The 144,179-nt window shown below is 37.9% G+C and overlaps 5 protein-coding genes and 1 long non-coding RNA gene across 15 annotated transcripts in view; 3 read left to right on the top strand and 3 right to left on the bottom strand.

Moving 5' to 3' along the window:
• The window catches only part of DR1 (down-regulator of transcription 1), a 13,218-nt gene extending 9,693 nt beyond the window's left edge, over positions 1–3,525 (bottom strand). The window contains exon 1 of the mRNA XM_058175783.1: positions 2,852–3,525. Coding sequence (XP_058031766.1) covers positions 2,852–3,071 — 220 coding nt within the window. The 5' untranslated portion in view covers positions 3,072–3,525. The remainder of the gene's footprint in view (positions 1–2,851) is intronic.
• Positions 3,526–3,695: 170 nt separating this feature from the next.
• On the top strand, positions 3,696–13,925 carry LOC131194607 (uncharacterized). 2 transcript variants are annotated; one of them, XR_009154241.1, is made up of 4 exons: positions 3,696–4,053; positions 9,511–10,460; positions 11,172–11,269; positions 13,014–13,925. It is a non-coding gene; the product is annotated as an uncharacterized LOC131194607 (long non-coding RNA). The 2 variants fall into 2 exon arrangements; XR_009154240.1 differs by lacking the exon at positions 13,014–13,925 and adding an exon at positions 11,373–12,985.
• CCDC18 (coiled-coil domain containing 18) lies at positions 7,858–52,796 on the bottom strand. Its single transcript, XM_058175782.1, has 29 exons — positions 52,703–52,796; positions 50,395–50,555; positions 50,102–50,255; positions 49,798–49,962; positions 49,023–49,132; positions 46,734–46,862; positions 44,687–44,783; positions 43,934–44,055; positions 41,274–41,583; positions 39,083–39,150; positions 38,828–38,979; positions 37,266–37,483; positions 36,180–36,290; positions 35,739–35,870; positions 33,329–33,463; positions 31,868–31,945; positions 31,166–31,282; positions 30,577–30,744; positions 29,275–29,417; positions 28,755–28,918; positions 18,238–18,451; positions 16,607–16,706; positions 15,971–16,087; positions 15,684–15,827; positions 15,034–15,237; positions 14,491–14,628; positions 13,008–13,196; positions 11,094–11,531; positions 7,858–9,210 (listed from the first exon to the last, which is right to left on the bottom strand). The coding sequence occupies exons 2-28, from the start codon at positions 50,526–50,528 to the stop codon at positions 11,121–11,123; spliced, it is 4,224 nt and encodes a 1,407-aa protein (XP_058031765.1). The 5' UTR covers positions 50,529–50,555; positions 52,703–52,796; the 3' UTR covers positions 7,858–9,210; positions 11,094–11,120.
• A 728-nt stretch (positions 52,797–53,524) lies between these two features.
• Positions 53,525–61,425, top strand: TMED5 (transmembrane p24 trafficking protein 5). Its single transcript, XM_058177847.1, has 4 exons — positions 53,525–53,870; positions 55,701–55,798; positions 56,407–56,581; positions 57,634–61,425. Exons 1-4 carry the CDS (start codon positions 53,673–53,675, stop codon positions 57,850–57,852), a joined length of 690 nt encoding a protein of 229 aa, XP_058033830.1. The 5' UTR covers positions 53,525–53,672; the 3' UTR covers positions 57,853–61,425.
• Positions 61,426–68,184: 6,759 nt separating this feature from the next.
• Positions 68,185–106,061, bottom strand: MTF2 (metal response element binding transcription factor 2). Of its 7 annotated transcripts, none has more exons than XM_058175835.1 (19): positions 106,002–106,061; positions 84,357–84,463; positions 82,459–83,260; positions 81,864–81,896; positions 80,541–80,643; positions 78,916–79,114; positions 78,742–78,823; positions 78,144–78,239; positions 77,392–77,492; positions 77,147–77,295; positions 76,339–76,434; positions 75,732–75,800; positions 75,009–75,132; positions 73,814–73,905; positions 73,335–73,505; positions 70,897–71,005; positions 70,681–70,739; positions 70,090–70,194; positions 68,185–69,063 (listed from the first exon to the last, which is right to left on the bottom strand). In XM_058175835.1, exons 5-19 carry the CDS (start codon positions 80,570–80,572, stop codon positions 68,709–68,711), a joined length of 1,839 nt encoding a protein of 612 aa, XP_058031818.1. In that variant the 5' UTR covers positions 80,573–80,643; positions 81,864–81,896; positions 82,459–83,260; positions 84,357–84,463; positions 106,002–106,061; the 3' UTR covers positions 68,185–68,708. The 7 variants fall into 7 exon arrangements, with proteins under 7 accessions (XP_058031818.1, XP_058031821.1, XP_058031816.1 ...); XM_058175838.1 differs by having other exon boundaries at positions 80,541–80,607; XM_058175833.1 differs by lacking the exon at positions 80,541–80,643.
• Positions 106,062–112,566: 6,505 nt separating this feature from the next.
• On the top strand, positions 112,567–133,936 carry LOC131195696 (ferric-chelate reductase 1-like). Of its 3 annotated transcripts, none has more exons than XM_058177808.1 (11): positions 112,567–112,690; positions 116,821–117,016; positions 118,819–118,955; positions 121,294–121,385; positions 122,679–122,976; positions 124,588–124,626; positions 124,855–124,896; positions 128,331–128,378; positions 130,121–130,162; positions 131,679–131,717; positions 132,202–133,936. In XM_058177808.1, the coding sequence occupies exons 2-11, from the start codon at positions 116,821–116,823 to the stop codon at positions 132,211–132,213; spliced, it is 945 nt and encodes a 314-aa protein (XP_058033791.1). In that variant the 5' UTR covers positions 112,567–112,690; the 3' UTR covers positions 132,214–133,936. The 3 variants fall into 3 exon arrangements, with proteins under 3 accessions (XP_058033791.1, XP_058033793.1, XP_058033792.1); XM_058177809.1 differs by lacking the exon at positions 112,567–112,690 and adding an exon at positions 113,766–113,878; XM_058177810.1 differs by lacking the exon at positions 124,588–124,626.
• Positions 133,937–144,179: the final 10,243 nt, after the last annotated feature.

Below are 144,179 nucleotides of genomic sequence, written 5' to 3'. Positions count from 1 at the left end.
CTGAATAATTACCGTATATACTCGAGTATAAGCCGAGTTTTTCAGCACGTTTTTTGTGCTGAAAAACGTCCCCTCGGCTTATACTCGGGTCTATACGGCTTATACTCGAGTTGTTGTTTTTTTTTAAGCCCCTCGGTTTATACTCGAGTATATACGGCTTATACTCGAGTTTTTTTTTTTTTCTTTTTTTCACATTTTACCGGACGGCGCGGGGAAGCCCTGCCGGTGCAGTGAGAGGCGGGCGGGGCCGCCAGCCTTCTCAGCTGAGGGAGGGTTTCCCCAACCGGTAGGTGCCTCATTTCCCACCCTCGGCTTATACTCGAGTCCCCAGTTTACCCCAGTTTTTGGGGTAAAATTGGGGACCTCGGCTTATACTCGGATCGGCTTATATTCGAGTATATACGGTATATTATTCCCTTTGTGTACTATAGAAAATATTTTTTGTGGGAGAAGGGAGGTTCAAAACTGTGAAAAGTAAATTAAAAAAATAAACATCTTAAAATAAAATAGTGATTAGGTTTAGTATAGAACTTTCTACCCTGTTTCCCCAAAAATAAGACATCCCCTGATAATAAGCCCAATTGGGCTTTTGAGCGCATGCGCTCAAATAAGCCTCCCCCAAAAAATAAGCCCTCCCCAAAAATATTTAAACACAGAGCTGGAAATCAGGTAAGATAGCAAGAGGCACCCCATCTTGCTCCATGCACCCCAAAATAATAAGACCTCCCCAAAAATAAGGCCAAGCGCTTATTTTGGGGGTTCAAAAAAATATAAGACAGGGTCTTATTTTCGGGGAAACACGGTATAGCACAGAACTTTCACCATGCATTGCATCTCACAAAATCATAGAATTGGAAGAGACCACAAAAATCATCTAAGCCAATTGTTTGCTATGTGCAGGGAAATCAGCTAAACCATCCTTGAAACGTGGCTGTCATCTACACAAGTCAGGGTTTTGATGCCATACTAGAATAACATGATGTAGAACAAGTATATACAGAAAGCCAAGAGTCAGCTTTGGAAGAGGGTCTGTCTCCTTGAAAGCCTTCCATCTCTGATCTCTGTAAGGGGGGAAAAAAGGCTAGTCTGTTGATGTAGCACAACGGAACTACTCTCGTTTTTGCAGCTTTTTTCATTTTCTATTCTTAAAGCAGCAAACATGTCTTGATTCCTAAAGTAGTATTATCAAAAACCAGCTGAATGAAACAAGGACCTTGGTTACTTTCACTGTTGGCTTCTGTTCACTATATACAATGTAAAACCCACCATAATCATTCCTTTTTGAAAAGTTAGTAACAATTAAGAATTAATCGTCTGCTCAAAGCTGTCTTGTGAGAATCAGCAAAGAACCATGATTAACATTCTTTGATTAGGATCCTTCAGTTTCATTAGAAGGCAAGCAAGAGAACAAAATTGTTTTTTAGAAAGTTACAGGAAGCAGAGAATTATAATTAGCCAACTTCTCAAATAGATAACATTCCTGTTTTTTAACATAAATATTTGTTCAGCCTCATATAGCCATTTTTTCCCTTTTAGATCATCCTACAGCTTTGCATAAAAATCAGTATTACAGAATCCAATTACAGAATTTACTACTGCTACAGAATTCTGCGTAGGCATTTCATTTTTTAAATGTGCTTATTTAGAATTGAGCTGACATCTGCAAAGTGTCTCTTTCATACACACTTATTAAGATACAACAATTAAGAGGTACAAAAATTTCCAGATAAACAGCTCCTGCCTGTTTGATTTCTAATGTTACCAAGTTGCCTGAAGGGATGAAATGTACAGCGAACGAGCTTTAATAGGGAACAGAGAGGCAGACACTTAAGCGCAGATGAGTATCTGTACTCATCTGTATCTGTACAGGTAGTACTCGATTTTCAAGAGTTCATTTAGTGACTATTCAGTTACAACGTGGCATTGAGAAATGTGATTTATGCCCATTTTTCACATTTATAGCTTTGGCTGCATCCCCATGTTCATGCGATCAAAATTCAGATGCTTGGCAACTGATTCATGTTTATGACCATTGTTGTTTCCCAAAGTCATGTGATCATCTTTTGCAACCTTCTCACAAGCAAAGTCAATGGGGAAGCCAGCTGTATTTAACATTTATTTTATAAATAATCTAGAGGCAGGTCATTAAGAAAATACGTTGCTTTTTTAGAATAGCTATTATACCTTCCCATGGATAGGCAAGAATCCCAGCATATATACTAGGGTTTTTTTTTGATATTGCTTCAGTGCACCAAAGAAAAGGTTTATCTGAAAGGGAACTAGAAACAACTTTTTAGCTGCAGCTGTAAGATATAATACTGCATGTGCAGCTTTTTATAACAGAAAGCCTTGATTTCCTCATAATCACAATTAATAAAATGTTTATTTCATGCCTTTTCTTTAGATCAAAATACATTCTCTCATTTAACCCCCAAATATATGACATCAGCTGAACTGGGGGGAAAAAGTAGCTGGCTTAAAAATGAGATTACTAATTTATCAACTGCAGTGATTCGCTTAACAACTGTGGCAAGAAAGGTCGTAAAATGGGGCAAAACTCACTCAACAAATTTCTCACTTGGCAACATAAATTTGGGGCTCGATTGTGGTCGTTAAGTTGAGGACTACCTGTATACCAGGTATATTTTAAAATTCAAGTGACGGGGCTAATAGGAAAAGGGATGGGGAGATGAAGGGAATACTTGCAGGGAATTAAAAGTGATAGCTTCATGGATTCCAAGATCGCAACAAAGGGAAAATTAAAATCTCCTCTTATATAGATCAAGGGGTGGGGAGGAAGCGAAGGAGTTTCGGGGTGTGTGAAGGAGCAAGGCCAGGCGAAGGTTCTTGCCTTGGATAACGTGCTCGGGAGAGATGGTTTTCTTCTCCGACTTGTTGCAGATCTCGTTAGCCTCGGAGGAGATGAGATGGATGAACTCAGTGCAGCAGTTCACAACCAGCTCCCGGGCATCGTTGGCCACCCGCACGTTCGGCAGCGTCTCCTTGATCATCTTATTGATCGCCGCCCGCGGGATGGTCAAATCGTCGTCGTTGCCGGAAGAAGAAGCCATTCTGGATCGATCGGTAAACAAACCCCGGCTTTACCAGCTTCGGGAGGGTGGCCGGAACGACCCAGAAAAGGAAACGGGAAGCCACTAGACGCCGGGAGGGCGCAATGGACGCCGCCGCAGCGATGCAGGAGGGTCGCCCTCCGCGGCCAGAAAGCGTTCCACGAGCCCGGGCGGGAAGCGCCGCCGAACTCCTTCTCGAGTGCCAGAGTCACAACAGCGACAACCATCAGCGCTGCCTCCGCCACATCCCTCCGGGCTCTTCTGCCGCCGCTGGCGCTGCTCCCCAACGCAAGGAAACCCCTCCTGGCCTTGGCCCGTCGGCGAACCTCCCCGGTCACGCAGAGCCGGCAGCCCCTTTTCTTTTGGCTCCTCTCACCCAGACACGCCACGCCACGCCACGCCGCGCCAAGAACAAGGAAAGAACTTGCGACAGACGACCAACCCTAGGCGGCGGCGGCGGCTAAGGCAGCGGCGCACGCCACTTCCACCGGAAGCGCTTCCTTGTGGCCCACCCTACTTCCGCTTCCGGTTTAGAACGGAAACGCCTTCGTAACGGGAAGGCAGTCCTGTATAGTTCAGTGTGGCTCGAGAACGCTTAGTTTCTACTTCGCTTGACTTTAGTGAGGTAACATTTAGCCCGTGAATTCCCCAGAACGTGGACTTCACCGGGTGGGAGCATTGCCTATGCTCAGTGACACTATGTTGCTCGTGGCGTGTAAGAGTTTTGAGCTCTTGATGCTTCCGGGATTTAGTTGTTCGTTTGCTGATGTTTCCCTTGCCCAGAGAGAACAATAGCACTTAAAAGTTACATACCGCTTTCCAGCCCTCTCTAAGCGGTTTTACAGAGTCGGCATATTGTCCCCAACAATTTGGGTCCTCATTTTAGCCACCTCGGAAGGATGGAAGGCTGAGTCAAATTGAAGCCAGCAGAAGTAGCCTGCAGTAGTACTGCACTAACCACTGCGCCACCGTGGCTCATAAGGTAATATCAGTGTGAGTCGGTGTGGGGTTTGCTGCCTGCTAGTTTTGATGTTTTCTGTCTCATCGTCTTAGCACTCTTCAAACTTAAGTCAGTAGCAAAGCAAAAATATAAGCAGCAGGCAAATAGTCATATTCTTGCTCAGGTTTTGCCCTGTGATGCAAAGTTTTGCCCATTTAAAGTTACAGAAAAGTTTTAGTGATAGGTAACATAGATGCTGTTGAGATGGGGCCTATATGATAGTTTGACAGACTTTGAGGATAAAATAAGGGTGACATAACAGTAGGAAAATATTTTGTTACAACTTTTGAATGTTATTTTCTGTGATGTGTTATTGCAGGTGTGCAATTTCTTTTATAAATAAAGTCAAGTCATTAAGAAAATAGCTTGCTTTTTTTAAAAACTCTTAATAGCTATTCCCATGGATAGGCAGAACCCCAGCATATATACTAGAGTTTTTGATATTGCTTCAGTGCACCAAGGGAAAGATTTATCTGAAAAGGGAACTAGAAATAATTTTCTTAGCTGCAGCTGTAAGATATTATTATTATTATTATTATTATTATTTATTATATTTGTATACCGCCCTTCTCCCGAAGGACTCAGGGCGGTTCACAGACAAAAAACAACAACAACAGAAAACATATAATAGATTAAAAACAGCTAAAGAATAGATAGTTGAATTCAATTGATGCTCTGACTTTTGAATACAAATTTAAAACCTCATTTAAACCCCTTTTTTAAAAATCCCAATTTAAAAAACTACATTCAGGCTAGTCCTGCTCTTCGAAACAGCAACGTCTTCAGCTCGCGGCGGAAGGACTTGAGATCGGGGAGTTGACGAAGCCCCAGAGGAGCTCGTTCCAGAGGTAGGGGCCCCACAGAGAAGGCCCTCCCCTAGAGGTCGCCAGCTGACATTGTTTAGCTGACGGTATCCGGAGGGGGCCCTCTGTGAGAGCGCACTGGTCGGTGAGAGGCTAATGGTGGCAGTAGGCGGTCCCGTAAATATCCCGGCCCTAGGCCATGGAGCGTTTTAAAGGTGATGACAAGTACCTTAAAGTGAACCCGGAAGACCACTGGGAGCCAGTGCAGGTTACGCAGGAGGGGTGTTACATGGGAGCCAAAAGGTGCTCCCTCTATCACCCGCGCAGCCGCATTCTGGACCAGTTGGAGTCTCCGGGCACACTTCAAGGGGAGCCCCATGTAGAGAGCATTACAGTAGTCCAGGCGGGATGTAACAAGGGCATGAGCGACCGTGCATAAGGAAGCCCGATCCAGAAAGGGGCGTAACTGGCGTATCAGGCGAACCTGATGAAAGGCTCCCCTGGTGACGGCCATCATATGATCTTCTAAAGATAGCCGTGCATCCAGGAGGACACCCAGATTACGAGCCCTTTCCGTGGGGGCCAATAGTTCGCCCCCAATGGTCAGTGATGGAATTAGCTGACTGTATCGGCCGCCGGCATCCACAGCCACTCGGTCTTGGTGGGATTGAGTCTGAGTCTGTTCCTCCCCATCCAGACCCGTACGGCCTCCAGGCACTGGGACATCACTTCAACAGCCTCGTTGGGGTGGTTAGGGGTGGAAATATAGAGCTGAGTATCATCAGCGTATAGATGACAACTCACCCCAAGACCACGGATGATCTCACCCAGCGGCTTCATATAGATGTTGAACAGAAGAGGCGAGAGAACCGACCCTTGCGGCACCCCACATAAGAGGCGCCTTGGGGTCGATCTCTGTCCCCCCGTCAACACCGTCTGCGACCGGTCGGAGAGGTAGGAGGAGAACCACCGATGAACAGTGCCACTCACTCCAAGTCCTCGAGTCGGCGCGGCAGGATACCATGATCGATGGTACCAAAAGCCGCTGAGAGAACTAATAGGACCAAGACAGAGGAACAACCTCTGTCCCGAGCCCTCAAGAGATCATCAACCAGCGCGACCAAGGCTGTTTCCGTGCTGTGACCAGGCGGAAACCGGACTGGAATGGATCAAGATAGACAGTTTCATCCAGGTACTGGGGCAACTGTCGTGCAACCACACTCGACAACCTTTGCCAAAAGCGAAGGTTGGAGACGACGATAATTTGCTAAACTAGCTGGGTCAAGGAAGGCTTCTTGAGGAGGGCCTCACCACCGCCTCTTTCAAGGCGGCAGGAAAACACCCTCCATCAAAGAAGCGTTCACGATTTTCTGAGCCAGCCTCGTGTCACCTCCCGGGTGGCCAATACCAACCAGGAGGGACACGGGTCCAATAAACATGTGGTCGCATTCAATCTCCCCATTAACCTGTCCATGTCCTCAGCGATCACAGGATCAAACTCATCCCAGATAATAACATCAAGACCTGCCTCCCTCACCCGTCCGGATCCACCCAGTCTGTGTCCAACCCTTCCCGAATCTGAGCGATTTTATCAAACAGATATTGTCCAAATTCCTCAGCTCGACCCTTTAAGGGATCTTCTACCGCTCCCTGATGGAGGAGCGAGCGGGTCACCTAAACAGGGCGGCTGGGCGTTATCTGCTGATGCAATGAGGTTGGAAAAATACTCCCGTTTGCCAGCCTCATCGCCACAAGATAGGTCTGAATTTGAGACCTAACTAGTGTCCGGTCAGATTCGGATCGGCTGGCCCTCAGATACTCTCTAGGCGTCTTTTCCGGCGCTTCATCTCCCTCAGCCCCTCGGAGTACCAAGGGCTAAGCGAGATCGGCACCGGGTCAGAGGCCGCAAAGGCACAACTCGATCTAGGCGCCAGCCGCCGCCCGATCCCAGGCGGCAACCAGAGCTCCAGCCGAGTTGTGGGCCAAATCCTCAGGAATAGCCCAAGCTCCGTCTGGAACCTTTCAGGGTCCATCAGGCGCCTGGGACGGAACCAGCGAGTCGGTTCCGTCTCCCTGCGGCGGGGATCGGCGGTTCGAAAGTCTAGCTGAAGGAGCGAATGATCTGACCATGACAAGGGTCTAATAACTAACTCCCCTAATTCCAGATCATTCAACCACTGTCCAGAGACAAAAATCAAATCCAGAGTGTTTCCCCCGATGTGAGTGGGGTCGTTCACTAATTGGGTCAGGTTCAAGGCCGTCATGGAAGCCATGAACTCCCGAGCTGATGTGGATGCTATCCCCACCGACGGCAAATTGAAATCCCCCATGACCATAAGCCTGGGGATCTCCATTGCCGTCCCAGCGACCACATCCAACAGCTCAGGCAGGGAATCTGTCACGTAGCAAGGAGCTAGGTACGTGATCAGTACACCCACCTGCATCCCACGGCCCCACTTAACGAGGAGGGACTCACATCCGGTTATCTGTGGTACAGTGATCTCCCTCGGCTCAAGACTCCCGTTGATAATAACCGCCACTCCCCCACCCCTACCCTGGGCCCTGGCCTGATGAAACACACGGAAACCCGGTGGGCACATCTCTATCAGGGGAACCCCCCCTTCCGTGCCCAACCAGGTCTCCGAAATGCCAATCAGGTCCGCACCCCCCTCCTGTATAAGATCGGAGATGAGGGGGGCTTTATTTATAACGGACCTGGCATTGCATAACATCAGGCGAAGGTCCAGCTTCTGAGGATTTAAGCCACTCGGGGAACGGGAAACTATCGGGGGACCGGAGTGCGCGATCGCTCGTAAATAGCGAGGGCGCACTCCCCGAACTCGATATGGGCCCCCGCGTCCGCCATACCTGCCCCTCCCACTTACCGTGCAGATAGGGTTATCCCCAAGACCATGAGCTCCACCCTCCTCTTCCACCTCAGAATCGATGATATTTATGCATGAGCTGGCACAGGATCTAGCAAAGGCTCAGATAGGTATCCCCCTGAACCTAACTTCGCCGTCCCACCCTTCCCCTTGGATAACTTAAATAAGAATTTATTATAACACCTAATTAAAAAACCCCTAAGCCTTCTCTTAGAAGCATGCCACCTCTCGGGATTCCAAAATCCGTCATCAAGGTAGGCCCTCGATAAAGTGGAGGGCCATGACTGCGAGAGGGGGGAGACTCGCAGGTTAAGAAGCTGTGATCGCGAGTACATTTCGGAGTTTATAGAGGGTGGCAGATGGTAACAGTCTTAATCTGGCCAATCAGATGGTCACAATAAGTTCCGGACAATAGATGGAATTTAAGTTCCTCCGGTAAAGCGATGCTATTAGATGACAAACGAACGTAGGATGATAGGACCCCATCGCCGCCGTTGTCATAACAAGAACAACGTCGGTCTCTGATCGGGCCCCCATCAAACGTCCTATAATATATATAATACTGCATGTGCAGCTTTTTATAAGAGAAAGCCTTGATTTCCTCATAATCACAATTAATACAATGTTTATTTCATGCCTTTTCTTTAGATCAAAATGCATTGTAATTTAATCCTCACATATATGAGATAAGATGAACTGGGAAAAAAAGTAGCTGAATTAAAAATTCTATCCTAAGCTATTGCATCTAAGGGTAGAATTTTTTTTAAAAAAATTATGGGAGTTCCATACAAAATATTATTCTGCAGTTTCTCTCTATTGCATCAAATCTGTGCATCATCAAGAGATACATGTAGGAAAAAATCAAGATGTTTCATAATGGTGGAGTGATCTGGGATAGACTAAGTGGCCAATTAAAACAGGAAAGCATCCTTGTTTACTTTTCCCCATAGATATGAATCATCCCAGTAGGGATATGTGTATGTGTCATTCTTTTGATCATGATCATGCCATAGTGTATGAGCTAATGGTGTATAAGTTTTATGTGCACACAAATGCACCTGGCTATAAATCTCCATTTGAAATCCATGCATTCTATACATACAATACTATTTATCTTTATTAGTATTTTTTTAATGTAGGGCAATATTATAAGATCTGTTTCATTATAAATTATGTGTTTAGCTGAAATTTTAAAGTTTAATGAAAAGTTTTGTTTAAAAATGATTTTTTATGGATTTCACTTTATTAGTAAACATAATTAAAGAACATTACTAGTTTAAGAAATAATAAAAATACTGAAAAAGTAGCACAGAAAATAATTTTTGGTGGATAGTTACTAAATATAACTATATTTGAGGTTTCTATAGAATGTTATGAACGCCATGCTGTCCCCATAAATCCATCTGTGGTCAATTGCATGCCAGCACACTATTTCTTCAGAAACTTTCTTCCTGAAATAAACATATTTTCAGTTACAAGAATATTAGTTCACTCAGACCTCAAGTTCTTATTAAAGAAAGCACTGTGAGATATAAAATCTTCCTAGATGGAAATTTTACTTCAGCAATACCTCTAGTTTATTAAATTTTAGGAGATATATTCTCTCTAAAATCAAAAGAGCTCAATCTCAGAATTTACAAATTAATTTAAATGAAATCCAATAGTTGTGTGTATTTTTACTGCAATCTTATAGAATGATTGTCCTTTGCTAGCCATGAATTATGTAAGAAACAATCTCTCTCTCTGTACAGGATTCTACAAGACCATATAAGAAGGATTTCAAATTCAAAATGTCATGAGAGCCACATGAAGACCACCCTGGGGGCCAAAATACCAACCTCCTCACTGATAAAAAAACATCTCTAATGAGTCAGATATGAAAGGCATCACAGCATATCACCAAATGTAACTTTATAAATAAAAAAATCCACTGCAAAGTAGAACCACGGTCCCATCCTTCACCCATCATTTCTAGTCTCTAACCTCCAAAAATTTGTAGTCGTGAAACGATATTCAATTTTCCAAGTGCATAACCAGTCACGCTCTGTCACAGGGGTCTCCAACCTTGGCAACTTTAAGCCTGATGGACTTCAACTCCCAAAATTCCACAGCCAGCTTTGCTGGCTATGGAATTCTGGGAGTTGAAGTCCGCCAGGCTTAAAGTTGCCAAGGTTGGAGACCTCTGCTCTATAATGCCATATGCCATTGGCAGTCAGCTCATATTTGATTGATTGCAGTGTCCTGCAGTCACATGATCAGGTTTTGACTTTTTTGCCTTTTCCTGCAAAAAGGCCCAATTGGATTCAGATTTACAACCATATTTGATTCACTTAACGGTGATACAGATAATGACCATTGCAAAAAAAGTCATAAAATCAAGTGCAACCACATATTTACTCAATTTATGACTGATATAATTTATAACCAAAATTCCAGGCTCATTGTGGTCATAAGGTAAGGACTACCTGTAGTAAAATGATCTGAAGAATTCTTTGACGCAACTGAGACCAACATTTGAGCTGCTACTATAAATATCTATTGATATTTAAACAGCAATCCTTTGCACATTCCTTTATTCCCCGTATTCATTGCATTTCTAATTCTTGGTAAAAAGATCTCCAGAAACATTATAGAATTTAATTCTGAGAAAATAAACTTAGGTGATCTTTAATCTGGATGTCACTGAACATAGTAAATACAGGTAATCCTTGATTTATAACAGCTCTTTTAGTGACCAAAGTTACAAAGGCATTGAAAAAAGTGATTTATGACCATTTTTTACACTTAACAACTGTTGCAGTGTACCCATAGTCACATGATCAAATTCAAATGTTTGGCAACTGACTCATGTTGGTTGCAGTGTCCAGGATCATGTTATCATTTTTTATGATCTCACAAGCAGTTAATGGGGAAGCCAGATTCAGTTAACCATGTTACTAATTTAACTGCAGTGATGCACTTAACTATGGTGCAAAAGGTCATAAAGTGGGGCAAAATTCATTTACTGAATATTTCCCTTAATAAAAATTTTGGGCTCATTTGTGGTCATAAGTCGAGAACTATCTATAAAACATTGACTCTGATGTATTAAATATTCTAGAAATATGACAGGTCCATTTTAGTTTTTTTCCACTCTGTTTTATTTTCATGTATTGCACTTGGCCTTTTGGGGAGCAAATTGTTGATTTAACTTCAGTTAATTTCTCTGTTTACATTAAAAAATTACTCTGTTTACATTAAAAAAAAGTAACAATAGTTGCATGAAAAGTTACTTCAGTGACAAGGTATATTGTACTCCATTTAGCTAAGAAATATTAAATACAGAAATACATACTTGATTTTTCTTTACAGCAGATAAAAATTATAGTGAAGAATTTTCAGAATCCTTTATCTCCTTGTTGATATATTTCAGCATGCTACTGAGTGTTTGAAAGTCATTACTGTTACATGTTACCTCTTCATCTACATTGTATGTCAAAGGATCAAAGGAAGACTCATTCAAACTCTTTGGTGAAGCATGAGATTTATATTTTGACATTTCAGAACTCACTGAAGAGTGTAGTGTAACTGTCTGATTTTGACTTAGTACATTTTTATTGTCCTTAATATTTAGATCACTGGTGCTTGTCGAACGACGTAGTTTTCTGCAAGTAGACTGCTTGGCAAAGTCAAGTCCTTGATTATCAAACCAATGATGCTCTATTAGTTGCTTGATGCTTGCTGTTCTTTCATGAACTGCAATTCTTGTTTGTAATCTTGTAAGCTCAGATTCCTATAGTGCAACACAAATTTAAAACTTTGTAGAAATTAGGTGATCAGGGATCATCTTAACAAAAGCTACTTGTTTAACAAAAATATTGATAGTATTTCTGATTAATAAAAATGTTATGAACAACATACATGGCTTGGTTATTGTTATTAAACAAAGCATCTCCAATACTGTTTCTATAGATTATTAAGTAATTATCTGAAATAATATTTGAATAACAGGAGATAGTGATGACAGAGTGAAGGAAAAAAATTTGCTAGAGACCAAGTGAGATTAAAAGGCAACAAATAAATTGGGAACTTCTATCAGGCAGCTTTACTATAGAAGAAGCAGTTTTTCTCAATCTTTTTACCCTGTAATAGCAGTTGATATAATCTTCAGGTCTCATAAAACCCTTGTATAAAATGCAAAAAAATATAAAAGCTACCTAATATAATTCAGGCCAGAATGTTAAGTTGTGACAAATAAAAATTCCCATCACTAGCATACAATATGCAAAGTTCAAAAAATGGTTTTTTTCAATCACAATATCTTGAAAGTACCCTTAACAACCTCTTGCAGAACTCTCAGATTCAATGGAATTCCAGTTGAAAAAGGCTTCTTTACAGAATACTCTCAGCAAAAGATCTTAAAGGCTTCATTTGGATTGGCATTCATAAGTTTTTTGAATAATAGTTAATTCCAAACTAAACTTGAAGCAGACTGCATCAACAAAATTATAGTTTTCAAATCACAGTTTCACTTTATTCTGCTTTACTCCAAGTGCTGGGGACAATTCTCAGCATCATACTTCAAAAAACATTCTTTAAACAGGAAAACCAATTTGATATTAGAATCAGACTCAATTAAGTCTTTACTAGATGTCTTCAAGAAGAGCCTAAGTAGCCATCTACTGAGGCTGCACTAATTTGGATTCTTGCACTGAGTAAGAGATTGGACATGCTGACAAACTCTCCATAATTGAAAGAACTGGCTTCCACTACCCAGTCTAATTATTTCTGACTGTTGTTTTATATATGAAGTGAGATAGGCTCTCAGAGCTCAAAAGAGAAGAGATGGGCTCAGCAAACATGTTATGACAATTCTTTCTTAATTTTAGAGAAGACGATTCCTTTGTGGTTCAAAATCCATGTATGTATGTAAAAATAGCAACCTGAAAGAAGCAAGCCACGTGTTGTCTTTTTGCCATTAAATTCCCTAACATCATAAATGCAGATTTCATTTTTCTGCTAAGTTTGGCCTCCCAAGATCCAAAACACAGTTCATAAAGATTAACACTATCAACCATCCCCTTCAACAATACCTTATAATGTTTTTTTTTGTCCACCTCTCTCTTCAGCCAAGGTTTTCATACTAACTATGAATGAGTAACATCCAGAGTACAAATTCCAGTGTTAACAGACATGTATTCCATGTACCTATAATATGAACTGAGATGACAACCTTATATCTAATATAAATATTCTTTTTTTAACTTACTTTAAGGAGTAACTTTTCATTTGTTGCCTGAATCGTATCATCTCTGGACTGAAGCTGTTGTTGCAGATTATAAACAGTGTCTTGAGCATCATCCAGTTCTAATTTGATCTGTTGTAGTTGCCCATTAACATGATGAGATTTAGATAGCGACTGCTGCCATTTTGTCTGTTCTTCTTCATGGGAAAGTTTCTGAAGACAAAATATATTTCAAATACAATTTTTCAATATTTCAAAATTAATACAAGTTTAAGCAGCAGTTCTGTTTCACTAATGAACATGTTTGGCACTCAGCGAAGAGGAGAATAATCTTACATCAATGAAAAGGAACTTTTTTCTCCTGATCTTAAGGAATGGATTCAGGATGTGAGTTTGTTACCTATTTTTGAAAAGTCTTTATATTCTAAAAATGAGAAGATGAAGCCATACGACAAACTTAAGGAAGCAACTAATTCAGTACTGATACTAAATAAATATATAGATTTTTATACAATTTTTCCCATGTTTTTATTTCTTTTAATAACTATAATTTTAATCATATCACTACTGTATTTTATTGGTGATGTAGTTCTTTGTATTCTACTTTTAAAATGTTTTAAAATACTGTAAAAGTTCGCAAATACTCTTAATTACTATTAAATCCACACTAAATCAATGAACATTCCCATTGTATTGTACTTTTTAAATAGTTTTTATTTTAAATCATGCCTTATTTTTATAAACAACTCAAGGCAGCGAACATACCTACATTTGTTCTTTTTCCTATTTTTCCCACAACAACCACCGTGTGAGAAGAGTTGGGCTGAGAGAAAGAGTGGCTGGCCCAAGGTCACCCAAACATTTTCTAAGGCAAACCTGGAACTCAGTCTCTTGCCTTAACCACTAGACCAGGGGTGTCAAACTCGCATCATCATGTGACATATCGCAACTTTTTCCCCTTCGCTAAAATGGGTGGGCATCGCCAGCATGTGATGTATCCAGCCCACGGCCCATGAGTTTGACACCCCTGCACTAAACTAAAATGGTTCCCTTCTGGTTTTATTATTTCAACAAATACATGTAATTTTTAAAAATGGATGTCCTATTCATTCTCAATTTATGATTTCAAGTAGCTAGCAAACATTCATATATGATGCAATCTAAACTATTACATCTTAACAAAAAAAACTTAACAAAGACAGCAATCCTTAACCATAGCAGCAAGTTATTCCATGGCCTAAGCCCTAGGGTATGCCATAGGATAGTAGCTGTTGATATTATGCATATCCATGGTATTTAAATAGTTTATCAGTGTTCAGTTCATAACTTGTGAGAAAGTGGACTGAATGCTCTGAAATTATTTCATACAAACTTGGTACAAAAGAAATTATGTGTACGTAAAAAAGGAAACCCAAGAGCCAATTCTTAGAGCCAAACACACACATAGAGTTTCTCATTCTCTCATACCTAAGATGAAATAAATGGGAAAGAACAATTTTGTTCTCACCTCTGATAAAAAAGACTGCTTTAGCAAATGTATTTCTGCAGTGAGCCTTTTAATCTCAGTTTGCATCCTTGCTTCTAACTCAGTTTCTCGCACTTGAGCTGCTCCCAATTGTTCTGCCAAATTATTTACACGGGTTTCCTGAAAGAGAATTATGCCCCCCAACAAAAATTAATGTCTTGCCATATTGTCTTAAAATATTAAATTAGCATTATTAAAAACAAGAATATTTTAAGCAATACCAAAATATCTCAAGTTTGTTTATATAGGAGGTTGCTACTAATTTTCCCAAACCAATCAAGAAAATATTTTTGAAACATTTTGTATTAATGTTTCAAGCACTTCTCTGTTATTCCTTAAAATAACCAGACCTTTTTCAGGTTTTCTCCACAAGTTTAAGAGGTCTGAAATACTTGTTTTACATCATTTCAAACTAATCTAGCATTATTGGTTAGCTTTAACCTTTTGTCTTTCCCCATTTGAAACTGTGCTCTGAACCATTGGGATAGTTGATTTCTCATAAAATTAAACTGTAAAATTGGTTACTTTTTCATGTGAGATATGGTTCACTTCTTCCAGTTCAAGAGAGATCCTGTCCACATCTCTCTGAGCTTGAGCCTGTTGGCGGCGACTCTCTAATAGATCCACATGAACTTGTTTCATTGCTTCACGTTCCAGTCTCAACTGTTGCCCCAAATCAAGTATTTCTTTATACTGTTCTGCAATACATCTTTCTTGATCTTTCAGCTTCTAAAGAAAGAAAAGTGTTCTTTTTACATACTAAGAATCTTGTGTTTTTCTGTTATTTCGTTTTTAGTAGTTCTTATTTGTTATCCTAAAATCAGATCTGCTGTCTGATAAACAAAGTTCAAGAGTATGTTAAAATCATCAGCCAGATGGAACAGTATTCTTTGTTGGCAGATATGTATACAAATTTCTCTAAAGAGAAAGAAAAAATTAGCAGTATCAGAAAATTAAATGCAAAAATACTGGCATGTTCTCATGGAAAAGTAAACAAACTATATTTCAACAAGCTTCAATGAATTCAGTGGAACATATTTCAGACAATAGTCTCTTTTATGAAAAGGCAATGTTATTCCTTATCATATTTTATTGATTAAATAAGGAACTGGTTAGATTAGAAACCTGGAATATTGAAAAAAAGGCAGAGAGAAAAATAGACAAGAGAAACTTACATTCTCAGTATCTGTTATTTTTTGCTGCTTTTGTTCATTCTCTTTTCTAAGATTATTTATCTCTTGATCTTGTTGGAGAATATTATATTCTTTTTCTTGAAGCTCCTCTTTTGAACATTGTATCTTGCTTGCCAAACTCTCAATCTGATAGCAAAATGTAAGCAAGTAAGTTATAAAGAGAATAACCATTTGAGGAGTTAAAACTCTTCACATCAGACATTTGTGAAAAGTAAGCAACTAGAAGCAATTATTTTAAAGAGCATTTTGAACAATACTGGTAACAGTACCTGTTTATTATAATCTTTTATCTGCAGCTCTGCTTTTTCCAAGCTACCTTGCAATGTAATTATTTTTTGTTCCATTTCTCCCCTGTACTCACGAATTGACATATCCAACTGTGTAACCTTTTAAAAAAGGAAAGACAAAATATTAAAACAGAAACAAATATTATATTTCAACTCATGGCAATTGGGACTTGAATTTTGATTGCTAAGTTATGCAGCCATTAAGCGAGTCATCATATGATGGGACCCAATTTTGCGACCATTTTACCACAGTTGCTATGGTAATTAGCAAATCACATGGTTGTTAAGTGATTCTGGCTTACCCAGTTGACTTTGTGGAAGCCAGCTGGAAGGTTGCAAATTGTGACCACTTGACCACAAGAGACTGCAACTGTTGTAAATACAAGCCGATTGCCAACCACCAAATTGTGACCACAAGATGGTGCAACAATCATAACTTCAGGATGGGTCATCTCTTTTTGCAAAGCTGTTATAATTTCAAACCATCATTAAACAAATAAATTATAAGTTGAGGATTACCGGTACACACTAAAATTGTGCAGCATTAATGAATATATGCACCCCAAATATATTTACTAATTACACCCCAAGCTTATTAAATTTACATATTCTTCTAACCTGAGCTGCTCTTTGTTTCAAATCCCAATTTCTTTCTTTTAGCATCTTTTCCATGTCAAGAAGTTCTTGCTTTTTCTCTTCAAGTTCATCCTTGCATTCTCTGCAATTTTCATTTAAAAATGAAAAATATTTTCTCTATTAGGGAAGTTACACTGTAAATTCTAATTATACTCATCCAATTCTTCCATATTCTGATTCTATGTTTATTTAGAAGTAACTTATTCAGTCGGCGACTCATAAAAACTAAGAAAAAAACACAGCCAAATCTATAAGCAGAAATTGTAGTATAGCATTGATCACGTGACATTGAATTTTGGGTTAATATAATTAATCATATTAAACCACATAATACTTAATATAAGAGATTAATAAATACGAATGATTTTTCCCTAGAAATACTAGAAAAAAGTGAATTTAAGTTTGTACATACATATTTTCAACAATAAACTCTCTTTTTAATGATCCTGTATTCCCTATTTGGGATAGAATTGGGGCAACTGGATGAAGCTGGGCATTTACTGGCTGGATGCCCTTCCTGATGCTTACATGGAGTTAGCCACAGATATTCTTTCTTTGCATCCTAGGAAAGAAATAGCTGCTTCTACCTAGTACTGAACTCTCAACCTTCTGAGTGGGAGGCAAGCATCTTCACCACTAGGTTGCCATGCCACTCATAATATTTTCAACAATGTCAGTACTTAAAAAGTACTAAAGCTACATATACTCCCTTCCATTGGTACTTACAAGTAATTAAAGTAATTAATTAAATACAACAGTTTAGTATGCTGATTCTAAACATGACCTATTCACTTTGTAAATAATCATATACAGACTCATGGACCAAGTCTATGGACTCTCATATTTAGCATTAAGCCATATTTAGCATTAAGCCATTCTAAGTTCTAAGTTAAATGATTCATTATTTCTAAAATGAAGATTAATAGCATATTTTTGCTTTTGTTTTTGTCAAGCAAATGTGTCTCAGCTAAGTTATACATCTAACAGGCTTTTTTTGTCTGTTGCTCTCCATGCGTATGTGTATACTATTTTGTTTCTTTGTTTTATACTTATACTTTTATGAGAGAGTAGATAATACCTGTATTTTTTGTCTTAATTTCATATCTAGCTTTGCACTTCTCTACATTTGGGAAATAGCTTGAAGGACAGTTAAAGCTATTTTGCTTCAAAATTCAGCAGTGCAGTGATTTTAAGGCAATAAAATCATTCAAAAGACATGTTAGCATTTCATTGTTAATAAATAAAATAAATTCAAGGTGTATTTCAATTAACAAAATGCTGACAATAAATTTTGAAATAAGAATTCTAATTTATTAAGTTGCAATGGTGAAAAATACTCTCTTGATTTGAGATAAAATTCTGATAGCTCTGGTAAAATATCCCTGAAGATTTTTGGGGCAGAAACACAAAAATAATTTGCCAGTGTTTTTTTCCTTGATGTTTGTTGCACATCAGCATATAGCCATGGAATTCTCTTAAGTTCTCCCATCCAAATGCTAACTAGATCCAATCATGCTAGGTTTTTAAGCCCAGGCAAGCTTGAATAGGTACGCCACCTGCTGAAATTACTAATTTATTACACCAATCCACTTCTGTAATGCTTATTAACACACCTTAATTCATCTGTTAAATCATGGATAGTAGTATACTTCTCCTCTAGGGATATCTGTGCATTCTGTAATGTATCCCGAAGGTCTTGCAGTTGTCTCAAAGTAGTTTTTAACTCCCCAGTGGTGTTTTGCAGCTCAATTTCTAGAGATTCTATTTTCTGTATGGAATCTTTTTGCTGGGTCTCACTTATAAGCAGCTTATCTTCTAATTCTTTCACTTTTGTGCAAATAGAAAAAAAAGCAATCAAGAATGTTTAGCCAAACAATATATTGATTTACACACATGATAGAGTTTTAAGTTTCTACCCTATCTTTCAGGCTATTCCAAGATGAAGAACACAACAAGTTCAATATCAGCAATCACCATAAAATACTTTTTTTAAAAAACCAAAAGTGAAATATATTATTTGGAAGTAACTGAACTGTGTGCCTATCCCTAAATCTAATAGACTAGGTTCCAAGAAAGGGACTCTGGAAAAAATATTCTTTGGCCATATTAGAAACACCCTATTTCTATTCTCTCTATGAAGTAAAGATTCATGTTTAAAATCAAAAGTTTAATTCTACTTAGAATCAAGCTGCAACCCAGTTAAGATGACTGTGATGTGTGTGTGCATGCACATGTGCCTGTATGATGCATTCAAAAGTTTTCATATAGTCTTTTTTTTTTAAAAAAAGTTTTTTTTATTTTTTTTTAAAACAAACAAACAGAAACATCTTCAATCCAATTACAGTGTGTTGGTGGGGTGATAATACATCTCTTGTGCAATTTCAATGTAAAAATCTCTTTGATTCATCTAGCATTACATTGCATCCATCTGATATCTAAACCTTTAATTAACCAATGGCTATAACCTTTCATTCTCTCATTTCATATAAATTCCCACAAATTAATATTTTATCTGATAACATCATTCATTCCATCATTCTAAATCAATTCAATTAATATTTCACTTAATAATGACACTTCTTAGATCTTTTCTAACATATCCTTCCTTCTAACCATTGATAAAATAAGTCCCATATCTTATAATATTGTTTATCTTCCTGCTCTCTAATTTCAAATGTCAATTTACTCATTTCTGCACATTCCATTATTTTCCTAATAATTTGTTCTTGCAAAGGTAATTTCTCATTTTTCCAATTTTTAGCAAACACAATCCTGGCTGCTGTTATAACATTCACCATCAAATACCTCAACTCTCTACTATATATTTCTGGTATGATCCCTAATAAAAAGACTTCTGGCTTGAAATCGATATGTTTTTTAATCATTTTTTCCAACCATGTGTGTATTTTAGTCCAGTATCTTTTAGCTTCCACGCATGTCCACCACATATGGTAATATGATCCAGGTGTCTGATGGCACTTCCAGCATTTTTCGGATTTGTCCTTAAACATTCTGTCAATTCTTGTTGGAGGTAGATGCCACCTATAAAACATCTTATACAAATTCTCTTTGTATGCCGTAGACATTGTCATTTTATAATTATGAGTCCATAATTTTTGCCATGTCTCTAAATCAGTCCCATGTCCAAAATTCTTCCCCCAGGCAATCATCGTCTCCTTAACTTGTTCTTCTTCTAATTTAATCTCTAATAAGTATCCATACAATTTCCTATCAAAACTAGTCAAATTATTATAGAAGCCTTCTATTTTGGAGTCTTTATCATATCTGGAGTGTATTTGCAAATAAGAAAACCAATTCATTTTTATGCCTTCTATTTCTAGTTCTGGCATAGTTTTTAATTCAACCTTTTAATTTAACAATTCTTTATATCTAATGATTTGTTCCTTTCTAAATGTTACTGAATATGAGAATGCCTCGATTGTTGATACCCAGACTGGAATTTTTAAATAATGACTTTTCTTTATCCTCTCCCAGTTTAATAACAAAGCCTCTCTTACAAAGTGTCTTCTAAAATATCCCTGTGTTTTAGCTTGTCCATACCATAAAAAGGCATGCCATCCCAATAACAAATCATGTCGTTCCAAAGTCAGTATTCTGTTGTTCCTTAAAGTTATCCATTCCTTGATCCACATTAAACTTGCAGCTTGGTAGTATAATTCCCAGTTGGGTAGTCCAAAACCTCCTCTTATTCTCGTATCTTGCAATAGTTTTAATTTTATCCTCGCTTTTTTACCTTGCCAAATGTATTTCAATATTATTTTGTTCAATTCTTCAAAGTATCCTTTCCCCAATCTGATTGGAATTGTCTGGAACAGATATAATATTCTAGGTAATATATTCATCTTAATTGTTGATATTCTTCCAATCAATGATAGATGCAGATTCTCCCATTTTGCCAAATTTGATACAATCCGCTGTTTGAGTGTACTATAATTATTCTCTTTCAATGTGCTGCATCTTGCAGTCAAAAAAATCCCCAAATATTTAACTTTATTTGTGATCTGCATCTCTGATCTTTCTACTAGTTCAACTTTTTGCTTCATTAACATATTTTTTGTTAAGATCTTCATTTTATCTTTATTTATTTTTAAACCTGTTACTTTTCCAAATTCTCCTATTTTATCTATCAAAATAGTTATAGATTCTAATAGATCCTCAATGATAAAAACCAATTCATTTTTATGCCTTCTATTTCTAGTTCTGGCATAGTTTTTAATTCAACCTTTTCATTTAACAATTCTTTATATCTAACGATTTGTTCCTTTCTAAATGTTACTGAATATGAGAATGCCTCGATTGTTGATACCCAGACTGAAATTTTTAAATAATGACTTTTCTTTATCCTCTCCCAGTTTAATAACAAAGCCTCTCTTACAAAGTGTCTTCTAAAATACCCCTGTGTTTTAGCTTGTCCATACCATAAAAAGGCATGCCATCCCAATAACAAATCATGTCGTTCCAAAGTCAGTATTCTGTTGTTCCTTAAAGTTATCCATTCCTTGATCCACATTAAACTTGCAGCTTGGTAGTATAATTCCCAGTTGGGTAGTCCAAAACCTCCTCTTATTCTCGTATCTTGCAATAGTTTTAATTTTATCCTCGCTTTTTTACCTTGCCAAATGTATTTCAATATTATTTTGTTCAATTCTTCAAAGTATCCTTTCCCCAAACTGATTGGAATTGTCTGGAACAGATATAATATTCTAGGTAATATATTCATCTTAATTGTTGATATTCTTCCAATCAATGATAGATGCAGGTTCTCCCATTTTGCCAAATTTGATACAATCCGCTGTTTGAGTGTACTATAATTATTCTCTTTCAATGTGCTGCATCTTGCAGTCAAAAAAATCCCCAAATATTTAACTTTATTTGTGATCTGCATCTCTGATCTTTCTACTAGTTTAACTTTTTGCTTCATTAACATATTTTTTGTTAAGATCTTCGTTTTATCTTTATTTATTTTTAAACCTGTTACTTTTCCAAATTCTCCTATTTTATCTATCAAAATAGTTATAGATTCTAATAGATCCTCAATGATAAAAACCAAATCATCAGCAAATGCTTGTAGTTTATATTCTTCCTTTTGAATTTTCATGCCTTTTATTTCTTTTTCCTCTCTAATGTTTCTATTCAGTACTTCCAATGTTAGTACAAACAGCAGAGGTGACAGTGGGCAGCCTTGTCTTGTTCCTTTTTTAATTTGAATCGATTCTGTCAGTTCACTATTTATCATTACTTTGGCTGATTGCTTATAATATATAGCTTCTATTGCCTTGATAAACTTTGCACCAAAACCCATTTGTTCCAGTTGTAAAAGCATAAAACACCAATTGACATTATCAAAAGCTTTTTGTGCATCAAGGAAGATCAGCGCCATTTGTTTTTCTGGATGGGCCTCATAGTATTCTAGGGTATCCAGTATTATCCTCATATTATTTTTAATATGTCTTTTGGGCAGAAATCCATTTTGATCAGGGTTTATAAAGTCACTCAAGTATCTTTTCAGTCTTTCTGCCAATATCAAAACAAAAATTTTATAATCTGAATTTAACAGAGATATAAGCCTATAGTTTTTAACTTGTTGTAAATCCGTGTCCTCTTTCGGGATAAGTGTAATATATGCCTCTGTCCATGTCTCAAGTATTTTCTTCTTTGACATCACTTCATTCATGACCTCCAATAATGGGAGACTCACTTGTTCTTGAAATGTCGTATAGTATTCAGCTGGTAATCTGTCTGGACCCGGTGCTTTTCCGTTTTTTTGTTTTTTTAAGTGTTTGCACTAATTCCATCATTGTTATATTTCCTTCCAACATCATTTCAGTATCTTTGGAGATCTGAGGTAAATTTGCTTTCTGTAAATAGTGTTTAATATTTCCCTCATCTATACTCTCCTGATCATATAATTCTCTATAATAGTCCTGCACAATTTTCTTCTTCTCTTCATTCCCATATTTAATCTGACCTTGGCTATCCACTAATTGTAGTATTCTCCGAGATTCTTTCTCTTTTTTTCAGTTTATAAGCTAACCATCTACCAGGTTTATTAGCATTTTCAAAATGGTTCTGTTTCGCCCCTCTAATTTTTGTTAAAATCTTATCAAAACTAGTCAAATTATTATAGAAGCCTTCTGTTTTGGAATCTTTATCATATCTGGAGTGTATTTGCAAATAAGAAAACCAATTCATTTTATGCCTTCTATTTCTAGTTCTGGCATAGTTTTAATTTTATCCTCGCTTTTTACCTTGCCAAATGTATTTCAATATTATTTTTAATATGTCTTTTGGGCAGAAATCCATTTTGATCAGGGTTTATAAAGTCACTCAAGTATCTTTTCAGTCTTTCTGCCAATATCAAAACAAAAATTTTATAATCTGAATTTAACAGAGATATAAGCCTATAGTTTTTAAATTGTTGTAAATCCGTGTCCTCTTTTGGGATAAGTGTAATATATGCCTCTGTCCATGTCTCAAGTATTTTCTTCTTTGACATCACTTCATTCATGACCTCCAATAATGGGAGACTCACTTGTTCTTGAAATGTCGTATAGTATTCAGCTGGTAATCTGTCTGGACCCGGTGCTTTTCCGTTTTTTTGTTTTTTTAAGTGTTTGCACTAATTCCATCATTGTTATATTTCCTTCCAACATCATTTCAGTATCTTTGGAGATCTGAGGTAAATTTGCTTTCTGTAAATAGTGTTTAATATTTCCCTCATCTATACTCTCCTGATCATATAATTCTCTATAATAGTCCTGCACAATTTTCTTCTTCTCTTCATTCCCATATTTAATCTGACCTTGGCTATCCACTAATTGTAGTATTCTCCGAGATTCTTTCTCTTTTTTTCAGTTTATAAGCTAACCATCTACCAGGTTTATTAGCATTTTCAAAATGGTTCTGTTTCGCCCCTCTAATTTTTTGTGGTAATTCTTCTTTTTTAATCAAAGCCATTTTATGTTTGACTAGATCCATTCTCATTTTAATATCTTTACCCCCTGGAAATTTTTGTAGATCTTATTCTAGTTTTTTATAACTATTCTTTAGTGTTTTAAGAGCTTGTCGTTTCTTAAAGTTTCTTTTTTTTACATAGTCTATCATCAAGCCTCTTGTATTCTAGGACCTACCTAGTGGCAATGAGGGAGGCGAGGCGCTCCTATGCCTCCACCCTCATTGCGTCGGCAGATAACCGCCCGGCCGCCCTGTTTCGGGTGACCCGCTCTCTCCTTCATCAGGAGGTGCGGGATGACCCGTTGCAGGGACGTGCCGAGGAGTTTAGTGGTTATCTATACGACAAAATCGCTCAGCTCCGGGATGGTCTGGACCGAAATTGGGATGATCCAAGCGAGGGAGAGGAGGCACGTCTTGTTGAGCCTATTTGGGATGGGTTCGACCTTGTGGCTCCCGAGGACGTGGACAGGTTGTTGGGGAGGCTCCGCGCCACTACATGTTTATTGGATCCGTGTCCGTCCTGGCTGGTGCTGGCTACTCAGGAGGTGACACGAGGCTGGCTCCAGAGGATTATAAATGCTTCTTTGTTGGAAGGGGCTTTTCCTGCCGCCTTGAAAGAGGCGGTGGTGAGACCCCTCCTTAAGAAGCCCTCTTTGGACCCGGCTATTTTGGGAAACTATCGGCCAGTCTCCAACCTTCGCTTTGTTGCGAAGGTTGTAGAGAGTGCTGTGGCGCGTCAGCTACCCCAATACCTGGAAGAATCCGTCTATCTAGACCCGTTCCAGTCCGGCTTCCGACCCGGTTACAGCACGGAGACAGCTTTGGTCGCATTGGTGGATGATCTCTGGAGGGCCAAGGACAGGGGTTATTCCTCTGCCCTGGTCCTATTAGACCTCTCAGCGGCTTTTGATACCATCGACCATGGTATCTTGCTGCGCCGGCTGGGGGGATTGGGAGTGGGAGGCACCGTTTATCGGTGGTTCCCCTCCTATCTCTCCGACCGGCCGCAGACGGTGTTGACAGGGGGGCAGAGGTCGACCGCGAGGGCCCTCACTTGTGGGGTGCCGCAGGGGTCGATTCTCTCGCCCCTTCTGTTCAACATCTACATGAAGCCGTTGGGTGAGATCATCAGTGGCTTTGGGGTGAAGTACCATCAGTACGCTGATGACACTCAGCTGTACTTCTCCACCCCAGGTCACCCCAATGAAGTTGTCAGTGCTGTCCCGTGCTTGGAAGCCGACGGGTCTGGATGGGGAGAAACAGGCTCAAGCTCAATCCTCCAAGACGGAGTGGCTGTGGATGCCGGCATCTCGATTCAGTCAGCTGCAGCTGCAGCTGACTGTTGGAGGCAGTTATTGGCCCCAAAGGATAGGGTGCGCAACTTAGGTGTCCTCCTGGATGAGCGGCTGTCGTTTGAAGACCATTTGACGGCCGTCTCCAGGGGCCTTCCACCAGGTCCGCCTGGTTCGCAGTTGCGCCTTCCTTGATCGGGATGCCTTGTGCACAGTCACTCATGCACTCGTTACCTCTCGCTTGGATTATTGTAATGCTCTCTACATGGGGCTCCTTAAGGTGCACCCAAGGCTTCAGCTAGTCCAGAATGCAGCTGCGGGTGATAGAGGGAGGGTCTTGTACCTCCCATGTAACACCCTCCCGCGCAGACTGCACTGGCTGCCTGTCGCTGGTGCACTTTAAGGTTTTGGTTATGACCTTTAAAGCGCCCATGGCTTAGGGCCTGGGTACTTACGGGACCGCCTACTGTTACCATATGCCTCCCACCGACCCGACGCTCTCACAGAGAGGGACTTCTGAGGTGCCGTCCGCCAAGCAATGTCGGCTGGCGGCCCCCAGGGGAAGGTCCTTCTCTGTGGGGGCTCCCACACTCTGGAACGAACTTCCCCCGGGTTTACGCCAAATACCTGACCTTCGGACCTTTCGCCGCGAACTGAAGACGCATCTTTTTATTCGCGCGGGGCTGGCTTAAATTTTATGGATTGTATAGTTTTATTATTAATTTTAAACGGGGTTTTAATTTCTATATATTTTAAAATTTTAGGCAAAGTATAATAAGTTTTTTAATTTTGCATTTTATAGATTATTGTCTTGTCCGTTTTTATCTGCCTGTACACCGCCCTGAGTCCTTTGGGAGAAGGGCGGTATAAAAATCAAATAAATGAATGAAATGAATGAATAGGCTTTCATTGCATCCCAGTGATTTTGAACTGATGTATCCTCTTTTTTATTTTCCTCAAAGAAAAAAGTCAATTCCTTCTCCATTTTTTGGACGAATTCTTTGTCTTTTAAAACCACTGTATTTAAAGTCCATCTGGACCTTCTCCTTTGTCCTTTCCGTATCATTGTTACGGGGTTGTGATCCGCCCAGCTATTGGCTTCTATATCAATTTTTTCTATATAAAAAATCAATTCCATTGTCATCAATATCATATCTATTCTAGACCAAGATAGATGTCTATTTGAATAGAAAGTATATTGTCTGTTCTCCTGATTTCTTTCTCTCCATAGATCTTTTAAATTCATTTTCTCTACCATTTTAAAAAAGGATTTTGGAAAGATTTTTCTATTTTGCCTCACTGTTTTTTGTGTTTTATAGTCTAATTTGCCATTAATTACCCTGTTAAAGTCACCTAATATGCAGATATTCTCATAGTCCAATTCAACAATTTTTGAATATAGTTTCCTATAGAAGTCTTCTTGATTATTATTATTATTATTAGGACCTGGGTTTAGCTCATAGAATCATCCATTATAATGTCCTTCCTGCCAATGACTACTTCAGTTTCAACTACAATAACACAAGAGCTACCAACAGATTTAAACTTAACGTCAACCGCACCAGTTTAGATTGCAGAAAACACGATTTCTGTAACAGAATTATCTATGCTTGGAATGCATTACCTGACTTTGTGGTCTCTTCTCATAACCCCAAAAGTTTTATTAAAAATCTATCCACTATTGACCTCACCACATTCCTAAGAGGTCTCTAAGGGGCGTGCATAAGAGCACAAATGTGCCTACCGTTCCTGTCCTATTGTTTCTTCCCCTATATATATATATATGCTTATACTACCCTTGTTTCTCCTCACATATATGTTTATATATTATATAATCTTTTGTGTTATGCTTGTTATGCTTGTGTATATTGTTATGACACAATTAAATAAATAAAAATAAATAAATAAATTATTGTTGGGGGTATATAATGCTACTAAAAGTATTTTCATATTATTATCTATTATTTCCAATATCAAAATTCTACCATTCTCGTCTGAATAAATTTGCTTTGCCTTAATTGTATCTCTAATATATAAAGCTATTCCTCTTTTCTTGCATTGTGGTAGTGAGGTAAATATTTTCCCCAGTTTTGGCTGTATTAATTTTTCATGTTGTTTTTTAATATGTACTTCTTGCAAACAGATTATGTCCAGTTTTAATTTCTCTAATTTGTGAAATGTTTTTCTTCTCTTAGTAGCTGAATTGAGAATGAGAAAAGTTCTCATATAGTCTTCAAGGATGTCTGCATGCAACAAATATTGCTGATGCCAGTCATGCATATCTCTGGCAAGCCTCTCTGGCTAACCTAGTAACAAGTGGGTTACTAGGTTACTTTGGGCCACAGATTCCACTTAGATATCCCCCAAAAGGCCAAGTCTAATAACTCTAAAATGTGAGTTTTATCTTTACTGACATAAGGGGAAGAATTCACTGAAAATCACCAAATCTAAGTTATATATATTTTCCTTTTCTGAATTTAGCTTCTGTTTAGTAATTTTCATGCTGTTGCTGCTGTCAAGAATTCACATTCTTGAATTCAATGCATATAGTTATCCACCCAAATACATTCTTTTCCTAGTGTTACATACCGGTACATGCACACATACACTTCATTTTATTCCATTTTGTGTAAGCAATGGTTTACAAAGCACAGAAAAAGAGATAAGAGATAAAAATCATAGACATCAAAACCATGAGATAAAAAGAAGAAAAAATACATAGCCAAAACTAAACTCTAGCAACACTATATACTATTTGTTCTTTAAATTTCTTACCTTTTTCAGAATCTAGCTACATCTTTCCAGTCTTTCTCCTTCTTCTTTCACTCTTCCTTCATATATAAAGGTAGTCTTCACTTAACAACCATTTGTTCAGCAACCGTTCAAAATTATGATGGCACTGAACAAAGGGACTTATGACTGGTATTTGAAGTTATGGCTGTTGCGGCGCACCCCTGTCACCTGATTAGTCTGGGCTCTTGACAATCCCTTTGCACTTTAGACAGATTGCCAAGCCCTCTGTGATCATGTGATCACCATTTGTAATCTTCCCTGTTGGCTTTCTCAGAAAGTCAACAGGGTAGCCAGCAGGAAAGATCACACACTTTTTCCGCAGGACTCCCTCTGGTTCTGGGAGCTGGCTAAAAGAGGTCTTTCTGGATCCATTTTGAGACAGACCTTTTTCAGCCGCCTTCTCTGAGACCAGAAGAGCTGCTTGCCAGATTGATTTTGTCCCATGTAAGGAAGAGTCCTTGACTAAGCGGCTTTGACGGAAAGTTATTAAATAGTCACTGCCCTTCCAGGCAAACCACAAGTGGCTGCATGTAAGTACATGAACATGAATCACAGCAAAATTACAAAAAAACAACAACAAAATATCCCAAAAATAAAACAAAACACACCCCTAAGCCCTTCCCTCTTTCAGTCTTAGTCAACATCACCTTGCCTTTATCCCATATAACTTAATAACCCCCCCCAATTCAACTGTTATTGATAAAAAGTTATGTGCCACTGAATAAAATCACATTTAAATTACTTCATATTTTATTATTCTTGGAGATTTTATTAAACAAATGGTTATGCTTCATCTGCATCTAAAACTTACAGGAATAATAGTCGTTGATTTAACAGTGAGTAAGGTATTTTTGGAGAAAACAAGAATATTAGCTTAAAAAATACCAAAAATGTTTTTCTGATATATTCTAATCAATATATAAATTATAGTTATTTATAATCTGTGCAGCCAGTCAACTAAGTATTCTTATTTAATGTTATTCCATTCTCAAAATAATTTTCTAGAAGTTTGTCCCATTCATTTCAATATGGCATAATAAAAAATATTGAAAGCATAATGAAGAGCTTACCTTGGTATGTCTTTTGATTAAATTCTGAGATTTTCTGTTCTAATGTAATTTCCAGTTGGCTCAGCTGCATTGCTTTACTATGACCGTCTCTTCTTAAGTGCACTAATTCTTTCTCCATGTCTATTAACTCATCTTTACACTGATCCATCTCTTCTTTAATCTGCCTAAAGAAGCAAATATACCATGTTTAAATGAATAATTAAAACAATAGCATGTTTACAGGTCTACAAAGTATCCAGAATCAATAATCAGAACAGATCTGAACTTTTAAGTATAAGCTATTTAGAGTAATGAAAAAAGGCACAATGTAAATGGAGAAATAAATAAATACATAAATAAGTAAATTTGAAAATGCACTCATATATTAATCTGGGAATAAATTCCACTAAAATCTATAGGACAAATAGATATGCATAGAATTGTGCTATAAATTTTTGTTTCTAAAAACCATTTTTTCCTCCCAAAACAATATTCAAGAAAATAACTGTATATTTTTAAACTTAAAAAATCGGGACTATGCCTGATTGTAGCAGTAAGTTCTGATATTTTTTGCCGTTTCACATTGTTTTCTTCAGTGGCTAAATGAAGCCTTTCATTTGTTCTTCTCAATTCTTCTTCCAACATATCCTTCCGTTTTTGAAGTTCTTGCTCTAGTTTTGATACCTGTTTTTTGAGAAACAGATTCACACTATAATTCTAAACAATTTGGTAGCATATCTCAATGCAATTACTTAGTAATGTGCTCTTAATATGCCATGCATAATGTCTCAAATACATGATTAGAGTTTATGCTTGCAAAAGTCAGAAGGACTACTGAGTTGAAGCTGGACTCACAGGAATGTTCAGGCTGCATTCAAACAATCAGAGGTCTCTTCTATGGGTCAGTAGAATGCAATCCAAATGTTTTCATGTTTATTCCTAATAAGTTTGTGTGTGTGTGTGTGTGTGTGTGTGTGTGTGTGTGTGTGTGTGTATCAGTGGTGTGTTGCTACTGGTTCACCCTGGTTCGGCGATCGTGTGCAAAGCGCATGCACAAAGCGAACCTGTGGTAAAACTGGTTAGAACCCACCACTGGTATGTATGTATGTATGTATATACACACACATATTTTGGGGTATCTCAAAAAGTTAACAAGTGTATAGGGTTCCTAGTTTTTTGGACCAATGAGCAATTTGAAGTTTGGAGATAGAAATACTCAAAAAAAATTATGTCAAAAAGTCCTAGCCCTAAAATGTTTTATTCTGACTTTGAAACCATCTATTCCAGCCTTGCTTTTGCAATCAAATGCCTGTTTCAGACTGGAATATTTCTGTAAGATTGGACCAAGTCTTTTCACACTGGATGGTTTCCAGTAATGTCAGAGTTGGGACATTTCAATCTCCTAATATTTTGCACAACAATATTTGGAAAGTGTTTTAGTAAAACTAGCAACAAAACAACAATCTACCAAAAAGCAAAATGATAAAAGATTTTTTCCATGCCCAAATTTATTTTTTCTTCTGCCATAGGCTGAAGAAAACAATTAAAAACAATAAATGGCTTACAATCACCAGCCATTTTTATTTCGTATAAAAACAATGCTGGAGTCTTAGATTGATTTCCTTCGAAGAACTATACTGGGACTTTGGCAATAGAGGAATCTCTTTCAAGATATATTCTGAGGATAAAATAATTCTTTCAGCTAAACACTAGATTCAAATTAATGCTTCACAATAAAATGAAACTGTTTCATTTCAAATATGCTTGGCAACAGAAAACACAGAATAGGAACTATATAAATGCTTGTCATACATTTTAAAAATATTTACCATAAAGAATGTACCTGTTTTTGGAGCTTTATTTGGCTGTCATCTAATTCACTATTCCTAATGGTTTCTTGATGTAACATTTGTTGCTGCTGCTGCAGACTCTGCTGTAGAGCAAGATTTTGTTCACTAGTTGATTGAAGATTGTCATTCTTATGCTTTATTTCTTTTTGCAACCTCTGTATCTGAAAAATAAATAATATGATGAGACTGCAACAAGGCAATTAGTTTTTCAGCTACCTGCTATTTCACCTTTAGCAGAATGGCCTGCTCTATAAATATATATCTATGGTACTAAGTTGTAGTTTTTATTAAAGTCTATTATAAATGAAAATAAAAATCTATAATACGGGCTATATTTGAAAATATGCTTTAGCATATTTAATTAGGAATGGATCCTGATTTTCAGAGTCACTTCCACATAACTAAACAACATGTTCTTTGTCTTTAGCAACTACTATGGTCTGGTTGTATTATAAAATCAATGAAGTTTCTCTCACATTTCTTCCCAGTAGTATAGCTAATAAAATGAAATCCTATTTTTTGTCTGTCAAATATAACTTAGAAAGACTACCTGGGGAGGAAGATGAAAAAGAGCATATTTACCTCTTCAGACTTTTTCTCCAATTGCTTTTCAAACAGGAGTTTATTTTCTTCTAAATGCTCTAAATACAAAGTTATATCTTGCTTACAGCTTTCTAACGCTTTTTGTAAATGTTTGACCTAATAAAACAGAAGAAAACAAACAGTGAAGAAAGACCATCTGCTAGAGACAAGTCTAGTTTATTAGCTACACTAAGAAACAAACACTGAGAAACAAACTACATTTGGCTCTTCCTATCCTTGAATGGTTTTCATCTCAGGTGATTATTATAAACACACTAACACATGACGGCTATTTGCTCCCCTCTCTTTTTTCCATCTATGTTTCCTATTTTGTAAGCCCTGATGTTTGGGGAGGGTGTTTTATTGTTTCTGGAATCCTTGGTATTTCTGAAAAATTAAGTGCTACTCAGTATTAAGTTATTTAAATAATAATAATAATTGTAGTAATAAATTCATAAAACAATATGGTCATTTAATAAACATTAAAGATTTAAAGGAAATAATCCATTCATGGATGTATTCTTTAAAGACTGAAGAGTAATTACCCATTAATTTAACCCAAAATTAAAATTACTGCAGAAGATCCATCTGCCATTCTGCTACTTTTCTTTTTGAAAGAAAATGAAAAATAAAGGGAGACTTTAAGCAATACAGTAGAACAGAAAGCTACTTGAAGCTCTAAGCCACAAAAATTGTACAAACCTTGATTGTTTCATTAGCAAGTTGGTCTTGTAATTTCTTTAAAGCTTCATCTTTTTTTATTTTTTGTTTTTCCAATTCCTGTTTTTATTTAGAATCAACAGAAGATTTGATGTTATTAAAAACTGGGACTTTTCTATCATATTTCTGATATGGTTACAAATTCTCAAAAAGTTAACTGTCACCTGTTTTTCTATACAAGAAAAATCTGCAGACATTTGGCTAAGATTCATTTTCTAGACTTTCCTTCCATTTTGCACAATTGTATTATTCCCACCCCCCAAGTCTTTTGTTTTCAGGTTTTCATCCTTCAGGCATTTATCTAATTTCATGTTCCTATTTCTTAACTCTGTGTCTCTAGCACCAACCAAATAGTTATGCCATTAGGATATGGAGGTTCCCACAGCTTATAAATTCAAGAAAGTTTTAAGTAATAGAAAAGAAATGTCTTATCTAAAAAAATACTGCTTACTTGATTGAAGCAGCTCAGATTTTTTGATGGGAGCAACAGGAATCAATAGTAAGAAATCAATTCATCTAGTCATATCAAGATACTACAAAAAGATGCCCATCATCTGAGCTCAATTACATGAACACAGTTTTGTCACTATACAGACATGGTTTGCCATGACCTCCTTCCAGAATGTATTTTAACATCCCAAAGTAGCCAATACATTGACATTTCCCAATGATCTCCTATCCAAATCTTATCCAGGCACGATCATATTTAACTTCTGAGCCCAGATAAGTTTGGCAAGATTCTGCCATCTGTTGAGATATGTGCAAGTTCATAAAATAAAACATGAACAATATATTTAGCTAATCCAATGAACAAGTGACTTTTGGGCAGTATTGAACTTCAGGATTGTGACTATGGTCTAGACAGAAGATACCTTGACATTTCATGGGCAACTGTGACTGGCATCTTCAGAGGCAAGGTGGTTAGCCATGCAGACCACAGGCAATTGAGCAGGGACTGATTGGTGAACTGACTGGTCTTTAGATGAGCTGGATTCTGGTTGGTGCAGGTTGATGAGAACTAATCTCTGTTTATGCCCAAATCTGATTGGCATTTTGGTGGTATTGTATCCTGATTGGTCATTTGTTCATTCCAGCTTCTGAATGATCATTTTTGGAATACTGATCAGCCATAGTTGCTGGCAAAACATCAGAAAATGTGTTGTCTAGAGCACTGTCAGTAAATTCTGAAGCTAAACACTTCCCAACAAATACCAGTCATGAAAGCCTGAATTAGTATATTGAACAAGTAACTATTTCAAACCTAGAAATATGGTCTTTTCTGATACTATTTTATAATTTTTAATTAGAAATTGCATCTGAAGGTTGTTAGTGCAAAGCTTCCAAGTATTAACAGTGACTCTCAAATTGCTTTTCAGATGCTAAAAAGGAAACGATTTGCAGTAACCCAAATCCCAAGAACCGTTAATCATTCAAAAATGCTACCTCTTTGCTTTCTATTAATAGTCGATCCAAAGATTCAAGCTGATGCTGTTTATATAAAACATCCTGCTGGAAAATGGACATTGTTTTCTCTTGTTCTAGAAATTGTTGGTTTCTATTTTCTAGTTGGGACTGTAGCTATATAAGAAAGAAAGATTTTAATTAATCTATCCAATATCTCACATATACCTCCCCTATTCATCAATATTACAAGAATGCCAATATTTTACAGCAAACTAAAAGATAATCATATTTAATAAAGACACATAAACAGACAGCAATAGAATACAATTAAGACTGTTGAAAGAAATAAAGATATAGAGATTGAGAATGAAAAAAAGAGCATTTGTTATAGCTTCTGGCCTACTGGAGGCTTTAAATGAATTTTGAGAAACCTGCAGAAATATGTTTACAATTTTCTTACTCACTGCTGAACTCCATTTCTTTCATCATCACCCTTGTTTTGTAGCAGCATTTTTACCCCAGTTGGAAAGAACATTAGTGATTTATTCACCAATTTTTGATATTTCAAAGCCTGTAGATGTAGCTTCCAAACAGTGCTGTTTCTTGCATAAAGTATATTGATGGCTCTGGACTGGGGGATATGGGGGGAGGGGGGCGCGCTGCACCTAGTAACATTCTGAAATCAAAGGGCAGCTGAGTCTTTGGATTGGATCACTCCTGGGGAGCCTCTCTTGACCCTTTGTGCCTGTCCCGCTCTATGGTTTATGAAGGAGCTGCAAGTTTTGAAAAGGATTAAGAGATGCCTAGAGCAATGCTGGAGGAAGATGAGGGTGGATGACTCTAGACACGACTTAAAGCTGTCATTAATGCCTATCTTGTGGTGGTAAGAGTGGAGAAACATCATTATTTCTCCACCCTTATTGCATCTGCAGAGTTTTTCCTAGTGACCCTGATCAGAATCCTTCCTGGGACGGTGGGGCTCAGAAGATGATCTTCTGGGTTGTGCAGAGGAATTTATTCAACAACTAACAAAATCGCTTGGATTTGTTCCCAATTGGAACCCATGCATGATGCTGGTCCATATGAGATGCCAGGGGAAAGATCTTACCCAGTTATCTGAGAACACTTCAATCCTGTTGGACCCAATGAAATGGACAGGTTCCTCAATGCTATCAATGCAACCACCTGTCAGTTAGATCCTTGTCCCTCCTGGCTGATAAAAGCCTCTAGGATGGGGATTGCCAGGGGGGTTTAGGCACTGATTCATTCCTCACTGCAGGAGAGAATGTTCTCAGGACCTTTTAAGGAGACTCCGGTTTGCCCCCTCCTAAAAAAACCTCTTGATCCCACCTATCTGGACAATTTTCATCCAGTTTCCAAACTTCCCTTTTTAGGAAAGGTGGCAAACAAAGTAATTGCTTGGTAGCTTCAAAGGATCCTGGATAAAGATTCAGGCCCAGTTATGGAACAGTACTGGCTGCACATGATGACCTCTGGCAAAAGCACTCTGGGGTGATGCAAGCATCACTATTCTCCTTGACCCATCAGCAGCCTTTGATATCAGTGACCATGGTATCCTTTTGGGCTTTCTACAGGATTTGGGGCTGGTTTGGCTCCTTTCTGCAAGGCTGGTCCCAATCAGTATTGATAGGGAGTGAGATCCAGCCCACAGCTGCTCCTTTTTGTGTACTGGTACTCTCTCCATTCCTCTTTTATATCTATACGAAACTGCTGGGTGAGATCTTCTATCACCATAGGTTGAAGTATCATCAATACTCCTTTCCACCTTTAACAGTATTTATTTTTATTGATTGTTTTATTATTCTAATGTGTATTAGTTTTAATGTTTGTAAACCACCCAGAGTTGTCTCTGATGAGATGATAAACACATAAATGTAATACATAATAAGTAATTAAATAAAGCAACAGCAGCATTAAAAAGCCATAAATAGCAATACCTACAATATGATAGAACTGCTGTCCTAGAATTGTTATTCCAATTATTTTTCCTGACTTTGGAGACCTAAGAGACATGCAGGAATTGAAAAGAAAGAGGAAAGTGGATAACAGTAGTTGCTGGGTGGCAACTACAATTCAAGTTACTCTGTACCAGTGGCAAATTGTATATTTATATTACATCCAAACGCTTCCTATGCGAATTGTGGAAATAATGTAATTCAGAAGAGTGAACATACTCTTTCTACTCTTTTAATAGATAATATGCATTTCCTGGAAGCCAGCTGTTGTTTGCTTCCTGATAACAGAATAGCATGGCAACTGTTCCTTGTAGCAAGAAATTCAATGGGGGGGGAACACTGGATAGTACAATATTCTATCAATTGGAATATTAGCTATTCTTTTATTGAGATTTGCAGTAGCATTTTTAAAAAGCCTTGCAGAATTGAAATTTTAATTTCAGTAATTCATATCACACAACTTTGAGACTTACTAAATCAATTTGTTTTTCCATCTCCTTATGTTGCTCATTATTAATTAACTTTGTTTCTTCTAACATTATAGAGAAGTGATCTTGTTCTTCAATGATGTTTCTTTCCATGCTTTGAAGCTGCGAGTTCATTGCCTAGAAAAAAAACATTTTTTTTTTACAATTTGACAACAATTTGACAATAAGTTGACAAAAATTATATGGATGTTTTGGTAACCATTATCTCACTGTGTAAGCGTAACTAAAAATATTAACTAGAAAATTAACAGGCAAAAATTAGATACACAATTTTATACAAATATTTTTTTTTGCTTTTTATAAATTATATTAGAAACATGTTCTGAATAAAACAAAGCATATTAGCACAATTTGTTTAACGTCATGTACGATTAATGTATCTCATTCTACTTCAAAATATTGAAAAAAGGAGTAAAAGACTGTTACCATTAATTCTTGTTCCAATTCAGTATTTCTTGCAATTGCAGTTACATAAGCAAAAGTTTTTTCTTCCAACTGTTTTTCAAGGATGGAAAGCTGGGAGGATTTTCTTGCTACCTACAAATAATACGTACACAAACTGAAATGAACAAGGGTTGACATACTTTTGTACATTTATACATTATATAGATAACGTAACTTCTATATACTGCAGATGGTTGCGCCAATGGCAGTATATGTTTTTTCACTGTTTAGGGTATTTGTAATGGCAAATAATATGAGTTGTATTTAAGAAAATACATACATACTTAAATTGCAAAACATAAACTCATTCACATTCACAGTTCATCCCATTTACCTATAATTTTATCTCACTTCTCCTTCTATTTATTTTATTTTATTTATCAAATTTACTGGCTGCCCATTTTACTGCAAAGTAATTTTTTTGTTATTTTTGTTAAAATCAACAGCAATATCAGTCATGACTGAGACAAGAAGTACACAGGTATCTGCTGTTTTATATGATGACAGAATATGTTATATTTTATGTTGGCTTGTGGAACTATACTACAATGGCTATTGCATACTTCAGACCACGGATGCTATTCAGCAGGTTGACAGGTTCTGGAGAACCAGTAGTGGAAACTTTGAGTAGTTCGGAGCACCGGCAAATACCACCTCTGGCTGGCCCCAGAGTGGGTTGGGAATGGAGATTTCGCAATATCCTTCCCTTGGAGTGGGTTGGAATGGAAATTTTACAATATCCTTCCCTGCCATGTCCACCAAGCCACGCCCACAGAACTGGTAGTAAAAAAAAATTGAATTCTACCACTGTTTCGGACACTGACAAATTATCCCCAAAGGCCTTAACTATTCATTGGTTCAGTAGTGAAAATGATCTTAAGCCAATGAGTTATCACTATGAAAGAAACCATAAGGAAAGGAGATCTCAGTACTGATGCAACAAGCAAATTCTAGCCAGAGTATATCATTAGAGGAATTAATGTGTATTCTTGGAACTTCCTAGGCACCATATGAAAATAAAATTAAACTAGATAGCCTTCAAGAACAGACTTCTTAATTTTCACTTACTTCTCTTTCCAAGCGACATGATTTTGCAGCTTTCTCTAATAGCTCTTCCTGTATTGTTTGAAACTGATTAGTTCTCTGGGCAATGTTGTTTTTTAAAACAGCACTTTCTTCTTCTGATTTTTCCAGTTTAATACGTAGTTCTTCTAAATTTCTAATTAATATTTGCTTCTCTTTTTCAAACTGTTTACTGATAAGTTCCAGTTGTTTGCACTTTGTCCCTTTAAAAATGAGACAATGATGTTTAGAAATTTATAAAAATTTAGAACATACAATACTGTAAAGCTATGCATTTTTACCTAAGTAATGTTAATCTGAGAATCCATTTTTAGATCTGCACTAATATTTTAGATGCATACATTAGTCATAATATTTTGGTGCAGTCTTCTCTTAACTGTTAATACAGATAGTCCTTGGCTTACAACCACAATTGAGCCCCACATTTCTGTTGCCAAGTGAAAAAGTTATTGTTTGTGTTTTAAGTGAGTTTTGCCCCATTTTGCGACCATTCTTGCCATACTTGTTAAGTGAATCACTGCAGTTGCTAAGTTGGTAACACAACTGTTAAGTGACTCTGGCTTCCCCATTGACTCTGCTTGTCAGAAGGTTGCAAAAAGTGATCACATGACCTGGGGACACTGCAACTCTCATATATGAGTCAGTTGCCAAGTGTCTGAATTTTGATTGTGTGACTATGGGGATGGTGTATCAAAGAAAAAAAATACTTCAGTAAATGCCATATCAAGCATATACGTAATCTACCATTTCTACATAGCCTAGAACAGAGGTCAGCAACCTGTGGCTCTTTCACCCCTCTGCTGCGGCTCCCTGTGGCTCAAAATATGCATCACAACTGACGATGTATGACACTCACTGGCACACGATTTACTGAGTGTTTCAACCCCCTGGTAGGCCAACTATGGATAAATCCAAGGAGAAAAAAGAAAACAGAACATTTAATTCAACTACATATGCTTGTTTTGTGGCCGCTCAAGAAATAGGCACGGGAAGGGTTTTGTGGCTCCCGCTGTTTTTTTTTCTGTGGGAAACAGTTCCAAATGACACTTTGAGTATTTAAGGTTGCTGACCCCTGGCCTAGAAAGTGACTTTTTTTTTTTTTGGAATTTATATCCCGCCCTTCTCCGAAGACTCAGGGCGGCTTACAATGTCTTAAGCAATAGTCTTCATCCATTTGTATATTATATACAAAGTCAACTTAATTGCCCCCAACAATCTGGGTCCTCATTTTACCTTATAAAGGATGGAAGGCTGAGTCAACCTTGGGCCTGGTGGGACTTGAACTTGCAGTAATTGCAAGCAGCTGTGTTAATAACAGACAGACTTAGTCCGTTGAGCCACCAGAAGGCTCTATCTGTTTAACTTTATCATCTCCTGAACCACTGTGATGCTAGTCAGATTCTTGTCACAAGTATTTATTGTACTTTTAAGTGGATTATTTTGGAGAAGCAACTATCTAGTATTCCAGAAACAAATTACATTTTTTTCAGTTTCATTTGTACAAATACAGTGCATTACTACTGAGGTCATATAACCATTATACATACCTGCCTGATTTCCACTGAGTTTTACTGGTTCAGTTTCTAGGCCATTCAATTCCTGTCCCTCACTATCTTCAGAGAAATCTTGACCTAATTTACAGGCCATATATTCTGTCTGAAGTTTCTGAATTCCTGCTTCTTGAAAGTTAATTTTTTGTCTAAGAAAAATAGTATATTATAATTTATTTTTTATAACTCAAAATGAATTTATTTGATCTTTAATTAAAGGATCCTGAATTAGAGTTACAGTTAAAAGAATACCTTAGCTTTTCTTTCAGAAGACTATCTATTTCAGACCAATTACTGCACATTTCATTAGAATGATTATCCTAAAAAATCGGCAAAAACAGAAACAAATATAAAAAGAAATTGGTTATAATTAATGTATCATGGATACACTTCATTTATTTCTCAACTTTATATGTCCATATATCTCACAGAAAGTGACTCTGGGTGCTATACAATAATCCAATTTAAAATTAGACATAAAGCAATAATTACTTAAAACCATTATATAATATATAATACTTTGGCCACCTAATGAGAAGGAAGGACTCACTGGAGAAGAGCCTAATGCTGGGAAAGATTGAGGACAAAAGAAGAACGGGACGACAGAGAACGAGGTGGCTGGATGGAGTCACTGAAGCAGCAGGCATGAACTTAAATGGACTCCAGAGGATGGTAGAGGACAGGAAGGCCTGGAGGAACATTGTCCATGGGGTCGCGATGGGTTGGACACGACTTCGCAACTAACAACAACAAAATTATATAATTATTAAAAAATGTAAAAAACTATAAAAGCAGAACTAAACAAAAGAAAATGATAGAGGGCTGATAACAATAATGGAGCCACCTCATAAGTAAACCTGTCTTGAAGGATTTTTGAAAATTCAGGAGTGATGAGGCTGCATTTTAAATGTTGGGAAATTGTGAGAATATTTCCCAAAAATAGGTAAGATAAATGTGAAAAGAAGGAAAAACAAATACACCCTATACTTTGTCCCCTCTGCATCATTTCACTTTTATATTTCCTTTCCCTCATTATTAGTGTAGTTCTTGTATCAAAAAAGGGACTGTAGTTAATAATTTATAAATATCTACCATTACAAGTAATCCTCGACTTACAGCCATTTGTTTGGTGACTGTTGAAAGTTACAATGGCACAAAAAAATGACTTATGACTGTTTTTCACACAACCACTGTAGCATCCCCATGGCCACGTGATCAAAATTTAGACACTTGGCACCTCAATCATATGTCCTCAGGTTATGTGATCACCTTTTGCAACCTTCTGACAAGCAAAGCTAAAGGGGAATTAACTGTGGCAAGATAGATCATAAAATGGGACAAAACTCACTCAAAAAATGTCTCACTTAGCAACAATAATTTTGGGCTCAATTATGGTGATAAGTCAAGGACTACATATATTAGGAGCAACTGTGCTTCCAAGAGCACTTTATCAGGGGAAAGAAGAAGAATGGCACAGCAGTTCCTGTTTGGAATTGCTTTCTTTATCTACATAGTGTGCTACTGACAGACCATTCTCTAGCAGAGATCCCAAACCCCTGGGCTGCAGCCCACTACTACACCACAGCATGTTTGGAACCAGGCTGCAGAAGCAGGGTAAGCAAGTGTGGATGAGTGCACACCTGTGAAGCTCCATTTGTGCAAGCGGCAAATGGAGCTGCATGTGTGTGCGTGCTGGCCCGCCCCTCATGGAACCATTCACTCTCCCTTCCCAGCCAGTCCATAAAGCCAGAAATGTTGGGGAGCACTGTTCTAGTAATTCATTTTGAATATTTTCTTAGCTGGCCAGCAACTAGTCAAGGTCAGGATGTGTAAATGCAGTTATTCTATTCAGAGGAGCTTTTACAATGTACCTCCTTAAGCAAGAGCCCATGTCATTTCATAAATCCCATTTAAGACTGGGGGTATCCCTAACTTGGAACTCAAAGGTTGGATTTACACCATATGATGAACTCTTAGCTCATAAAGCGTATATGCCACTGGTTTGATGTGATAGCTGGTTCATGTAGTATGCATGACAAGACAATGACATGCAGAATCGTGTATACTCATCTCTGTTGCAGTCCAATGTAATTAATGTGCAAATCCCACCATAAAGAAAAATATTATAAGGGTTTCATATAGAAGGGTCCTTCTATACAGGGATAAAGGCACTCTTTTACTTATACAGAGAAGAATTTGCATTTTATCACTGTTAATAAATGAATTTTAGTCCTGCCTTAGGAACAAATGAGTAGGTGACCTTGGGCCAGTCTTTCAATCCTAAAAAAGACGACAATAGCAAGCCAAAATCTTGCCAAAAGTCTGCAGGGACCTAGTCCAGACAGTTACTAGAAAGCAGTGCTGACTTGAAAGCATAGGCATACAAATATACATACATAGACAGTTAAGAGATCTTTCAAAAATATCAGAAAAATCATTGTACCTCTTTTAATGAGCTTTGGGTCAACTGGAAAATAACATTTTCTAAAGTTTTCAGTTCAATTTTTGAACGCTGAATTTCTTGACAATACAAATTAAGTTGATCTTTTTGTTGTGCAATTACTGCTTTTAAATCTTCATTTTCATTTATTATGGCACTTTTTTCTTGAAGTCCTGCTTTTTGTTCTTGAAGTTTATTTTCAAGGATCTGATTCTTTTGCTGAGAATTTTTGAACAAAAATTCCACTTCAGACATTTTTGCTTCCATATTTTTAAGGTTTTGTATTCCAGTACAGTTCTCTTCAGTTAATTGTCTAAAATGCAAAACAAAATTAAACAGGTTCTTCAAGATTATCTTATTCTCAACATGATTTTTTTGACAATAATTGTTTGAGTCACAATTTTATTTTGAAAGTGGATTCCAAAAATCAGGCTGTGCATTTACATACAATCTTTTGGAATATGAAATCTTCATCCTAACTTTTTAAAGTCTGTCACAAAAAACTAATAATTACAATAAAGCATCAATAATCTATATTTGACAACCAGGAGTCTACAGGCACAAAAAACACACGTTAAGCCATTATATAAATTGGCACAAGCCTATCACCATTTTTAATATTGATACATGTGTGCATGTAAGTGTGATATCTATATATCTATGTATGTCTACACATACACACATACCATTAAATGGTCCATATTTTCTCAGAAGCTTACCAGTTTTAAATGTTTCATGTTTTGAGACTTGTAGCATTAAAGAAAATTGTGCAGTATTGCCCACTGCCCGAAAGAAGTTAAATGGTGGCCGGACTTGGATGTATTTGTCTTTTACAGTAGTATACTTTGGCTTTCTGTAGTGTTTTATGAAAATACACCTAACAGCTAAAAACAGAAATTAAGACTCTGTTTTGCATATAACATCCCTTTGTAAACCAGAAAGTGTAGAGACAATAAATCAAGGGTTAGCAATTCCCAGTATCTATTTTGTGGCATCCAGCAATTCCAGATAGTTTTTAATTTTAACTGTCAGTTTTTTCCCTTTCAATATGATTATTAATAATATTTTATGGGTAGTCTTCCACCTAGGATAACAATTGGGACTGGATTTCCAGTTGTAAGTTGAGGCATCCATATGCCAAAATCCAGTTTAGGGTATTTTTTGTAGTGGTCATTAAGTGAACCTACAATCATTAAGTGAATAGGGGTCATGTGAACCCTTTCTTCTGAAAGTCACAAAATGCAGTCATGTGACCATGGTGTGTGTGTGTGTGTGTGTGTGTGTGTGCGTGTGTGTGTGTGAGAGAGAGAGAGAGAGAGAGAACTATATATCACTTTTTATACCAAAGCATCCAATGTGATTGGGAAAACATAAAATACACTATATAAAGTATGAATTAAAACAATATATATAGTAAGAAAGAGAAAAGAAAAAAGAAAAAGAAAAGGAAAATGGGAAAATATTAAGCAATCTTCCATATAAAAAAGACCTGACAAAAGGGATTAATCTACAACAAATGCCTATAAGATGAAACAGTGGGTATCTCACAAATTTCAGAAGACAACGTTCCAAAATATAGGTGTCACTTTATACAAGGCCTGCCATAAACAACCACAAAGTGATACCCTGTGGTTCTAGATACACAGAGCCTCCCCAATAAATTCAATAATAAACCAGGTCTATAATGATAAAGATAGTTCATCAAGTCTGTCTCTCATGCCTCTGAAAAAAATAGCTCCATATACCTATTTGGGAATAATTTTATTATTGGAAGCATTTGTCAGTGGGTAAGAAATGGAGTTTCAAATTGGAATGCAGGAAGATTTAAATCTCACTCTTGAAATCCAGGGAAAAAATAACAATTCCCTCAAACTTTTCCCACCTTTGCAATAAAACAATTTTATATTGTATTATAAAAGATTGTTCAGTGATTTTTCTTTTTTCAAAATTTTTTGGCTTAAGGTATTTATTGCCACCAGACATAGCAATATATACCTAGTTGTGTGTGCCTTTAAGTGTCTTTAAGTGAATCTTAACTTCTGGTTATTGCCTGAACAAGTTCCTGAAGTTTTCTTGGCAAGATTTCAGAAGTGGCTTGTCGTTGCCAGGTTCCAAAGGCTGAGAGAGACTAACTGGCTCAAGATCACCCAGCTAGCTGTGTGCATAAAGCAGGACTGGAACCAGTGGTGGGATTCAGCCTGTTCGCACCACTTCGGGAGAACCAGTTGTTAACTTTCTGAGCAGTTTGGTGAACTGGTTGTTCAAAGAAATTATTAGGGCAGAGAACCGGTTGTTAAATTATTTGAATCCCACCACTGACTGGAACTCACAGCTTCCCAATTTCTAGCCTGATGCTTTAACCACTACATCAAACTCACTCTCACAATCTATTTGCTTATAATCTAATATTAATATTTCAAAAACTAAAACTTCTTCTGTGGAATACAAAACAATACACAAGAATGTGAAGAATTCAATTACCATTAATATTAAAACTATATACTGGACAAAATATGCACAAAGGTTGTTGTTTACCTGTTATAAGGCTTGAATGGGATATACAACTATTTTCATTAACCATTATCAAATGTCAGAAGACTTCATGATCATAAAAGCAATTCTGTTTGTTTAAATGGTAAAATCTAGCATAGACACATCCTTACCTCAATTGATCTTTTATGTTTTCAAGTTCACTTTTATAGGCATTACATTGTGTGAGCAACTTCTCCTTTTCATTTACACAGTTTATTAACTTTTTTTCTAAAATTTGTTCTTCAACTTGGACCTGAACAAAAGAAAAATATTCAGAATCAATCAACCCACTATTTATCAAAATAATAAAATAAGGCAGGAATCAGTCTGCCAAGCACCTAGGTCATGTGATTGCTGGGATGATGCAACGGTCGGACATGCAAGGATCAGTTGTAAGCCATTGTTTCAGTATCATTGTAACTTTGAACAGTTGCTAAATGAATTATTATAAGTTGAGGACTAAGGGTAATTTGGGTTATTTCTGTTTGTTTCTTTGAAGATATTTTATTACTTAGTTTCCTATAGTTTGGTGATTGAGTAGTATGCAAATTAAGTAAATACATAAATAAAAATAATGCAATCATATCTATGTCTACTGAATTATCAGCTCATTTAGGACAAATAGACTTTCTCCTGGGTAAATATGTATCCTTCTAAATTCTTACAAAATAGCATTACATTCTGTCTATCCTCCAAACCTTTTAACAGCAAGAATTATGTTTCTGATATACAATAAATCTGATTTTTATTGGCTAAGATGCTATTACGGTACGGGCAAAAACATATTAAACAACAGTAGTGACTTTAGTTTTAGAACTAATAGTTGCTTTCATAGCTTATGTTATATAAATGTTCTATTAAATATATTGGGAGTCTTTTCTTACCTTTTCCAGTTTATTAGTTATTTTCTCTTTGTATTGTTTAAATGTTCTTGTCAACTCCTCAGCATTATACAGTGCTTCATTTCTTTGCTGTTCAGTTCTTTAAATGAAAATAGCAACTCAGTTAAAGAGGTAAAATAATGGTTCATCAACAAAAAGACAATAACCGAACAACAGAGAATACATATTTGTTGGATATCATTCAAACATACCTCAGTTCTAAAAAGGTTTACATAAAGGTATTCAAAATGTCAAGGAATCCAAATAACATGTTTTTCATGAGAAATTAAGAATAAATTTAGCTTTGGTCAAACACTGCTTCATAAGCAGGTCTATTGATTCAAGAACATTTTGTAAACCTCCCAAAGTTGCTTAATAGCAGGATGGGCAGCTTATAAATTTAATAAATATGTAAATTTTGACTGTGGCTCAGAGCACAGCAGCAAACCTCAGTCTGAGTAGTTATTCAATATGCTCAATCACTAAAACAGAACAACAGCATAAGTGGTCTGATAATTTTCTACATCTATTTCCAATAAATTTAACACTTAAAGTAAACCTGAAATGCATGCAAATTGGAAATATTAGTTATTATTTCCTCTCTCCAACTAAAGAACTAAAGATGTATGTGGTTGTATGTATGTATGTATGAGTTAGATGTATGTATGTATGAGTTAGAAAATCAAGGAGTATATGAAATCCCATGCACCAACACATACATTGGACAAACCAACAGAAGAATAAGTGCACGCATTGAAGAACACAAGAACTTAGTCAAAAAAGAGGAACCAACTTCTTCCCTGGTCCAACACCTTAAAGCCACAGGACACGATATTGACTTTAAAAAGACCAGAACTATCACCAAAACTGAACACTTTAACAACAGAATAATCAGAGAAGCCATCGAGATGATACCTCCCGCCTACCAGCCATTTGGAAACCCGCCCTTATGGACAAACGAGTCCCTAACACGAGGAATGATACCAGACCCACACTCATGAGGTCCACACATGATGTCACCACCACACATCCACCCAGAAAGCAGACCCAAACCCACACTGATCATGAAGCACGACCAAGGACCAGAAGCCAGACCGCAGCTGCAACATTAGCCATTTCAAACCCCTCCAATCCATACATGCAGCAGACTGACACCCACTATGAAGATGTAGCACAACCACGAACACGAAGCCAAACAACAGCAATGCAGCTCACCAGCTCAAATCCCCTTGCAACTCAGACTAATCTGAGCACAACCAAGCCCCCACCCAAACAGGATATACACCCAGCCAATCAGAGCACAAAAAAACCCCATCCAATCAGAGCATAGCCAAGCTCCAACCAATCAGTTCAAACCCCCACTAGCAGTTAAAAAGGAAGAAACAGCTGCAATCACACATTGCTCCCAGAAGCACGAAGCTGAAGCCTGAAGATGACGAATGAGATTTCATCGAAACGTCACCAAGACACTTCCAATTTTACGCAGGAGAAAACCCGAATAACCAAAGACCTACGTATATGTATATGTATATGTATATGTATATGTATATGTATATGTATATGTATATGTATATGTATATATGTATGTATGTAGGTCTTTGGTTATTCAGGTTTTCTCACGAAATTGAAGTGTCTTGGCGACGTTCGGCAAGTCTCATTCGTCATCTTCAGGCTAGGTGTTTACAGCTTCGTGCTTCTGGGAGCAATGTGTGATTGCAGCTGTTTCTTCCTTGATGACGAATGAGACTTCATCGAAACGTCGCCAAGACACTTCCAATTTTACACGGGAGAAAACCCGAATAACCAAAGACCTACATACAAACACCCGCGAAAATCTCAGAAAACAAATATATATGTATGTATGTATATGTATGTATGTATGTATATATTTATATATATTCAATATGCACTCAAACATATATATGACATGCAACAATACTACTGAATGGTTATTTAAAAAATATTGAGCATATTAAAAATTATTTCTACAGAAAAAATGTATATTGTCAAGAGTTCAGAATTAAACACAAAAATTCATGTAATTTGTCACCTTTTCCCTTGTTTCGACCATCCAATTAAATCATGCTTCATTTTTCTGTAATCCTCCTTTAATTTCTGCAAATCATATTCTTTTTCCATTAGCATTTTCTGGCTTTCTTCCAATTTATCTTCTGTATCTCTAAAATGCAGATTTTAAAAAAATATAGTAAGTTTACTTATAGCAAAGATATTAATAGCTGGAAAGCATTCTCATCTCCCCAATTCCAATATTTTCAGTACAGAAATTTGAAATAAATGGCCAGAGTAATGTACATTAAGGCAGAATCTCCCAACCTTTCTGGCCCGGCAGGGTAGGCAGATGGTTCCATGCGAGTGGTGGGCATGTGCGACTGCTACTCGCGCAAATGGAGCATGTACATATGTCCTTGCCCACTGCAAGTGGGGATGCATATGCACTCACCCACCACTTCCATGGCCCGGTTCCAAACGGCTCAAAGCCTGGTAGTGGCCTGTGGCCCACGGGCTGGGGACCCCTGCACTAAAGATCAGAACATTATTTATCAGGACTCCTTGATCTACAACTATTAGGTCAGCGACTGTTCCAAGTTATGATGGCACTGAATGAATAGTGATTATGAGTGGTCCTCAGAGTTCTGCCAATGCCAGCATTTTTTTTTGCCATGTATATGTATACATTTGAACTAGACTGCGATGTTTCTCTGTGTCACATATATTTGTATGTATTGGGTATATACATAATTCTTATCTTTTGACAGCTGAATGCAATGAAATTTGATTTTAATATATGTTGATTACTGTACATTTAAAGTGACAATAAAGTTTTATTCTATTCCTTTCTGCAGTCACATGATCACTATCTGGTGCTTGGCAACCCATTCATACTTATGGGCCTCACAATCATATTATCGCTATTTGTCATCTTCCCTACCAACTTCTCCAAAAAGACAATGGGGAAGCCAGCTGGTCACTTTCTTTTTTTTATCTATTTTTTTTGCTACTTCCAGTAGGCAAGTTTCTCCCATCCATGTACTCTCTGCCAAGTCCCTCTGCACCACCCACTCACACACCCCTGTACACCCACCCCCGGGCTCCCCAGGCTTTCTCCTTGATCTGCAGGGTGGCTGTCACATATCTTTCTGCACTCTTCTCAACTGAATGGCACCTATTACACACCTCTTTGCATTCTCCCCAACCCTGCCAGTTCTTTGCCTCTTGCACACCACCTTGTATATTTTGCCCAATTCACACAACTTGTGTGCATCCTCACACTCCCTAATCCACACCATGACTGTAACACTCTCCTGACTTATGTCTTTTGTCTGCTTTCCTTACCCATTCCTTTTGCACACCGTTGTGCACTCACACACTCTTGCCATGCCATGCAGTGGATCTCATGTATATTCCTTACCAATCCCCACACCTCCATGCACCTCCTTCCCACTTATCTGTGGGCGTGGACTTGCAAGTTCTTGCTGGATTCAGCATTGACTTTGATTATGGAAAGCCAGCAGGAAGTTGCATCACCTAACGACCAAGGTATTCACTTAATGATGTCAACCAGGACTCAGGGATTGCCATTGCTAGGTGATACTATTGCACGTTATGACATCATTTACCAATGGAAATTCCAATCCCAATTGCTATCATAAGTCAAGAACTACCTATATTCAATTAGTTTTCTAGGAAGATAGGAAGGGGTAGAACATTCATTCATTCATTTGTACATTCACTATCATTACTCATGTCAAACCAAAGACTCTGGCAATTAACAATAATTTTAAAAAATCAATCCCTCCCCAACAGAAAATAAGTATACAATTGGTAATTGAAATTAAAACAAGCAAACAGACAAATCCATCAGATACAATACAAAAATCTCAAGAATGCTAATTAACAGATTCCAATGGACTAGAGAATAGTCTATCCAGAAGATGACCAAGCTGTGAGTGACAGTGAGCAGACTCCCATTGAAAGAAAGGGTGAAACTGGCACATAACACAAAGCTTTGCAAAGACTGACCTGGTCACAGTTGCTATCTGGTCCTCAAACAGGAGTTATAAGTTTAAGAGGATCTCCAAATTTGCTCTGGCTCAATTTGGGGTAATGCAACCCCATTCAGAACAAGAGATAAAGAAGAGATAAAGAATTCTCAAAACTGGAGGGCCTAGAGCCTACCTTATTTTCAGAAAGGAAACCCCAACTTGATACAGCATATAAACTTTCATCTCAATATGAAATGAGTAAACCAAGCTCCAAGTGGAAAATAGTGAATGAACCAACCTTGCAAATTAAAAAAAATAATTAAAACAATAATTACTTTAGAAGTCTATTCTGAGCTTGAACATCTGCTTCCAAGTTTGATATTTGTTCTTCTAATATTGGAATATGGACTGAACGTGTACCCAAAGAAGATTCCAGGAAAGATATCTGAAAAAATAAGGTAAAAAGGAAGAATTCATTATTGTTCTTCTTAATAGATCATTTGTACACTTATTTGATTACAAACTTCTTTTTTTAATCTATTTTTTGCTACTTTCAGTAGGCAAATAACTTCACTAATTACCAATATAAATAGAGTATTTCTTTACTAATTTCCAACATTTTTAATCTGCACATAGCATGATATTTTAAGTTAGTCGATAACACAATAGAAATAAAAATATTCTATGAAGTCCATTTGGTTTTTTTTTCACTTAACGGTATACTTAAACATTGACAATTATAGCATAAGACAAGTCTATAAAATGTTGCAAGATTAGGACTGATTTTTGGTGATCTAATATTGCTGTGGGCGCTTAAAATGTAATGTGTGAAAGAGACACATCAAGTTTTATAGACCATAAAACCATGTAGCTTTTTTCTTTATGTAATATGGAACAATTATTTTAATAGAGTAAAGATACATCATTATGCCACTTTAAAATTCACTCCTCTAAATCTGAGCCAAGGTTATATTAAAAATGCTAAATATTCTAAATATGCATAAGTGCTAACATAAAAACATTACATATTACAATTCAACATAAAGGAGAATATTATAGGGTATAATTAATAATATAGCAGGTATTAAACATGCTTTTTAAGATACTCACTTGTGCTCTTGCCTGGTTCAGTTCAAACTTTATAGTTTCAATTTCATTCATCAGTTTGTGGTTCTGAGAAATTAGTGAAGCATTGTTTTCACGAACTACATTCAGTTTGTCCCGTAGAAGTTCATTTTCCTCTTCCATGCTCTTATCATAAGTCAGTGAATATGACTACAAAAAAAAAAAGCATTTGTAGTAAACACAATTGTTGTTCATTTTTAATTTTTAGGATTAACAGTATCAGGATTTGGGATAAAACAAAGGTAATGTAGGCATACTGCTAGAAATGAGCAAATTCTCAAATAATTACTTTGCTCCTGGATTTCCTTGAAGAATCACTGTTATGCCAAGACATTTTGCTTACAGTATTATTCTGTAATTCAGAACGATCAACCAGATCTTCCAGTGTTAAAATTTCAAGCTCACTATCATGAACGCCAAGTTCAGAATTATGTGAATTATTACTGGAAAAACAAAAATAAAAGAAACATATTACTTCAATTTTTACACTAATTATTCTGACAGAAAATCTCAAAGTTAGGATATAAACACAATGTAAATAAGCATATCAGTAACAGTAACTTTAGTTCCATACTGTTATACCTATAAAGCTGTTCTCCCAAGTCTTGTAAAGTTTTTTCTGTTTTCTTTAGATGACCTCTTAATGCTACAATATTAGCAAGCAAATCTTCCACATCTTCCTGTTGGTCATTGGAAGCCCAAGAGTTAGGTTCCATTTATATTCATTTGTCTGAAATAAATAACTAAGAAAAGAATAATAATATTTTGAAAAAATGCTTTTTAATTCTCATCATTACAGAAAGCAATATGTTAACTCTAGCTGCACAAATACATTCAGTCACTTTCATACTACTGTTTCTTAACATTAATAACTATCAAAAATTAGTTGTTGGGAAACAAACTTCAATTTATGGTCATTTTTAATTTATAGGAATACTGTAAATTGAATAATAATACCCAATGATGAATAGAAGGTAATAACTAGGAGATAGTGCCCTGCATAAATACAAAGGGTGCATAATTCACATATTTTAGTTAACAGAAATCCAACCAACAAAGGGCCGATACTGTACTGATTTGAATGCCATGGAAGTTGTTTTCAAGATAATGCTGTTTATAATGCTATACTACTTCATGTTAGTTCATTAATATTCCATAGATATAGATGATGTATATGAGAATTCCATAGATACATCTATATCTTCAGGGTTCATTCTAAATTTTATTAGGAGAATCATCAAGGTACTTGATACTGAATCTGGGACTTGTGGTAGTGATGGACTGGATGACAGCTAAATTGAGTTTTAATCCAGACAAGATGTCCCGGATTAGACCACTGAAGGAAATACAAGTCAATTTCAGCCTAGATGAGGTAGCTCTCTAGACGAATTAAGTTTAGTTTGATACTTACAGTACATATTCAGCTTTATTAAGATCTCTTTATTAGGACAGCAACTTAAATTTTATTTAAATACCTTATTTGTTATCTGGTATTACAGAACAACTTTTTTATAATTGAGTCTACTTTTTCCTTTGACAGTTCTTTAAAATTACAGTAATTTTAACTGGGTTAGGTTTTCTGAATGGTAGACATCACTCATTTTAATATATATTTATACTATTGATGTCACACTCATATACATGTGAATGGTGTTAACATTATTTAACTATATTGATTTAACCTGTTTTCAGAACTGTATACAAATTGATGAACATATATAACTTTTTGTTAAAATTTGAACAAGAAAAAAGTGAATTTATGATAAAATGGGACAAATGTTTGGTTATAATTACAAATGAAACAATGTAAGAATATGTGGATGAAAGGACTGAAATTCAAAAATAAAAACACATTATGTTATACTTAAAGAGAAATGTTATAAAATGATGATGGTATTTATCACTGGAAAAATTGTGTGAAACATATAGATGAACTTCAAATTTATGCTAAAAATGTGAACAAGGGACTTTTTATCATGCTTGGTGGACATGTAAAAAAGCCAAACTCATCTTCCCACACTTATTAAATGAATCACTGCAGTTATTAAGTTAGTAAAAGTTGTTAAGCGAATCTAGCTTCCCCACTGACTTTGGTTGGCAAGTTAGTAAAAGGTAGTAACATTATTCCAAGACACTGTGACTGTCATAAATATGGTCAGTTGCCAAACATCTGAATTTTGATCACATGACCATGGAGAGGCTGCAACAATTGTAACTCTGAAAAAGTCACTTCTTCAGAAATCATTTCTTTGCATTCTTTTTCTCTTTCTGCACTCTTGGTTTTATTCTCCCTTTATTCTTTTATATTTTCATTATTAGTTCATGTTAGTTTTTATATTTCTATTTTAAAAATCTAGTAAAATTATCATAAAAATATCCTGCCTCTAGCTCAATGTTCCTATATAGTCCTGGACCCTTTCAGGGGTCCTTGAAATCAAAATTATTTGCCAGACACAGGATATTTGCAAAAATGTAAAACCATCATACTCTTATTATTTGTTTGTTTAAAAAAATAGGGTTTTTTCCCTACCTATTTTATTTGTTAATATCTAACCGGCTTAATATTTTTACACGACTCAATAAATATTCTATTAATGCATCCATTTTAATTGTTTATATAAATATATATAAACCATAAAAACAAAAACTATTTTGGGCTCTTTTTTTACAAAAAAACCGAGAAAAGATCGTGAGAGAAAAACAACAACCTTAACCCTTAAGAAACACTGCTCTAGCTCGATCTAACACAATCACAATCACAATCTGAATCAGATCCAATTATCCTTCCTATCGCATCGCAATGGCGTTTTTCCCTCAGAAGGGCTTCTCCGTATTCCCGAAATTCAGTTCCTTCTCCGCCACCAGCAACCGGCCAATATTCCTCCCTCACCTCTATGTAATTTCATGTTTCCTCTCACCGCTCCGGGCCCCCAAAAGAATAACCCTCGGGGAAATGGGCAGTTCAGAAAAAAAATGTGAAAATAAATAAAACGTATAAATATATCGCTCCCCCCTCAGAGGCACCGCCACCTTCTCTCCCTCAGGTCCTGAACCGCCTAGACCACGCCGGTTGCAGGCCACAAGCTTTCCGTTGCTTAGCAACTCTTTCTCCTCCTCCCCCCCCCCCATACAGTAAGCACTCCTCGTGCCTCCATTGAACTCTCTTAAGAGCCGCATTACACTGGCTCAATTATTAAAAAAAGAGGGGGGGCCCCGAATTGACAGTTGGGAACGTCACCAAAGCAACCCGCCTTGAGATAGGCTCCAATTGACGCTCCCACGAAAATCCCATTTTTACCCCACCTCCGCGTTTTATAGATAAATCAGCGTAGCGCTTTACTTTTGCTTTTCAGTTCGCGGCCCTGGGAACAACTCGTTCGAACCGCGCAGGATCGAAGGTTTTTAAAAAATAAATTAAAAAAAAAAAGTCCGCGAATAGAAGACGCTTAAAAGGAAGCGGTCGCCGTCTATTGGTTCGTTGCCTCGGCTCCTGGCGGCCCTCGGGAGTGGTAGTCCTGCGGCTCTCCTTCTTTCCGCTCCCAGCTCTCATTTAAACGCAGGGCGGACTACATTCCCCACCGTGCCTTGCAAACCCGGGCCTTTAAAAGCAACTCCTTTTTAAGAGATCCACCGACGTTTTAAAAAGGGGCGTGATCTTCCTTTCACGCAAGCCGTCTCCTCGGGCTGTGTATTGTGGGTATTCTTTCTCTTATTAACCAACCCGCCCCCCCACCTCTCTCCTCACAGTCCTAACCCTGCACGTCCCGACGCGTGTGAGACTAGCCCTAGTTAGAGGTGGCGCGAGTTGCGATCTGCGGCTTGCGGTTTCCGGACTTCCCCCGCTTGCGGAGCTTTTGAGGATGAGGACGGCGACCGGGCAGCGTTTGCTAGTCTTCGTCCCGTTGTTGCTGCTGCTGCTGCTGCTTCCCCCACCGCCTGGAGTTTTGGGGTTTGTTGCTTCTCTAGACAGTGACTTCACCTTCACGTTACCCGCCGGCCGGAAGGAGTGCTTCTTCCAGACCATGAAGAAGGAGGCCACGTTGGAGATCGAGTTCCAGGTGAGGAGGGAAAAGGTGGTGGGAAGATCGGGGATCGCCTATACATGAAATCGTGGTAGCAAAAGGAGGGGCGAGGGGCAGTTGGTGTGTTTTATATAGGTGTGCCCGAGTTTTTCCAAGAATCGGTAGATGCATCCAAGGCGGCAAGAGAGCAAACTTTTGATTCAACCCGCAAAAGGAAAATATCTTTTGCTAAAGAGGAAGTATGCGCTCCAAAGACGCTGTCCTGGAAAAAAAGTTCAAATCTGCGGTTTCCTCTTGCACTTGCACACTTATTTTCGGCTCTAGAAAGAAGTGACCTAACCTATCGGTCACTGTGGCCAGATTCGCATGGAGATAGGCAGGGCACACAAACCTTGTATTAATACTGCAGAAACTCAATGTGATTATATGAATATCATCATTTTTGCCAGGTTCTCGGTTTTTGTCTTGGATTTAATTTAAAAGTTGCAAGTCAGATGTTTGGAACCTATTCGTCTTATAGGTTATATAACGGAATAGAATAACAGAGTTGGAAGGGACCTTGTAGGTCATCTAGTCCAACACCCTCCCTCCCCACCCCCCAAGCAGGAAACCATTTCTGACAGATAGCAGTCCAGTCTCTTATTGAAAACTCCCAGTGATGAAGCTCCCACAGCTTCTGAAGGCAAGCTTTTTCCATTGGTTGATTGTTCTCACTGTCGGAATATTTCTTATTTCTAGGGTGAGTCTCTCCTTGATCAGTTTCCATCCATTATTCCTTGTCTGGCCTTCAGGTGCTTTGGAAAAATTATTTGCAGTGTCAAAGCTTTAAAGAATGAAGCATTCACATCTCTGGCCATCATCTAGCCTTCCTCAACTTGGTACATTCCAGATGAATAGTTTACAAGTGCCATCATTTCTTCTAGTTTGACTATTGGCCATGTTTGCTAGGAATCTGAGAGTCCTGCATGTCCATGCGGTGGCTAGTCTAGGTTGAGGGAATGTGGTAGTTCATGTTTGTTTTACAGAGCAAACAGACTAGCTAAATATCAGTGACACAGCTTGATCAAACTGGTTTTTAGATGCTTGGACTGACAAGTCTACATAACCAAATTCTGCAGTGTACTCAAGATCATGAAAGCCAAATAAGCCTAAAATGACTGAGATGAATAGATTAAATGAGAATTTGACTACATTGGATATGAAGAGTTTCTTCTCCAGCGGCACGGAACTATCTGTTGCTTATTGCTTATGCATGCTGTTGCTCTATTCTGTATTTTATGGAGCATAATTTATTAATCACAAAACAAATGAATTTGTAGAGCAATTCTACTCAAGGTTACTAGAAAGTTAATTTCAAATTACCTCTCCATATTAGTATTATTTGGAATTTCCTTTTCATTATTGGGAAGGAGAGGTTATTTTTATATGTGTGTATATAAAATTTATATCCCATCCAGCTCAAGGTGACTTGAGTTATACAGAAGGTGCTAAGTGCCATGGGTGCAATAGTTGCCAACCATGGAATAAGTATTTGTGTAATGACGGAGTTTTTTTGTAAAGAAGAATGCTGTTATTGTTCTTCATAACATGAAGAACAAGTAAATGCTAGAGTAAAAATGCTAGAGTAAAAATGCTGTTGCTTTCACAAAATCTTGGGTCATGTTTATCTAATCTATTAAATAATATTTTGATATACTATTATCTATATCTGCAGTTCTCCCTGCTATATCCCTGTCCCCAAAAGCTTCCATGTCTGGTTGACAGAGTTATATAACTTTGTTCACAGACCGGTTTATAAAAACCTTGTTTGCCAATTTCTTAAATTGATGAGTACTGGTTTAATTTCTATCTTTGTTGCATTCTTAGGTACTAGACGGAGCAGGTTTAGATGTGGATTTTCACCTCGTATCGCCCAAACATGAAACCATAGTTTTCGAACAGAGAAAATCAGATGGTGTCCACACGTAAGTTGAAAAATGATAAAAGACTCACTTGGCAGATCCTGAGTTTTGAAAAAAGAAATTCACAGAAGGGTTGAGCAATCCTTGCTGTACATTCCCCCTCCCTCCCACAAATCATCTAAAAGATGGCGAAATTATTTTGAAAGATATGAAACATTATAAGGAACTGCTATGGGACGGGAGGTTATTTAAAATCTTGTCTTTCTGCAGCTGAAATATGCTAGGTTGGAAGTTCCCAAAGTTTTTTGCTTCAGTGTCTTTAGTGTCTCTATAATTCTTTCACGGCATGCTGTGTTATGACACAGTTTGGGAACCATGGTTTAAGACAAATGGTGAACTCACAAAGATAATATGGGATATTTTAATTTTTTGAGGGAAACAGCAATATTAAGCCAGTGTCCAACCGATGTTAAATATTGCTCTTTTCCTCAACAATTTAAAGTATTGCACATCATTCCTGCAAATTTCTAGTGACCCAAGGTACTGCAGCAGTTTAGAAGATATAACATTACCTGTACCCTTTTCAAGCTTCAGAGTACTGTCATTAAGGGATTTGAAAGGAATATAATTACCTATACAGTGTATTAAAGTGCAATGTCTTATGTTAACAGAGTGGAGACAGAGGAAGGTGATTACATGTTCTGCTTTGACAACACATTTAGCACCCTATCAGAGAAAGTGATTTTCTTTGAACTGATCTTAGATAACATGGGAGAAGAAGAAGATGATTGGGAAAAATATGCAACTGGAACAGAGCTTCTGGATATGAAGTTAGAAGATATTCTGGTATGTAACAGAAGCCAGCTCTTGTGGAATGTATGGCTGCTGGAACTTAAAATGTGTTTGTTCTCTTTTTCACTGAATCAAAATTGGATTGGAAATAAGACAACGTAGCAACTATTGCACATCTATCCCTATTGTTTACATTAACATCTATTTTATGTAATACACAGAGTATTGGCATTTTTTATTAGGATTCAAAATGGTTCAAATTCAGAATGTTTTGAAAACTACTCTTTTTCTCTGTGATGGAAGAATGAGAAAAAGAGGGTATACGTGCTTGGCACACTGGAATAGTATACAGGTAGTCCTTGACTTACAACAGTTCATTTAATGACCGAAGTTACAATGACCCTGAAAAAAGTGACTTATGACGATTTTTCACACTTATGACTATTGTAGCATCCCTAGAGTCATGTGATTTACATTCAGATGTTTGACAACTGGTTCATATTTATGACAGTTGTAGTGTCCAGAGTTCATGTGATCATCTTTTGCAACCTTCTGACAGGCAGTCAATAGGGAAGCCAGTTTCACTTAACAACCATGTTACTTACAACAACTGCAGTGATTCGCTTAACAAATATGGCAAGAAAACTCATAAATTGGGGCAAAACTCATTTAAGAAATTTCTCATAAATTTTGGGTTCAATTGAGGTCATAAGTCGAGGACTACCTATATTTACAAACATAAAGACTGGTGTATCAGGAGTATTGTGAGTGCTAAAAATTTTTAAAAAACCTATTCATCTTCGAGAACATTGAGATCAAAGGAATTTTTAGCTGAACAAGTCTGGCTGAAAGAGGATGATTTGTGGTCTTCCAAAATTTTAGTAGTATATAGTATACGAAAAGCAGAAGAGTCCTTTCAGCTGCCTATGTGAATAAAAGATTCTTGACCAGAACGTTGGAGTAGGAACAATGGCCTGTAGAAAGGAGGGATGGAGCATGATCTCACAGCGACAACATTAGGAGTAATTTTTAGATTTGTCTTTGTTCTATTTTTTTCTTTAAAAATATTTGGTTTTAAAACTAGTGGCTGTTGTTTTTTTTACTAGGAATCTGTCAACAGTGTGAAGGCTCGGCTTGGCAAAAGCATTCAGATTCAAAACCTGCTCAAAGCATTTGAAGCTCGTGATAGAAATATACAAGAAAGCAATTATGACAGAGTAAACTTCTGGTCCATGGTCAACCTGGCAGTAATGATTATAGTGTCAGCTGTTCAGGTTTACATGTTGAAGAGTCTGTTTGAAGATAAAAGGAAAACTAGAACTTAACACAAGAGTTTCATTTAAAGCAATAAATAAGGGAATTTGCAATACACTGATTAAGGAAAAAAGATGGCTATTACTTCTCAGCTGTTTGGAATGGATAATAACCTTCACATGCGATTTTTAAAAAATTACGAACAGAGTTGCTTTTCTCTAACGGTGCATAATTTGTCTCTGATACCATTTGTCTTGCACAGAATACTGGAGCAATGCCAGTTTTTTAACATTTGTAATTATGTATACTTTTTGCCTAACTTTTTAAAAAAAGTAAATGATTTGTTTCATAACCTTATAAAGATGTGTTTTCAAAATTTAATGACCAGAGTCGAATAGAAATGCTGAAAATAAGCCTATTATTAGATCGGCTGTTAAAGTGAAGCTTCTTGTGATTTATTTGTACTAAGAAATTTTCAAAATGAATGTTTGAAATGCACTTGTTCCAAACTCCAGCAGTTCACAGACATTAATAGTCAATAGGTGGAATAAAATCCAAGTCACTAAGTCTATAAAGCAAAGTTGTATTGGTTCAGCTACTTGGGTCCAAATTCAGAAGTTAATATAGTGAATCAATCTTTGTAATAATTCAAAATGAAAACTATATAATCTAAGTCCTAGAAGAAACATTTGTTCAAATACCATACTTAATTACCATATTTTTTGGTGTATGACGCACTTCCCCCCAAAAAATAGGGTGAAAATTGGGGTGTTTCTTATACACCAAATGTAACCAGCCCCCACCCTTTTGAAGCTTTTGGAGACTGCAAATGCAGCCTCCCAAAGAGAGAGCCTCTCAAGCAGATTTTTTTTTCTTATTTTCCTCCCCCCCAAATAAGGTGTGTCTTATACTCCAGAGCATCTTATACTCCGAAAAATATGATATGTATTGAAAACTCACTTTTCTTCTCAAATTTTTATGTAAAATTTTAACTTTGGAGACCCAATAAAGGAGAGTATTTGTAATCAGGATTGAAATGAGGAGTCCTTGGTGCTCTCTGAGTTTGGTTGTTTTCTTGCAAATGTTTCATTGCCCAAATTAGGTAACATCATCAATGCTAGTTACGGTTGTGACTAGCCCTGCTGATGTTACCTAGTTTGGATAATGAAATGTCTGCAAGAAAAAAACCAAAACTCAGAGAGCATCAAAGACTCTGGAACTCTGGAATGCCTGGACGTAACAACCTATGTTAATATTATTAATCTTAATATTAATGTGCATTAGGATACTAGCATCCTGGAAGATGCTGCTGGTTTAAGAATCACACTCAATAAAATTAACACAAGTTTATGAAAACATTTTTCATACTGCCATGAAAGCCTGAAAAAAGGTATGTTGCTTTAAAGAACAGAATGGTATTGAGATGTGAAACACTAAAATCATTTTTGAAGTATGCACTGGTTTAATATACATATTGGATATCAGGATTCATTTAGTTTAATTGGTTGACTTTGGAAGCTTCTCTATGCAAATTTATCATTTTAAGAAATCATAAACATGGCTATCTTTATCATTACAATGTTCTCACTTTATAACGCTGTCAGACATATGTACTACTCTTGAATTATTTGAGCATTGTAAGGACTGAAATTTTGGTTCATTCACAAAGTTACAATTATTACTGTAAATCAATCTTTCTAGCACCAGGGACCGGTTTCATGGAAGACAATTTTTCCACGAACTTGGGGGAGAGATGGTTTTACGCGCAACCTAGATCCGTGCAGATGAAGCTTCGCTCGCTTGCTGCTTATGTGGCCCTACAGGGGCCCTTGCTGTAGATCATGGATAAATGATTAACAAACGTTCTGGTTTCATTTCTGGTACAAATTTGTCCCTGAGGAATTGGGTATAGAATAGTCCTGTTTTAGCATGAAATATAACATTGCCATTTTAATCAACTTTTTAAGACTTGAATAGTAGCAGAATGGAAATGGATATTTGATTTCATTATTCTGTTTATGTATGATACGGGTGTGTGTGTTATACATACACAGGCATGCAAAGGCGGAAAGCACGTACCATCATTGGATGGTATGAAATGTTGCCTTTTTAAACAGCTCTTCAATTCAGCTGAATTGGTTTTCCTAAAGTGCTTTCCCACATCTGTTGTAGGCCAAAAGTGAGGTGTATTCTTTTAAAAACATATCCGGATGATTTTTAACTTTGTGAATTAAATTATACCAATGGTAAGAATGATTCTAAAAAATGTGACTCAAAAGCAAGTTAAAGTACAGGTAGTCCTCAACTTTTTTGAGCCCCAAATTTCTGTTGCTAAGCGAGATAGTTAAGTGAGTTTTGCCCCATTTTGAAACCTTTCTCACAACAGTCGTAAAGTGAATCACTGCAGTTAAGTTAGGAACACGGTTGTTAAATGAATCTGGCTTCCCCATTGAGAAGGTCGTAAAAGGTGATCATGTGACCCTAGATCGCTGAAACTCACAAATATGAGTCAGTTGCCAAGCAGCTGAATTTTGATCATGTGACTATGGTCACAAGAAAACTGTTCATAAGTTACTTTTTTCAATGCCACTAAATTTGAGCAATCACTAAGCGAACTATTGTAAGTCGAGCAATGCCTGTATATGCTCACCAAATTGTTGTGTATCAGTATTCTGCCCAGTGCTAATTTGAATGCAAGACATACTCCATATCAGTAATTCTACCAATTTGGATACTCAGATTATTCTTTAACTTATGATACATTGAGTAACAGGCCATACAACTTTTGAAAAAATGTATAAAATGTAAAAAATTCTTCAATCTCACAGGATCAATATAACCCATAGAACTTTGTTTAATGAATTATTCAATTAATGTACCCAGTAAATTGAAACAGCTGAGGACTAAATCAGAGTTGAGAAACATTCTAGAATGCTGTGAGCTTGTCTCACAATTAAGTGGTTTTCTTCTATGTAAATGAAAGCATATCGGTTGATGAGAAATAGTACAGCTATAATGAATGTTTCCACTATTTAATCTTCCATTCATACAACAGGTTTACCTATTAATAAGATTTTGGTGAGCCTGAGCACCTATACCCAAGTGTCCAAATGCTATAGCAAATTTCATGAAAACTTCATTCTATCATCTACACAATACTACTATCGGTAAATAAATGTTAGAACTGATTATTTAAGGAACAAAATGCAAGCATTATATATACCTATTAACATATATGCAAGTACGGAAAACTGAATTTTATTTCCATATTATTAATCTTGCAGTTGAAACAAACATGGTACTTCCAATGGTCTTGGAATTCAGAAAAAAAATGGCTGCGATAGCTATAGCACTGGTAAAGTTATTATATAACATTTTGTACAAAACAAAGCTGTGACTAGCTTTCTACCTCTATATTTAGCTACAACTTGCTCTGTGTCCTTTGCAGTGTTAATGTTGCAACAACAACCTTAAATCCATAAACACTGCCTAACTGAGTTGTTTTAATAAGTTTACTTTGTGGTATATTTTGTATGATACAATTTAACAGAGCTCAGGAATAAACATTCTGCAAACAAAATATAGATTTTTATTGAGACGCAAAAGTGATTGTGGGGAAAACCAATAAAGGAATATTAAATCAATTATGTATTTTATTTCTGTGATTTTCCCATTTATGTGCATAGAGTGCAGGTCCTTCTTCCCCAGGCAATATATGAATGTTAGGGAAATGGCGTAAGATATCCCCTCTTAGCCTTTTCTCTCTTGTGTTTCTCCGACCTCTTTTGTTCTCTTTTACCAAGAGCAAGATAAGAATCTCTAACATTGAAAATGACGGAAGAAAATAGAAGGAAATCTTCAGAGATCTTTGCACCTTGAGTGCAATTTTTTGATATTGTTTAACGTATAGAACCTTTTAAAAATTTATTCCAATGTACAGTATTGTTATAGACACTCACCAAAAAAGCAGAGTAAAACTTGCCTCTAGACACTCTAATATGCCTGACTGTTTATGTCCCATAAATACTCTCCAGACTGTAGCTGTAATTTCTAACAGGAATTTGCAAGTCATGATTATGAAATACTGCACTTAACAATCACAGCCAGAGCAACTGTCGTAAGGAAGGTGTGGTCAGTGGCAATTCACTTTATGACCATGTAGCTTAGGACTACTTGTACTTAACTATAAGGTACCATTCTGAACACCAAAAGGTGGCCCCAACAATCCTACCTACTGTATTTTTCGGACTATAAGACCCACTCCCAAGTGGGTGGAAAAGTCTGTGACTTATAGAATGAATATTGCAGCTGTGATGGGAGGGGGGTTGGTGCGGCACTGATGAGCTGTTCTAGGCAGCAGAGATTGCTGCTGCCCATTCTCCGATTGCGGTGAATGGGCCGCAGCAAAAAGGCCACGGCGGTGGCAAACTGGCGGTGAAGAACCAGGCAGATTTTTTTCTCGTTTTCCTCCTCTAAAGCTAATGTGCATCTTATAGTCCGGAGTACCTTATAGTCCAAAAAATACGGTAGTTCAAGGACTCATAGAAGTATTTAGCATATCTCTGTATTTGCGCTTTACATGCATTAGGTTATTTTATTAATAACAAGTCTTTATTTTGAAATTATCTAACCATGCTGTTTTATTAATAAGTGTTTATTTTTTTTCTCCATTGAAATTAATATATTTAACAAAATGAGCTCGCTCTCCTGTAAGTTAAGCCTATTTACCGTATATACTCGAGTATAAGCCGACCCGAATATAAGCCGAGGTACCTAATTTTACCACAAAAAACTGGGAAAAACTATTGACTCGAGTATAAGCCTAGGGTGGGAAATGAGGCAGCTACTGGTCAATGTAAAAAATAAAGATAGAGCCAAGTAAAATAACATGAATATTTATTTGAACGAAAAACAATAAAAGTGCAAAAGGGGGTCCCCAAAAAGAATATGGTATCAAAAATACAGTATCTTTAAAAGTAACAGCAACCAAGCTAACGAGAGCTAAAATCCCTCAAAACTGGAGTTCTCCTCCTCATCATCTGTTTGTCCAAACAGAGCTTCAGCTACTTCAGCTTCTGTGATGTTATCCGCATATACGTTGTCTTCATCACTGAGTTCACAGTCGTCATCATCACTACTGTCACTCTCATACAATGCGCTGTCTTCACTGCCATCCATAGCATTACTAATGCCACATTTCTTGAAGGCACGTTGCACCATGTCCTCTGGAATATCTTCCCATGCATCACGAACCCACTGTGCTATTAGTTCTATGTCTGGCTTTCTCAGATTTCCAACTTTTGTCAGACGAGCTTGACCAGATGTCATCCATTCATGCCACATCCTTCGCACACGGTCCTTGAAAGGTTTATTTAAACTGACATCTAGGGGCTGCAATACAGATGTAAGCCCACCTGGAATAACGGCCAAAGTGACTTGAGATGACTTTGCCAATTTTTTTATGTCATCAGATGTGTGGGCTCTGAACATATCCCAAACTAACAGTGATCTTCTAGTCCAGTCCCCACTCCTCAAGCAAGAGATCCTATACTGTTTCAGACAAAGGATTGTCCAGTCTGTTCTTTAAAAACCCTCCAGGAATGAAGTGTCCAATAAGGTTCAAATTGCAAGTAGTCCTCAATTTAAGACTGCAATTGAGCCCAAAACGTTGTTTTGTTATTTTTCCCTAACCATGTATGTATCCCCCTGCCCCCCATTTTACGTCAGGCTGCCATCAAAGCGAAGCACGGCTGAATATTATTATTATTATCATCATCATCATCATTATTATTATTATCATTATCATCATCATCATCATCATTATTATTATTATCATTATTATCATTATCATCATCATCATTATTATTATTATTATTATCATTATCATTATTATCATCATCATCATCATCATTATTATTATTATTATTATTATTATTATACCGCCCTTCTCCCGAAGGACTCAGTGCGGTGAAGTAAGATTCAACAGCGGCAGGGAGGAGCTGGCTCTGTGTTTGTGTGTGTGTAGTATGCGCGCGTTGGCCGCTCTGTTTCCTGGTGCTCTGCTCCCTGACCCCAGTGGCAGTCCTTACTCTCTCTCTCCCTCTTTCTTTCCTTCTCGTTCCTCAGTTCAGAGCTCGGACTGCTCTTATTTTCACTCCCCCTTTTCTTTTCTTTTCCTTTCCTTCCTTACACCAGCCGCCCACCTATGCCAAGGTCTCCCTGGCTCTTTCGCTCTCTGTAAGCAGCGGCTTCTCGGCAGCGTCGCCCCCCTCCCCTCCATGGATCGGCTCCTTCCCCAGCACTGAAGGCATCCTTAGGAATACACCTCCACCTCCAGGAAAATAAAAAGAGGCAGAGAAGGTAAATCGCCCGCCCCGTTCGGAAAGGAAGGGGAGAGGACTCCAATGGAAGAAGGGAGAGGAGAATTACCAATAACAAACACAAAGCGCTGGGTTAGAGGTGCCTTGTCATGTACAAGGAGATCAGAGAGGGCAACCACTGCGAAACAATAATCAGACTCAAAACGGGCTGCTTATTTGCCATTTGCTCTGGGTAGAACGGGTTTTTTTTAAAAAAAAAAATTGGTTTGGAGAAGGAAAGCTAATTTGCTGATCTGCGCGAGGGTCGGTTTCTTTTGCCTCCCTTCTTCTTCCTCCTCCTTCTTCCCACCCTAGCTTGCAATGCCCCCATCTCTCCTCCTCCTCCTCCTCCTCCTCCTGCCCCCCTCTCGGATTCGGCGTTCATTTCTTGCCTTTGCGGAGCGGAGGTGTTGGGGGGGGGAGGGTTTGGGAATAGATTTGGCAGAGGAGATTACCGTAATTTTGCTCGCTGTTTACGAGCAAGTCTCGGGTGATCTGGGTTACAATGTTCACTCGGGGGAGTGAAACGCAAAGTATAGTTAGCCTGAAAAAAAACTGAACCGTGTGACTGGCGGGAAAGAAGGACGGCGCCGGAAGGGGCGGGGGGGAGAAATCGTTTGTTCTTGCCGTATTTCTCCGCTTTCCAAGAGGCTTTTCTTTTTCACCTCTTTCTCCCCACCTCCCCAATTTCCATAGGGGGAAAAAAAAACCCTGGGGAAAACTTGGCAAAAAATAAAATAAAATAAAAAGTACTGGGTGCAAATGTTTTTTTTTTTATACTGTAGTTGGAGTTTTCCACGTTTCTTTCACATTCAAGGCAGCATTCTCCCCCCATCCCTCGCTGCTTTTCCAAAACATGCTTTGAAACCTTTGCATTTTATTGGGATGTATTCGTGACAAACGCCCCCTCCGCCCCCTCCGAGGGCGAGAGGAGGACGAGTGAGAGGAGGGCGAGAGTGACAAACGCCCCCTCCGCCCCCACCGCGGGCAAGAGGAGGACGAGTGAGAGGGGGGCGAAAATGTCGAACGCCCCCTCCGCCGACCACCGCCGCCATCAAAAAGCGGCGGAAGAAAACGCCGGAGGCCAGCCGCCGCCCCAAAACGAGCCGGCCGAGCTGGCAAAGCATGCCAGCAGCATTTGGGCTCGTCCTGCCGGCCCAGCTGCAAGGGTAGACTCGAGTATAAGCCGAGGGGGCGCTTTTCAGCACAAAAAACGTGCTGAAAAACTCGGCTTATACTCGAGTATATACGGTAAATGTTAGCCACTCAAAGATATCACACGAGCGAATTCTATTTTATTGTACGCTTAAAATAACATAATCTTGCAAATCTGAACACACATCTTTTCCTGTCTTCTTTTACAACCCAAGTAACTAGGAACGGTCTCTTCTGAGCTTCTTGCCGAGACCATATTACTGTTGCAGTCTCGGTTGTCATTTACCTGACCATTCCGACTGAATCTTTTTATTCTGTCTCCCAAGGTCATTTTCATAAACCCATTACAGAGACCTGGCAGGATAGGTTTAAATAATAAGCTAAAATGTTTCTAAAGTAGACACACTAACTTATCAATCCAAAGTGAATCTAAAATGTTCTATTGCTTACTAATTAAGATCGTTTTTTCAAATATTTTTGGCCCTATGTAATTTTTTAGGCTGCTTTAAAATATCTAGCACTAAGCTGTCATTTCACCAATATGTAAAAAGAAGCACTGATACAGTCAATTTGGGATGAACACAGTGGCTCACGAGGGTAGGATGCTGGGCTGATAATTGGCAAGCTTGCGTTCGAGACCAGGATGTTACCATGGGGTGGGGTGAATTCCTATCACCTGCTCCAGCTTCTGTTGACCCAGTAGTTCGAAAGCAGGTAACTGCAAGTGGATGAATGGGTACCACTTTGGTGGCTAACTTAATGGAGTGTGAAAGGAGCCCCAACTGGGCATCTTCTGGGTAACAGCGATGTCACCGTCCAATCCTTTCAACCTGGAAACACTTTGGTGCTTCCAATTAGACTTTAGTAGTAGTAGTAATATAATTTGGGAAAGTTAAATATACATTGTCGGTATAGGCCTAAAAAAATTGCATACAAGATTCGCTTTACCATCATCTACTGAAAATATATACAGCATTTATTTTAAAAAATTTAGAACGAGAGCTGAGCTCTTGTTTTTGCATGCTTAACAAATGCAACTAGAAACAGGTTCTTAAAAATACACACATTTAATGTTGAATTTGAATTCTAGAAAACAGTTCCAGCAATACAAACATGTCAACCACCATGACAAAATGAAAACACACACCCACAATTAAACTGATAGTTTATCACATTCTCTCCCCTACCAGATTCCAATAGTGATCTTGCATGGAAGCCCTGCTGCAAATACTGCTGGTGTTCAATGTGAATTACAAAAATTGCAGAAAAAGAAAATTTAAAAACTGATTGTGAATTACAACAAAACTACATTTTGCATTATTTCAAAAGATCAACATTTAAAAAGTAACCTGTTCTTATGAAAATATTGTAGCTATAGGCAAGGCAACTTAATAGCTGGGATTGAGTAAATGGAAGAGACCCACATTTTTAGTGAAGGCAAGCAGAAGTAAATTTTAATTTTCACCTTTGTTCAACTAAATTTTCTGACAAATCACAAGCACCGGGCAATGCATTTTATCTATTCTTCATTTCGCTCTGTAAAAGGTGATAAATAATTTTCATTGATAATCCTAATAGTATTTCTGTTTTTCAAATCATATAAATAAGAGCAGAACAGTATTTCATTGGACAACTTTTCCCCCAATTGTTATTTAACTTTTTGTGTGACAGTTATTTTGTTGGTAACCCATGTCTAATGGACCGTCTCTAATTAAAGGAAGAAGCTTCAAAGTAAAAATATTTACTCTTTGGTTAAAAAAAAATCAAAAACTCAGGTAAAGGAAAAAAATAAAGGTAAAGGAGTCCCTGTGGATTTTATTCCACTAGTCATTGCTGACTTTATCCACTTAAATCCTAACCCCATTTTTAAAAAAAACCTTGTTACGTTACAAATAAAATAAAGTTACCCATTTAAATTTGATTCATTTCTAATAACAGAAGAGGTAATTTTGTAATAAAAATCAGTATTGTTACTTCAAATGGCAACATACTTAACCCTGTGTAATTAAACCTTTTCTTCCGACTATACTTATCATCACATCCAAGAGGATTGTTAATGTGAGTCCTGCTGACCTTTTTTTTTTAGTAACTGAAAATGATTTTACAATCAACATGTCACAAATTATTAGAATTCTTTTTTTATACAGAGCTCATGCTCAAATGTTCAAGACTGTGCCTCAACTAGCTAAGGTTCCCCACGCCAACATAAACTGATGCTACAAGGTTATGCACAGCCAGACTGCTTCAAGGAATTGTACAGTGCAATACTATACACGTTTAGAAATCCTTCTGAGTTGAATGTAAATGAGTTGAGAACTGCAATCTCAAAAATCTGGCCTGGTGTAACTGCACTGTTTCCAGGTATGTTTAATAAGAAAAACTAGAGTATGTACTTTTAATCTCTCCCCCTTCACTTAGATCTAATTTAATTAGAGGCAACTATAATAAGCCTTAGTTTTAGGTTTCACGTATTGATATTGGTTTTTCAAAAAGACTGGGCATTTGTGCAGGAGAGGGATAATGTGAACCTGAGAGGCACTCCAAAATCACTGGGCTCCCATGTGTAAAACTGCAGCCTGAATTATTTTCTAAAAGCATTATGACATTAATGACTGCATTTACTGCCAGAATATCCAGCACTCATTTGACACATATTCTATAATACGTGGCAAACAACAGCACTCAATATAGCCTGAGAAGAAATGCTGCTGTGTAAATACTGCAACTATTCCTGATAAAAGACATTATGGGATATATAGTCAAAAGCTGCCCAATCCCATAATTTATATTGCATAGGTCACAATCACACATATATACACATGCACACGTATGTGTATATATACACATGCAAAGAATATATTAAAAAGACAACAAAGTCTAGTCACAGAGCAATTTACAAGCTCAATATATATTTTATACACTTTGTTGAAAGATTTTAATATTTTACAGTCCTCAGCAGGAAGTATATACACTGCACTGTATGAAAATCTAGGGTTGTCAAAGTAGAAATAGTCTTTTGCAAACTTCTGGATAAGAAAAGATCAAGTATCTTTTTCAAAAATTGTCCTACTTACAGAAAATAGTCCCTACTCACAAAAAAAAAACATCCATGGAATGTACACTAGAGACAAGGCTTTTTTTGACTTGTGAATATTTTAAAGCAAATGAAATCCCAGATTCCCAACCCAACAGTGTCTAGATCCTCATTTTAAACACATTAAGAATCTAGCCTTATTTTTTTAGTCGATAGGCCTCTTATGTGATAAAAAATTGTTCTGTTCAAGAAGTGTTAAGGCTAACTTGGTTTTTCATTTTTACAAATATCCATTTCGGTTCCCTTCTGCACTCCAAGGGATAAATTCTGCCTATAAATAGATAAAGGGCAGTGCAGGAAATAACATTTAGCACTATAGTCAGGAAGCAGTTGCTCCTTCCCATTCCACAAGATACTGAACTTTTCCATCAAGTGTAACCCGACGTGCCAAAACACGGTATTTTTCACCACAAGCTATCCTACCTGCAGCACCAAAGTAACTGGTAATAGAGTTCTTGAGATGATTAAGCTGCAACTCCTGATCTGCCAAATTATTCAAAATCTCCGTATTGAGTTCATCATATTGATAGTCATCTTTGCCTTCATCTTCTTTTACAATTTCTGGGTTCTGAATCTGGAGTGCTTTTCGTGGAAGACGTCCTCTTCTCCTTAAGTGGGGTATCGTGGATGGCCAAGTTCTTCCTGTTCGTGTCCTTTTTCTAGAATCAGATAAACTGCAAAGCACATACAATATTAATTAAAAATTTTAGAATATGTAATACCACAACAAAATCTACTCTACTCTTAATGTCATCTTTGTTAGATACAGCGAAGTTCAATTAATGCTGAATCAAATGGAAACAAAACTTAAACTAGAAGTATGATTTTGGTGAGATTTATGGCCACATTTCATTCATGGATTGTTGGAGACAATTTAGCTCTCAGGAGTAGGGGCTGTGTTTCATAGGGACATTTTAGGTATGTTTTATCTTTTACAACACTATATACACTTGAGTAATTTTTCTGGAGCATTTGTTTTATATTTGCACTACAGCTGATCAGAGCTAACTTGATTCTAGCTACTAATGTTACTTAAGACATGACACATTCAGCCACATTACTGGAAGCCAGAGTGTACCAATGCATAATTTACTAATTTAGCCTGTCCATTTTTAAACTGATTTTTGCTCCTAAATTTGTCAAGCGTTTCTAAAATAAGGGAAAGCAGATTCCTTGTAAGCTTGCCAAGAACATGGATCTTCTTCCAGTGCATCTCATAAATGCAACTGCTTCTAAAATTTGTATCAGGGGAAAATGATATAATTTTGTTGTTACTACACTACTTCCATGGAAGGAAGTAAAAGGGAGGGGAGTCTCAATCTTCTTTGACAAATTGGAGGCTCTAGCTAACTAACCAAATCTGCTGTTTTAGATACAGCCACTCCCTATGTTCCAACATTTGGAGATGCTACTGAAAAACATTGGCAATTTTATCATAAAGATCCTCATGACTGCAATTTGTTTAAACCTATTTAAATACACAGACACATCATTCAAAAGTACACTCCCACTACACGATTTTTGTTATTAGAGGTCAGCATATTGTAGAAATTTAAAACTTTTCAAATATTTAAAAGTCATAAGAGTTAACAGCTCAAGATAGTATAGGTGAAACATACTTCAACATATCAAGTACCTTTAAATAAAACAGCACAACCGATCTATACAGATAGGTGTTTGTAATACATGAAATACTGCACCTGTAATGCTTGGAAATACTGTTTGAGGTAGTTTCTTTTGTACTGGCAGCACCTGTGGATTCCACATCTGAGGTATTGGATGAGTGTGCAGTTCCATCAGATCTTCTGAATGATGTATGGTGTCATAAAATAAAAATTGACAAAGATATTACAATTTCATTGACAAATATTAAATTTTGGCCAAACCAGATTTACTCAGTCAGAAGTGGCATAATTGTTTTTCTAATTTTAAGATAAATGCAGATTAAAATCTCATTGCCAGAACCTTGAAATGAAAGCAAGTTCTTAAATTGAAATTATCTCCTCCCTTATTAGGCATGGGGAAGGATATTACAATCCAATCTTAAGATCCGTTTTTAAAGAGTTAAAATTATGGGGAGGTAATCCTCATTTAGCACTGGAGCCAGCAAAATGGTTGTGAAGCAAAACAACCTCCAAGTGAAACCACAACTGTGTTAAAATCTTATTTCAGCTTTCCTTTGCTTACAAACCTGCAAAGGTCATAAATGTGAGGACTGGTTGCAAAGTTACTTTTTCAATCACCATCGTAACTGTGAATAGAAAGCTGGATGAATATTTTCCCATACATACCCAGTAGTGGTAGGAGAATCCAAAACAGGGGATTCTGGCACTATAACCGGTTCTTTTTCCTAAAGCAATAAAATAGATTTTTTTCAGATTCTGTAAATATTCAAGTCTCTAACTGTTAACATTAAAAAGACAGTTTAACATGTTCATTTTTATTAAATAAGGAAATAATAAAGTAGTACTTATTTTATTAAATAAGTAAACCTGAATACCACTTACCAGAATAGATGGCTCAGACATTCTTTGAATCATTTTTCTAGTATATGGGCCAGGGGGACGACCTACAGACTTTTTCTTCCCCTTTCTTTCTACACCATTAGTGACTTCCCTGGAAAAGAGTTTTAGTTTTAAACAGTAATATTGGTCTGTATTTATTAACAATTTCATTTCTGTATAAGTGAAATATAAAAACATGATATCAATTACACCCCATTAGAACCAGCAGAGAAAACCACTTTCAATTTATATTGCTGCACTATAACCACAAAACTTTCTAATCTGTCACTACAGAGAGGAAAAGTAATCAGAATTGTACCAATTGCCAACTGCAAAGAGATGATCTACCATATCACATCCCCAAAGATTGTACTAAACAGTCAGGTCTTAAAAGATTTTCCTAAAATCCCAACAGTATTGATCAGACTGGCTGCAGTGCTATTCCAAAGGATAAAAAGGCATAAAAAGGCATGTATTCCCTGAGGATGGCAATCCTTCAAGGACAAAGGAGGCTCTCTTCACTAAATGTTATTGAACCGCCACAACAGCTGTGAGAAAAAAGTCCCTAAGATATTTAAGTTTCAAGCAAGGTAAGCAATTACCAGTTGGCTTCTTGAATTGCGCTAGAAGCCAACTGGCAAAGAGTGTAGTTCATGCAATAGTAATGTTACTTATCAAAAGAACTCTTAAGTATAAGTGTCATTGCATTCTGGACAATTTTTAGTTTTTGGATGATCTTCAAGGACAGCCCCAGGTAGATTAAACTGTACTAATTCTACTGAGAAGTGACCAACATGTATGGTCCAGGAATGGCCATAACTTTTGCCCAAAATGGAACACTACAAAGACCTGAGCAGAAACTGGGAGTCTGACATAACCTCCAGATTATGAACTATTTCAGTCCAGAAGATCACAACCCTCCTCAGAATCAAACATGAAATACCACTAGTCTCAGATGTTTTGCATGCTCACATCCAGAGTCTTTCTCCAAGATGATCATAGCTTCTAAGCACTGAGATAGCACCTTAACTATCTCTCCTGTTAAGCCCAGGGTGAAGCTATACAGCTAGGTTCTGTAAACACTGATGATACTTAACCCGATACTGGCAAATAAACTTTTTCAACAGCTTCTTGTTAAATAGAAAGAAAAAGAGCCCTATGGCAGCACAGAAAAAGAATTTGAGTTCAACTTTCTCCAGTCACTGTTACCAGCTGGAATCAACCCAGAGGAAGGAGGAAAATCAATGCAACACAATAACCTCTGAATCTCCAGAGATGTTTCAGACAGATACTACAATCAATGTTTATCAAAGGTTGGTAAGAAATTAAGTAGAACTGGGAGGGCTGCACCAATCCTTTCCCTATAGGTAATCCAAAGAAGCTATCAATTCAGTGTCAATATAGTATTCAGGTACTATCATCCAAATAAAAGTAATACAGAAGTGCTGAAAAAGATGCTGATCAGAGACAACCTTCTTGTGCTGTGCACATAATTGCAATAATCGATTGTGCAATTCTTTTTTAAAACTGATTAGATTTATCACAACTGCTTGAAATTTTAAGAATAATTTATTAAACAACATTCCTTCATACTAGAAAATGCAACACTTCCATTCATCCTCCTTGGGATGTGCTTGTCTACTGAAGTAGTATGGGGTATTGACGTTCCTCTACCAATCTGTCCTATCTCAAGATTTCAACAAGTTTATTTTCTAGGCCACTGATTTTATAGAAGATAGCCAGCTATGCAGTATACTCCTTCCATTTGCTGTTGATAGTCAAAGCTTTAACCTGAGTTTAGCAAGTCATTTTGCTCAAACATAAAGACAGTAAACATAAAGAGTTTACTGCACAAAACTACTCGTTTTAACTCTTGGCCAATTCTGTATTAAGATCACACATAGCTTGTATTAGCCAACTACTAACTTGATCTGGATAGATATATCATATGCTTTGTACTACTACTTAATAGTACCTACTTGGATTGAGCACTTTTATGGTACTGTATGCAAGGGCGAAAGTAGCAATAGCTGTTAGAATTACATCTTCTATTTATTTCCCACCTTTATTATTTCTTTAATAACTCAAGGTGGCAGACATACATAATACTCCTTTCTGCTATTTTCCTCATAACAACATCCTTGTGAGGTACACTGGGCTAAGACAGTAACTGGCCCAAAGTCACCCAGCCAGCATTCATGGCTAAGGTAGGACTAGAACTAACAGACTCCTGGTTTCTAACCTGATGCTTTAACTACTAGACCAAATTGGTTCTTTATGCTATTCTAACTGCACAAGTTCAACCTGGTCTAACATGGGCAACCCTTGACTCCCTAGCCTTTAGGACTCTCCTTAGTTCCAATTAGTCTTTTGTTGGGGATCTACATACAATTCTTTCAGCTTTGTCTGTCTGTCATTTTATGGAGTTGTAGTCTATTTACCTCTGATCAGGCACAGGCTTAGATGATTTTCTGCCTTTAATTTTGAACTCATGGGAAGTTCCCTCAGGTTCTTTCTCAGCCTTAAAAGCAGCATTTGGTGGGCAAGGAGGAACACGAATTCTTAAGCCGAACAAATGTTTTTTCTTCTTTATTTCCTTTCCAGACATAAACCTGCATTTCAAGATATTAAATGCAGAACATGAAGACAAAACTCATTTCTTCAGATATGCAGTTTCATTTATTAACAAATGTATGAACTACTCATAGCCTGCTCAAATGCCAACATTAGGAAAAACATAAGTAAACCTTCATATAATTTCTACTTCGAAATAAAGTCGGACTTAAAGATTTAGAAAAACAATAATATTTTGTTGCAGCTACACATGTTTTTAGATAACACTTAAAAAAACTGTAGATTATTATCTGATTAAACTAAAGGAACTAAAAGAGAAAATTGTATAAAACCCTTATCGACTTACATGGTCTTGTAATCATTTAATGCCTCTAGAACATGTTCATATCTTTCAGATTTTGGTGTGTCTGCCAGCTGTAAAGTATCAAGTGATTTAATCTACTGAAATGTGCAGTAAAATCCATAAGCACTAATACTTAACAATTCAAAGAGATATAAAACACAGCAGCATTCTAGAATTTCTTATGTAACAGGGCAAAATTCTAAAATACCTACAGTAGCATATTAACAAACAAGAGGGGAATAGAAGTTTAGTTATCTTCATTCAACAGAAAAGGCATTGAATAAATTGTTCTATAGCTATCTGAATTACTAAATATCACTAAATATTAATATTTATGGGTGTAATTTTAATACTGAAATTTAAATACTTGTTCCTTTGGTAAAATAAGAGCACTCTGCATTCTGTGTCTGATAAAATAAATATTTTAATAGAAGAATTTGTTGAGGAAATGACCACTGGATTCTGCAAATGGCTACAAATGCTGGTTGGTTTCCAAGCACCCAAAATGTGATCAAATGATTGGGGGTGTAGCCATTGAAACTTTAAAATGGCATCATAACATTTTTCTGGGGAGATTTGAGGTAACTTTGAAGTAACATATTGTAAGGATTACATATATAAACATTTTTATTGAAAAAATCTATTTAAAAAAGATAAAGTTGTTTTAAAATTCAAACTTCTGTCAGTTACAAGACCACACTTTATATATTACTATATATAAGATAGACAAAATATGTGGATTATGTGTAACTGTAGGAGGAGTGGCAGAACCTGGGGGCACAGTTAAAAGAGGGATCAGCCTAGAATCCCTACGTGGCCAGAAGCAAACTAAGGCTAACCTCCCTTGAATTTTGCTGACCCTTATATAATGCCAGGGAAATCTAACCATTAGTTGAGAAGATTCCTGTGCATAGGCATAAGTAGCAATAAATGTTTAATTGGATCTTCATGTGTGGACCTGATCTTTTGCATCTGACATCTGACTTTCAAATCTTAATACAAATAAAAACACTTAAAAGAAATAATCTCAAAAACAACAGTTCACAAGCATGTCAACATTAACCAGGAAAACAAACTTTAAATCTAGTACAATTTTACTATAGATTGAACAATTGTTAAAATATATCTAGACAGTTTAACTATTTGATCTTTTGAACTATAGAAACACATAAACAACATCCATATTTCAAAAACTTACTTCACCAGGATGGAGTCGATCCCAATTTTCATTAATGTATGTCATGAGTTCAAGTTCTGAATCAAAATATTTCTTTTTATGAATAACACTTAGGTTGTAAAGGCATAGATGTGCTATATCTACCCTAGAATTCAGAAGTTTAAATAACAATTAGTAAGTTTTAACATTTTAAACATAAGAACATTAACTGTCTAACTCATTGCAGCTGATTGGCCCTGACCAACTTGCTGCAGGACAATTCAATGAGATAATTCAAGAGAGGGATAAGTGAATTGCAGTGGGCCTTGTCTCGCTTTACATTTGAACCTTCTCAGGTTGGAAGTCCTCAAGGCTGAGGTGAGCTGCAATTTTACTTGCACCTCTCTCCAGTTATCCTGTGTTGAACTGTCCCATGGCGAGTTGTCCCATGGTGAAGCAGCTGCGACAAGATGGCCATGGCAAGTCAGCTGCAGCAAGTTGGCCCATTCTGTAATGACAGGCACAACTATTGCCTGCCAACAATCAGCAGATCTATTTCACTAAAAAAATCCTGCTTTCTAAATATTTTGTTTTTCACTTTCTCAACTGAAACCAGAAGGGAAGAGGATAACGAAATTAATATATCCATATTCTAATTACTTGTGCAAAGTCCATTCAAATAATGGAACTACAAAACTATCTTTACAGAGATGTGCAATAAGATGCTGAATATTTTTGTCCAATATTGATTTAAATTGTACTTACCACTGCAAGGGTAAACGTTTGAGGTATTCTGGTCCAGAACTACAAACTGAACAAATGAATGTATAAAACCTTTAAAAAAAGTTTAAAAGGCATATTCAGTGTGTGAACATATTTGTTTTTAAATTGTACTGACAGCAATTCATTTGACAAGATATTTAAGACTACAAAAAACAAATCTGTTTTCATAGTTAAAGTATATCAACAAGTGATAAATAAAAGATTGTTTTCAAACAAATAGTGAAAAGTCTGGGTCTATGTTCTTATCAATCTTTTAAATGTTTTTATCTTCATGATAAAATTTGACTCAGGGAAGACCATAAATAGAATAAGTCTAACAATGCACTGAAATAGCAGCATATTTATTTATTAATGTATCAATAAAAATATCAGAGTTTGTGTCAAAAGCATTACAATTAAAATAAGGCATTCCAACGGACATAAAATTTAAAATATAAAAGATTTAAAATATAAAAGATTAAAATTAAACAGATCTTGCCTAGAGTATCACAGTTACAGTCATGGAGAATATATGAGTACAGGACTGAATACAGTTCTTCCCAAAGGGGATAACTAACACACAACAGAAGATCAAAGAAAAATATCTTACCTGTCACCGTACAGCATTGGCTTTTGCAGGCACTGCACACAAGCCTCATGGAACCACTGTTTACATTTGCAGCACTGCAGCATCTTCAAATACCAGCTTCATTAACAGTAAGAAAAAATGAAGATTGTTATGCAGTAAATACCTCACTAGTAAATCTAGCAGAAAAGCATGTGGTTACATGACTATGAAGTTTAGAACTAATAAAATCACACCATTTATATATATAATAGACTATTTCATATAGAAATAAAAGTTCCCAGACTAGAGACAGGAAAGTTGTCTTTTGGCAGTTTGCTGATCCATGAACTTATAGCAAATGGAGTACCATCCTATTTCATGTCATTCTCAGTTAGCATTTCTTAAAGTGGCTGCTTTAAGAAAAATAAAATGAAAGCTACACCAGTAGTAGTTATATGAGAGTTGCTCCTGAAGATTTAACTGGTCACTATGCATTCATTGATACTTCTGCCTTTTGCAGATTTCATCTTTATTAAACATAACACAAAGGCAGAGTTTATACGACAAGCTAAACCAAAATCAAACACTGACATGATTTAGCACTATGTCTTAAACCAATCAACTTCCAAATTTATTCATTGAAACTTGATCCAAGATTATAGTTTAACTATTTTTTTCACACAAACTCAAGAATAGAAAGTATTCTGAGAGCCTGGTACTATGCTCAATAAAGCTGTTTTACGGCATATTTATGAAATATAACACTTGATCTCACACATATTCTTGACAAATAAGAGAACATAGAAAAAAAAACTGAACATATATTTTCATAAGCATGTCAACTCCTTACTCTCCAGGACCTCCACAGTAGCAATAACACTGTTGGGCATTTGTTTTATGGCCTGCATCCCATTCAAGGTCAGCTACATTGTAAGGCAATGTTTGCTTCATGACCTGCAGTGCTTTAGCATTTGGTCCTTTCTTAAGCGCGCCACCTCTCTAAAATAAAATGCATTAAACCGGAAAATGTTAGTATCCAATGCCATACAAAAATCAATTTTCAACTGCAATTATTTTTTTAAGTAATCAACTTACTTTTGTTGTTGTTGCAAAGACACACTGCCGGCAGAGCCATTTATCATCTGAATCTATCACATTAGAACCGATATTTGGTGTATGACACAGTTGATGATAACCTGAATTAAAAAGGAAAAAAAACTCTTTAAGAGAATATAGAGATGTACATCTTCCTCTCCCAAATTAAAATCTATAACCAAACATTTTAAATTAAACGTCCCGATACTAGAAAACACAATATGAGACATTGAGAATGGCATAAATGTAATAAGTATCAATAGAAATGCCTATGCACTTAGGTTTACAGGTAGTCCTTGACTCATAACCAATCGCTTAGCAACCATATGAAGTTACGCAGACCTCCCCAGAGCTACCTACAATCCAGTTTCAAAGTTCCAGTGGCCACTCCCCATAGTCATGTGATTGTATTTTGGACACTGGGCAACTAATCCACATGTATGGCTCTTTACAGCATCCCATGTTCACATGACGATTTATGACATTTGTGAGAAAACAGTGCTTACCTTCCAGATTATGGCATAAAACACCCATTGAGTACAGTGGCTTTGCTTAACAACCAGTGTATTTGCTTAACTGCTGTGAAGGAGGTTGCAAAATTGGGCAAAATCAAAAACTGGTGACCTGTTTAACGGCTGCCACAACTTATGATTGTAATTACAGGCTCAATTACAGTTGTAAGTTAAGGACTACCTCTGCACACAATATACTAATACATTTTTAAAATGTCTACACTTATTTTTTAAAATTACCTTGACCACACTTATCACATATAACCATTTCATTGGGTGCTTCTGAATATTCTTCCTGACATATTGTACAGACCATTTCCCCCGTTTCAGTAGCTCCTAGAACAACAAAAAGACATGGCTTCATACCAAATGAATATATTTTACATTTTGAACGCTGATGGCTAAGTCCTGACATAATGTGATTTGGGTTTTGTTTTGCATAATATGTGAACTCAGCCACTCTGGTCTGTGACCCATGACTTAGAACAGTGTGAATTCAGTTGGGGTTTGACTGGTGTATTTGAGATCAGGAGTTATAAAAGAGACCTATGAATTCTATAAATCCAGCAACTCATCTGTCTTTGGGTTATATATGAACCACACATATTTTGCATTCAGCATGTTGCTCCCCTTATAATTTTCATCTCTACTTAAATCAATTACATTTCTAGCTGCCCTTCCTCTTTATCACTCACCACTATAGATAAGTGAATGGTCAACCCTTTCCTCATGCCTGCTGCACTCTGAATCTCAACTGGAAAGAGTTTGTAAATAAATCCATGTTTTACATTAATTACTAAAGGATCAAATCATCATCATCATGATATAAGATTCTTGCCTGTTTGTATGTCCTTCCAGAGAACCCAAGACTTGGAACTGTCTTCAAATATAACGAAGCAGCTCTGCTTAAGTTTGTTTATCTGAAATAAAAATAAATTTGCAGCCATAATAGCAACTTGCAATTTTGCCACAAAACATTGTAAGCCACTAAGGTTAATTAAAAATGGATTACCTTTTTGATAGTTCCAAGATAAAACAAGCCATCTGACCATCTGGCTAGGACATCTTGACCTTCTTCAAATTTGCACACTGGCTTTTTGGATTTTTGTCCATCCCGTGAGGAGAGTTTGGTCAAGGATATTGGTGGTTTTTGGTTTCGGTGCAAAGGAGACCGCTTGTGGACCACTGAATTACCCACCCCCGTAGAGTCTCTAAAATACAGACATATATAATGAACATGAGCAACTTCTAAAATATTAAAAGCTAACGTTCAAACCACAACAAATTTAACTGAGAGTGAGACTTATATTTAACCTCCAGACATATCTGAGACAAGATGAAGCCACTATGTAATTTTTTAAATTGGAAATTTATTGTAATTCAATATACAATGAAGAAATATGCCATAGTCCTAGAAAGTAACAGTTAAATCTATGACTTGAGTGCTTATTATTTCTACAGTGTTCATCTAATCTGCTGAAGATGTGCTTACATCTTGGTTTTCTCAGATACTGTCTCAGTACATTTCAAGCTGTATTAAAACCTGCACATGGCAATTTTACTGCATTAAAAGAAAAAGCACTTTGGGCTATTATCAAAAACCTATGTAACATACATTATGTAAAATTATTTAGCAGCAACTGGTTACTAGTAAGTGGTTTTCATATTTTACATACAATACAGTATTCAGCCCATAATCATTTCTATCACTATACAAACATAGTGTTCTCTTGGTTCATTGAGCCCTTACACAAACACTGAAACAATACATCATAACTAAGGCATTTGCAAAGATATGAAGAGAAATAAACAGCCCTGATTCTTTTTAATTTTGCGGAGGATGAAGGGTCAGAAAGCAAGAATTCAAACAAAAGTGTTATTGCCAAGTTCAGTGTTCTATTCTTTTTGCAACACAGGAAATATATTCCATAAGCTTACTTTAAACTTTCACAGAATAATTCATATAGAATTATACAGAAAATAGAAAAACAGGCTATTAAACTGAGAGAAATAATACTTTGTATATCTTTAGAGATATTATCAGGGATAGACCTTGTTGGCAAAAAAACGCTAAATCTCGATTAACTGAGTTAATCTAATTGCTTGGATTTGTACAGAACACTGAACTATAAATTATAACTATATTTTTTGGGGGGGGAGGGGGGTTGCACAATACACTTAGTTTTTGGAATTTGTTTCCTGCAAGAACACATTCAATGTAACAGAAGTCTGAACTGCATACTCATCTTAATAAGCAAGCAAGCAAACACACACACACACACACACACAGAGGGAAGGAGGGGGAGAGAGAGAGGGAGGGAGGGAGGGAGGGAGGGAGGGAGAGAGAGAGAGAGAGAGAGAGAGAGAGAGAGAGAGAGAGAGAGAGAGAAACACTCAGGTGACAGGCAAGGCTAAACAGGAGCAGAAGCAATGTCTTTATTAAGTGTGGTAGTTAGCAATGACAGAATTATACCTGGCTGCCATACATTATTTCATTCACTTTTAACATATCACCAGTATGCCTCAATTATTTAGTCAGATTTCTCTTTCCCACTTCTTCCATTCCCCCATAAGATCAGTCCCAATTAAACAATTGATTAAAATTCTGGTCAAGCTTATTGTAATTTATTTACTTACATTTGTGGAATTCCAGTTCTTTCTATCCACATTTCTTGACTGGAATTTCAAGACCTATTTTGACTGCCTAGGAATAGTTGTGAATGGTGAGAACTCCAATTTCCTAATATGAAAAATGATGTCACTTGGCTAACACTCCACAAATACTGAAAGGAGCAAGAGCAAAAGTAACAAGCTCTTTTAACAGCAACAACAATGCTGTTAAAAGGTATAAACAGCTTTGCCAGGAAACAAGAAAAAATAGGAAATGGAATAATAAGCACAACACACACATCCTGCAAATAAATAATGCTTTCCCTAAACATTTTTAAGCTAAGAATCATCAAATATTATACTCTTTTATCACAGAGTAATTGCTCTGGGGAGAGGTAATGTCTTTTTTGCACCTTTTATCAGCTTTATATTTTTTTAGTAATCTATCACAGATTTAGGGTTCCTAATATATCATTGTAGTTGTTAATGTTGACATTAACAGTACACTACTATTCAAATGCAATTTGAAAGGATAGCGTATAAGCAAATTGAAAATATACAACTCATTAGAGAAATGCAGCTTTGGGTGGAAGAATTAAAAGCCACATTTGGCTGTGTGAAGTGCTGAGGACTATAGTACAAAGCACAGGTGGCCAGGATGAAAACAAGATATTCAATTTAACATTTTAAAAATATAGTTAGCATGGTTATTTGCCATGTAATTAAAAATTATATTTTTTTAAGAAACAGTTCAAGAGAGTGCTAGGGGCTGTACTGAAAGCCTCAGGGGCTGCAGGTGGCCTCAAGGTTGTTTATCCCCTCCCACACCGTACAAGATCAAAACTGCTTTTTCATTTATCAGTAGTACCAAACCTTTTTTTTCTTTTGACTCATAGACCCTTTTCCCATAACACATTTAACCAGATCAGTTACAAAGGCAGCAACTGTCTTTGTACAATGTGCTAAAGCTTGATTTGTTTTAATTATGGTCAATTTTTTTAATATGGTTTAAAATGGGGTGTAATCCCACTTGATGGATAATAGTTCAATATACTGTATAAACTTAAGAAGTTAATTCATTAATTATGTTAAACAAACTGAAAACACACACAAAGAGGTACATATAGCAATTGTACAACATAAAGCAGGAGAGGGGGGGGAAAAAGAAAAGCTGTCTGAGCTTATATATATATATATGCTGTCTCAGGGAACAGGACTGCAAAATCTTTAAACCTAGGTCCCGTTTATTATTAGGTAAATAATTAATAAGGTAATTATCGGTTACTAAATCATACATAAAATAACGAGAACTAGTATACTGGCATTAGTTATAGCAACAAATTTACCAACCCCTTCTTTTGGAACGACCTCTTTTTATCGACCCTGGAAACAAAAACGAAAAAGATGATTTCGAGTCCCATTTGCAGACCGAAATTATGGCAATGCAGAACTTCCTCAATGATTTATTTATTTATACATATATATATATTTATATGATCACTAGAGAAGATTATCGCCTTTGTAGGACACCCAGGCGCCCCCATATATATTTATTTATATTATATTTATTTATGTGTGTGTGTGTGTGTACACACATACATGTATAGCCAACCCCAGTTACGCTTCATGTTGCAGCGCAAGGGATGCCCACACCCACCCACCCACCCACCCACCCCACATCTCCCTCCTTAAACAAAACTCGGCCAGCGGGGCCGAAACGTCGCTTTCTCCCCGTCCCCTTTCCCGCAACGTCAACCGACCGGGAGAGCGGAAATGTTGTAACGTTTCTTTCCCCTTTCAAAATCAATAGACGGCGGGATCATTAAGAGAGGAAAAAAAGCCGGGAAACGGGAGAGAGCTGGTTTCCCTTCCCCTTGCCACCATCCGGACCCTGCGATCAATAACGGATCGCTGATCTCCTCCCTTGACCCTTCCTCTCGCTCACCTCATTCGGTCTCTCCAGTTGGGCCACTCGCTTCATGCAGGGAAATCAATGGCGCTCGATGCGCTCTAGCCCGAGAAGCCGCTTTTCGGCCGGGCTTTCTCGCCGCCCTCGGAAAGGGCAAACCCGCGCGGGGGGAGGGGGGGAGGAGGGGAAGGGAAGCCAACAAGGGGAGGCTCAAGCCCGAGGCAGCCTCACGGGCAGCCCGGCTCCACAACAACCCTTCGCCATTTTGCTTTCCCGCGGAGGAGAAGCTGGTGCATTGTGGGAAACACAAAGGAGCTGCTTCGGCGGCGGCGGCAGCGGCGGCAGCCCCTCCTCCTCCGCCCCTCCCCTCCCCTCCAAACGGTACAATCCCCTCAGGCCGGGCCGGCCGCATCGAATCAGCGCTCCGTTCGCCTTCTCCCTCCGCGGCAGTGAAGAGGCGAGCCCGCCCGCGGAAGGATATCGTCTCCTCCGCCATCTCGATAGTCGGTGAACAAAGGCGGACTATTTTTCAAAGAGGGGTTAATCTCTCCTCTTTGCCACGGGGCGCAGCGGGGTGGGGTCGACCGTAACGTTGAAAGCAAGGAGGAGGAAATCTTTGAAATTAAAAAAAAAACAACAAAAAACAGCTCGGTTTAGAGTCTCTCACTATTTTAAGAGCGTAAAAGTAATTTGAACAACCAACGTTCCCTTTTGCACGCCCGCCTGGCTCTGGAATAGTGTGGCCGCGTTTTTTTCTTTGTTGTGTGTATTCTGCTTGCCTGGGCACCGAGCTCTTCAAACGGTTGTACTAGTCACACTTCTAGAGTTCCTGTAACTCCTGTGGGACCCAAAACAACAAAGATGAAAACCAATTGGGGTGGGCAGGAAAAATATTTTACAGAAGAGCCCTCCTAGAAACATAATAATAATAATAATAAAGGAACAAAGAGGGTTGTGTTGGTTTCTGAAGAGAAAGAATTCACGATTTGGATAACACTGATTAGGGTCAACCACAAGAACAAAAGCCCAGAAACTTTGAGGTGACTAGCAAGAAAGACTATACAAAAGAAACCACCCACATAACACACACAAACAAGCATCTGATAAAATTCTGGAGAACTGTACAGTTTGCTACTTTTGTAAGGCTTCATAAATTATTAGCCAGCTGCTAGTGCTTATATAGAGAGGATTTCCAGGAATGTTTGTGTACAGTGCAGTGTTCATGTGGTAAACCAGACGCTGGTAAACAAGGAACTTTACAATTGTCTTCATCACCCACAGTGATTCATGCAATTTTTATGGATACTGTGTTTTATCTCAAATAAAAAAAAATCGGAAGATAAATCATTCTCCCCAAAGCAAGATGAAGTGGAAGATAGGTAAAAATATACACTGCCTTGCTTTTCCAATCTTTGTCAACCCAACCTGAAATTAATTCTAGGGGCTTGTCTTCTCAGCAAAAATGCGAGCAATTCTTTGTTCTTGTATGTGTATCTACGTGCAAGAAACCACACTCCACAAAAGGTTAAGTCAGGGTAAAACTGCATATATGATGAATTAATAATTACTAATTAAAATGGTCCCACATCTGTGCATACCAGTTATTCAAGAATCACTCTGAATTGCCTCAGGATAGAAATGGAATAAATAAGCTATGCTGTGTTATGTGTAAAAATCACTTGCATACAAATGCACATTTTTCATTGGAAAAAGAAACCAAGATGGAGGTGGAGCAAGGAGAACAGGTAACGGTAGCTATTGTGAGAAAGGAAAGTAGAAGGGGAATAGGTAAGAGAAAAGAAAAAAATATAAGAGTATTCTCTATTCTATAAAGCATTACAAAAGATGTTAAAATTCAACAGGCTCACTCCTTCTATGCTAATCTTGAAAGACATTTATGCTTTTCAGTAGTATCTCTCTTTTTTTTTTCTTACCTTTATTTGTTTTCAATAGATTCTTTCTTGTCAATGGAAGACAATCCTCTCCCCACTTTTCACAGGCATCTATCTAGCGATATATATGGGGCACTATTATTATAGCCCTGAGTGGTTGGAAAAAGGAACAAGAAAAGTCAAATTCATGGATTTGAATTTGTGGTAATGATTAGAAAAAGTCTAGAAATAGCATCAATTTTACAATGGAAAAGCAATGCCAGTTCAATAACCATTTTTTTTTGTCTAATCTGACTATTCCTGGGTTAGTTCTCTGGCAAAGAAATGCAAGAATGTTTTTCAGGCTTCAAGATAAACTATTATTATCTGTGTTTCTGATTTTCAAATATTGTAATAGTGCTGAATAAAAATGGTTTCCATGCTGTAGGGCAGGGTATAATGCTAAAGCTGCTAAAATGTTTTCTGGTTTGATTTGTACTGTACCGTTTGAATCTGAAATGGCTCCATTTTTGGTTTGTATAAACCATACTTTGTATCCACTATGCAACCTATGCATAAACTCAAAATGGTGTCCAACATACAATTAGCCTCAAACATTTGTTGAAATATAGCATACAAAAGGAGATATGAAGATTGATAGATGCTTGTGAACCAGTTTGTTATATGAATGCATACTATAAGGACAGTGGTGGGATTCAAGTAATTTAACAACCGGTTCTCTGCCCTAATGATTTCTTCCAACAATCAGTTTGCCAAACTGTTCAGAAAGTTAACAACCGTTCTCCCAAAGTGGTGCGAACTGGCTGAATCCCACCACTGTATAAGAAGGGCTATACTGTGATATTTTACAAACAAAACACAAGGATCACGGTTAGCTGGCATCTGAAAATAAATTAGCAGTGTAAGGGAGATGCAAATAAAATTAATATAATTTTTATGATAGAGTAATATAACCATGGTTTCCAAATTGTGAAAAATATTAATTCTACTTTTTTTTTGCAGAACTATATAGTAGTCAGAATCTAATCTAAGAATCTAGTCTAAGATATCTAGTTCCTGATACTGCCTATTTGAGAAGATGTAGAGAAATTGGAACAAGCCCATAGGAAAATTAAAAACTATTAACATAGAGGACTCTTATAGGAATTGTCAACAACATATTTTCAATCCTTTCCAAGCTTAGGAAAATTCTGAAGCTCTGTCTGTGTTTGCCTTACACCCTGAATCACAAACTACATATCTGTATTTGGAGTTGGGTGTGTTGAATGAGCCCAAGTTATATGATTTAACATGTGATTCATGGCTCATCGACATGTCTCCTCCCCCCAAATGCAATTCAAAGTTGGCGCACTAGTCATTTTTCAAGGTCATGTCTTAAAGATGCTGTTTTCAACTCATCTCCATAGCAGAGCCCGCCAAATTTCAGCTTACTTGATCTAATATAGAAGTTAAGTTTTTTTTATCTTCTCCCATTATAAACCTTGTTGTATACTGTATAATATTTCTAGCATTTTGGCAGCAATAGTGGTGATGACAGAATCAGCAACTGGGCCTCTATTGATTTCTGACTGCATGTCTTGATTTCTCTCCAGTCATGGGTCCTCAAGGCAGCGTCCTTGGACCAACACTCTTTATACTATACATTAATGATCTTTGTGACCACATCTCAAGTAATTGTGTTCTCTTTGCTGATGATGTCAAACTATTTAACACCACAGACAATACTTCTATCATTCAAAACAACCTTGATCATCTAACCGCTTGGTCTAAAAATTGGCAGCTCCAAATTTCAACCAGCAAATGCTCAGTCTTACATATAGGAAAAAAGAACCCAAAAACTAAGTACATACTAGATGGACATTACCTTACAGACGACCCCCATCCCGTTAAAGACCTTGGAGTTTTCATGTCAAATGATCTAAGTGCCAAAGCCCACTGCAACTACATAGCAAAAAAAGCTCTAAGAATTGTAAACCTAATTTTGCGTAGCTTCTTTTCCAAAAACACCACACTACTAACCAGAGCATATAAAACATTTGCTAGACCAATTCTAGAATACAGCTCGCCTGTTTGGAACCCTCACCACATCTCTGACATCAATACAATTGAACGTGTCCAGAAATATTTTACAAGAAGAGTTCTCCATTCCTCTGAAAACAATAAAATACCTTATCCCACCAGACTTGAAATCCTAGGCTTAGAAAACTTGGAACTCCGTCGCCTTCGACAAGACCTAAGCTTAACTCACAGAATCATCTATTGTAATGTCCTTCCTGTTAAAGACTACTTCAGCTTTAATTGCAATAATACTAGAGCAACTAATAGATTTAAACTTAATGTCAACCGCTTTAATCTAGATTGCAGAAAATATGACTTCTGTAACAGAATCATCCATGCTTGGAATACTTTACCTGACTCTGTGGTCTCTTCCCATAATCCTAAAAGTTTTATCCAAAAATTTTCTACTATTGACCTCACCCCATTCTTAAGAGAACCATAAATAAATAAATAAATAAATAAATAAATAAATAAATAAATAAATAAATAAATAAATAAATAAATAAATGGGCACTTTTCTCCATGGCCATTCTTAATTGTGCTGCTGAACTGCCATGACCTCTGAATCTTCTCACAGCAGCTTTTATGGCACCACGATTTGTGTTGAGAAATCTTAGTTCTCTCACTCTGCCAGCACTCAGCATTCTGGCATCACCATTTAAGAATGGGAATGTCATTCTCTCTTCTAGCACCAAGATTACTACAAAGATTAACAGCAAGACACTTCCCCATCACTGTATTGTGTTTAGCCCAAACATCTGGGGACATTGATTTTTGTAGTGATCAGTAATATAGTATGATTTTATTGGATTTTGCAATTTTAATCTTTGTTCTTAATGATGGTCTATAAATATTTAAAATCATAATGTCCTGGCATAAACCCAGATTTTGAAGAGAGTTAATTCTGAGAAGAAACTGCTTATAGAATTGGGTTCACATAGAGAAGCTTGATGTCCAGAGTGGAGATTGTCAGCATCTCGGCATAGTTTGCAGAACCTGTAAGAGTCATCTGGATATATATTTGCCTGCTCATTCCACAGCACCAGAAGTACATATTGTAACTGTCTAGAAGTGTTGTAAGTGTCTGGAACCCGTACGGGTCTGGATGGAGAGAAACAGACTCAGGCTCAATCCCACCAAGACCGAGTGGCTGTGGATGCCGGCAGCCCAGTACAGTCAGCTAATTCCATCGCTGACTGTTGGGGGCGAGTCATTGGCCCCCACGGAGAGGGCTCGCAATCTGGGCGTCCTCCTGGAGGACGGCTGTCTTTAGAAGAATATATGACAGCCGTCGCCAGGGGAGCTTTTTATCAGGTTTGCCTGATGCGCCAGTTGCTCCCCTTTCTGGACCGGGCTTCCCTGTGCACGGTCACTCATGCCCTTGTTACATCCCGCCTGGACTACTGCAACGCTCTCTACATGGGGCTCCCCTTGAAGGGCACCCGGAGGCTTCAACTGGTCTAGCATGCGGCTGCGCAGGTGATAGAGGGAGCACCTCATGGCTCCCATGTGACACCCCTCCTGCGCAGTCTGCACTGGCTCCTGGTGGTCTTCCGGGTCCAATTCAAGGTGCTTGTTATCACCTTTAAAGCGCTCCATGGCTTAGGACCGGGTTATCTACAGGACCGCCTACTGCCACCAGTAGCCTCACACCGACCAGTGCGCTTTCACAGAGAGGGTCTCCTTCGGATACCGTCAGCCAAACAATGAAGGCTGGTGACCTCCAAGGGGAGGGCCTTCTCTATGGGGGCCCCTGCCCTCTGGAACAAGCTGCCTCCGGGGCTTCGTCAACTCCCCGACCTCCGGACCTTTCGCTGCAAGCTGAAGACGTTGTTGTTTTGACGTGCAGGGCTAGCTTAAACGTAGTTTTAAATTGGGGTTTTTAAATTGGGGTTTTAAACGGGTTTTTTTAATTGTATTTAAAAAATTTTAGGCCATATATTGAATTAGTTTTTTATATTGTTTTTTAATTTGTATCATATGTATTTTGATTTTACTGGCTGTAAACCGCCCTGAGTCCTTCGGGAGAAGGGCAGTATACAAATTTAATAAATAAATAAATAAAATAAATAAACTGTTCTGTTACTTCATCAGCATGAAAGATAAGGTACCCTCCCCCCAAATCTATTAAACCGCTTTTGTAGAAATAGTAAAGCAGAGTTTTATTGTCCAGATTGGAGGTCCACTGCTTTCATTATTGTGTATTTTATTTGGCTGTGAACCGCCCTGAGTCCTTCGGGAGAAGGGCGGTATAGAAATTTAAATAATAAATAAATAATAAATAAATAAATAAATATGTGCATGTGATATCATGACACATGTACAGAGTGATGGAGCTTATGACTTGACGTTGCTTTCTTCAACCTCCATTACCTCAATGGATAGCTTTGTAAGATTATGCTATCCCTTATATACTCCAAAGTTACTTTAAGGCACCTATGCTGTGATATTTTTGTTGCTCCTCAATCAGATCTTTATCGAATCCCATGCCTTCATTTCTCTTGGGCAGTTGAACGAATTTGTTTAATTATTTCTGGTTTAATTGCAATATAACAGGAATTTCTCCAGACCCAATTTTCAAATAGAAGTATTAGAGCTCTACAGTGCTTGAGGACAAGCTACTTTTTCATTGGAAATAACTCTTACTTCATCCCACTTCTCAGCTTCTACGCTGTTCCCATTCCCAACACTGGTATTGTCAAGCCACTATGAGTGCCTCAAAAGTGATTTTCAACTGAAGAAATGAATAGCATCTTGGATGTTTGGCATCTCCCTCTCATTGCAAAAGTATATTAGCATTATCCCTTTGATTAAGTATAAACTGTAATGAATGGTTGATGGAGTAAAATTGGCAGCATAAAATGTGCCTGGTGGGTTAGTGTGAAATGGTTTTAGAAGATTTGGAGAGTATTAAAGGAATAAATTAAATTCCTAAAGAGCTAAAGAGAAATTTTTGCTTAGCAGTTGAAGCAAATTTAAAGGTTTTAGCAAAAGCAACGAGAAAAAGAAGGCATATTTTCAACGTATCTGCTCATACATTGGCCTATTGCTTTACTTATGCATTTTCAATGTTCTTTTTTTTAGCACAACTTCATTTCTTTCTTTGGGGTAGGTATATTCTTCAATAGCTAGTGACAACCTAAACAGAAATTGATGTGTCTTGTCATTTTATGGTGCCTGGGTCCCAGGCCAAACAAAAGATTTCACACCCTCTTTACCACCAGATATCATTCCTACCTCCCAACTACCATTTGCCAAGAAAGGTGAGATCTCAAATAAGCACAGCATGCACAATCATAATAAAAGATAAAAGATACGTTGTATGGACGTAAATAAAAACATACTGTATATTGTATGGATGCAACACGATAAGCCAAAACCAAAACCAATCATTAGTGTGATGTATGATCTCAAGCTTTATAATTAATGACCTTTCTTTTATTTGTTTCTGACTTTAAACTCAAGGTAAATTAATATTACAAGAACCAAAATGCTTTCAGTATATAGTCACTTCTTCCCCTTCCAGTTGCAGCCCCCGCTCCTCATAGTACATCAAATACTTTTCTCTGGAAAACTCTTTGACTATCAAGATGGGCTTTGTTGAATGCAGGACTTGAATCAGCCCTGCGGGTAAGTAAAATGCATCACTTGGTCGTTTGAATCTTGGCCAAGAACTGCCATGAATGTGTTAGCTCTTGTAATAAGATCACACATATGTGTAAGTATAAAGAAAAAAGGATTCTTTGTCCACAAAAGGGGTTTCCTATTTCATCTTCCTAACAGTCTTCTATAAAGAGAGTAGAAATGTGTGTAGTGTATACTTATACTTCCCTTAAAGGCAATGATTTAGCAAGCTAATTGTGAAATCCAACCCAAAGGTACCTACAATTAACATATACATTAACATGAAAAAATCTCAGCTCAAGTATTTTAAAAACCCCACTGTATTTAAGAGAAAAATTAATAAATGTTCCTGAAGGGCTGTTTTAATTAATTTGTGCAGTTTTACACTTCTCTAAGTACTGGTCATAATAATCATATTATTCATTTTAGAGTTTTTGGTGTTTCCCCTACAATCAAGGCCAGCCTTTGAACATCATTTATATTTGGCTATTTTTTATATTTTTCCCAACTTAGATTTTTTTTTACTTCAGAGATTCTATATTTTTATGGCAAGACAGGACAATTGGAAAACTGTTGTTCAAGTGCTGCTGAAAATCTTCAAAATTTAAATCATTACAACAAAGCCCCAAGTGAAACAACATTTGTGTATAATTAATATAGTCTGTGCAATAAGATATGTTATTCTACAATATATTATACAAAATGTAATTAAAAGTTTTGTATTAAGAAAAACAAACACCTCTTTCAGTGTAGAATTTTAGATTCAAAAGTCAAAAGATTTAATCCAGGTATTCCTCAGGGCTTTATAAAACAAGAAATACATGTTTTGTCTAGAGAGAAAACTTGTTTTTTCATGCAGAGAGCCATTTATAATGCATCTGGGGAGCAGAAAATTCCTTTTTAAATTATTTGTGGTCTTAGTACCAGATCACATCACAGGGAATGGTTCTCAATTTGAAGAATGCTTGGTCAAGGTTACAGCCTACAGCCCTCCGACTACAAAGAGTTGTGCACTGTTCATAAAAGCTAGCTAGCTGTCTGTCTGTCTGTCTGTCTGATGCCAAATACACACACACATATACAAACAAATGAATTTTTAGAGGTTTATGATAGAAGAAAATTCTTGTTTTGATTTTATATTATAGAGTAGTGTACAAATTCACATTTTCACTGCTTTTCCAATTCTTACTCGAAGGAGTTTGTAATATATTGATTATAAACACACTTCAGTTTATTCATCTACCAAAGGAAGCAATCTGAGGAAGGAGTGGGGCTTTGAATTGGATGTAAGGTTTGAGGGAATATTCAAAGGAAATATTGCAATACACTTCCTATTCCACATTTTAAAATATAGTTGAAGACCGCATTTGTAAAGGCAAAAACAGCTTTTGGGATCTTCCTTACCAAGCAACTGGTCACAATGATTTTATGTGATCAACAAGAAAATCCAACTGTAACAGGTTGGATTTTGCCCTTAAAGATTCAATTGATGGCAATAAGGGAAGGTGGAAATCTGAAATGGCAAAGCTTTATTTAGAGATAGTGTGATAATGCAGAAAAAGAAACAGGATCCCTATACTTGTAATAGTTTTATTGAAGTTGGGCTTTCTTTCATATAAAGATAATCCTCGATTTACAGTCATAATGGAGCCTGTGTCCATTTATGCTGCAAAAGGCCATAAATGCAGGCCGGTTGCCAAGGACCCCAAAAATGGCAATGTGATGGGGGAGAACTTTGGAACTGGGTCATAAGTTCCTTTTGGTGAGTCGATCATAACTTTAAACATTTGCTAAGCAACAAGTTGCAAATCAAGAACTACCTGTATGTATTTGTTCATGATGAAATTTAATTATATAGCAGAGAGCAATTGTAATAATCTTCATGTAAGTTGCTAGTTTATCTATAAATCTGAAGGAAAAATTCCTAAGCATCTCAGGAGACCTTTTATCATTAATTAGAAGATGAATGTTCAGGCTTTGAGACACAAGGTGGCACCACTACTACACCTCTGATTATTAGATTTCATGGTAAATTGTGAAAATCAATTCACATAAGTATATTCTGTATTTACTATATTCTTGGTTTTAATTATTGAGATATAAGCCAGTAAATATCTACTACTAGGCAATTAAGATCATTTCATCATCAAAGAAATGAAATTTAAGCATCACGTATCTTCTTAACTATCTCAATCTTTGCTGATTTTACTTACTTATTACTTGTGAGACAAACTGATAATTATATATATATATATATATATATATATATATATATATATATATATATATATATATATATATATATATATACACACACACACACACACACACACACACACACACACACACACACACATGTATGTCTTTGGTTATTCGGGTTTTCTCCCGCGTAAAATTGGAAGTGTATTGGTGACGTTTCGACGAAGTCTCATCCCAGAAGCACGAAGCTGAAGCCTGAAGATGACGAATGAGACTTTGTCGAAACGTCACCAAGACACTTCCAATTTTACGCGGGAGAAAACCCGAATAACCAAAGACCTACATACAAACACCCGCGAAAACCTCAGAAAATATATATATATATATGTGTGTGTGTGTGTGTGTGTGTGTGTGTGTGTATATATATATAATATTTGCCTTGTTACATGAAAGATGAACTGGAATGCATCATTCATTCATTTTAAATAACTTCTTTTGAACTTTTGTGAATAACTTCTAACTGGCTTCAATTAAATTAGCAAAAATCAGTGTAAATACATTTCTCTGATCTCCAGAATAAAGAATCTCCATTTTGGCATGTATTGTCATGGGCTTCTTTGATTCGACCCACGATAGCTTTTTCCTCACTTTCCATTCAAAATAATTGGGTTACAAGCATACCCATAGATAGTGGTGTCAATTTTAAAATTTAAATTTAAAAATATAAATAAAATTTTAAAAATCTTGAATGATAGGTAAATTGGGGGAAATTCCCATTTTTTTAAAAAAATGAAAAAGTTGTGAAAGCTTTCATTAGCTATCAAGTAAATTGCTTGGTTTACATATTCTTTAAATCCAGTCAATGTGATGTACAAGCTTTCGTTTGCTCCTTGCAAATTTAGCCACTTATGATTTATTCAATCAACAATGGTTAAACAAACCATAGCCTACTACAGTGTTCAAGCCAACTCTTACTATAACCCAGGTTCAACAATTGACCTTTTTATATTTGACTGTTGTATGCTTCCGAGTACAAGTGCCAACACAGATAGTGCTGGAGATTCTTGAGTATACAATTAAAGATTTTAGGACATAAATTTTCAATAGTTAAGCCTTGAAACTTCTGGATCTGTGCAGCACTCAGATCCTGAGTCTACATAGCAGTATTTGGTCAGCTTTTTTTAAAAAAAAACTGCCTTGGTCCTCTGCAGATTTTTTTTATGGATACCTATGTGAAATGTGACAAAATGATTAAAGTTTAACTCTTAACATCTCTAGAGATATAGATTAAGAAAGAGAACATCAGATATCTTGTATATTCTTTTCCCTTAAAACTGTTCCTGTTGTTCTATTTAGAAGACACTGGAAAGTCAGGCAAAACCAAGACCACACCCTGTAGTGAAAGTTGTCACTGCTTCTCTGTCTATTTAGGTGTGGCTACTATGTACTATAAGTAGCCTTCTCCAACATACCAGTACTGTGACATAATTACACACAAAAAGAGAGGATTTTCAGACCACCTGCAACAGTATCAAATATTACCCATCACTGTTCTGTTGTATTTAGGAAATCATACTTTTGTTCAGAGAATAAGGGTTCTTCTGCTTTAAGTTTCTATAGCAGTTTGAAAACAGCTACAGCTCTCTAATGTCAGTACTACTGAAGATACTAATCAATTTATTTCTAGTTCAGAAAAGTTAAGACTGCTAGTAGGGTAGATTTTATTTGCTTTGAGAGGCTGTGACTCTGTTTCCCCAATAGTAGAAATGCTATCTCAGCTCTCTCCCTGAACTTGAGATTGGAAAAGGAAAATGCTAGTTTGGTGGTTTTATAGTTCTTCCTTAACGGCTAAGAAATGAAATTAACAAGAATATTATCCAGATCCTTCCATCAATGAGTTTCTTATTTGGTAATCATTCGAAAATGTCTTGAAGTCAGCTCTGCAATTGTATTACCTCCCAGTAATCTGACAAGATTGGGAGTAGGCAGGAAATCCCATGAGCTAATGAGGATTTTCTACAATCCAACAAAAGTGTGCAAAAAAATCCTTTCACTATTCTGTTCTTCCAAGTCCAGACAATGGGAGGCAGGGTGAAACAAAACAAAAAAATTGTGAATGGGGGGGGGGGGAAGAAAAGCTCACTCAGTTTTGTGGAATTCCAGCATCACAAGATCAAGATTTTGCCAATTCAACTATGGCAGTACTAAGCTGGAAGAAAATTACCTTAACTGCCTATGAAAGATAATACTGTATAAGAATACAGTGGAGCAGCAGTCATGCCAGATGGATGCAAATGTCATGTATAATACAGCCATCAGTTTCTCCCTTCCCCTCAGTAAGTGGAAGCTTCCATGTGAAGCTCCAAACAACAATGGGCTATCCTTTTTTTCTTGATGTTCCTTGTGGGGAAAGAGGAGAAAATTTGGTTGCTGTTCCTCTTACATGCTAATTCCATCAGCTAAAAAGTTTGTTGTTGCTCAGGCGCTAAGCCATGTCTGACTCCTTGCAAACCCATGGACTGCAGTATGCAGGCTCCAGTGTTCTCCACTGTCTTTAGAGTTTGTCCAACAACTAAAATGTGCTTTTTGCAATATCACCCATCCTTGAGGTGGCAGAAAACTACAGTAGCATGAAATTTTCTGAACCCATTGCTGATTCCTGTTCTAATACCTTTGTTCCAATTCTTTACAATTGCCTTCCCTAAGGCAATAGGTGACAAAGCCTAGCAAGATTTTAGATAAGTGGAGGGTGCACTTAAATGCCTGAATTAATTGGGGAAAGACTGCTTTAACAATATAGCTATATTTAACAATATATAACTAAGGATGACTTAAATCCCTGCTCACAGGATGAAGGCAACATCATAGGGCTAGGCAAAAGATATCAGTGGGCCATATTGCAGCCATGCCTAGAGACAAGTAAAAAAAAAATACGCTAAATGATTTATTCAGAATGCAGGCTAAAGGGTACTCACTAAATAGGAATTCTTAATCAGCTTCCTTAGTGGAAAAGAATTGTCTTACCACCTATTTAAACTCTGACAGGAGAGGTATGCTCTAAATTCCCTCCCTCTGTTAGGGAGTGTCATCAGTTGGAACTCAGGAAGGGCGACTTTTCTGTTGTGGTGCCCATCTTCTGTATATCATTCCCCTGACTCTCATGGCCAGATCTTGAAACTAGTTTTGTTACTGAACCTGGGGCCCTGGGCTTGTGGTTGAGTCTGTATTATGGCTGTCAATTGTGTCAGATGGCTGCAGTTGGTAATATTTACGGCTTTATGTTTTTATCTTGTTTTCAAGTGTTGTTAGTCACCCAGAGTTGTGTTATTTGAGACAGACAACAGGATAAATTGAATGAATAACTTGTTTTCCCCAAAAATAAGACCTATCCTGAAAATAAGCCCTAGCATGGTTTTTAATGTATGTGCATAATATAAGTCCTATCCCCAAAAATAAGCCCTACTTAAGAGCCTGCGCAAGCAGCCACCCGCCCATTTCATCTGGTTGCTTTCAGTGCTGTGGCCATGAGGTGGGATAGTGCTGGAGCCACCTCATGCACCTCACACCTGCTTACCTCAGGGCCTCTGCAGCCAGGCCATCCATACTCCAACACCTGCCGCATAGCGGCAGCACCGAACAGCCATTGCAGCAGGAACCCACATAGGCACAGGCCCACATCTTCTGGTTGCTTGCAGCCGCAATGAAGCAAGAGGCAGAGTGGTGTTCTGGTGTTGGTACCGTGGTTGCAAGGTGAGGCATGTGTCAGGGTGTGGTCGGCCTGGCTGCAGCGGCCTTAAGATAAGCCAGGGCGTGGCACAAAGGGCAGCTCCACCCGCCACCTCGCCTCGTTCATGGTCACAGCACCAATATGTTGCTCGGCCTCCTGCTGCATTGTGGCCGCAAGCAAGCAGAAGAAGTGGGCCGGTGGCCATGCAGAGTCTTGCTGGATGGGGCTGCTGGAGTCACCTCTGCAAGGTGAGGCAGGAGTTGGGGCACGGGTGGCCTGGCTGCAAGGGCCCTGAGGAAAGTTGGTGTGGGGCGCGTGAGTCAGCACCACGCGGCCTCCTGCCCCCCACGAGCAACCAGAAGAAGTGGGCCTCCTGTACATGGGGGGGGGAGAGATCCCCCCAAAATAAGCCCTAGTGCTTATTTTGGGGCCCAAAAGAAAATAAGGCCTGGTTTTGTTAATTTATAATTTCTGTTCCATATTTTCTCCCAATCTGATAAATTTATATTATGTCCAATATTTTGGCCCCATGCAATCATACATCCTTTCACTACTTCTTCTTCCAATTCTACTTCTAGCAAGTATTTATAAATTTGGGTAATATTTTTTTTGTCTGGCCCTAGTAAAATTTTATCTAATTGCTGTGGTTTAAGATATATTCCATATTCTTTTATATCTTGTTTGTATTGATTTTGTAACTGAAGATAGGCCCACCAGTCAACCCGTAGTCCTTGTTCTTGGAGGTCCTGTAGTGTTTTTAATTTTCCATGAATATCTAATAGATCTTTATATTTTAGCATTTTATTCAAATCTAAATTATTTGGGTGAATCAGCAGCATACAAAGAAAATGCATATAAAATGTTCTACAGGTGGCACCTGCCCCCTTCGAGACTAGCGAAAATGTATCCCAAAATGTCTCCCATATGCTGGAAATGTAAAAATAAAGATGGAACATATTACCATATGTGGTGGTCCTGCCCCGAATTACGTAAATATTGGTTAAAAATTAAAAAGTGGCTACAAGAAATTACAAATGAACAATTAGATCTAGAACCCGAACTTTTTTTATTGGGGATTTAAAAAAAAATACTTGAAGAGTATAAAATATTTAATATTACATATATTAACTGCTGCTAGGATGGCCTTTGCTCAATGCTGGAAACAGCCATGTGTGCCCTCAGAGAGACTTATTATACAAAAGATTATGAATTGCGCAGAAATGGACAAACTAACTCTGAGTCTGAAGGGTAAAGAGAGATCAGTATTTTATGGTATATGGGAACGGTGGTATGGATGGATGGAAAGGAGATAGGAATATTTAGTTACTAAGCATAATCAATAGATAAAATAAGAATATAAATATGTAGAATTTAATGTTTGTCATTATTGCACGGATTATTGTCAGATGAAAAACACCACAAATAGCTGTTAAATGATATAAGCTTTTCTTTTTCCTTTTTTAATGCTTTTAATGTAAAAAAGTTCAATAAAGTATATTTAAAAAAAAAAAAAGACCTGGTCTTATTTTTGGGGTAACGTGTACATACTCCAGATAGGGTTAGCATAGTTGAAAAGACATGCTAGCCAAGAAACTAACTAATCATTACCCCAAAGATTTCTAACAGTGTTTTGAACTGGACCAACAACAGACTTAATTTTAATTGGTTTCACATGCTCAGTGCATTAGTCATCAGAGTTTACAGAAGTGGATAGATACTTCTGCTCTGAATTAAAAGCAGAATGCTCTGTTTTCACTGAGCAAGGTAATTTAGAAATTTGCATGAGTGTGATGATAGGACTGAGAATAGGATGTCATCCATACACATAACACAACCAAGCAGCTCTTTTGGAATGATAGAAACTCCTGTGGCTAGAAATTGGGAACATTATAGCAATTAAGGTATGTGAGTTACTTTAGATGCATATGTTCAAAATCAGGTAAAGAACCAAGTTTTAAGTTTGAAACTTGAAGAGTTCTAGTCCTGCATTGCCTAGAAAACCCAAAATGCAATTTACTCTTTCTGTAAAACATAAACTGAAAAATTTCCAGAAGAGTTTTATAAAAATAACACCATATACTCTCTCTCTCTCTCTCTGTGTGTGTGTATAAAATATAGATTGCCAAACAGCATTAATATCAATGAGGAAAAAACAGTAAGGATGGAATATGAAGCCTGCACTATGGGTGAAAGGAAATTCCAGTTTTAATGCTGCCACTGAAAAGGTCCTTACTATACATGTTTCCAGCTGATATTCCTTTCTTAGGAGTACTCATTATAAATCCAAATGAAGCAAACAAATGAAGCTCACAGGTGATAATGGGGAAGTTGTTCCTCCAGATAGACAAGAACCAAGCTGTAAAGAGATGTAGCTGTTGTAACTGAAGTGTCATATATATCTGACAGGGAACACTCAACAAAAGTCTAACTAATGCATTTTGGATCTGTTACAATTTCTATATATTTCTTTCAGATGTATCCCCAAATAAAGTCTATTGCAGTAATCTATTCTTGAAGTAAGCCAGGTTAGTTGCGGATGAAGTCGGTAAATCAAGAGCTGATGAAAAAATGTGTTCCTTGCTTCCATACACATGGATCACTTGAGGATCCATAAATACCCCAAACTGCAAACCTTTCAGGGAATGCAACCCCATCTGGAACTAGAAAGTTCCCTCCAATTGGACAAAGCCATGTCTAACCAACAAACCTTCAGACTTCCTTGGATTCACCTTTAGCATGCTATATTTCATCTAGGCCAAGGCTGTCAAATTCGCATCCCATGGGCCAGATGCATCACACACTAGCCATGCCCACACCCAGTTTAACAAAGGGAAAAAAAGTTCTGACACATCATGTGACGCTGCCATGACACCGCGAGTTTGACACCCCTGATCTAGATTATAAGCAGGAGTCAGTCCTGATTTTAGGCAATTTTTATTTATAAAACTGATACATTGCTTCAATTCCAGTAAACTTTAGCCATTGCACAAATGTTGCTAATGCCCCCAATTATTCTTATTTCCAAACAAAGATTTTTGACAGTTGCCTTTTCTGTGATTTTAGTCATGATAGATAGAGAGCAGGATGGCATAGAGAATGGGATGATGATGGCTCAGTGGTTAAAGACACTGAGCTTGTCTGTTGGAAAGCTGACTGCCTGTGTTTAAGACCCCACTGCATGGCAAGTTGAGCCCTCATTACTTGCCCAAGCTCCTGCCCATCTAGCAGTTCAAGAGCATGCAAATGTGAGTAGATTAATAGGTACCACTTCAGTGGGAAAGTAACAGCATTCCATGAGCCTTTGACATATAGCCATGCTGGTCACACAACCACAAAAATGTCTTTGAACTGTGCTGGCTCTCTCAACCAAAAAATGGAGATGAGCACCACACCCTAAAGTTGGACATGACTGGATAGGGAAACCTTTACCTTTATCTTTACATAGATGCAGATGTTGCAAAGTGATCATTCATATCATTTAGGGATGTCATGATGCTGTATGGCCAACCCTTGCCTTAATGGAAATATAATCCAGTTACTCTTTCAGTGCCATCAAATTCTAATGCTATTAAGATTTATTTGTAATAAATCCCAATGACTTATTGGCTTTTAAGAGACTATTTAATTAATTTAAATTTTTTATTTAATCAGTTAAATTAATTAATTAAATTCTTTAATTAATATCTTCCATTGGTAAGAAACCACTGAATTATACATATTTAATTATAACTCAAATTAATCATTTAGTAATACATTTTTCCATAATTTTGCAGTTGCTTCATTTAGTGGCATGCTGTCCGAAACCTAAAGTTATTGTCAAGATACCGATATATCTCAGATTGCAAATACTATTGATTTACCTTGATTAATTTCAGAGGCAGGTGTTAAAAGAGGTGGAAAATTGTTATCTTTAATGCTAAAAGTCCTTCTAGACACCTGTTGATGATCACCAAGATAATTCTGCTAATTTGATGACTGAGGACTTTTGGTCATTACATATTCTAGGGATATATTAGAAACGACAGTCTTGCAAACTACAAATATACAAAATGAAAGAACAGGGAACAAGTTGCATTTTGACATCTATAAACTGTTTTTCTCAAGAAGGTTCCAAACACCAAACCTGTTCTCTGATACTTCAAAAGTGCTCGTTCAAACTTGGTGTCAGTTGCTAAACAACATTGCTTGTGCCAAGTTTTGACAGAAGGTTTTGCATCCCAGTTCAACAAAGACATGTTTACTGTTTTAATGGTAAACTAGGATGCAGAACCTCTAAAATTATAGGCTGATAAATTTTGGTTTGCTTTCTTTGAAAGCACAAGGGCTAATAAATATTATTTCTGTTCTTCCCTTAGGCAGAGAAACCAGCTTGATGACTTTGGACCAGTCACTGTCTTTCAGCCCAACCCACTTCTCAGACTTGTTTTGGTAGGGAAAATAGGAGGAGAGAACCTTATGTTCTCCATCTATTTCTAAAAAGAAATACAGGATATAAATGCAATTAATCAAATATCAAAATGTGTTATAAATTTTAGTTACTTCCCCATCCTTCTATATTGTGGCTTTCTGCCCTGCCTATATTAGTTCTCCTCATTAACTAATTTCATCTCCTTTATCTATATAAATGTTTTAAGTAACATTTATCTATATAAATATTTTCACTCTTTCCCTATGTTCCTTCAGCCTCCAACATCCATGCCTTTCATCTATAACAATACTCCTTTATTCTCTTTTCTTCCTTTGTCCCTCTAAGAACTTCCCATATTTCTACAATCTGGCTACCAGTTTCCTTCCTCTTTTTGGCACAGCTTCCATCTGCTCTTCTACTCTCAACTATTGTTTATGAGCTGCCATGATGGGGAAAGAAACGTTTTTTAAAGAAGGCCGACAGTTATTAGAAACAAATTTACCAGCTACTGAAATAAAATCCAACCCTGAAACGGAAGCTGATGTGTCAAGGGAGAAAGCCTAAGAAAAACTTGCTGTGACTTGTAAGGTTAACACTACACATTTACAAACCAGCTGCCACTGGAGTGTACAATTCACACACAATATTGGCCATTCACAATAGAGGAAGCTGCAACTGCTAGCACTGAAAACAGGACATAACCACCATTTAGCTCATGTTAAGAAAATGAATTAAATCACAGATAAAAAAGATGGGCAAAAGAATTAATGCTTAATTAAACATTAAACTGTAATACTTTTAATCATGTATTTAGATAAAAATGTACTGAAGTTGGTTTTGATCTAGAGCGGAATTTACTGTTTCTCTGTTATGGGCTGGGCAACAAGAGAGAATTGGAAGCCATTGTTCTGTATTCCAACTCTACTGACATCCACTATGTCCAAAGTAATAACTCTGTTTCTTCCTCCTCCTCCTCCTCCTCCTCCCCCTCCTCCTCCTCCCCCTCTCCCAGTTGTTCCAGTCAATTAGACAAAGCAACATAAAACACCAATATTACTCTTGTCTTCCTTGGTCAGTTAGCCTATTAGAGTAGAAAAAATAAAACCATATGTATAAAATAGCTGTACATATGTGCTTATATTTTTTTAAAAAATCAATATTTGTTTCTATTGTAATTATATTAAAAAAATCCACTGTATAGAAAAATTTTTTAATAGTACAGAAGCATTCCTAGCGTATCTATCATTTTTTCTCTTTCGCTAAAAGGGTAAGATCCCCTTTATATTTTTTCTTTTTTCCATGGTGATTAAAGAGCCCAAACAATAATTATAGGTATTGGTCTATGTTTCATACCTTTGCTCTTTACTCCAGATGCCTTTGCATAGCTCTATTCCATCATCATATCCTGTAAGGAGAGGAAATACTAGCAATTTCTAGCATCTGAATTTATAATTTCCATATATGTTGGATAGCAGCACTTATTATCCCAGATGTTTGGGTAAGCTAATTGGAATCCTAGGCCTACATCATCTGAAAGCTACACTTTTTTTTAATTTATTTACATTTATATCCCGCCCTTCTCCGAAGACTCAGGGCGGCTTACAGTGTATAAGGCAATAGTCTCATTCTATTTGTATATTTACAAAGTCAACTTATTGCCCCCCCAACAATCTGGGTCCTCATTTTACCTACCTTATAAAGGATGGAAGGCTGAGTCAACCTCGGGCCGGGCTTGAACCTGCAGTAATTGCAGGCTGCTGTGTTCTAATAACAGGCTTCTAACAGCCTGAGCTATTACAGCCCTTACTTTTCTCACTACTGGTTTAATCACTCCACTATAATAGTCTAGCAATCGTGAACAAAATCCTCAGTGAATCCTCCTCCTCAATCAGGAGATCGGCTGTTTAATTAATCATGGCCCCATCATGACTGAGAACAATTGCTCAAAATAAATGCATAAAATAACTTTGAGTACCTTCACGTTAGCGATTTTAACCCTGTCATTAATGCAGTGAGTATGCAGGCTGATAGGGTTAAGAACATTGTGTCTATTTGCCATCAAATCTTATAAACAGCGCATTAATCAGAGTAAAAGAGGCAAACTGGATGAACTGGTTTCAAGATTAGGTAGGTAAAATGAGGACCCAGATTGTTGGGGGGGCAATAAGTTGACTTTGTAAATATATACAAATAGAATGAGACTATTGCCCTATACATTGTAAGCCGCCCTGAGTCTTCGGAGAAGGGCGGGGTATAAATGTAAACAAAAAAAAAAAAAAAAGAGAATGTGAAGCAGTTGTGAAAGGGAAGAGGTTAGTGATGCTACTGAATATAGTACATCTTGTTGCAGACACTGGATGGCTGGTGGGGGGGGGATGTTTTTGGAAGCTGGGATGTGTGATACAGGAACTATTTTGCCAATGCAGCTTCTCTAAACTTAGCTTTTACAGTTTATACAATAATGGAGTTGATCCTAGATTTATTTTGTTGTTATTGTGTTAAACCTTGGATATAAACTATTCCCACTATGGATGTTTTCCACTAATTTGCCTATGCCATATACTTCAACTGCTTTTGCTTTGCTTGTAGCAGATTTTTTTAAAAAAAGTAATATTTTATTTTGCCATTTTTTATTTATTGTGAATGTATTTCAAGGATAATTTCTAGGGGTTTATAAGCTGCTTTGGAGACTGTTATACTTAGAAGCCAAAAGCAAATTTTAAGTATCTTAAACTCATAAATAATTGAACAGATGCAGGAATGTTTGGGGCATTTATAATTGCCTTGTGCGTGATCAATAATTCAATCCAGATTCTTTCAAATACTGACATAAAATTAAAGACATTACATTTAAAAATCTCTACTTTATTATGTATAAGTAGTCCTTGCTTAGTGGATTATAGTTGGGACTAGCAACTTGTTCATTAAGTAAAGCAGTCATTAGATGCCGCCAAAACTGTGCTTATGATCTTACTTCAACTTTTCTTGGCTTTATCGATCTGCAAATATCATATATATGAGTGCTGGTTGCAAAATTATGTTTTTTAATCATTGGTCACTAAATGAGGACTGCCTGTATTCATATAATTTAAAATAAAGAATGGGGTGAATGTAACTTAAATTTGGAGCCTTTCTCAGGTTAGTAATTATACCTCAAGGATGTTCCTTTTCTGCCTTGTCCCCATCAAGTTGCTTTGATTTTAAGCCCATGATCAGGTCAGGCTTAAACTCTTTTTAAAATACCAGTTTTAGAGTAATGGTTTCCATTCAAGGACCTCCTTGACTTCTGAGAAACTTATTAAACTTTATCATCCATTCCTAAAGGAAGGTCAACTGACTGCAATGAGTGAACCCAAAACTAATAGAGGCAGGATCAACAATGCAGATCAACTGCACCCCCCCCCCTACAGTTTTCTGCTCACTTGGGGTTGTGCGTATAAATGTTGGACTGTGATTGAGTTTCAACTCCACCCTAACCGTGAATGACTTGGAGCCAGTCACTCATTTTTAACTAACCTACTTTAGAGGATTGTTGTGAGAATCAAACAGTAATCCTCATAATTTCTCAGATCGCCTGGAGTTAAGGCAAGATAGAACCTTAACATATTCAGCAGTGAGGTCCTTTTTTCATTTCAGTAAAAATAAATGCACCCGAATAGCAACTTACAGGCTTTGTGCTTCATCTACACCCGTATAATGTAAAATGATTCATTTTGATTTATTTTTTTTAAAAAACCACACCTCTTTAAACTCATGTCTTAACGTGCAAGCAATTTAAGGGTGATGCCACTTGTTGGTCATGACTCAGAAATGTAGTGAGCTGAGATGCTTGGATGTAGATTGCGTTGCTCGTAATAATTTAGGAAATCTACCTCCTCCTACAATTCTCCATTTCTTTAAGCAGCTGTGGAATAACCTTAGGTCAGTGATGGCTAACCTTTTCCGGACCAAATGCCCAAAGCGCGCTTGCATGCACACGCATATGCACAAACTCCCAAAATGTAATGTGTGTGTGGCCCCCGCGCATGTGCCTCACCCCTACGCATGCGCACGCAGGCCCCCTACACACGTCCCCACCCACCACACATGCACAAGCGGGGCTCCCGCATGCATCCCACCCCCGTGTATGCGACCCGAAGACCCGAAGACCAGCTGCCCAGCGGGAGGCGCATGCGCATGTGCGGCAGAGTTGAACTGGGGCAACGGCTCGTGCCCACAGAGAGGGCACTGCGTGCCACAGGTTTGCCATCACAACCTTGGGTAGTCAAGTAGTCATTCTTTCCTTCTCCCAATTATTAGGCATGCTAGAAGAACTCTAGAAGAACTCTGCCCCGGCATTTAGCTCCATTAGAGCTGTAGCAGAGAGAGAAGAATGTCTCTGTCAAGAAAGTTGGACACAAGCCTTTGATCCTGCTTTATAGAGATATACAATCATGTACAATGCAGAAAAATTATGTTTTATCCTTTTTTTTGTAAGAGCTCATCCAATGAAATCAAATGGAATGCATTCACAGCACCTCCCTCCCTCTAAAGGACATATAATGAAATAGCAGCTTTTTTCCCCCCCATACGATGTAGTGATGGTCCCTTGAAGGAGGGTGTTAAAGACATTCATGAGAGATAATGGCTATCAATAACTGCCAGTCATGGTAGTTCTCCTCTGCCATCAGTAGATTTAGCTCCTGATGACAACGAAAAAGAAATTGCTATTGTGCTGATGCCCTCTTATCAAACTTTACCCTGGACAAGTCTAGCCTCTGGTCTTCCCTAGCATGGTTCCTCTTAGGTCCCTATTTATAAAATAAATGCCCTTTCTCTTCTAAAAAAGAAAAGTTGTGAAAAGCAGATTTCAAAATAATAATTAAAATCCTAATCTTACAAAACTGTGTTTAAATCTATCACCCAGGAGACCGCTGGTTTCAGAAGTAATTAGATATGAAGGGATTACTGGACAACTTTTCTCATGGCGGCAACAGTATTTTTATTTGAGTGAGAAAAAGTGAGAGTGTGAGAGAAAAATCTCTCTCTCTCTCTCTCTCTCTCTCTCCCTCTCTCCCTCTCCCTCTTTCCCCCCCCCCCTCTCCCCACAAGGTGCTTTTTCTAAAAAAACAACTGGACTTTCTTGGTTTTTGTTCCTTTGAAAACATTTCATTTCTTATCCAAGAAGCTTTTTCAGTTCTTTTGTCAAGAACTGCATCACATTTATGCATATAGCTGCCTTTTTAAAATGTTGGGTAACTTGGTATTACATCATCAATTAATGCCATAGAATAGGGTAATTTTTAATCAGCCTTTCATCAGCCTTTAATAAGTGCCCCCCAGGATTGACATTGACCTATTTCTGTTGGTGTGCCCATCTTCCACACCCTTTCTCAGGTACGCAATCTCCACCTTCTTTTGTTCGTTACATTTTTACAATGAAACAATGTGGAAATAGCAGAGCATATGTAGAAAGAGAGAGAGAGAGAAAAGGAGAAGAAGAAGAAAAAGGAGGGCCCCAATATTTTTGCCCTATGCCATTCCCCTGGAAACTGAGCTGGTATCATTTCAATGATTGCAACAGAGGATGACAGCTGATGGACAGATAATAGGTTTTGTATACAGCAGCCACACACACACACACACACCCAGCTCTTCTCATTTGGCAGGTTTAGTATATAAGTCATCTCACCTCTAAGAGATTTCTCCTTGGGAAAAACCCAAACAACTTGCTTCTCATTAGGATGGACACCTACTGTACTTAAAGGATGAGAGTCATGCAGTTTCCAAAGTGGAAGGTCGTTATGGTCAATTAAGTCAATGTCACATGAAGTTCACGCCCCTGATTCCCAAACTGCATTCTTTTTCTAAAAACATGAAGAATGTGAGCTTCTTATATTTCAACACAAATAGTTTTGGGGATTGATTTATTCATGGAAGATTACATGCCCTCAACCAGCAGTTTTAATATTTCCCCTAAATGCAGAAAAGAATCAGAATATCAGCTTCTTTTTTTTTTAATAAATACATTTCATTTTTGGTCATGAATGCTTTTTCTTTTCACCAGAGTCCTTAGATGGAACGTTGGTCAAACAATTTGCAAGGTTTGATGTTATCATGTTAGAGATAAGACAACCAGGCTTTGTTATTTTCCATTTGTAATCTTTCTATATTTGCAGTGGCTTCTAGTAATATTTTACTTAAAAAAATAAATCCTTCAGGTTGGTGAAGATGGACTGATTGTGCTATGTTTTTGACTGGTATAATACTAGAAATTTTCCCTCCCAAAAATTTCCCTCCCAAAATTCCCAAAAATTCACTCCTAGTGACTGCTTGGACAAAATCCTGCAGTTTTCTTGCAAGGTTTTAGAAGTAGTTTGCCCTTGTCTTCTTCCTTAGACTGAGAGAAGGTGTGTAAGGCAGGACTAAAACTCACAGTCTCCTGATTTCTAGCCTGGTGTTTAACACTGCCCAGACTGGCTCTCTTAGCAGGCCATTTCCCTATCTGTCAATATATATAGATATTTATGCTAAATAGTAAGGATTAAATTTTGTGTATCACTAAAAATATGTTTACTAATCTGTACCCTCAGATGAGTTGGTTTAACTCCAAACATTCCCTGCTGGTATAAATACTTAATTGGAAAAGACTGTATTACTTTACTGTCACCTTTCCAATCCAGCATCTTCCAAATGTGAGGTTTCAATTCTTAGAATTAGCAACCATGTCCAAGCAGGTAAGGGGATTCAAGAGGTGAAGCCCATCCATCTGAAGGTCACCCAGCTTAAGAGTGGTTAATGCTTGAATTGATTTGTTTTTTTATAAGCCAATCTTATGCACATTTATACAGAGGTTCCATGGAGTCATACTTTAAGATAAATAGTTGTGCAGTATTTAGAATTGTAAATATAATGTTTGAAGAAGTTAAGATAGTCTACTAAGTCAGATATTATTACCAAATGAGATTTAAAAGCCTATGCAGCAAATATTTCCATCACCACCCCATCCACTACAAATACTGCTGATAAGGGGTGAAGAAACTGCATTTGCGCAAATAAAAAAGAGAACCTATATTGGCAATACTCAGCATCTAGAGAGCTTTGAAAGAGATCTTAACATTATTGCCAATGATTCTTCATTTGATATTATACTTAAGTATTACTTATACTTTGCCATTTAACAAGCATGATACATGCCATTTAACAGGCAGTAGCTAAGTGGATCATCTGGTCATTATCATAAAGTATTCATCACTGAAATAATGAAGTTTAATTTTTCCCCAGTGAAGAAGCTAGAGAGATATCTGTTTATGATGGGAATGTTGTAATACTCTGTCTGGAACAGTCACTGTATTTGCAATTTATCATTTTTATCTACATATTATAGGGATGGAGTGGTGATCTTTTGCATCTAGAATGGGTATCCTCCTCTAGAAGAACCAGTTTCACACTTTCAGATGCACCAGTATGTTTCTCAGAATGGTCTTGAACTGTTGTTTTTACAACTATCTGCTTTGTTGCTGAGTTCACATGCCAAACCCGCAGGAAGAAGTGCATCTCAAGGGAAAAAAGAATGCAATTCAAACCGTTTCCTCAGATGTTCGGCCGGAAAAATGCCTCTTGGCAGTTATGCAGCTGACTTGGGAATTGGGGATGGAATGAAGAAGAAAAGAGCTAATTCAAAGTAGACTTTCTTTTACACGAACAAAGCACTGAGTTGATTTGCTTGAGTTCCTAAATTAACTCTCGACCTTTGGCCCAAAATGGCTGTTGTTAACACTCTGCTACCAATTTATGTCTTGCCATGTGCTAGCTTTTGCCATTGCTTTGCTTTATCCATCTAATTCTGGAGTTTTTCACTGGCTTCCAGTTGCCTTCATATGGATTATGATTCACATTGATGTAGATTATAAAGGTTTACTGAAAAACAATGAGGAATCTACACTTTGCTTGATGTCTTCCCAAGTGTCCAAAATAGGTTACAAGTCTGTCATTTCAGAGACATCCAGGAGGACCAGAGGATAATTTTAGTAGAAAGAGCAAATGGATTCGATTGAAGCTCTACAAAAAATATGTAAGTGGGGATAATGCCTAACAGGATGTGGTTAAATAAACAGTCATCCTGCTGAAGCATAACCAAGAGACCTGGTGCAGCCACAATGATACGACTCGGAGCCCAAAGCCATGATTCCCAAGATAGATGTGGGACCACCAAGTGGGTTTTTTGCAAGTGGCACCTGCAGAGTTTCCAGAATAATATTTACCAGAAAAAATAATATTGCTGAACCAAATCGAAATAATAATTTATAAGACTCCCTGAGTATGCACCATGTCCCTTAAGCCTGAGGATGGCTATTAATGTCAAAGGAAGACTGTGGGTAGATTTGCCATGCTTTTTAGGCCTTGTATCAAAATATGTCCATTGGATTACTAAGCATGTGCACATTTTATTTTATCCCCTTAGAAGGGCAGAGAAGAAGATGACAGATATTGTTAAACAGTCTTCATCAGCTTCAGCAGATTTTCAACAGATAAAGGAAGAAATAGTTCAGCAACATCTGGAGGGGTAAATAATTATGGTTTCAACCATAAGACAAGAGGGTTGGTTGATTAGGAAAATAAAGGAGCAAATTTTCTCTACCTCCCCTCAATCCTGCTTGCAGTTTTAACTTTATAGGTACTCCTTGCTTAATGATTATGCTGTTTTAGCAACGATTCAAAATTACAACAAAAAATTCAAAAAATAAATTTATGATTAGTCCACACACAACCATTGCAGTGCCCCTGTGGTTACATGATCAAGATTTGGGTGCTTCATAACTAGGGGTATTCACAACTGTCACAGCACCCCACACTCATGTGATTGCCATTTAGGCAATTCACATCTAGATTTTGACAAGCAAAGTCAATGAGAAGCTGGCAATAAAATCACAAGTCATGGTCACCTGATGTCTCACTTAACAACCATGGTTGATTCACTTAAAAAACTTGGGGGAAGTAAGGTTGTAAGCCCATTGTGGTCATGTGATATCTCACTTAACTACTGCATTACTTAGCAAAGGAATTGCCAGTCTCAAGGACTACCTATAATGATCTCAGCTAAGCACCATTTTTAAAAAAAATCTACCACCATCCCATCTGCCCAGAATAATCCAGTGATTCACATCAGTCATGTATTTGGGGAGATTCTTCTGGTTATCAGGTGCTATAATTTATGAGCACAAGGTAGCAACACTTCTCACTTATGGGTATCAATAAGCCATTTCTGCTGTAATGGGATGCATCTTCAGAAGGCACATGAATATTTTGAAGCAAAAATACTGATCTCTGGTTTTTATTTGCATCAAGCCACAATAAACTGAACAATTAAAAAAACTTCCTTGAGGAAGGAATCCAGGTAAACTCATTAGAACCCGTTTATTATTCCATGTCTTATATGTTCTAAAAAGAACCAAACTTAAAATATAGTGCAGTTCTAGAAACAAAGCCAGGTTAAAAATGGAAGTAGTAACAGCTACATATTTAGGAGAAGAAGAGCATATAGGATTAAAACTACTTTAAACCCAGGCATTAAAAAGAAAAGAGAAATCTGAAACACGGCTGTATCCCCTGAAAAATTCTCCAGGCTTTTACTTTACAATCAAAGTGAACAATCCCCGCAAGTCACATATGTTGCACAGGATCTCCAATAGTCGATTAGATTGTTTCTTTGAAATTTAGGGATCTTCCCTACGATAACTTTAAATTACTTGCTTCTCCTGCAGAAAGTCACTGGAAATTAAGTTTTAGAAATTGCTGTCCAAATTGTAATCCATTGTTCAGTTTTGCAAACAATTCTGGCCAAGTGTTCTGTCTAGCCTGCAATTATCATGGTCTCTGATTAGTGAATTTCTTACCATAGCTCTTTTGCCCATCTCACCTCTACTGGGGAAACAAGCATCAATTGCTTTCATTTCTGTGTGTGGGTCTTTGAAGTTATGTGATTTCCACTGAAAGACCTTTCCTATGGACTCCGCTTTGTACTTGGCATCTTATTTGTTAACAGATGGCAGACAGATAGAAGTAAATAATAGTTTTAGCTTTCTTCCCGTCTGTTGGGCTAGAAGAGAAAACTGGCAGAGCTCTTAACAAATTTCCCCTGTTAAAAGAAAATAAAAAAAGTCCATCCTTCTGCCAGTCCATTGGTGAATGTGTAAAAGAAAAGAGAAAAATCTAGATTTTCACTGGACCACCAATAACATAAAGAAATCAGAGCTTCGCCATTTTACAGACCTGCCATTGGAAAAAAAAAAGGCTTCAAGAGATACTCAGAAATAGGCAGGTAATCTAGGATGAAATTGTCATGGGGGCGCAGATCAGTAGTGGGTTTCTCTTACCTTTGCTACCAGTTCAGAACTGTGAGCATGTGGTGCTTCTGTGCATGCGCAGAACCTTCTGTGCATGCGCAGAGCATCCGTGATTAGTCCAGGCAGGTGGGGAGAGCCTCCTGCCACCGCCACCAGTTCGTCTGAACCTGGGCGAACAGGTAGAAACCCACCTCTGGCACAGTGTTAGAAAGCGAGGAGACGTTCTAGCCACAGTGCACCGTAATTAATGGGAAGATGTGTATTTGTCTACCAGGACTTAAAATGCAAGAAGTGAGCTACACAGCGCCACTTCAGCTTGCAGAAGTCAGAAAACCTTACTCTGGACATAAAACATGAAAGGATTGATAGAGGCAGGCTGGTGCCAGGTTGAATCCAATGCTGTACATCCTTTTCCTTGAGAAAGAGCTAGCGGTCTGTCCTTGCCCCACTGCCCAGAGCAAGCAGAACATCCTCTGGAGCCTATTGTAACAAATTGCAAAGATTATATAGTATTTATAGAATTGTTATATATATTTTTTATCCTCCTTTTATTATTTTTGTAAATAATTCAAGGTGGCAGACATATCTAATACTCCTCCCTCCTATTTTTCCCACAACAAAAACCCATTGAGGTGAGTCGGACTGAGAGTGAGTGACTGGCCAAAACTCACTCAGCTGGCTTTCATGCCTAAGGCAGGATTAGAATTCACAGTCTCCTGGTTTCTAGCCTGGTGCCTTAACCACTAGACAAAGCTGGCTCTTTTTGGTTTTGTTGGTTTGTCCTCAAACCTTGCCAAGTAGAACAAATGCTTTAAAGCTCTACTTTGCCTTTACAAAAAAGGAGACACACTGTTGGAATCAATAATATGTGCCCATCCCACACATTATTCATGGCATATGTACACTGAGAGCATATGCACCAAGACAAATTCCTTGTGTGTCCAATCACACTTGGCCAATAAAATTCTATTCTATTCTATTCTATTCTATTCTATTCTATTCTATTCTATTCTATTCTATTCTATTCTATTCTATTCTATATTCCTTGACTATAAAACAAGCAGTCACTTTAAAAAAAAACACAATCCAATGCAATAAAAAGGTATGAGATTGTGAATATAGTGTTTTCCTATTTACCACTCCCATGATAGAGTGAAAAATGAAGCTGAAAACAACATCCCACGGTGAGACTTTTTAAAAATAAACTTTATTAAAAATTTTGCAAAAAATCTAAAAAGAATAAAAGGAGAAAGAAAAGAGCACAAAAAGAAATAGAAGCTTCCATTTTCTTCTGCAACAAATACAAGCACGATTGACAAAATTATTACTCTATGATTACAAAGAAGAAAAGCTCACTTTTTTCTATTATCCATTTTTTTCCTAATCATTAAATCATAAATGCAATTTTTCCATTTCATGGTAAAAAGTCTGTAAGGTGATTTCCAGTCAGCACTAAACATGTCTTTATCAAGAAAGTCAATTTAGCCATCTCTGCAACTTCCATCATCTTCACCAGCCATTCCTCCACTCAAGTTCGTGTCTAACCTTTCCAGTTTTGAGCATATAATAGTCATGCTGTAATTGTCATATATAAAAACAAAGTTCCACGATTGTTTCCTAGTTGCCTGTCCATTTGTCCCAAAACAAAAACTTCTGGTTTCAGCTGTAATTTAACCTTTAAAATCTTCTGAATGAATGTATGCAAATTTTGTTTTTACAAATGACACCAGTAAACCTCAGAAATTCAACAAACACAGTTCAAGAACTTTTGTATCTTCAGCTGTACATTTCACAAAAGGAAGAAAGATCGCTTAAAGGATGGAAAGAGAATGAGTCTAGCCATACCACAGACTATTTTATCTGGCATTTGTTAATTTCTAAGGCGGAGATTCCAGTCTGTAATTGGCTGCTTTCTATTCCAGCCCATGTGACTGGCTGAGCTTTCCAGTTCCTCCTAATTATTCATTGCATCTTTTTCTGAGTCCTATACAGGTTGCAAAGGTACCACAGCTGGTCAGAATTGGGGATTGTGAAGGTAGGTTGCTGGGATTCTGAAAATAATCTAGGAGTGTTAAATCCAATTTATTTTGGGTTGGATTTTATGACCTCTGTCTTGACTAGGTTTTAAAACTTGGCAGTGAGCTATATGGCTATAATTACTGAATCTTAATATTTAGCAAGATGGTTTAACTTATTAGAAGGAAAGTTTTGACTTCTGACATGATAAAACTAATTTGTATTTTAAAGAGTGTTTTTAAAAAATAAGCCAAGATGCTGAGCATCACACTGATTTCTCTAATGAGTACTGAACACTAGTGGCTGCAGAAAATGAACCACATCACAAAAATTGTAAATTGTGTCCTGAAATCAGGGTTGTGAAAAGTTTGCAGTGATTGTGTTATGTTAGCAGGAAACAAAGAGTATGGAAGACAGGAAAGGAAGAGAAACATGAATGATTTCTTCATAATGGTCCTTCAAGTTAGGCAGAAATTTCTTTTATCTACAAAAAGCAGGTTCTTAGTTGTTCTTTCCTAATAATTGCACAAGTTCCTACTTGGCAAATATTTATATCTGGCTTTATTTGTGAGGTTTCTTACATAATATTGTAAAACCTGGTTTAACCAAATGAAAGGAGTGGTTTGTGATTAAGATTGAGGGTTGGGTTCTAATCTATTTGTCCTGAGATAAGAGGAGATTGTCCCAAAAATACATTTCAGTCTAGGTCAGGGGTCTCCAACCTTGGCAACTTTACGCCTGGTGGACTTCAACTCACAGAATTCCCCAGCCAGCAAAGCCAAGGTTGGAGACCCCTGGTCTAGGTTCTAAAATTCCAGCTGCTACTCTTCAAGGCAGTCTGAGCCAAAAAGGCAGATGCATTACTAGATGATATGATTTAGGAAGAATCATGCTGAACATTTTCCTTCATTTGTACAATTGTGGCATAAACATATCCTGGCAGCACCTTTCTTCTGCTATGTCCCCACGTCATTGCTTCCTCCCCACCCCCCACCCCCTCAGTCAAAGAACCAGATAGATTTCAATCTTATCTCTCCCATGTTGACAATTCTCCTCTTAAATCAACAGTATGCTATGAGAACTGCTAGATGCATGTGATCTCTTTTGCCACGTATATCAAATGAGAAGTAATAATGAATCAGTGAATCATATTCAGAATGTGCAATCATCATGTCTCCCTCTGGATCCCTCTTAACCTTAAAAAAAGGTAAAGTTTTCCTCTGTCCAGATCTAGTGTCTGACTCTAAGGGACAGTGGTCATCTCTAGCCAAGGAAGCCTATGATGTCCAAAGATGCTTCTTTGGTCATGTGGCCAGCAAGAAAATACTCTGAGGCACTGAACACTGTTACATTCCCACCAAAGTGGTATCTATTTATCTACTTGCATTTGCATGCTTTCGAACAGCTAGGTTGGCAGAAGCTGGGGCAAGTAATGGGAGCTCACCCCGTCATGTTGATACTTGGGTCTCAAACTGCCAACAGCCCAGCTTTTTAACTGCTAGGCTACCCTCCCCTCTCCCCACTCAACATTACCTAACATCATTTTGATCTTGTCTCCCTAAAGAACTGGATGCTGCAACATTATCGTGGTTCTTGAGATTTATTCAAGAACAGTAGACCCAATGTTTTTAGTATAGGAGTTCTCTACCTTTCATTGACAACCCTAATCTAGTTGCATGCAAGTAATAGCCCACCATGAATCAATGTTTACCCCACATGTCCAATTGACTCCCAGATGTTGCCTTTTGTATTTTCCAGTGCAACAAACAATGACTGAAAAATTTCTTTGGTAATCTCTCAGAATTGTGCAATACCATTCGCTGCTCACCTAGAAGTACTGCAAGTGATAAACTGTGATCCTGATTGGATTAGTAAGAGGCTGAAGTATGTAGTTTAGCAGTAGAAGAATGAGACCAACTCTTCCCATTACCTTCTGAACAGATTATGAAGGGACCTTAAAGACAGCAGTTGTAATCTATATAAGGACAGAAAGGGGAGAGGAATCCTAAATAAAAGTGCAACTTGTGATGCCATCTCTTCGGTGACTGTTTATTATCCAACTTGAGTCACAACTAAGCGGAGGATGAGAAGAAAGGCTCATGAAGGAATTCAGAGCCACCAGAAAGAGTCCTGCAGAGATATTGCCCCATTTCTGCAGCAGTGCCATGATTGACAGGTGTATTTCTCACTTCCAACTATTGATGTGCTGAAGACAGCACCGTTGGAAGAATCAGGGGATTTTTACTCTGCATATCAGAGTAAAAGGTCTATTTAGGAACAGCACCATTTGAAGCAACTCGGAGCAGACAAGTAGAGTCAGGCAGCCAATTTCATCTCAGTTATAGTTTTTCTGCTGAAAGGAGGATGGATGAAATAAGAGAAATTTGTATCTTATTCAGAAACATAATCCATGAAAATATTTACTTTATCACAGGATGAAGACCAAAGTTCTTGAATAGAGCCTAATTAACTACTTACATCTGTTTTGTAGACAGCATTACAGAACTGATTTACCAGTGCTTGATTTTGGATTTTTTTTCCCCCTTAACTTCCCATTCTAGTTGAAAATTGTGGTATTCCTAGGCCAGGGGTCTGCAAACTTGGCTCTTTTAAGACTTGTGGACTTCAACTCCCAGAGTTCCTCAGCCAACTTTGCTGGCTGAGGAACTCTGGGAATTAAAGTCCACAAGTCTTAAAAGAGCCAAGTTTGCAGACCCCTGGCCTAGGCGATCCCCCATTAAAGTACTTACCAGGCTTATACCGCCTAGGGGGTTCAGGGGATCAGTCAAGATTGGCTAGTTGCTGCTACCTATTTTGCTTTCATGATAGGATAAAGGGTCATAGTGTTAATAAAGATAATTGTGTAATAGTGAGTATATGCATTGAGTGCAGAAGAACCTTGCTTCAAATAATAGCATTTCATCAACAGCTAGCAGAAACTCCTGCTGAAACCCTGAAGGGCTGCTGACTGCCAATGATGACATGCTGAGCTAGTCAGGCCAGAGGTCTGACTTGATATAAAGCAGATGTCTCAAGTATAGTAGAGGTTCATGAAGCTATTACTCATAATCTGAAGGGCTGTTGATGTTTGATTTATCTCCTGACATAATGCGGCATAAGATACCTGCGACATATACTTGACTTGCGATATAACTATTTTCACGGCCTTTCTAGTTTAGCTCAACATCATCTCCTTCTCTAGAGCAAATACAATGAAATAGTATAGCTAAAATTAGAATACTATTAGGAAGAGGTAGACTCTTTATATGATATGTTCTTTGAAGACCCAAAATCCATTGTCCGTAGCAAGAATGAAAAGTGTCATAAATGCTTAAGACAATGGCCCCAAAGAAAGTGGATCTTTAAGAATCAACTTTCTTAAGGCAGAGGGAACTATAAAGCTCTTGCAAAGAGGGGAGAGGGCAACCAATGATCCTCTGGGCAATGACGTTAACCGTCTGGAGTGCTGTCCTTCCTGCCACTGTGCAATTGGCAAACCATACACAGATGCAGTAAGTTAAAATACTTTCTATGGTGCAGCGGTAGAAGACCACCAGCAGTTTTTCATTCAGTTGTTGTTTCCTGAGAAGTCTCAAGTATTATAATCTCTGCTGGGCCCTTTTGACTAGTGCTACAATGTGAGTGCTCCAGGTCAGGTCCTCTTTTATGATAACACCCAGAAACTTAAAACTGACCACTTGCTCCACTCGGTCTTCATTGATAAGCAAGGGCTGGATGTCTGATCTATTCCTTTTGTAGTCCACTATAATCTCCTTGGTCTTTTTGGTGTTAAGGACCAAGTTATTGTCTCCGCACCACGAAAGCAACCGTAGTTTACAGTTTCCAATGAGTAGATTCGCATTTTATGATAAATCAATATGAAGCCATTTTTTAAAACCTGTGAGCTCAGCCACTGACAGGTGCTTCTGTTCCTGCTGCTCTTTTTCCAAATACTGTTCAGCTTCTTCCCTTAATAAATTGGCAAACAAGATATATTTTAAAAATACATCATTATAAGTAATTGTCCTCATGAAAAAGTTATGTATTTTCAGTAACAATTATTTTCTCACCCCTGGCAAAACAAACTGCTCATTTTTCTATAGATATTTCCTACTCACTCATCTTTTCTCTCTCTCTCTCTTTCTTCAGATGGCGACACATTCCTTCTTTGGGATCATTTTTTGTACATTATTTGTGTCCCAGATCTTTGGATATCCATACAACGATATTTCAATAGCTTGTGACTCCATGTTACCAGATCATGGAAGTTCCCCACAGACCTCAAGCCCACCTTATGTCATCTCCGTCGCTTTTGAGAGATATGACCCTGGAAATGAAATACAAGGTAAAAAAGTGGACAGGGGTTCATTGTAGCTCAGAAATTGAGTAAGTTCTGCTAAAACCAATCAGATCTTCAACGTTATCTGTCAATAGCTTTTTCAGTTGCAGTTTAAATTTGCCATACAGTTTGTTTCTTTAAAAAAAAGTCTTCAAGTTGTAAGATATTAAGCTAATTAGCTGAAATTAGCTGGATATATGGTATATTTTTAATGAAACCCAGTCCAGTCAGACTAGTTTCAGTCCCCTGTGTATAAAAGCATGAAATACAGACTGTAACATTGTACTTTAGGAGTGTGCAAACTTAATTTGTTTGCTCTTGTAGAAAGAAAAAAGGAAGGAAGGAAGGAAGGAAGGAAGGAAGGAAGGAAGGAAGGAAGGAAGGAAGGAAGGAAGGAAGGAAGGAAGGAAGAAGGCAAGAGAGAGAGAAAGAAAGAGAAAGAAAGAGAGAAAAGAGAAAGAAAAGAGAAAGAAAAAGGAGAAAGAAAGGAAAGAAAGAAAGAAAGAAAGAAAGAAAGAAAGAAAGAAAGAAAGAAAGAAAGAAAGAGAAATTATGTCAGCAATATATGCCAAAATTATATCTCACTGCTCACCATGCCTTCACGGCTTTGTTTTCGGACTGCTGTGATGTTGTAGAAATCAGCATAGAATATGATATTATATTTTAGAATAATATTTTACAAGAATAATATTTATATTATTTATATTTATATAATATTACATAGAATAATATTTTACAAGAAGAGTTCTCCACTCCTCTGAATATAACAAAATGCCTTATGCCACCAGACTTGAAATCCTGGGTTTAGAAAATTTAGAACTACGCCGCCTTCGACATGATCTGAGTTTAACTCATAGAATCATCTATTACAATGTCCTTCCTGTCAAAGATTACTTCAACTTCAATCGCAACAATACAAGAGCACACAATAGATTTAAGCTTAATGTTAACTGCTCCAATCTTGACTGCAGAAAATATGACTTCAGTAAGAGAGTTGTTAATGCTTGGAATACACTACCTGACTCTGTAGTCTCTTCCCAAAATCCCCAAAGCTTCAACCAAAAACTGTCTACTATCTACTATCTAACTGTCTACTATCACCCCATTCCTAAGAGGTCTGTAAGGGGCGTGCATAAGAGCACAAGCGTGCCTACCATTCCTGTCCTATTGTTTCCTTTCGTTATATCCAATTAATATAGTTATTACATACTCATACTTATATATATATGCTTATATATTGTATAGTTATTATATGCTTATGCTTATATATACTGAGTGACATAATAAAATAAAATAAAAATAAAAATATTTTGGATTGGAGACTGGATTGCATGTCTCCTTATTTGTCCTCAGCAAATGCAAAATATTAATTAAATGCAATTTAGCGGACATTATTAAAAGGTGCTTTATTTGTATATTGCTGGAAGTCACAAATTATATGATTCATTTTTTTAAATATTTACCACTCTTTTAGAACTAGGTAACTTGATGCTAAGGAAAATTAGATGACATCTTAGCTGGTCTCATCTTAGCAATAACTGATTTGAACGTGTTCAACCAACTCTTACATTTTTATATCTCAATACATGCATTTAAAACTAATCTTGATGCACTGTCAAGCACTAGGGATTATTTATTCCAGCAAAGATTATATTGTGTGAATACCACTGGACTTCAAAATGAAAGTAAAAAAACAATTAGAAAGAAAAGCACTGATGCGTATTTTAAGTCTAATTCCCCCCCCCCCCCAAAAAACACCAACACAGTTCTCTAATGCTATGAATTATTTATCCATTGGTTGTCCCTAGTGGTATTAGAAGGAACGTCATCATCTGGATTTATAGCATTTATGATACAAGCCCGAGAAATTGATGGAAATGTTCCTGTTGGCACCTTTCGTATTGTAGATCCAAACACACAAGGTCTCCCATGTGCCGATAGAACGGTATGTGTCTTTGTGTCCAGATAATGTATTTATGCTATGTTGTTCTTTGAAAATTTGTTTAACAAAAACCCTCCATACGATGGAATGTAGACATGGCCCTGGGAATGAGGAAGAGATGAACAAAGTGTTAAGAGTTTCAGAATATATATCAGTCCCCCAAAAGAAGAAAGCATGAGAAAGAAACTCAAAAGAATCATACCTTGATTTTGTTTGATATATAGTGTAGCAGAGAAAAACTGATGGATGTTCAAGATTCTGTGATAATACCCTACAGCAGGGGTCTCCAACTTTTTGGACCTCAGGGAGCACCAATTCATAATTTTAAATCCTGCGGACCACTAATATAATCTGCCTAATGACCGGCTGGGTGGGCATGGCTAGGTGGTCATATGACTGGGTGGGTTTGGCTAACTCGATGTCACTCATGTCAAGGGGCACTCACCAGCCTCTACTCACCCCTCCCCTCCCAGCCACTCCTTGCCTCCCCACCTGGGCTCCTTAGGGCCCCAACAGGAAGCAGTTGTTGCAACTAAGCAGCCACCACGAGAAAGAGTTGGCAAAACAGCTCAGTTCAAATTGAATCTGACCGAGAAGGAGGCTCAGCAGAAGCACCTCCCTGAGGACTAGGAGCATAGGCTTTCCAAGCAGAGGGAAGACCTGCAGGAATGCAAGGCCAGATACCGGCGCCTGGAGGCTCAGTGGGCTGAGATGGTCAGATAGTTCCAGGCCATGATGCAGTCCCACTGGAACAAGACCCTCCGGCTCTTTGCCACCAGTGGCACTTCTGTCCAGCCTTTGCTCAAAGCCCCGCACCAGGAGGCTGAAGCAGACCCCAAGTCAGAATTTCTGTTCCCCTCTGACCCACACAAAAAGACCCTGAAAGGGGAGACTCTACAGCAACACAAACGTTTCTTGCATGTATCTGGCCCAAGGGCCGTACTTTGAGGATCCCTGATTTAGTGCAATATAAAAAATGCAAATAATTTTTCTGTGGACCACCAAATTTTTCTCGCGGTCCACTGGTGGTCCACAGACCACCAGTTGGTGACCGCTGCCCTACAGGAAAGAATATTCTTGAAATCCCTACTCCTCCTATTGCTTGATTTTACCTTTACCTTAAATACTCATTTATTTTTGGTTTGCAACAAGTTATTCATTTTTAAAAGATGGACACGTATTGCAACACTGTATGTTGAGAATCAGTTCATTCCCTATCAATAAGAGGGAATAATCACCAATAATGGTCATCAATTGCTTTTGCTTACAAGAGTGACTTAACAAATCAGGCCTGGTTTGTTCAATGTGCTAACTAAACTAGGGACCCCTAACTTCTGTTGTGACCGAAATCACTAATCCCAGATGCTAGTACATTATGTGTATTGCATAACCATACATAAATCAAGCAGCTTCCCAAAGAAACCTGACAGTTTCCAAACTGTTCGCATTTATCTGGTAAAATTCAACTCCAATTTCTCTGTGAGAGCACAGTCCCAAGGACAAGGTCTGATATCCACAAAAGCCAAGATCCACAATTCCACAAGGCAAGAGCAAAATCCAAAATCCACAGAAAAAAACAACCCAAAATCTGCCAGACCAGGGGTCTCCAACCTTGGCAACTTGAAGACTTGTGGACTTCAACTCCCAGAGTTCCTCAGCCAGCAAAGCCTCCCCTGCTTTTACTAGGGCGGGCGGCTGACCATCCAGTCAATTGCTCCCCTTTCCCCCACATGCCAGACAGACACAGCATTGCATCTTCCTTAGCCCCCAGCTCTCTGGATGCTCCTGGGGATTCATGTCACTGCTGTCTGAAGGCTTTGGTCCTGGCTCATCTTCCTGCTCCAAACCGGTTTCCGATTTAATTTAACTGACTTTTTTTAAAAAAATCATAGCATTATTTAAAAACATTTTCATTAGGTTTTCATAAAATTCCCCGTGACAATTTAAATTTCTGAAAATATACTATTTGTATCCCCTGCGCATAAGTTTAGTTCACGTTACGTAAGTGAAACTAAATGGTGCTATAGTGTGACCACAAATAAAAGAGCCTCGTCCCAGAATAGCTCACGCATCTCCCCCCACACCACCCAGCTGTAACCCCCCCCAAACTCAATCCACGATGTGCGAGAGGCATGTGTAGACGAGGATACACTTTATAAATCACCATTACTGTGGAACAGTGAGCAGTTAGAAAATTTTACTACTAACAGAGATACAAAAGTGGGCGGGAGGTATAAAAAGGTTGACTCCCCTTGATCTATATAGTGTTCCTTTTTGTTAATGAGCAATGCATATGTATTTGTTTCCACAATTCTTAATTTTTTCTCTTTTCTGTTTTCAGAATTCTGCAGTAAGTCACAACAACCCCATTAGAAAGCACAGGATTAAAACATTTTGGGTTGCTCCACAGGGCACTAAAAGAATAAGGATTATGTAAGTAGGGACTTTCCTGATTATTAAGGGAGATCTTTTTTAAAAAAACAATCAAATAAAATCTGTGTTTTTGTTCAGGACAGAAATGTATAATTGAGCAATAACACACTGTAAGAAATATTTTTCACTTTATAGGGAATTTTGGTGGAGAGGGCATTAGGAAATCAGCCATGGACCAAATCCATTCAGATGGATAAGATTAAAAAACAGAAAACTTCATGCTTCTAGGCCTCAAAGAAAATTATGACTTGAGTTGTCTCCCAGCTAAAAAGAACTACTTTGGTTTTTCTTTGATAAAGATCAAGTTAATCCAGATCATGTGGTGAAAAGTGTTGATGCAAAAGATCATGTGTTTATGACATGAGATACCTTATTAGAGAAAATCTGTTACAGTTGCTTGCATCGGAACGTTGCATGTTTCACAATGTTTTATAATGTTTATAATGTTTTAATAATACAGTGTTTTATATCATTTTAATGCATATATATAATGCTTATAAGGTTAATAAGGTTTTATAATGTTTTAAAATGTGACAGTTGTATTAATGAAAAAGGAAAGATGTTACAGTGGTTATGTCTGCAGTCTTGGCTGGATTATTTTGAGATGTATTCCCTGACTCTCGAGGAGCTGCCTTCAGATGCTCCTGTGAGGTATTTCCGATTCCTGTCATATGTAGATACATACCTGTAATGATGGCTTGTTGGGGGTCTTTTCTATGATTAAAACTACTTGAAACATTTTTGAGAGGTCTGAAATAAGTCTCTAGAGCGTCTAGAATAACTTTGGTATCTCTTTCTTGCTCCATAGAAAGGATTAAGTTGTGTCTGTAGATGTGGAGGCATTCACTGCCCATCAATCTCCTTAATGTGGCAGCTTGAACTGCTGCCGACTTATCATCCAAGCCTCTAGCTAAGGCATAATCTTCTTCGAACTCTGCCCTGAACTTATTCCAATTGCTGCCGCAGTCTCCACTCACCCTCATGGCCTCAGGCTGCCATGCTTCCACTGCTTAGCTTTCAGGAATATGCTTCAAATTTATCAGGAAGACATGGATTCAGACTTCTGACATCATGCTTCAAGTAGTTTTAATCATAGAAAAGACCTCCAACAAGCCATCATTACAGGTATATATCTACATATGGCAGGAACCGGAAATACCTCATAGGAGCAGCTAAAGGCAGCTCCTCCAGAGTCAAGGAATACATCTCAAACTAATCCTGCCAAGACTGCAGTCATAACCACTATAAAAAAATCTTCCTGTTTTGAATAATATCTGTTTTCTTCTCCCTCAGGGGAACCTTTGTTCAGGATTACGGTAACTACTGGGTTGGTATTCATAGCAAAACTCTTTCGCCCAGAGATGTAGACACTAATGAGTTTATGGCAACCAATCGCTCGATGCTAACCAATGATTCCATAGCATCCATAGTTTCTGAGATCCTAGCTGGTTCTGACACGTTCAGTGACAATGATGAAGATATTGATCTCAATGTCCTTATTGCCGATTCTGAAGAGGAATATGTATCCAATGCAACTGTTGGTTCCCAAAATCTTGACAGAAGAAATACAGCAAGAAAAAGTAGGAGAAAGGTATCTATTAAACATAGATGATTCTTTACTTTTATCTAATTTAATAGAGGGGGATTAATTGAATACCAGTAATACTTTTTAAGGGAGGCGGTGGCTCAGGGACTAGGACGTTGAGCTTATGGATCGAAAGGTCGGCAGCTCAGTGGTTCGAATCCCTAGTGCTGCTGTGTAACGGGGTGAACTCCCGTTACTTGTCCCAGCTTCTGCCAACCTAGCAGTTTTGAAAGCATGTAAAAATGCAAATAGAAAAAATAGGGACCACCTTTGGTGGAAAGGTAACAGCGTTCCGTGCGCCTTTGGCGTTGAGTCATGCCGTCCACATGACCACAGAGATGTCTTCGGACAGCGCTGGCTCTTCGGCTTTGAAACGGAGATGAGCACCGCCCCCTAGAGTCAGCAACGACTAGCATGTATGTGCGAGGGGAACCTTTACCTTTACCTTTTAATACTTTTAAAAAATAATGAAGAATATTCTTATGTGTGTATTAAGTAACTATAGCAGTTTGTCCTTCTCTGTTATTATCCTCATTCCAGAAACCATAGAAAAACTTATGGAATAAGTATCTCATGCTAGACTAAGACAAAACAAAATAATCTCCTTAATGGTGTGACATAATCATTATAGGAAAAAATGCTTTATGTTTTCAGGGTTCATGAGGAAAATATAGGATGTAAAACCCTGTCTTTACAGAATACTTGGGGTCCTTTCCTAGATTGATAACATCTTATTGTAGATAAAATGTAATCTACAATAATGTGTAATATAATTTCTATTATGTAAAATAATAACAATTTTTACTTTTCATTTCATTCATTTCTGACTCTGAATATAAACTGTGGTGAGATATGACACTTTTTTCTAAAAAAATATTCTAATATTAGACCATCAATAAACTCTTGTTTTTAGTTGTACAAAGAAATGTAACCAACATCATGTTTAGGAGAGGTCACATGCTTGTCTCTGAATATTTTGGGCTTCCATATCCTTGACTATGTTATTGGAGTTGAAGTCCACAAATGATAAAGATATTAAGGTTTAGAAACACCTCTGTAAATATTGAAATAAATGTAATAATCTGAGAAACAAGGACTGATCTGGTTAATTCAATACTAAAAATATCTGAAGAAAAGGCAAAATCTTACTAATATTGAAGAATCCGTGGCTCTCTAGGATGCTGCAAATTATAGTTTAGAAACATCTGAAAGTCTACAGATGTTCCTCACTGCAAATAAGAATTGAAGACCTAAATTAGAAGTGCAAACAATGTAATCCACAGACATATGTGGCCTATTCCAGCACCCCTTTGATACCCCCAAAAAATAGGCCAAAAAATGTTACCATTTGGGGTGTGTGGGAACAAATTAGGGGTCTTCAGTCTTGTGGATGCTATTTCTTGTAGCATTCCACTATTACTTATTGTACTAAACTGTGTGATAAAGGCTAGCATGCCTGAGGGTACATTTCAATTAAATCAGGGAAGAATAATAAAATTAATATAACTACTAGCTGTTTTTCTCAAACAGAAGCCTTCAAATTATTTTCTTCTTCATAAATACAATATTTATGGAAATACTATTTTAATAACCGTTTTTCTTCTTTTTTGGAATTAGGGAAAAATATCCCAATCAAATACTGGAGCATGTGTCAAAGTAAGCATTTTCCCTGAAATATTTCTGTACTTTGTAAAGTCAGCATGCATTTTAAAATTACGTTGTATAGTGAAATGCTGTCAAATAATACAATTTGATTCAATATTTTTTTATCTGCAAAGATTGCTTATGATAGATAAAATTATATACTATAGATAAAAAAATTCAGATGTTTTTACAACCCAGTTGCTTTTTATGTCATCTATTTTATCTGTTTGTCTATTTCAGAATCCACAAGAATCATCTCAGACCGATGACAGCCAATCAAAGGTAAATGTGGTTTTAATTTTTGTTGTGGTACTTAATCTTGTCTCTTTCTTAAGACTCATTCATACGTTATATTTTAATCACAACAATTATTACACTTCCAGGAATCTTTGGAAATAACAATTTTACAATGGAGAAGCAGCTAGTGTTTTGTCCTTGGTGCATTCCAGAATTTTTTATTCTGGGGAAACAAGGGAAGGGAAGGGAAGGGAAGAGAAGAGAAGGGAGATTAGGCATTAAGCCTCTCTTTCCCTTCACTGCAAGTTTCACCCTTTTGGAATTATCTATTCACAAAAGAGGCTAAAATAGGATTGCATGGTTTTTCATGTAATACAGCATAATGGAAGTCTGGAGTACTCAGAGTTTCAGTAGAGATCATTGTAATGCCAAGGCTCTCTTGAGAGAGAGAGAATTATTGCTAAATTGCTTTAAATAATTAAATGGAAGCCAGAAGCAAGATGGAAGCCAGGTCCCTGCAGAATGGTTCTGCTAATTGAGACTCTGAGAGTAATGTCACACCGTCATGCAATTGTACTGGTCTTTATAAGCTGCACCCATTTTCTGCTCAGGAAACATTGCTGATAGTGTTGGAGCTGGTTTTCTAGAACTTTAGTGCTGATAATTTCCTATTGGAACTCCATCTCATTCTAATTCCTCCTGTTCCTCATAGTTATAGTCAGCCTAGATTTCAGTAGTAGTTTCAATCAAACAATGATTGACTCATAATTTGGGAAAAATGTGATACAAGGTGGGGTACCTCAGAATTCTGTCCTCAGCCCAGTACTGTTCAATAACTTCATAAATGTCTTACTTGAGGGAATAAAAGGCATGCTCATAAAATGTGCAAATCTGGAGGGAATGCTTATACTTGTGAAGACAAGCTCAGGATTCCAAAGGATCTTGATAAATCTGAACATTGTTGCGGGCCTCTCCCAGCAAAATGTTGTTCAATGTAAGGATCTGCACTTAAGCAGGAAAAACCAGATGCACAGGTATAAGATGGGTGGTATATGGTGTAGCAATAATACTTGTGAGAAAGACCTTGGACTCTTTACTTCTGTTGGCTAGAATGTTATGAGGATTCCAGCACTGGTCATGGAATTGGACTAGGACAGGAGTCTCCAACATTGGTCCCTTTAAGACTTGTGGACTTCAACTCCCAGAATTCCTCAACCAGCTTTGCTGAGACTCCAAGGACAAGGTTCCTTCAATTCTGGAATTCTAATCCTGAAAAGCAAAAGGAATGGGGAAAATTCAAGCACAAAAAAAGAATACTAAGCAAGGTGATCCTTGCCATGAAGCAATTGCCTTAAATGGCAGATGATCCCCTGAAGTGTTTTTCAAGCTCTTAAAGTAGAGAAGTGTAATGGTATACAGATCATCCTAAAGCAGGGGTGAAATGCTCCCAGTTTGGACCAGATCGCCCGATCCAGTAGCGATGGCAGTGGGTGGTTTGGAGAACTGGTAGCAAAAATCCCTCGCCCCCCACCCCATGGCCAGCTGAGCTGCGCGATCATCAGAGACTTTTTTTTTATTTTTAAAAGCATTTTTCTTTGGCCTCTAATGATTGCGCGGCTCAGCTGGGATTGTCAGAACCCTTTAAAAGCATTTTTTCTACAACCTCTTCAGCCGAAGAGGCTGTTAAAAATGCTTTCAAAGGGTTCTGGCAATCAGACAACTCAGCTGGGATCGTCAGAACCCTTTAAAAGCATTTTTTCTACAATCTCTTCAGCTGAAGAGGCTGTAAAAAATGCTTTTAAAAGGCTCCTCTAGCGATCCCAGCTGAGTTGCCTGATCATCAGAGGCTTTTAAAAGCATTTTTTTACAACCTCTTCGGCCGAAGAGGTTGTAGAAAAAATGCTTTTAAAAGTAAAAAAAAAAATGTTGGCCACACCCACCCAGTCACATTACCCACCACCACCACCAAGCCACGCCCACAGAACTGGTAGTAACAAATTTTACATTTCACCCCTGTCCTAAAGTCATTATTTTTCTCAAGTATGCTGAACAAAGCCCAACGCCAGAGGTGAAATAATATTTCACTGTCCATTTGGGAAGCAACATTTTGTTCTTTGTCTCAGGCCATAGAATTTCTTGGGCTTCGCAGAACGGAGGAATATGAGTCAGAGCACTGTTCATGTTTGTACCAAGCCCCAGATTGATTCACATTTCTCTTGAGAGACTGGGTTCAAGTTCTCCCTGACCATTTAATAAAGTGGCTGGTATTCATGCAACTGTAGTTGTACCTGTTTCAGGAGGCCCTGTTCACTCCTTCTACCTGGGCCACTGCAACATACTCTAGATGGTACCTCCCCTAAAGACCATCTGGAACCTACAGTTGGTTAGATTAATGTAGCTAATGTTATGGAACATCACTATTTTATGAGATGCATGGCCTTCTAATAGCCTCTAGGTTCAATTTAAAATGCTGGTGATCACCCCCTAATGCCCTTCATGGCAGAAAGCCAGCTTATTTGCAGAACCTCTCCCTGATGATATCTGCCAGTTCCACCGACACACCAATCTGTTAGCTCCACTTTTGATCCCTTTCCTGAAACAGTGCCATGGATGGGATTCAGGAGGTTTTAGTCCCATGGAATAAACCAGATAAGAATCACAACTAGATGAGATAATGCTATGTTACTTTAAAGCTACAAAATCTTGTAAGTCTACAGAAACTTGCAAGTCTAAAATTACAGTTCTCTCTCCCTCCACCACTTCTATAACCCTGAGAAATTAGTTCTCATCTGGGCTTCTTACCCCACCCTTTATTTACCTGCGGACTATAGCAATAGCACTTAGACTTATATATCGCTTCACAGTTCTTTACAGCCCTCTCTAAGTGGTTTACAGAGTCAGCAACAAACTGGCTCCTCATTTTACCGACCTCGGAAGAATGGAAGGCTGAGTCACCCTTGAGCTGGTGAGAATTGAACTGCCAGCCGACTGTTGTCAACTAGCAGTCAGCAGAAGTAGCCTGCAGTACTGCATTCTAACCATTGTGCCACCATGGCTCCTATGCTCTCTCTTATTTGACCCTTCCTTTGGCAGGGTCTCTTTGCTCAGTCTCCCAAGGCCTTTCCCGCATACTATTACAGGAGGCATGTTTCTTTCCCCATTGCACCACCTGCCCTCTGAAATTGTGTCCTTACCTCTATTCCCAAGACATGGCTGATCCCATCAGAAAGGCAGTACTATAAAAACTTGCCTTTTTCATCTAACTTTGCTGTTAAAATGATTGGAAATTCACATGTGAGCATGAGGGATGTAAATGTAATATCCTGGTTGCTTAATAATATGTTAGATGTTAGCTGAAATTGTTAATTTTGTTTTGGTGTTTTTTTTTAAACCAAATACCAGAGTTATAATATTTGAGTTGGGTGGCCATGTATATTCTTTAAATAAAATAACAATATGAGGGGTTTTTTTCCTTCCAGGTTCTAGTCGTTAAACAAGGAAACAGCAAAGGCAGTGGGTGTATTGGGGTATGTTCATCCTGTCATCTTTATTTAAAATTTTATTTCAGAGTAAACGTAATATTTAATTACAACTTGGACAGAGGATATGCTGTGTCTTTATTAATGCAAAATAAGATAAAGAGAACTTATCAATTTGATTCCCATCCCCCCCGGAAGTGACTTTTTAAAAATCAAGACATGATAAGAAGTCTGCAAAAAAATGAAGGAGGCTTTCTATCACACTAGTTCCCTACTCTGGAATTCTTTTTTAAAAAATAGAAAGTGATACAGATAATCCTTGACTTACAGTAGTTCATTTAGTGACTGTTCAAAGTTACAACGGTACTGAAAAAAAGTGACTTATGACTGTTTTCCACAAACCCATTGCAGCATCCCCAGGATCACATGATCAAAATTCAGTTAATTAGCAACTGATTCATATTTATGTTGGTTGCATTGTCCTGTGATTTGCAAAAGCGATTCCCTTTTGCAAACTTCTGGCAAGCAAAGTCAATGGGGAAGCCAGATTCACTTAACAACCATGTTGCTAACTTAACAACTGCCATGATTCATTTAACAATTGTGGCAAAAAAGTCGTAAAATGGGGCAAAATTAACTTTTTATTTTTATTTGAATTTATATCCCGCCCTTCTCCGAAGACTCAGGGCGGCTTACATTGTGTAAGGCTCAACAACTTAACAACTATATCGCTTAGCAAGAGAAATTTTGGCTCAATTGTGGTCGTAAGTTGAGGACTACCTGTATACAAATATTTTAAATGAATAAAAATGAAGCTTTTCAGCAGCCTGAATCGGTATCCTGCAATCCAAATAGCAAGACTGGGGTGGGGGTGGGGAATGATATTGAATTATCTCCAACAGAGTACCAAAAGATCAAGATAGAGGCAGCAATTATGAAACTGAACCATTGATTATTTATGTATTTGTTATTTATTAAACCAATTTATGTGACTGCCCACTCACAAACAGCGATTCCGAAGAGTAAAGTACCAAAGAGCTAAGAAAAAGTTAATAAATACATTTAAAAGTATAAAAACCAAGCTAAAACAAAAGAATAATAGGTGGAGGGATGTGAAAAATAGAGGAGCCACCTCACTAATTCACCTGTCCCCTGGGATCCCCAGACCTGCTGCCATAATCAGGTCTTGAGGGACCTACGAAAGTTCAGCAGTGACAAGGCCAATCTCATCTCATGAGGAGAAGATCCCACAGTGCGAGTATCACAGCAGAAAAGGCCCGCTACCTCTGGAAAGGCCCAGTTCATTTGAACTACCTGCCAAATGCATTTCCTTAGTGACAGCACCTGTAACATGCCTTCACTGCTGGATCTGATAGGGTGGACAGATGAAATTAAAGAGAGGTGGCCCCTCCACCTGGAAAAAAATGTGATTCCCCTCCCCATACATACACACACCTGCATACTGTCCTAAATGGTGTGATCCTGCTTCTTTTCTCTGTGTTGACAGAAATCTCAGTCAGGAATGTTTTGCCCATTGAAAGATGTGAACTGAGGTTGTTCCATACTTTAAAAAAAACAACCCTCTACTTTGGGAAATCTATTTTTACCATGCAGTATAATATGCGCTGGGCATGACAAAGGACATGGTTTCAAGACAGACCACTAATGAAATGGAAATGTCCCCATGCAGTGATTAATACTGGATCTCAAAGACGAGCTGAGACTTCTCAGTTCCCAAGTCTTTCCCCCAGATTTCTCTAAGATCTGTCAATTTTTTTTTTCATTCTTAGGATGGAGTTCCAAGTGTATACAATAAATACGGTTGCAGAGATGTAAGTGCTATTGTTTTATCCTTTTTTCCTGCTCAAAATTACATAGAAGCTTAATTCACAGCATGCTCATATATGGGTTTCTTTGACTTTTCCAGCCACTATGGTTTTTGCTGTCATATGAGAAATTTGACTATATGATTTTTTAAAAAGATATTGATCATATGCTCTTCCACTGATGACCAACAGCAAATTGAATAATATGTTATTTTATTTAAAACTTATTGAATAATATGTTAGATCATAATTTCAAATTCAAAGATATTTCCCTAATAGATTTTTCAATGCCTTCAACAGTTTTCCTTCACTGGAAAAGTTTGGATAAGTTCAGAAATGTATCTGAACATCTGGTTTTAAAAATATTGCTCTATGGTGCAACTTTTCGCCCACCTAAAGGTTATATGGATTGTTGGTCATTAATTCCTTGATGTAAATATTTTTGTGAGATATCCTTCATTAAGATTTTATTTACCAACCCCCATTTAATTTTTGTATCTTGTTGCAGCCACATACTTGAATCAAAATATCGAATGCATTAATCACCAGACAGCAGTGTTATTTCCCCAATTAAAACTTAGTAGACTAACCTATTATAGCCAGACAAAATATATTCAACCTACAAGTAGGTTATAAAAATTCTGTTGTGGTATAAGCAGCTAACACTTACTTCTCAAGAGAAAAGAGTCACTTGACTGTTAAGAGTTGATCTACCTATCCTGAAAGTCGATCTTTAACCAAAATGGCACTTTATAAAGTGCACAGCACTGCATCTAAGGCAGAGCTTAATTTTTAAGAAATAGGATGGAACTGCTCAGCATTTTCCTGTATCTAATATATTTCTAACATTTACCTTTGCAATCAACACACGATTCCCCCACCCCCCATTTTAGCCAAGAATTCACTAAAAAAATCCCTTTCCTTTCCCCTCTATTGTCTTAAATAGCTTCAAGAACAGAGGTGGAATTCCGCCAGTTCGCACCACTTCGGGAGAACCGGTTGTTAACTTTCTGAGCAGTTTGGGAAACTGGTTGTTGGAAAAAATCATTAGGGCAGAGAACCGGTTGTTAAATTACTTGAATCCCACCACTATTCAAGAGGCCAGAGTACTGAGGGTTTATGAAGTTCTTAACCTTTCTGGATAATTTTCCAAACAGTAAAATGTCATTTAGCTTTTCATGCAAGGCCAAAAATTGTGGGAGTAAGGCGTGAAAGTAAATGCCCCAAAAACTTCGGTAGAGCTTTCCTTGAGTCCTCTGATCTGTAGCTTGGTGGTAAATGACTTTAGTTTGAATTTAACCACTTCCCATCAATTTGGGATTCTTGTATAGCCAGGTTCTGATATTTTAAAATGTATTCTAAGAAATAAACTCACAAAGAGTGTTAGGGACACCAAGTATACGTGTGGCCTAACTTTCACCACTCATTTCATCATGGGGGAGGGGGAGGTGTACAAACTAATGAAATACAATGACCTATTTTTCATTGAGATTAATAGAATTTTGTTGCTTTTTTTATCCAGAGGGAAGCTGACAGTAGTGATCAACCATCACATGGCCAGGTAAGGATTAATGTTCTTATCTCAGATCAACTTTTTACAATGGTAATTGAATTAGAGTTGTAACAAATATCAATAGTAATGCAGAACTGCTATGTTTATATCTTCTATGTGCAAAATAGCTCATACTGACTTCAGCAGTTTATAAGTGATTGTATGATTTCACTCTTAGAGCAATATACATGAAAGTCTGACTATTTTTATCAGGAAAGCATCACATTGAGGAAAATGACTTGACCTGTTAGCATTATACATTCAACGTTATGCAGAAGTAAAGCAAAATTATATTTTTATAAGCAAAAAAATGTAGTGTTCTTATCTAAGAAGCAAAGTGAGAAGAATGTGAAAGTAATATCCAGGTCAAGTTATTTGACCTGAATCATTAGCAAAAATGTTATTAAGAAAAGAATTTCAATTGTTGTTCAGAAGTATTTTGACAGTGGAGGTTAATAAACTGCTGGATGACATGGTTACATTTCTGTTATAGATGGAAATTTGAAACATATCTGAAGCTGAAGAAATTATGCAAGTCAAGCCATAAGAACAATTTGTACGTAGCGGAAAGACTGAAATATCTTGCCAAAAACTACTTTCTTTTATATTGTTCTCTTGACATATTGTGCTATTGAATAAAAATGTTAATGTTGCAATCCAAAACACTTACGGAAAACAATCAAAATAATATTCATCTTACAATGTTCTGAACTTTTCCCCTCATAAACCCTCCATGCTCTGATAAATTAAGCCCACTGTTTGACACCTGCTTTCTCAGTTTTTCTGACATCATATTTACTCCACTGAACATAGCATACTTCCTGCTAATTTGAGAGCTAAATTGTGGTCATAATTTCAGTTACACTGAAAAATGAGGCGCAGATGCTTTATAACTTGTTTATAAATAATCTTGGTATAGCGGAAGCAGTAGCTGATCACTTTTATAGAGGTAGTCCTCAATTTATGGCCACAATGGACCTGGAATTTTGATGGTAAGGCCGGACAATTGTAAGTCAAGGCACCACGTCACCAAGTTTGATTTTATCACTGCTTTTACAACAGTTGAAAAGCAAATCGTTGTGGTCACTAAGTGAATTGCATGGTTGTTAAACAAATCATATGATTGTTATGTGAATTCAGCAAAACCAATGGGTGTTTTTGGCTGGAAACTGGAAAAAAAAACACACATCACAAATTATATTCACCTAATGCTGCAACCAGTTGTAAATGAGAGGATGAGTCATAAGTAGCTTTTTAAAATTCCATTTTAACTTCAAATGGTGGTTAAGCAACCAGTCATAATTCAAAGACTATTAAAGATGAGGTCAAACAGTACAGGTTGGTCTAAACTAAAAATAATAAAACATTTTCAATGTTTCAAATTTTACTTGGTCTTGTGTCATAAACCTAAGAATCTAGCTGATAGAGACATTTTAGACCTATACAGACATTTTTAGTTAAAACTGATCTTCCACAATTAGATTCCTTAAAAGAGCAATTACTAGTCATTCCTTTGGCTACAGAGAAGATTAAAAAAACCAATTTTGAATACAAATAATGGTAATTAGATGGGTTTCCTATGGAATGGTATAAAATTTGCTCCTCTGCTTTGTCAGCTATATAACATTTTTGAGAAAAGTATTTTATCTTCATTTATGAAGCATATATCACAGTTTTATCTAGAAGTTGTGACTTATTGTCCTATTTTCTTGATTATTGTAGATATTCAAATTTTTAACTGCTATTATAGTCAATAGCTTTCTAGTGTTTTCTTCTTCAGACAAGAATGATCCAGCTGGTTTGTCAAAACTAAATATAGTACAATTAATATTTGGCTGACAGTGGATTTAATTGAACTGACAGAAAGCTCAAAGCTGCAATTATAATTCTATAATTTTCAACTTAATATTTTTTTAGTTTTTTTTAAATTACTTATTTCTATCCCATCTCCTTATGCTGGTCTATGACCATAATAAAGATTTGGTTGATTGATAAATTGAAGTGGAAATTTTTTTTGATAAAATTTAACTATGGTAAATGTGTGTTACCTTAATTTGGATTCCAGAAGAATTTATAAAATGGGTCCAGATTCTGTATGGAGTGCCAAATTTAAAGTGAGAGCTTCATGCAACTTATTATTGTGTAATGTCAGGGATGTTTACTTTGTTCTTTGATTTTTGCTATTTGTTTAAAACTCTTAGCTTGTACTATTAAACAAGATAAAAATATACTTGGGTTCTATTGCATAATTTATTAGAATATACTTCTGCTTTCTATGTTGCATATTTGTGAACGTAGTAAATTCATTGATTCCGGCTCTAATGCACTGTATTTGGATTAATTGCAAGATACTCTGTTAATTGGTGTAAATTGGAACTGATTTCAATGGCAAAGCTTTATTAATTTGCTAATTCTCATATACAGTATCTGTTGAATTTATGGATTTAGATATTCTTATCCCATGTGATCTTTCTCAAATAAATACTTTAAATATGAACAATATATTATATAAATAAATTTCCTTGGATGTTATAAATCTTTAAAAAATTAGGGATGGGATAAGCAGTTTCAGACTGAATCTAATTTCCAGGATACTTTCTATTTTGTGCAGAATTCCCATACACTTATTTGGAAAACACTGAAAAATATTTGAAAAATATAACTTTCAGATAAAGATGGAGGGTTTTATTTCCCAGATCTTGAATTATACCATGACACGTTCTTTCAGAGTTGTATCAAATTTTGGGTAGTTTCATTTAATCTAAATTCTTTGTGGTTCCTTTTGGAATATTCATACATAGCATCTTTAGTTAATTAGTCTGTTCAAGTTCAAAATACAAATTTATCTTCTGTCAATATTATGTTGATTAAAAATTGCAGTATATTATTTCTCAAAAATTTAATTTTGGTCTTTTCCCCCTCCCTCACACCAGTTTGATTCTATAAATTTAAAAATATCAGCAAAACTGTTGTGTGGAATGGTTGTATGAATACTGGGGGTTTTACTTTAGGTCAAATATTAGATGGTAAGCATCAATTATCTTCATTTTCTGCATTAAAGGATAAATATCATTTGTCTGTTGCCACCAACTGGCAGTATTTATAACTACAACATTTACTGACAACTTGTTTTGGATCAATGGCACTCCTGAATAATAATTAATACATGATAAATAAATCTTGCAAGACAAAAAAAGCCCAGAATTAGTTTTTTCATAGATAACTTGTGATGAATAGATTAATTTGATATGCAAAGATTAAAAACTGAATAGAACAAGGGGTTGGAAACCCATTTTCTCTAAGCAAGGATGAACTGTTTTAACTGTACTATAAAAAAACAAATAGGTCTCAGATTATAATTTATTCCACAAAAATATTTTTGATTTATTGGCCTTGTTGCATTGATAAAAAAAGAAGTAAATGATTGTGGGGCTTAATATGCAATAATGCTTCATTAAATCACATGTTTTATGGTTATTTTCTGGGAAGAAGTAATTACACATATTAATTTGAATTTGAGAGAAGTTTTACTTTTCAGACAAACATTTGGAGCTGTAAGTTTATACATTTATAAATTTAAACTGACAGACAATGGCACTAATTTCTCACACCATTTTTATTGCTAAGATATTCTTTCAACTTTGGAAAAAAGAAGGTATGGCTCTAGTTACTAAATGTATTGAAGACCGGTATGAATAATTACAGTGAAATATGATGTTTTCCTGAAACTGCTATAAAACTTTAAACATTTGCATCTATAAAAACTGCACACGCACACAAATACTTATTTTACTTTTTTATTTATGTTTTAATTAATATTTTTAAAATAAAGATTTAAAAATAAAATCTACTATGAACAGCATCACAAGAAGGATCTCTTTAAATGTTTGGCAATCATAATGCAAATATGATGCAAACTAGGTAAATATAAAAGAACATATTGAGGCAAAAAAACCCTCCTTAATTGTATATATGCAGAGAGCTGTTGATACCTGAACTAACCATGGTTTCTAAGAACAACAACATCTGTATAAATAGCAATACCAATACCAGCCGGTGATATTTGGAGAAGGAAGCAGACATATGAATCAAACATGGAATATGTATTTTAGATTATTACATATATTAAATTAGCATTGACTCCCTGCAGTTTACAATAACAAAACAAAGTAAGATCAGAATAAACAGCGAAGCCAGAGTCACTTGTTTGAGAGACAGGTGACTATATAAATACCATGAATAAATGAATTAATGAAAATAATATATTGAACTGTAAAAAACCACAGTACCCATCCTAATAATTGATAAAAACCATTCAGTTTCAAATGCTCAGTGGAAAGCATTTGAAAAGCATTCCTAAAAGACACAAGAGTAATGGCACTCAAATCTCTGGGGGAAGGGAGGCTATTCAATAAATGCTGCCTTGGCTCCCATACTTATCACCTAAAACATGGGAAATTCTTAGCCCCTCTATTTGTCTGCCAGATGGGCTGGTTCCACCAGAACAATGAAATGAAGAGCTTTAATGGCTATGGCCATCACTTTGGATTGGATCAAGAAATGCATGCGCATGCGCCTCCCGCTTGCAAGCTGGTTTTCGGGTCTCTGCCATGCATGCGTGGGGGGCAGGGCACATGTGGGAGATGCACACCCATGCATAGGAGGTGGGGTGCACATGTGCGAGGGTCGTGCACACATGTGCAGGGGCAGGACGCATGCAGGGGTAGTGTGCGCATGCACAGGCAGCAGGAGGAGTGTGGGGGGAGTCACATGCACATGTTGGGAGTCAGGGCACACACGGGGTCGTGCACATGCGCAGGGATCGGTGCGCGGGAGAGGTCACACACGCATTGCCTTATGAGTGAGTTAGGTTTAAGGTTTCAGCACGCAACAACAAAAAGGTTAGCCATCACTGCCCTATTGGAAGTCAATACAGTAAACAACACTGGTATACAGGTAGTCCTTGACTTACAACTACAGTTGAGCCCCAGATTTCTGTTGCTAAGCAATACAATTGTTAAGTGAATTTTGCCCCATTTTGCGACCTTTCCTGCCATGGTTGTTAAGTGAATCACTGCATTTGTTAAATTTGTGACACGGTTGTTAAGTGAATCCGGCTTCCCCATTGACTTTGCTTGTCAGAAGATTGCAAAAGATGGTCATATGTCTCGGGGACACTACAAGTATCATAAATATGAAACAGCTGCATCTGAATTTTGATCACACGACCCTCAGGATGTTGCAGTGGTCATAAGTGTGAAAAATGGGCCTAAAATATTTTTTTTCAGTGCTGTTATAACTTCAAATGGTCACTGAACAAATGGTTGTAAGTTAAGGACTACCTGTAGTAAAGCTATATAGGCTTCTAAGCTATTTGCTAGTTTTAAGTCGGGGTTCCTAAACTTTCTGCTACATTTCCCTTTAGTACAATTTTAATATACACACATCCTCTAAAAATGCAAACAGAACACAAATTAACAATGGAAACAATGCAATGAAACTTTGGGAAAGGTGGGATTATTGTAATAATGTAACTAAAATGTTCTTCACACATCTCTTGGACTCTGCTCTGCCCCTCTACTAAGGGGTGTATATCAATGGTAAAATCTGAACTGGTTTGCTACCGGTTTGCTGGCCACGCATGCACAATACGCACCAAAAGGAGGCTTGGGAAGGTAAGTAGAACAGTGGGGGGGGGGGAGATCAGGTGTGCCGCACGATTTAGCTTCACTAGAAAGCAGGATTTCCTACTTTCTAGCAAAACTAAACCTCGCGGCACAGCTGATTGTCAGAAATACCAGTTCGAAGGAATTGGTAGCATGTTTTAACTACTGATTCACCTGAACTGGTAGCTTTTTAAACTGCAGATTCAACCGAACTAGTAGCTTTTTTTTATTATCAGTTCGCCTGAACCGATAGTTTTTATCACTACCGATTCGTCCAAACCGGCGCGAACTGGTAGCATTTCACCCCTAGTGCAGGGGTGAAATGCTCCCAGTTCGGACCGGGTCACCCAATCCGGTAGCGATCGCAGCGGGTAATTCGGAGAACCAGTAGCAAAAATCCCTGGTTCTGCCCCCTGCCTCTGCTGAGCCGAGCCATGAGGTTTTGTTTTTTTTTACTTTTAAAAGCAGTTTTTCTTCAGCCAAAAACATGCCTTTAAAAGTAAAAAAAAAAGCCTTTGAGGATCCCGTGGCTCAGCTGAGATCGTCAGAATCCTTTAAAAGTTTTTTTTTTCCCTTCGGCCAAAGAGGTTGTAAAAAAAAAAGTTTTAAAAGGCTCCTCTGGCAATCCCAGCTGAGTTCCTCATCACCAGAGAACCTTAAAAAATACGTTTTCTACAAGCTCTTCAGCTGAAGAGCTTACCTTATTACTGCTCCTTTCTGGCTCGCAAAGGTGATGCTTTATTTATTTATTTATTTATTTGTTCATACTTTTATACCGCCCTATCTCCCTAGGGACTCAGGGCGGTTTACAGCCAGATAAAAACATAAATATATACAGAATAAAACATTGATTTAAAAAACTTATTTTTTTTTTTATTGAAAGAGTTTTAAAAAAACAAAAACATTTTTCCCCCTTTTTTCCCCCTCCCTCCCAAAAAAAAAACAAAAAAAAAAAACACAAAACACCCGCCTCCCTCCCCCACCCCCCGGCTTCCCGGGTCAATCACAAGGTAAAGTTATACATAAACCAAACATAGAATAAAATTTTCCCTTCCAATCCAAATAACCACATCCAAAGCTTTTCGTCTCCCAACCCCCTCCCCATTACATAAAATAACTTTCTAATTATTCAAAGGCAATCTGATATTTCTTAATCTGATATCTGTTTTGTAAATAATCAATCCATTTTTTCCATTCAATTAAATATCTTTCCTGCGTATTGTCTTTTAAAAACGCTGAGATTTTAGCCATCTCAGCCAAATTAATAACTTTCAATATCCATTCTTCTATTGTAGGTATCTCTTCTTTCTTCCAGTATTGTCCAATCAATAGTCTTGCTGCTGTTATTAAGTTCAAAATCAATTTAGTCTCAATCCCTGTACAATCCGTTATAATTCCCAAAAGGAAAAATTGTGGCAGGAACTTTATCTTCTTCTTCAGTACATTTTGAATAATCCACCAAATTCTTATCCAATTTAAAAAACTTATTCAATAGGCCGAATATTTAAAATAGAAATATAAATAATAAAACCCCATTTAAAACTAAATTTAAAATTTAAAAAATCCTAGTCCAGTCCTGCGCAAATAAATAGATGTGTCTTAAGCTCGCGGCGGAAGGTTCGAAGGTCAGGAAGTTGGCGAAGTCCTGGGGGAAGCTCGTTCCAGAGGGTGGGAGCCCCCACAGAAAAGGCCCTTCCCCTGGGTGTCGCCAGTCGGCACTGCCTGGCCGACGGCACCCTGAGGAGTCCCTCTCTGTGAGAGCGCACGGGTCGGTGAGAGGCAATCGGTGGCAGCAGATGGTCCCGTAAGTAGCCCGGCCCTATGCCATGGAGCGCTTTGAAGATAATTACCAAAACCTTGAAGCGCACCCGGAAGGCCACAGGCAGCCAGTGCAGTCTGCGCAGGAGAGGTGTTACGTGGGAGCCACGAGGGGCTCCCTCTATCACCCGCGCAGCCGCATTCTGAACTACCTGGAGTCTCCGGGTGCTCCTCAAGGGAAGCCCCATGTAGAGAGCATTGCAGTAATCCAGACGAGATGTCATGAGAGCATGAGTGACCGTGCATAGGGCATCCCAGTCTAGAAAGGGGCGCAACTGGCGGACCAGGCGAACCTGGTAAAAAGCTCTCCTGGAGACAGCCGTCAAATGGTCTTCAAAAGACAGCCGTCCATCCAGGAGAACGCCCAAGTTGCGCACCCTCTCCATTGGGGCCAATGACTCGCCCCCAACAGTCAGCCGCGGCTGCAGCTGACTGTACCGGGATGCTAGCATCCACAGCCACTCCGTCTTGGAGGGATTGAGCTTGAGCCTGTTTCTCCCCATCCAGACCTGTACGGCTTCCAGGCACCGGGACAGCACTTCGATAGCTTTGTTGGGGTGGTCCGGTGTGGAAAATTACAGCTGAGTATCGTCAGCGTACAGCTGGTACCTCACACCGAAACCACTGATGATCTCACCCAGCGGCTTCATATAGATGTTGAACAGAAGGGGCGAGAGAATCGACCCCTGAGGCACCCCACAAGTGAGGCGCCGCGGAGCCGACCTCTGCCCCCCCGTCAACACCGTCTGCGACCGATCGGAGAGATAGGAGGAGAACCACCGATAAACGGTGCCTCCCACCCTCAATCCCTCCAACCGGTGCAGCAGGATACCATGGTCGATGGTATCGAAAGCTGCTGAGAGGTCTAATAGGACCAAGGCAGAGGAATAACCCCTATCCCTGGCCCTCCAGAGATCATCCACCAACGCGACCAAAGCCGTCTCAGTGCTGTATCCGGGCCGAAAGCCGGAGTTTCCTCCAGGTACTGGGGTAGTTGACGTGCCACCACACTCTCTACAACCTTCGCCGCGAAGCGAAGGTTGGAGACTGGACGATAATTACCTAAAACAGCTGGGTCCAGGGAAGGCTTCTTGAGGAGAGGCCTCACCACCGCCTCTTTCAAGGCGGCCGGAAAGACCCCCTCCAACAAAGAAGCATTCGTAATCCCCTGGAGCCAGCCTCGTGTCACCTCCTGCGTGGCCAACACCAACCAGGAGGGACACGGGTCCAGTAAACATGTGGTGGCGTTCAACCTACCCAGCAACCTGTCCATGTCCTCGGGAGCCACAGGATCAAACTCATCCCAAACAGTCTCAACAAGACAGCCTCTGACATCCCACCTGGATCTACCCAATTTTGGTCCAGACCATCCCGAAGCTGAACGATTTTATCGTATAGATAACCACTAAACTCCTCGGCACGTCCCTGCAACGGGTCATCCCGCTCCCCCTGTTGAAGGAGAGAGCGGGTCACCCGAAACAGGGCGGCCGGGCGGTTATCTGCCGACGCAATGAGGGAGGAGACGTAGCAACGTCTCGCTTCCCTCAGTGCCACTAGGTAGGTCCTAGTATAGGACCTAACTAGTGTCTGATCAGCCTCCGAACGACTGGACCTCCAGGAACTCTCTAGGCGTCTTCTCCGGCATTTCATCTCCCTCAGCCCCCCGGAGAACCAGGGAGCTGGTTGAGACCTACGCCGGGTCAGAGGCTGCAAAGACATGACACGGTCTAAGGCCCCCGCCGCGGCCCGTTCCCAGGCTGCGACAAGTTCCTCGGCTGTGCCGTGAGCCAGATCCTCAGGAAACAGCCCAAGCTCCGTCTGGAACCTCTCCGGGTCCATCAGGCGCCTGGGACGGAACCAACGTATTGGTTCCATCTCCCTGCAGTGTTGAGTGGCGGTCAGAAAGTCCAGGCGAAGGAGAAAGTGATCTGGCCATGACAAAGGTTCAGTGACTAAATCCCCCAAGTCCAGATCCTTCAACCACTGACCAGAGATGAAAATCAAATCCAGTGTGCCTCCCTCACTGTGAGTGGGACCATCAACTACTTGAGTCAGGTCCAAGGCCGTCATGGAAGCCATGAACTCCCGAGCAACTGTCGATGACATGCCGGTCGATGGCAAGTTAAAGTCCCCCATGACTATAAGTCTGGGGGTCTCCACTGCCACTCCAGCAAGCACCTCCAGGAGCTCGGGCAGGGCTGCTGTCACGCCGCAAGGAGCCAGGTACGTGACAAACAAGCCCATCTGACATCTATGACCCCACCTCACAAAGAGGGATTCACACCCGGCAATCTGAGGTACAGTGGTCTCCCTCGGCTCTAGACTCTCTCTAATGACAACCGTCACCCCCCCACCCCTACCCTGGGCCCTCGGCTGATGGAATGCTTGGAAACCCAGTGGGCACATTTCAACAAGGGGCACGCCCCCTTCAGTGCCCAACCAGGTCTCTGTAACGCCCATAAGGTCTGCGGCACCCTCCTGAATAAGATCGTATATTAGGGGGGCTTTATTGACCGCGGACCGTGCGTTGCACAGCATCAGCCGAAGGCCCAGGCTCTGAGGATCTTGACCATCCGGGAGACGGGAAAAGTCAGAGGGCTCGGGGCACGCGATTGCCTGCAAACATCGAGCGCCCCCCCCAGAGAACGATATGAGCCCCCGCTTCCACCATATCTGCCCTCCCACTTATCGTACAAATAGGACCACCCTCAGTAAGCGGAACATAATCCTCCCCCGTAACCTTCGAACCTATTAATTCACAGCCACGAGCACACGCAGGAACTGGACCCCCTCCCGACGGGCTACCCCCAACACCCGCCCTTACCCTCCCACCCCTTAAAAATGCCCTATCTAAAAAACCCCAAAGGCTCTTTCTCTTCACATGCCACCTCTGTGGGTCCCAAGACCCGTCATTGAGGCCGGCCCTAGGTAATAAAGCGGGCCATTCCTGCGAGGCGGGGGCACCTCGCAGGCACAAGAGTTCCAGTCCCGAATATCGCATAAATAAATAAATAAATAAATAGAAGATAGAAGGTGACAAGAGGTGATACTGTCCCAGGATGGCGGCATATTGCACAAGGTTCATCAAATGGATACCCATTTTCTGGTGATTCTTCAAATGGTGGCTGGCTTAGAGATGGAAGTAGATGTAAAAATAGGCAGATAGCATCCATGATAGAAAAAGTATTGCTATTCCGCCCAAAGCTCAGTCCTAAAATCCATAAAAGGTGGCAGTACTGTCACCGCCAGCGGTGTCCACAGGTATTTCTAAGTAAGTCCCCCAGCAGGTCACATACCGGTCTCCAAAGATCTTCCAAAGCAGTTCCAGAGAACAATCATGGCCAGCGAATCCCAAACGGCCAAGCACAATGCAGATGACAATGCAAACGATGTAATCAAAGGAAGAAGTAGGCCAAAATAGGCCAGGAGGCCTCCATGCCCACCACACCACTGCTTTCAGCCAAAATAGTCCAAGGCTAGAAACCTCTCCAGGCCAGCCATCCGCTCCTAAGGCTCCAGGTCCTGTTCAAGGTCTGCTCACTCCCCAGGGCCAGGGCCAGGCCTTTCCCAAGAGCCGGCCCGGCCCCTCCAAAGAGGGCCTGTAAGTTGTAACAAGCCGCGGATCTTACTGCGGCAAGGAGCTAAGCATCTCATCCTGGCCAAGGGTCTCAAGCAGGGAGGCCCCTAGGGGACCGTTCACAGCCCTTCGCTCCCACATCACTCCGAAGAAGGCTGGGGGAAGGGCGAAGCAGGTGAGAGCAGGGGAGAACACTGCAAAATAGTCCGGCAGGGAAAAGAAATAAGCCACGGGCTCGCCTCTCAACCGCACACGAGCCGCGGCCTCACCTCACGCCCAGTAAAGATGGCTGCCGTCCGCCGCTCGCCCGCGTCCTCCCGGACTCATCCTCAGCAGCCGTGAGTCCGAAAAGGTCCGCTGGGGGGATCATACAACCGACCGGGGGGCGAAAACGGTTCGGCACGCCGCCTGGGCCCCGCCATCCCGCTGCAGATCCTCCATCGTCAGCTCCGGTCTTCTACCGGGCTGCCATCTTGCGCATGCTTACATCAGTTGCATCAGCTAGCAACTGATTCTGCTGCCTAAAATCCATCTCCTCAGTGCCTCCTCAATTTGCCTGCTTTCCTGGCTGAGGAACTTTGGGAACTGAAGTCCACAAACCTTAAAGTTACTAAGGTTGGAGACCCCTGATCTAAAAAATATAAATAAAATAAAATAATAAAATAAAATATTTGTGCAGCTTTCTGAGATTTGGTGTGTTTCTGTAGTGTTTCACTCTAACTACACAAACACACAAAATCTCACAAAGCTGTATGTAGCATTTTGTGTGTGTGTGAGTCAGTTGTGTTGTGTTGTGTTTTGTGTGTGTAAAGTCTGAAAGTTGGTTTTTTAGCTTTTTGTGGCTGTGTGAGGTTCCTGCTTGTTGCATGGGCCATTTTGGGTGAAGTGCAGCTGCTTTTACATTGTGTGTAAGTCAGTTATGTTGTGTTGTGTTGTGTTGTGTTGTGTTGTGTGTGTGTAAAGTGTGAAAGTTGTTTTTTGAGCTTTTTGTGGCTGTGTGAAGTTTCTGCTTGTTGCAGGGGCCATTTTGGGTGAAGTGCAGCTGCTTTTACATTGTGTGTGAGTCAGTTGTGTTGTGTTGTGTTGTGTGTGTGTAGAGTATGAAAGTTGTTTTTTGAGCTTTTTGTGGCTGTGTGAAGTTCCTGCTTGTTGCATGGGCCATTTTGGATGAAGTGCAGCTGCTTTTACATTGTGTGTAAGTCAGTTGTGTTGTGTTGTGTTGTGTTGTGTGTGTGTGTAAAGTGTGAAAGTTGGTTTTTGGTACCTCTTATTGTTTTGTATACTTTGTTTATTATTTTTATTATTTATTGTTATTGGCCACGCCCACCCAGTCATCTGTCCACCAAGCCACGCCCACCAATTAAGCCACGCCCACAGAACTGGTAGGGAAAAAATTTAAATTTCACCCCT

Source organism: Ahaetulla prasina, chromosome 3, assembly GCF_028640845.1.
Source record: "Ahaetulla prasina isolate Xishuangbanna chromosome 3, ASM2864084v1, whole genome shotgun sequence".
NCBI classification, from domain to species: domain Eukaryota; kingdom Metazoa; phylum Chordata; class Lepidosauria; order Squamata; family Colubridae; genus Ahaetulla; species Ahaetulla prasina.
Note: the sequence above shows the minus strand (reverse complement) of the source record. Positions and strands in the feature narration are given on the sequence as shown.

Excerpts from the sequence above, each read along its gene's own strand:
- CCDC18 (XM_058175782.1), bottom strand. The coding sequence starts at position 50,528 with ATGGAACCTAACTCTTGGGCTTCCAATGACCAACAGGAAGATGTGGAA. Across the intron at positions 46,863-49,022 it reads GCTCAGAATAGACTTCTAAA|AGATACAGAAGATAAATTGG; the intron begins GTAATTATTGTT and ends TCTGCATTTTAG. Across the intron at positions 15,238-15,683 it reads AAATAACAGATACTGAGAAT|AAGCTGAAAGATCAAGAAAG; the intron begins GTAAGTTTCTCT and ends TTCTTTCTTTAG.
- TMED5 (XM_058177847.1), top strand. The coding sequence starts at position 53,673 with ATGAGGACGGCGACCGGGCAGCGTTTGCTAGTCTTCGTCCCGTTGTTG. Across the intron at positions 53,871-55,700 it reads CGTTGGAGATCGAGTTCCAG|GTACTAGACGGAGCAGGTTT; the intron begins GTGAGGAGGGAA and ends TTGCATTCTTAG. Across the intron at positions 55,799-56,406 it reads AAATCAGATGGTGTCCACAC|AGTGGAGACAGAGGAAGGTG; the intron begins GTAAGTTGAAAA and ends TTATGTTAACAG.
- MTF2 (XM_058175833.1), bottom strand. Across the intron at positions 76,435-77,146 it reads TACTGTGGAGGTCCTGGAGA|CTGGTATTTGAAGATGCTGC; the intron begins GTAAGGAGTTGA and ends CTGTTAATGAAG. Across the intron at positions 73,906-75,008 it reads ATCGACTCCATCCTGGTGAA|ATTAAATCACTTGATACTTT; the intron begins GTAAGTTTTTGA and ends ACATTTCAGTAG.
- LOC131195696 (XM_058177808.1), top strand. The coding sequence starts at position 116,821 with ATGGCGACACATTCCTTCTTTGGGATCATTTTTTGTACATTATTTGTG. Across the intron at positions 117,017-118,818 it reads CCCTGGAAATGAAATACAAG|TGGTATTAGAAGGAACGTCA; the intron begins GTAAAAAAGTGG and ends GGTTGTCCCTAG. Across the intron at positions 121,386-122,678 it reads ACTAAAAGAATAAGGATTAT|GGGAACCTTTGTTCAGGATT; the intron begins GTAAGTAGGGAC and ends CTTCTCCCTCAG.